The sequence below is a fragment of the Schistocerca piceifrons genome, chromosome 5 (genome assembly GCF_021461385.2).
Source record: "Schistocerca piceifrons isolate TAMUIC-IGC-003096 chromosome 5, iqSchPice1.1, whole genome shotgun sequence".
NCBI lineage: Eukaryota > Metazoa > Arthropoda > Insecta > Orthoptera > Acrididae > Schistocerca > Schistocerca piceifrons.
In genome coordinates this window covers 66,057,146-66,201,324 of record NC_060142.1, presented here as the reverse complement: position 1 = coordinate 66,201,324, position 144,179 = coordinate 66,057,146, and the positions used below count along the sequence as shown (strand labels likewise).

Here is a 144,179-nt window from a genome sequence, read left to right as displayed (position 1 = left end):
TCTTTGTCCTACGGAATGCTTGTATCATGGTTTTCATGACTTGAAGAAGCTATTTAAACAATCCAGAACATTACATACCACCAACAGAGAGGAAAACACATTTCGAGAACCACAGAGAGACCAGGTAAAAGAGGATGTAAGACTTTAAGACGAATATTTTAAGAAATAAAAAAACATCCATCAAAAAAATTTGATTTTATCGTTTTTGTGGCAACGTCTGGCTGCCGCATAAATCTCTAAAAGGGCATATATAGGGGAGAGAGTTGTACCTAGAGGATAGTGTACTTAGGAACACACGATGCTTTTTGCTTCAGTCTAGCGATTGACTTCAGAATCACGTCAGTGAATGCGCGCTAGAGACCGCCACGAGCAGTTTCTTTCATTCCCTACAGTTTTTGTTGTTATTGACCATAAGGTTGTTTTTCGCGTAGCATTTGTAAATATTTCGCATTGTACACAGTTACATGCTGTATAATATCGGACGCGATCGAACGACGGTATCGACCGTCTAGGCATGGTTGAACTACAGGAAACACGAGCTGTGTGCCTCCTTCCTGGTGGAATGACTGGAACGGATCGGCTGTCGGACCCTCCGTTTAACAGGTGCTGCTCACGCATGGTTGTTTACAACTTTGGGCGTGTTTAGTGACATCTCTGAATAGTGTCTGTGATACAATAACCACAGTCAAAGTCTACCTTCAGGATGGGGTGATGCAAAATATTTTTGATGTGTATATATTACATGTGGACAGTTAGGTTGTCGTTCGTTGGTCGAGCGCCATCTTGTATCTTGCAACAACGTGGAACATGAGTTACTTGCAAATGAACTGAGATTCTTTAATGTTCTTTTACCTGTCTAAAAAATGGAAATATGTGATGGTTTTCATTAGCTTCTGTCTGAAAAGGCATATAACTTGTAACTGGTGATGACAATATTTCTTTTCACTTGCTGATTATTGGTGTGTAGCAGAGTAATCATGTAACAGACAAACTAATAAATACAGTACTGACAATATTTTCTCGACTGAAACGCTGTTAAATTTCAATACGATATTTGTTGCAATATATATGATAATGTTGCACCTCAGAGAATGTTCTTACACTTGGAAAAAATCTTAATTTTCGCATTAGTTTTCAGAAAAGACTGCAGCGCATAAAATGTGAATTTTGTCTTTTAAAGACAGAATAAGAAAATACATTAAACTTCTATTACAGAGCTCGCTAGTGACGGCATTATGAAAACTGTTTCTAAGTACGACTCTCTCCCCTATATAGGGTATTAACGAAGATATGCAATATTTCAGTATGATATTCTATAAGTAAAACGAGAGAAAAAAGTTCATATAAACATAGGTCCGCAAATGTTTACTTACGGAGTTATGACTAATAAAACATTTTGCCACTCGGGATTAGCCGAGCGGTCCATGGCGCTGCAGTCATGGACTGTGCGACTGGTCCCGGCGGAGGTTCAAGTCCTCCCTCGGGCATGGGTGTGTGTGTTTGTCCGTAGGGACTGATGACCTTAGCAATTAAGTCCCGTAAGATATCACACAATAAAACATCTTGCCTGAAATTTAGCAACTTCCCTAATATGAAGACATCGAAAAACTGTATTAGGTTAAAGTAAAGCACGATTTGCATTTATTTTATTGTTATTGGCCTAATAAAACTTGGCCCGCATCTCGTGGTCGTGCGGTAGCGTTCTCGCTTCCCACGCCCGGGTTCCCGGGTTCGATTCCCGGGGGGGTCAGGGATTTTCTCTGCCTCGTGATGGCTGGGTGTTGTGTGATGTCCTTAGGTTAGTTAGGTTTAAGTAGTTCTAAGTTCTAGGGGACTGATGACCATAGATGTTAAGTCCCATAGCGCTCAGAGCCATTTGAACCAGCCTAACAAAACTTGTCCCAGACGTGCATCTGAAGTAAGTTTCCAGAACATCCATAGAAACAAATTTGTTTACTTTCTATTAAGAATGTAGAAACACTTATGTCATTGGTGGCAACCGTTAATGAGTTGTTTCAGTTGTTTCCTAATCTTGAAACCAGTTAGTCTTCTGTATTGTCGAGTTAAAAAACATTTTTTTTTTGTTTAACATGAATTCACGTGTGATGGTATTAATAAAAGCAGATTATCTGACAATTACATACAGTTTCAGTTAACGTTATTACCATCATTTCTCCTAAATTAAATTCTGTACCACTTCTGTTGAAAACGCTGTGCAGGTGTCTGGAATTTAAAAACAAATTGGGCCAAGTAGTTAATAAATTAAAAATTTTACGAAATTACTTCTTTGCGTCTCTGGATGTTCTGGAAAACTGCTGCAGCTACACGTCTGGGACATGTTTTATTAAGATTCACCAGACCAATAACAACAAAATAAATGGAAATTGTCCTTCACTTTAACCTCGTACAGTTTTGCGATAGCTTCATATTAGCGAAGTTGCTAAATTTCAGGCAAAATCTTTTATTAGCCCTAACTCCGCAACTGAACATTTGTGGACCTATGTTTATATGATTTTTATCTTTAGTTCTGCTTGTAGAATAAGATATTAAAATATTTGCGTAACTTCGTGAATCACCCTGTATAGAGCCGGGGCTTCAATAATTACTGTGATGTTATATATCGGTATAGGTTGATCCTGTGTTTGATGCTCGTTTTCTTCAGATGAGGAAACACGACTCTTTAGAAGTTACGTCGTCACTATACTGGACGTTATTCAGTTTGGACAGTACAAGTAGCGTTCCAGCCACTTCCTGGCATAGCAAGCTGGCTGCTCACTCAGTTGACCACACTGCCAGCTCATATACGCGTTACTTGACCAGCTCGATTTTGCCACGAGTTGTTGTGTCGTCAGTAACAGTGATGCCACCTTACAGGAATTCCTACGCCACATTAAAATTTCTTATCTGAACTGGACAGAGGCTCTCTTAACCGGCGAGTGAGTCACACTTTCCGAGTAGTGTGCTCCTTCTGGCTATGTCCGATACTACCGCAGCCGGAGACTAAGCAGCACGGAAACAAGCGGTAGCAGAGTGAGCAGACAGTCGTTTGACCGGAACTGCGCTGTCCAGCGGGTGATGAGGTACTCATTGGTGAGCGCGTCACCAGTGTATCCCGTACTGTCGTAGCGGGTGAAGACGAAACGAAGGAGTAACAACTGCGAGGTGACTGCGTTTTTAAATGAAGTGTGTGCCTGATTTGCGGCGCAGAAACAGTGGGGGCCCTCCACGATAGTTAGTGACGTACTTACGACTGCTGAGTGAGACGCGATTCGCAATTTACTTTGATTTATTCCGATAACATAATTCACAAAATTAACGACAAACAAGAGCAACATTAACGTAATAAGGGCTTGCTCTGGTCATACATAAAGCACACCAGTGGCAAGACGCAATCAATACCTTCACTGCGCGATAACAACGGTGAAGTCACTGGTGACAGTGCCACTAAAGAAGAATTATTAAACACGATTTTCCGAAACTCCTTCACCAAAGAAGACGAAGTAAATATTCCTGAATTCCAATCAGAAACAACTGCCAAGATAAGGAACATAGAAGTAGATATCCTCGGTGTAGCAAAGCAGCTTAATCACTTAATAAAGGCAAGACCTCCGGCCCAGACTGTATACTAGTTAGATTCCTTTCAGAGTATGCTAATGCAGTAGCTCCATATTTAGCAATTATATGCAACCGCTCGCTCATAGAAAGACCCGAACCTAAAGACTGGAAAATTGCTCAAGTCACACCAATATCCGAAAAGGGAAACAGGACTAATCCGCTGAATTACAGGTCCATATCACTGACGTCGATTTGCAGTAGGGTATTGGAACATGTACTGTGTTCGAACGTTATAAATTACCTCTTTTTTCGTTGGGTCATCAGTCTACTGACTGGTTTGATGCGGCCCGCCACGAATTCCTTTCCTGTGCTAACCTCTTCATCTCAGAGTAGCACTTGCAACCTACGTCCTCAATTATTTGCTTGACATATTCCAGTCTCTGTCTTCCTCTACAGTTTTTGCCCTCTACAGCTCCCTCTAGTACCATGGAAGTCATTCCCTCATGTCTTAGCAGATGTCCTATCATCCTGTCCCTTCTCCTTATCATTGTTTTCCACATATTCCTTTCCTCTCCGATTCTGCGTAGAACCTCCTCATTCCTTACCTTATCAGTCCACCTAATTTTCAACATTCGTCTATAGCACCACATCTCAAATGCTTCGATTCTCTTCTGTTCCGGTTTTCCCACAGTCCATGTTTCACTACCATACAATGCTGTACTCCAGACGTACATCCTCAGAAATTTCTTCCTCAAATTAAGGCAGGTATTTGATATTAGTAGACTTCTCTTGGCCAGAAATGCCTTTTTTGCCATAGCTAGTCTAAGAAAACGATTTATTGACACACATTCCGCACCGATTCAGGTAGTATCGTTCTTTCGAAACACAACTAGCTCTTAACACTCATGAAGTAATGACCGCTATCGACACGGGATGTCAAATTGATTGCATATTTATAGATTTCCAGAAGGCTCTCGACACCGTTTCTCACGAGCGCCTTTTTAACCAAACTACATGCCTATGGAATATCGCCTCAGTTGTGCGACTGGATTCGTGATTTCCTGTCAAAAAGATCGTAGTAATAGACGGAAAGCCATGGAGTAAAACAGAAGTAATATCCGTCGTTATAGGCACTCTATTGTTCCTGGTCTGTATTAACGACATAGGAGACAATCTGAGTAGCCCTCTTAGATTGTTTTCAGATGATGCTCTCATTTACCGTCTTGTAAAGTCATCAGTTGACCAAATGATTTAGATAAGATATCTGTATGGTGCTAAAAGTGACAATAGATCCTGAATATAGAAAAGTCTGAAGTTATTAACATGAATACTAAAATAGATCTGCTAAATTTCGATTACGCAATAAGTCTCATAAATCTGAAGGCTATCGATTCAACTAAATACTTGGGGGTTACAATTGCAAATAACGTAAATTGGAACGATCACATAGATAATGTTGTGGGTACAGCAAACCAAAGACTGCGATTCACTGGCAGAACACTCAGAAGGTGCAACAGGTCTGTTAAAGAGACTGCTTACACCACGCTTGTCCGCCCTTTTCTGGAGCTTTACTGTGCCGTGTGGGACCAGCATCAGGTGTGACTCACGGATGACATCGAAAAAGTTCAAAGAAGTGAAACTCGTTTTGTATTGTCGCGAAATATGGGAGATAGTGCCGCAGACATGTTACGTGAATTGGAGTGGCAATCATTTAAACAAAGGCATTTTTCGTTGCGCCGGTATCTTCTCATGAAATTTCAATCACAAGTTTTCTCTTCCGATTTCAAAAACATTTTGTTGGCACCCACCTACACAGGGAGAAATGACCGTCACGATTAAATAAGAGAAATCAGGGCTCGCACAGAAAATTTTAAGTGCTCTTTTATCCCGCGCGCCGTGCAAGAGTGGAACCGAAGAGAGACAGCTTAAAGGTGGTTCCTTGAACCCTCTGCTAGGCACTTTATAGTGAATAGCAGAGGAATCACGTAGATGTAGATGTATTTCTGAAATACGGATCGTGGGAAAGCTACTAATAATCGTGTATGTCAGATGCTGTAATCGTCAAGTGCCCAGTGCTTGTCGTGATGCTACTTGAAGACACATAGCACTACAGGGGGTGGGGGGAGGGGGTGGGGGAGAGGAGTACATCAGACCTGTGGCTGGGGTTGAGAGCAGACTGGTCAATGCTGCGAAATACGAGTCTTCAAGGTTTTCCTACACCTTGTCTCGTGGTTGCGCCTCCACCTCACCATAACGTTCTTGATAGAAGCTGAAGTCACTCGAAAATCAGTCACTGGTGGCACGAACGACTTCATTATCGGCCAAATAGAAATCTCTAAGTCTCTTGATATATCAGCTCGGACTGCGGGACACCAGCGGAAGCACAATGTAACGATGTAGTTGAAGATAATGTTGGCGATGCATTCGAAGATGAAATGACTTTTGCTCGAATGTGTACTACAGGGAAACCTCACAGTCCCGCATTTTGCGTTTCTTATTGAATTCAGAGTGACTGTGCTCTTGATCTTCCAAGTGCTGAAAGAAGAAACACTGCATAGAACACGCTAGTCCGCTACCCCGGTTGGTTCAAATGGCTCTGAGCACTATGCGACTTAACTTCTGAGGTCATCAGTCGCCTAGAACTTAGAACTAATTAAACCTAACTAACCTAAGGACATCACACATATCCATGCCCGAGGCAGGATTCGAACCTGCGACCGTAGCGGCCGCTCGGCTCCAGACTGTAGCGCTAGAACCGCACGGCCACTCCGGCCGGCCCGCTACCCCGGGCTCTAGTTTATTTGGTTAACGAATAATGCGCATGCTACAGTCTTACACAGCAAAAAGTCGCCTCACTCTCTCTTCGTCACCAGTGAGGTGGTCTTTTTTGGTACAGCCTAACTTCTCTGTGGAAGCTGTAGTTTATTTACGTGAGCCAGTCACCGTGATTCTTATGTCATGTAAGCATTTGAGATATTTTTTTTCCAGAATTAGCACGTCAAAGCAGTGTCTCATGTTTCGAAAGACCCAAAGCTGCGGGTCCCTATTCCATTTTCGAGATGTTTATATCCAGCGTCCGGTGCTCTATGGAGAAAACACTGCTCTCTGGTTTTGTGCACAAGTGTGCTTTCTCTAAAAACATTTCTCTCTTCTTAAGTTTTTAAATGTTGGCTGCGGCGGCTCGCGTCGCAGAAGGTCCTATCCGTGTCTCCACACAGCTTTTGGCTTCCCAGGGTGGCGTCGCAAAGAACTGTTTGACTGTGTGCTATTGACCCTCGGCTCTCCATCGGGAGGCCTTCTGGGAAATAACTGTATGGTTGGCGGCCGTCCCTACACTGTCCAGACTTCTGTAAGGCAGGGAAATCCCAATCAGGAGTAAATGACGAATAAGTTACATTGGTCAGTTACCAATAATCACTAGTAGCGCTCTTTTTCACAGTCCTCAGCATCATTTAAATATTCTGATCAAATGAGTATTTCATAATGAATCTCCGTACGCTACATGACTGTTTCCAGGAAACCATCCTGCAACACAAGAGTGAACAGAATGGTTCAAATGGCTCTGAGCACTATGGGACTTAACTTCTGAGGTCATCAGTCCCCTAGAACTTAGAACTACTTAAACCTAACTAACCTAAGGACATCGCACACATCCATGCCAGAGGCAGGATTCGAACCTGCGACCGTAGCGGTCGCGCGGTTCCAGACTGTAGCGCCTAGAACCGCTCGGCCACCCCGGCCGGCCAAGAGTGAACAGACTTAAACACTTTGTGATTTGGGGCACTTAAATGGCACAAGCATTTTTTCTCAAAGAAGTCTATTACATATGTAATTACGATGCACAGTATGTTTGGACAGATGTAGAATGGCTCTGAGCACTATGGGACTTAACTACTGAGGTCATCAGTCCCCTAGAACTTATAACTACTTAAACCTAACTAACCTAAGGACATCACACACATCCATGCCCGAGGCAGGATTCGAACCTGCGACCGTAGCGGTCGCGCGGTTCCAAACTGACGCGCTTAGAGCCGCACGGCCACACCGGCCGGCGGACAGATGTAGACTAGTTGGTTCTGTGCAGGTGCAGAGTGACAGGTGAAATAACACTTCGAATTGATTTTGTTACATTCTCAGCCTGCGAGATGCATTACAGAAAAAAGTATTCATCAACATTTCACTGATACAGGGTGCTTAGAGTGCGATGGTATGAACGTCCCAAACATATGCTGCTGCAGTCTGTCTGTCTTTCTGTGACCTGCATAAACTCGACGCTGACGCCACTACGGGTGGGTATATAGTTGAGAGATATGGCTCTATGTGAATATTGCTCATTAAACGGTTTCCTAATAACTTCCGCTGCCCACATTATTTTGCAAGGGTTATCGGGACTTTGAACTAAGATAGAGAAATTCATACCAATTTCGCGGAAGCTGAAGGGGTGTAGCAGCAAAATAATACTCGAAACAGTGGAAAACTTCATCAGTCACCAAATCTACTAATGGACGGCGGCGCTCGAAAATCCGGCCCCCAGTACAGACACCTCGCGAGTTACACACGAGTTGTTGCCGGCCACGACCAAATACAACAACAAATAGATAAACGTGTAATAATTAGATAATAAATAAATAACAAATAAGGTAATGCAAAGGTGTGGATTTACTGCGGCAGGCCGGAGTGGCCGAGCGGTTAAAGGCGCTACAGTCTGGAACCGCACGACCGCTACGGTCGCAGGTTCGAATCCTGCCTCGGGCATGGATGTGTGTGATGTCCTTAGGTTGGTTAGGTTTAAGTAGTTCTAAGTTCTAGGGGACTTATGACCACAGCAGTTGAGTCCCATAGTGCTCAGAGCCAGCCGGATTTACTGTATTTGGCAATTGGCGGGCGAAAATAAGCAGTCCAGCAGTCGGGGCAGGTTTCATGCGCCAGCCTGTGCCACCGCATAACATCAGTTACCTACTAACTACAGTGTACATATGTAATTGTATAGCTAGTATGAGAGTTAAACATATTCTTTTGCTGTCAGACGGCTAACGTTCTGATGAATTCGAATATTTCCCATATTCACATTTTGTAGATTCTACAGTGATCCATGTTGCTAAATAGAATTTTAGCCTTCAGCGATATTTGTTAATTTGTTAATAATGTAGAGTTTGTTTGACATATTCGAATGAGCTGTCTTTATTTGGGTTCATTAAATTTGCAATATGTTGTTGATTCCAGGATTCTCAGAATTAGCCATCAACATACATGTCTCCTCAGTTATTATGGAATATAGCGAATAAATCAGATAACCAGCGTATAAACAAACAGAGTCATGAAGCACGCAAATGGAAGCTACAGGTATACTGTAGCCTACATACGTATGCCTGTGTGTCGTAAACAATTTCTATTGGTTATGAGTATCTTAAGTTAGGCGCACGTGATGTGCCCTTGTGCACTACTAGTTCCATGGATACGCTCGCTGTATTCGATTTTTGACAAATTGGACAGTCTTATGGATGTGTGGATATGGTGTTATGTAACTCTGAAACCGACGTACAAAGAGCAAAATTAAAGACATCAGATTGAAATATGCCACACATATTTTATAAAATGGTTTTAATAGTTTCTTACATTTACTGGTAGCACAAGGAACAAACAGAGTCATCTGAAGGTACAAAATTGTTAAGGCTTTCTTGGCCACTCGTTGGCAAACTACCTGTTTGTTTCTGTCTCGGGTTCTTCGGCCAACGTTTGTCTGATGATTTTTCCGACTTTTTGCCAGTACGAGTGGCTGGCTTTATTAAAGCTTCACCCTCCACTGCAGACCACCACCAGCAATGGGGGATGAAGCTTTGACAGTGCCAGCCACTCCTGCTGGTGAAACGTTAGAAAAATTAGGAGACAAACGTCGGTCGAAGAACCCGAGACAGAAGCCAACAGGTAGTTTGTGGAGGTAGAATGCTAGTTTCAGACGCATCTAAAGTTTCAGTTGCAAGGAGAGTAGCAGCGACGGAGAAATAGTTCTTAGATTTCATGACTTAAGATGACATGTACACTTACAAGAAGGCAATATCCACTCCAAGTTCTGGCTTTATTGAGACTGATGCTGAATTCACACGTGTGTGCGCGCTGCGATTTGTGAAGATGATAATTTGTGGTGGAGGGGTGGGGGTAGGGGGCTCCTTGGCTACGCCCCCGTCTTGCTGCGGCTTATAAACTAGAACACGACAACGTGGCCTAACACAGATTTACGGGACAACACGTTTATTTTTATGCGAACGAGGTGATGCGAGTACTCACAGACAAAGGTCAGCTGCGTCGAGCACACTCAATACTTGGCGACGGCCGTACTGCTACGCTGGGTGTGTGTGTGCGCGCTTGCGCGCTGCGGATAGCGATCTCGGACGGCTGCGAGCGCTGATACGGACCTCTTGTATTATCTAATAGCCGTGAAGGCCGTCGCCAAAGACGAGCCACCTCCGGCTACCTGCGCGGCTGGTTCACGACGCGATAATGAAAAGCAGCAGGCTGGCGCATGGCAGAAGAGTCTGGCCGCAGTATCAGCAGCGGCGAGACCGTGACGTGAGGTGCTAAGCGGCGGCCGCCTTACGTGACTTGTGCCCGTCAAAACAATTAGGCCAGCAGGCAGCATCCCGCCAAACAGTCTACAGAGCACGCTGGGTCGAGGATTTCATTTTTAAGCCAGTAGTCTTTCGCCTCGGGTGTTGGCGGCTATACTGAGCTAATCTTTTCATTTCTGTGTGGCTATTACCCCCACCATCTTCTATAATTGCCCCATTACTGTTCCATAAGGCACTATGTTGACAATTCCCTTATGCCGTAGCAAATAACTCTTCTTCTGTCAAGGTTCCACATCTACATACATTCGCCGCAAGTCACGGTACGGTGCGTGGCGGAGGGTAACCTGTACGAGAACTATCTGTTTGCTTTTCCGCTCCACTCGGAGATAGAGCAAGGAAAAACGGCTATCTATGTGCCTCCACTGTCTACCAGGTGTACCGGTATGAAATGAGCGTTAAGATACAATTATGTCGATAGGGAACATTTGTTGTGAACGAGCGTTAATTTTTTTTTTTTTTTGTTTGGTTTGTATGAGATCTGTCAAAGATTTTAGTATACATCAAGTCATGGAACAAACAACATCATATGTTTTCATCGTGTTAACAATGTCGAATTTTGTCCCAGAAAGTGATGATTTGCAGAAAGCATTAATTTTTTATTTTCATTTGAAAAAAAGTGATGCAGAGTTGCATCGAATGCTTGTCGTGGCATATGGTGATGATGCTCTATCAGAAGAAAGATGCAAAAGACGGTTTCAACGGTTCAGAAATAATGATTTTGGTGTAAGAAATGAAGAACGTGGGAGACCACCAAAAAAGTTCGAAGACGCCGAATTGCAAGCAATATAGGATGAAGATGATACTTTGAGTCAGAAGCAAATGGCAGCAATGCTAAATGTTGCACAGCAAACAATTTCTGACCGTTTGAAAGCTGTGTGAAAGATCCCAAAGTGTGGAAAATGGGTGCCACATAAACTGAATAAAAGACAGATGGAAAACCGAAAAACCATTTGCCAAATTTTGCTTCAAAGACATGAAAGAAAATAAATTTTGCATCTAATTGTTACTGGTGATGAAAAATTGATTTATTTTAAGAATCTTAAACGGAAAAAATCATGGGTTAATCCGGGACAACCATCAACATCGACTGCAAAACCAGATCGATTCGGCAAGAACACAATGCTCTGTGTTTGGTAGGATCAGAAAGGTGTGGCGTATCATGAGCTTCTAAAAACGGTGAAACTGTGAATACTAATCGCGACAGACAACAAATGATCAATTTGGACTATGCATTCATCGAAAAAAGACCAGAATGGGCTAGAAGACATGGCAAAGTAATTTTTTTACACGACAATGCACCTGCACACAAAGCAAAAGTGGTTCAGGATACAATCAAAACACTTGGCTGGGAGCTGCTACCCCACCCGCCGTGTTCACCAGACTTGGCCCCTTCCGACTACCATTTGTTTTCATCAATGGGACACGCATTGGCTGAGGAACACTTCGATTCCTACGAAGAAGTCGAAAATTGGGCGTCTGATTGGTTTGCTTCAAAAGACGAACACTTCTATTGGTGTGGTGTCCACAAATTGCCATAAAGGTGGTCAAAACGTATAGAAAGCAATGTTCAGTGCTTTGAATAAAATGTTTTTACTTTTCAATTCAAAATTAGGTTTCATTTTCACAAAAAAAAACGCTCATTTCATACCGGTACACCTGGTATATGCCTCCGTATGAGCCGTAATTTCTCGTATCTTATCCTCGTGGTCCTTACGCGCTATGTATGTTGACGGCAGTAGGATCGTTCTGCAGTCAGCTTCAAATGTCTGTTCTCTAAATTTTCTCAGTAGTGTTCTTCGAAATGTATGTCTTCTTCCGTCAACAATTCCCAATTGAGGTCCCTAAGAATACCAGTAACACTTGCATGCTGATCGGACCTACCGCTAGCAAATATAGCTGCTCGCCTCCGAATTGCTTCGATGCCTTCCTTCAATCTGACCTGGTGTGGATCACTAACACTCTAGCAGTACTGAAGAATAGGTCGCACAAGCGTCCTACGAGCGGTATCGTTCAAAGATGAACAACACTTTCCTAAAATACTCCCAGTAAACTGAAGTCGACCATTTGCCTTCCCTGCCACACTCCTCACATGTCCGTTCCATTTCATATCGCCCAGATATTTAAAAAAACGTTACTGAGTCAAGCAGGGCACTACTACTGCTGTATCCAAACATTACGGGTTTGTTCTTACTACCCATCCGTATTAACTTACAAATGGGTCAAATGGCTCTGAGCACTATGGGACTTAACATCTGAGGTCATCAGTCCCCTAGAACTTAGAACTAATTAAACCTAACTAACCTAAGGACATCACACACATCCATGCCCGAGGCAGTGCTTACTACCCATCCGTATTAACTTACAGATGGGTCAAATGGCTCTGAGCACTATGGGACTTAACATCTGAGGTCATCAGTCCCCTAGAACTTAGAACTAATTAAACCTAACTAACCTAAGGACATCACACACATCCATGCCCGAGGCAGGATTCGAGCCTGTGACCGTAGCGGTCGCGCGGTACCAGACTGTAGCGCCTAGAACAGCTCGGCCACCCCGGCCGGCTTATTAAATTACATTTTTCTACGTTAAGAGCCAGCTGCCATTCATCATACCAATCAGAAATTTTGTCTAGGTCATCTTTTATCACCTTCCTGTACATCACAGCATCGTTAGTGAACAACCGCAGATTGCTGCACACCGTGTCTGCCAGGTCATTTATGTGTATAGAAAATAGCAACAGTCCTATCACACTTCCCTGGAGCACTCCTGATGTTACCCCTGTCTCCGATGAACACTCGCCATCGAGGACAACATGCTGGGTTCTGTAAATTAAGGACTCTTCGAGCCATTCACATATCTGGGAGCCTAATCCGTATTCATGTACCTTCGTTATCAGTCCGCTGTTGGGTACTGTGTCGAATGCTTTCCGGAAATCTACAAATATAGAAATGCCTGTTGCCCTTCATCCATAGTTCGTAGTAGATCACGTGAGAAAAGGGCAGACTGGGTTTCTCACGAGCGATGCTTCCTAAAGCCGTGCTGATCTGTGGACATGAGCTTTTCGGCCTCTAGTAAATTTGTTGTATTCGAACTCGGAATATCCTCTAGAATTCTGCAGCAAACCGATGTTAAGAACGTTGGTCAGTAATTTTGCGAGTCTGTTATCTTATCCTTCTTATACACTTGAGTCACCTGCGCTTTTTTCCAGTCGCTTGGCACTTTGCGCTGGTCGAGAGATTCCCCGTAAATGGAAACTAAGCAAGAGGCCAATGACGTAGAGTACTCTTTGCAAAACCAAACTGGGATTCCAGCTTGAACTGGCGACTTATTTGTTTTCATCTCTTTCAGTTTTGTCTCTACGCAATGGATACTTAGTACTATATCAACCGTACGGGACTCTGTGCAGTAGTCAAAAGACGGTACGTCTCTACGATTCCTCTGTGTGAAAGATTTCTTAAACGTGGAATTTGAAATTTTGGCCTCCCTTTTGCTATCTTCCACTGGAAAACTAGACTGCTCACTGAGTGAGCCTCAGACCCGCTTAGAGATTTTATATAGGACCACACTCCGTTCCTCGTTTATTCTTTTCAATAGTTCTTCATTTGCTACTTCTGTACTTATCCATTTAATTTTCATCATCTTTCTTTAGCATCACATTTCAAACGATCTCATTTCATTCTTCTCCTAATACGACAAAGTCGACATTTCAGTTGTGCACAATGCACATACCTCCAGACGAAAACTTTGATTAACTTCTTGACGGAATAACGTTACACTGACGAACGAAAACTTCAAACTGTGAATTTATACAGTATTGATATATACACTTATCGTTGTCGGCTTTCGAGACCATTTTAAGGCAATAACTGACTAACTTTAAATGCGAACATTTTTAGGTTAGGCTTTACCGTGACTGTTACTGACATTAAATGAAACAACAAGTTTACTGTTACCAGTCACCATTGACTGCTGACTGGTAACAGTAAACTTGTTGTTTCATTTAATAACTGACTACCCTTATCAAAGACAACTGGTGAAAATTTGAGAAGAATAGTTAATACAGAGTTCCACGTAAAGAAAAGAGTAAACGTCATACTTTTACATATTTGAAAATGTGTGAGCGAAACTGTAAATAAACGTCAAGGGAACATACGAGAAGACGTTAAAACTAAATACGAAAAATATTTTCTGAGTGTGAGGATGAGACTTATTTGGGTGATGGATGGTTTCTATGGACCGGTGGAGCGGCGGGATGGGGAGGATGAGGGCGGGAAGAGAACAATAAAAGCAAAACAGATGATATACTACACCACAGTTTTTTTTATCCATCAGTTTTCTGATTGGTTTGATGCGACCGGACACGAATTCCTCTCCTGCGTTATCTTCTTCATCTAGCTCTTGCAACCTACGTCCTCAATTATTTGTTGTATGTATTCTAATCTCTGTCTTCCTCTACAGTTTTTACCGTCTACAGCTCCCTCTAGTACCATGGAAGTTATCCCCTGATGTCTTAAGAGATGTGCATCATCCTCTCACTTCTCCTTATCAATGTTTTCCGTAAATTCCTTTCCTCTTCGATTCTGCGCAGAACCTCCTCATTCCACGCCTTATCCGTCCACTTAATTTTTAACATTCGTCTATAGCACCACATCTCAAATGCTTCCATTCTCTTCACTACCATACAGTGCTGTGTTCCGAACGTACATTGTCAGAAATTTCATGCTCAAATTAAGATCTATGTTTGATGCTAGTAGACTTCTCTTGGCCAGGAATGCCCTTTTTGCCAGTGTTAGTCTGCTTTTGATGTCCTGCTTTTACTGTCATGGGTATTATTAGCTGTACACCATAAGCCCTTTCGCTAATTGTACAAATACAGACCGCAGTCTATATCTGTACAAGTATCAGCGTATGGTACAACTAATAATATCTACGACAAAAGGTGCTCACTAAGAAAATTAAAACATTGCACTGCAACACCGTAACGAAACCAGAATAACTGTATGCTACCGATTGTATAGTATGAAATTATAGGTTTGAAAAGTTAGAAATATTAGAAAGGTGAATTACACTGAAAACATTAGGAAATTTGGAAGTAACGATTAAATTTACCAAAACAGAGAATACATATAGGAAACGATAAGCAAGAGCAGGTTGCTATCTTTGTATATATTTACAGAGGGTGTGACAGTAAAATCATGAAGCAGGTCTTGAAATACCATTTGGAAAAGAAACTGAAAACCGCTTGAATTGAAAAGAATAACGTAAGACAAGAAGACTACTGGAAAGAAAGAGTTATAAGGAAACGGAATTGCTAACAGAACCATCAACAACGACTAACTGGTCCTTCTAGATTTGCACAGAGATCCATGAAGTAATGACGCAAACCGATAAGGCGACAACCGGGAAGTAGTATCCGGAAAGTAGATGTGCATCTGATGCTGCCAGCTACAGCAGGCGTGGTATGGCTGAGATGTGTGTCTGCATGCCTACTTGTGAACCCTATTCACCCAGGCTGCGCGGCAACATTCCGCAACAGGCTAAATAAATCCAAGAGATGAATTACAGAGTGCTGATACAGTTCGTCCTCACAATGTGCCACAGAGTTTCTGGAGGACGTTAATTCGAGTTTTGATTTTGGTAGCTGTTATTAATAGATGTTGTTTGTAACTGAGCGTTCTGTCAAGCATGGCGCCTATTTATATTAGGTGCTGTTATGTCTGATTAATCTTCCTTCAAGGTGGACTGTGAGCTCCTTGTTGTGCATCTTGCTGTATAGGTGAAACATTGAGACTTCTGTCTTAGCGGGGTTTCGCTGCAACATCCATATGCCTCACTGTGAGTGTCCAATCGTCAGCATACTCAAACTTCGTTAACGTGGCTCCAGCCGTATCAGATATGAACAAACTAATTATGAAAGGGCCATGACAGATCCTTCTGGTACCTCATTGCTTAGCTTCATCTGTGAAGTCGTCTTGGCACCCCTTATTACTTGGGAAATTGGTTAATAAGAACGTCATTGATAAAACTGCCACTTTTGAGGCTTGGGATGACTTGTAGAAGTTGCAGTATGGCACCTTGTCTCCAAACAGTATCATATGCAGTTGTCAGGTCAATGAATGTGACAGGTGACTTTTCTTGATTCTGGAAGCCACTTCTGTGTAGCCGCGCGGTCTCGGGCGCCCTGCCACGGTTCGCACGGTCCGAGTCCTTCCGCGGGATTACGCCTGAATACGGCCTGTTCAACCGGTATGTTTTCGAAGAACTTGTGGTTTAAAATGGTTCATATGCCTCTGAGCAGTATGGAACTTAACATTTGAGGTCATCAGTCCCCTAGAACTTAGAACTACTTAAACGTAACTAACCTAAGGACATCACAATCATCATGCCCGAGGCAGGATTCGAACCTGCAACCGTAGCAGTCGCGCGGTTCCCGACTGAGGCGCCTAGAGCCGCTCGGCCACAACGGCCGGCTCAAAGAATTTGTGACATATTCTATTGTACACCATTATTTCCTAGAACTTATATAACATATTAACTAAAGTTATGTGCTGCTAATTTTCTGGCTTGTCATTTAGTTTACTTAGTTTTGGTAAGTCTATGACTTTTGCTCGTTTCCTTTCATGCAGTATGTTGCCCCTTTGCAGACTGTTTGTGAAGAACTAAGGCAGCCACTTTTCACAAGCTTGCCACAGTTCAAAAGCAATTCTACGTGGATGCCACGATCAGAATGGTCAATAAGAACAAAACGCAAAACGAATGGTTCTGAAGTTGTGAACTGTAAATATCAAATAAGTGTGTTATACTGTTAAAGGGCACTAAAACAATGGTTCAAACCACTGTGCTGTGGTCGGGACACAAATAAAATACTGGGCCTGAAAACTGTATAACAGCTCTATTTGAATTTGTAAGAGAGTTGCCTGTTATTTCGAGCATACTGTGTTAGTGAATAATGAGCACATACAGGGTTCAATTTAGGTATAGTGGGGGTCAGTGAAGTGAAATAGAAAGAAGACAAAGATTTGAAGTCAGACGACTACACGATAATACAGTACCAACTGTAGCAGAAAATGGTATAACGTAAATAGGATGGTATGAATGAATAGGGCAAAGGCTGAGTTACTGTGAACAGTTCGCTGATAGGGCTGTTCTCATTAGAATCGACAGAAAACCAGCATCGACAGCAATAGCTCATATATACAGGCCGACGTCGCAAGCAGAGGATGGAGAGACAGAGAAAGTATATGAGTGCAAGAGGCTATTATTGGCGAGGCATAAGCAGAGGTGGTTCTGTGTCAGGAGACATTCTCCCAGTTCGCTGCTTGTCAGTTTTCCTCGGAGGGACGGCAGTGACCTGTGGTCGCCGGTAGGAGCAGTGAAAGAAGATTCGTAATTAGTTAATTATTTCCATAAAAATTCAAGTAGCGTCTTGACTCGTGGTTGGCACCGTCTGTCAACGCCCGCCGAGGAATCGCTACGCAAGCGACCTTCGGCCCGCTCAAGGCAGCTGCCGCCGCACGTTTCGTTCCAACCGTTTGCTGCACCGGCGGTTCGCCACTTGCGGTTGCCTCGGCACCTGCTGTACCGCGACGCCGTGGCAGTGAGCGACGGCGGCGCGTGTATCGTGAACTCACACACGCCGACTTGGGAGGCGCTCTGACCGTTCCCGCTCACAATCCTTCTTCCTCATCCGTCGTACCGCGACGACAGTTGCCGTGTAGCCGTGAAGCTTGACGATACTGGCCTCCCGCCCACGTAGGCCCTACTCACTACGCCGCAATCTCAGGAACGCTGGTGTCCTGATCCTGGTGGGAAGGAAAGACCTCCAGGTCCTCCCATCTGCGACGGATGAAAACTGTGGTGTTAAGCTCTGCAGCTGGCGATTATGGCGAGGTAGCCACCTCTCCTAGTAGCTGTGCTGCTGTCTGTAGCGTGCAGCAATTCTCCAACAGACTTGTGCCAGACCTCACTTTGCTGCAATCAGGAATCGAGTGCGAACGTCATATACGCCACTGATCCTTCTGACCGACTCCCTTACGACCTAAACTGCTGCGTTATTTATGGAGTCGAGTAGTGGCTAATGTTTACCTGACATGAAACTTCCTGGCAGATTAAAACTGTGTGCCGGACTGAGACTCGAACTCGGGACCTTTGCCTTTCGCGGGCAAGTGCTCTACCTACTGATCTACCCAAGCACGACTCACGCCCCGTCCTCACAGCTTTACTTCTGCCAGTACCTCGTCTCCTACTTTCTAAACTTTACAGAAGCTCTCCTGCGAACCTTGCAGAACTAGCACTCCTGAAAGAAAGGATATTGCAGAGACAGTTTGGAAAGTAGGAGACGAGGTACTGGCAGAAGTAAAGCTCTGAGGACGGGCCGTGAGTCGTGCTTGGGTAGCTCAGTTGGTAGAGCACTTGCCCGCGAAAGGCAAAGGTCCCGAGTTCGAGTCTCGGTCGACTTCTATAGACTAAAAAAAAAAAAAAAAAGTTGGTAGAGCACTTGCCCGCGAAAGGCAAAGGTCCCGAGTTCGAGCCTCGGTCCGGCACACAGTTTTAATCTGCCAGGAAGTTTCATATCAGCGCACACTCCGCTGCAGAGTGAAAGTCTCTTTCTGTTTACCTGATATATTTGATTATGACCGCATAGGGCTTGCTGTTACTAAAGCACCAGCGGTTTCCCTTCAGCCGTGCTTGCTTCACGACTTCGTCATCGTATACAACTGGTTCGTAAAAGCTCTTGGTACCGTTTGTTGCATTCACCTTAGACTTTCTTTCTTCGTTAGAAGTTGACGTGATCCTCTTCAGTTGGCCTGACCCCCTCGATTCTGCTGAGTTCTGCTGCCTATTCGCCTGAAACGCCGATGTCGTGTTTTGCCCTAGCCAAGTCTCGGTGGCGAAATGTTTTCATTGCGGCCGCCTCGCGTCGACATTGCCCTAATGCAGCGAGATAGCCTCGCTCTGTGAAAATTTTACATGTTTCACTGCCGTATGTAACGTTGGCGTGAAACATGAGGATACTAAGCTGGTAATTCAGTATGTGAAGGGAGATAAGAATACTGGTGACGGGGAATTGGAACGCGAATGTGGGATACGGTTATGCGAAGGAATGAAGAGAGACGCTTGAAGTTCTCTAAGGCTATAGATACTGCTATTATGAAAAGCTCACTAGGTAGTTCAGTTGAAGAGGAATAGACATCTCTATAAAGGGCAATCATAGAAGTTGGAAAGAAAAATGTAGGTAACTGCAAAGAAACCATCGGTAGCAGAAAAAAGTATCTCAGTTGTTCGAAAAACGCAAGTACAAAAATGTTCAGGGAAATTAACAATACAGAAATACGAGTCACTTCGGAACGAAATAAATAGAAAGTGTAGGTCGGCTGAGGTGAAATGACTGCATGAAAAATGCAAAGAAATTGAAATAGAAATCATTGTCAGAGAGACTGACTGAGCATACAGAAAAGTCAAACATTCTCATCCTTGGTCTGGCAGAGTAAGCTTTATGACAGGCGGTAATGGGTAAGCGCAAGGTTTCCAAGGTTCAACTAAGGAATCAGACATCCTGCACTGGGTTGTGCGGTGGACTTGGGCTCTGCGTCGATGGATCACGGAGGCTCACGGTACAGCCGCTGGCCTGCAGACGGCACTCGCGTGTGTAGCTGCGGGCGCGGCGAACCACAGCTCTGCACCAGCGGTGGTGAGGTTGCAGTGCGATGCGGGAAAGTGACGCAGTAATGTGGAGTAGTTTGGCTGGGAGTTCCAGTCGTTAACGTGAGCTAAGTTCACCGGAATTCAAGTATTTATACAGTGTGCAAAGTTTGGAGACGCAACAGGATTTTTTTTCTCCATTTTCCGTCCTTCTTGGTAGCTGTTTCAGGTTATCACTCATGTTATTAACTGATGTCGAACATAGCCGTCAAGTTTAATGACGCGAAATGCAGGAGTTTTTTTTCTGTTCCCAACCGTTTTCATAGCGGAACCGTGCTATTGAAGTGAGTTTTCATTGGTAAATTAGTGACGGTTAGTGTAGCATCATTCCTTCATTTTTCGAAGTTTCGATTATAATTTTACAGTGACTTCCGCTGGTGGCGACCATGTTTCATTTTATTATTACACTTTTATTATTTCATTTTACAGTGGATTCGTTAATTTTAATTGTGTTTTAACAGAATAAATTGTGAATTCTGCCAGATCCATGAATTTCATTTGGTAGTCAGGTTGGAAATTTTTGATATCGATTCTAACACGTTCTTCCACTATAAGCTGGTGCTTACAGCCAAGAGCCAAACTTATATCCAGTAGGCCAACTGGCGTTCCTTTACGTGCAACAGTTTTAGTTTCAAAGTAATTGCTTGTGTCACAGGAGCACTCTGTTGCGTTTGAACCAGGTATTAGCATAAGTTTACCATTTTCAGCCCAGGAATCACTCATAGAGTTGTTTTTTTGTTTTTACACAAGGCTCCTCTTGCACTGTTTACGTGAATGACGTAGCATTTAACATTGTCAAGCAGAATTAGTAGTTTTTGGAGTCGATACTGCTGTTACAATAAATTCCATTAAAGAGAAAACCCAAGAAATTATTATTGTTTTTAACAAAGTTCTTTGAAAATAGCCACTCCTTAATTATGAGGAAACACTTTATATTTAGGTCTGTTCAACAAAACGAGTCTTACCAAAAACTAATGTAGTGCATGAACAAGAGTCAGTGAACAGTGTGAAATGCTCCACATTTTTGGGTCGACATATTGATGGAAACTTGTGTAAGAAGCGTGTTATCGACCTGCTCGAACAATTACGTTCCAATACCTTTGCTTTTCGTGTAATTGCTACTCTCGGAAACAAACAAATCAATCTCCTAACAGATTTCGCATACTTCCTCTCTTTAATGCCCTACGGAATAATTTTGTGGGGCAAGTGATCATATCGACATAAAAGCGAACTCTAAGAATAATATGTGATGTTCACCTGCAGCTATCTTCTACATATCTTTTCAGCGAACTATATATTTTACCTGCATGAGCTCCGAGCGAGCTAGCAAGCGAGAGAAAGAGAGAGAGAGAGACTATTCTGGTATTATGAAATACCTTTTACTTTTGTAGTTGTATCTCCGAACTGAACTCGTTCTTAGCTCTCAGAGACACTAAATCATAGACTTCAACTATTTGGCGATACGTATTAGTGTTTCTATTAATAAAGATAAAAAGACTTACCACCTAAACTTATTTGAAAAAACAGTTGCACTTGGAGGATGATGGAAGCTAGTCGAAAAATACGGAATACGGTTATTAAAATACAAATAATGATGTAAATTTGGAAACAACGTTTTTTATGTACACAAAATACAATTCTGCAATTGATGTTTAAACTGTTAAAAGAAGACAGAATACAGAAAAAAACAATTTGATTCGACAGGAAATCTGTTAAGTTTATTAACTTCGAAAGAAAGAACTGAAACAATTATTTGTTTATGTAGGAGAGGTGATTCGTTTTACATTCATCTATATTCAAAAGTTACAAATAAAGTATTCGTTGTTGCTCAACACACCATTATGTACTTCACAAGATACCAACAGAGCCAACTACATCCATAGCCAAAAATCTAGCAACACTTAACGATCTACTATTCTTTTAATAAATTGCACATTTTAATCGTTAGTGTACGTTTGCAATAAATCACTGAATGTTTTTCAGAACTTTCGTCTAAAAATGTTGTCAAAGTATGAAAACAATCTTTCTGCGTTGTGACTCACACGATCACTGGGTACGAACTGGATTGAATGTGGAGCATCACGGAAACATTTTGAAGGCGTTGATGCGTTGCCCGTTTAGTCGCAACATTCGACTGATGAGAAATCACAGTATTCCACATTTCCCGAATGTTCCATAACACCCAAATACATATATATATATAGTAGCTAATAAATCACAATTTTAGAATAGTACTGATATCCATACTTACAACACTAGTAGAAAAAATTACCTTTGTTACGCATTACTACAGTCGTCAGCGTGTCAGAAAGGAGTTCAGTATGCATCATCAAAAATTTGCCCAAAAATATAAAATGTCTGTCAGGTACCAAAGTAAGTTTTAATCTTAACCCATAATTATTTTATCTGGCCAACTCTGTCTCTTCCATAGTCAAATTGAAATTAAAAATCGTGTAACCTGTAAGGAACTATTTTTAAATGTAATTACTTGAGTAGGTTTGAAGAATAATACGTTAATTAATATTAAAACTAGTTATGTGCACATAACCTGCAAGCTGTTTCCACATCATTGCTATAAAATGTCGTTCAATTGATCTATGGAATATGTATCTAACTAATATTAGAATGCGGCATACAGGAAAGAGATAATGAAAGAGTCGTGTGGCATTGTGGGCTAGGATACGCTGATGCACACAGGTTGAGTCCCCTAACTGAAATGCCGGCCGCGGTGGTGTAGCGGTTCTGGGCGTTCAGTCCGGAACCGCGCGACTGCTACGGTCGCAGGTTCGAATCCTGCCTCGGGCATGGATGTGTGTGATGTCGTTAGGTTAGTTAGGTTTAAGTAGTTCTAAGTTTTAGGGGACTGATGACCACAGATGTTAAGTCCCATAGTGCTCAGAGCCATTTGAACCCTAACTGAAATGGGTTTCCTTCCTCAGCGCTTACCGTGCTTTGTATGAGAGTCTTAAATGCGTCTGTGATGCAGCTGTGATGGGAGAGTGTTTGATGTTGTGTGATTATGAGAGCAGGGCACCGGGAAAACCCGCTGCCGGCAAATAGCCCACTCCTCTCGAACAACATCAAGGGAAGTAAGGGAGCGACCGAACTTAACGTCGCCATGCTATGAATGGGTCGCTGTCGACGCTGTCACGTGATCTCACTCCACGAGACGTTGTTCAGAGGTTTTGCATCCAAGCCGGGCCACTGGCGCAACGTCTGCTGATCAGGAACTTCATGCTACCTTCTCTACTCCCCTTGTCGGCTAAATATTGGCAGTGAAACTTTCTTCCACCTCCAGGATTCGATCCGGTTACCTCCCAATTCGGATATGACTTTACGAAATATTACTGGCAATGCAGACGAGACCAGACGTCGGTCCATCATGCCCCACAAACGCTTCTCCTCAACAGTGCTGTTAACTGTGCCCGAGCTTCTTTTAGGAAGCGTTTATTTCTATTAGTATGGGAAAGGATGTCAGTATGTGGGAGCATCGAGTTGTCCTTATCTGTGAATAGGGCTGCAGTACAGCTTATGGGAGTTATTTTTGTGTGAGACAATTTATCCACAGTTTTTTGAATCTAGAGAGAGGACAGTATGACATGTACTGCCTGTATAACATGTAAATAAAAATTCATTTATGAGAGGTATTAGCTCAGAATGTTCGTTTTGACGTTGCAGTAGTGTATACACACAGGACAACACTAAATATTCTGCATCTTCTTTTTTTATTAGTATTATTTGTTACCAACAAAGACATTTCAGGCTTTGCTGTGGTCATTTTAATATGCGACTTTTCTGACTGGGAGACGTTGCGCGTTCTATGGAGGAAAAATTTATTTTCTTTAAGTCCACAGAATACTCAAGTCAAACCAATTCATATCAAAGTTGGAAGAGTATATTTCCGTCCTTACACCCACATTTGATACTTGCATAACATACGTAGACGAACACACAGCTCACGCTCTATGAGGTTAGGAATTCTATAAAAATTTATTTTCTTTAGCTTTCTAGAGCGAAGGGGCCGGGGGGGGGGGGGGGAGGGGTGGAACGGCGTGCGGGAGGGAAACATGTGAAGCACGATGCTGCAAAGAAAAATTTTGCCTAATATACTCGTATCTCACGATCTGAACTACCCAGTTTCGTTTAACCGTCGTGAAATTTACTCTGTATTACAAGTTGTTACCCACCAAAGGTAGCTATCCGAAAGCATAAATTTTCTTCACGCATGCTGTTGAAAACGCCTCCCATCCGAGGGTTGCCCAGAAAATAATGCACCGCAATTTTTTTTTCTCATCCGAAAACAGTGTTACGACTGCGAAACGTTACGTGTGCATTAGCTGAAGTCTTCTGAGTGAGCGTGTCAAGTTTCCGTCATTTCCGACAGATAGCGTAGCCGCAGGACAGTTTCAGATGGTGTCTGTAGATGATGTACGTTAAAAGCAGCGTGCCATCATAGAATTTCTTACTGCAGAGAAAGAAACTACGAGGAATGTTCATAAACGCTTGTGCAAAGTCTATGGCGCATCTGCTGTCGACAGAAGTACAGTTAGTTGCTGGGCACGGCGGATGAGTTCATCAGATGGCGGTTTGGCGGACCTCCACGATTTGTAGCAGTCGGGGAGACCATCCACGGCTGTCACACCTGACACACCTTGAAACGTCCCCTTAGAAAAATTAATGAATTACTGTGCTGATAAACCTCTTACATTATTTGATTTTCAAACAGCTGAGCAGAACTGAACGTACTCAGACATTTCGCTCTTCACCTATTCTGATCAACACTAAACTGACACACAATATTTTTAGCGCAACGCAGTCTGACTTTCAGTAATCCCTACAAAAGAATCGCCCTGACTAATAATAACCTATACCTTTCACAAATCACTTACCTCACAAAAATCTTCGTTACTCGAACTACTGCAATACAGCAAGCGCCAATACTGCCAGTAAATAAAAGATTCTAACTACTGAAGGTACTAACTACTGATAGGCATAGTTAGCAAATGAAAGATTTTGATAGAGAACAAACAATGTATTTACCTTAATAGTGTTCAAAAGTCATAAAATATATAGCAGTTCATGACATCCAGTCTTACAAATTTACTGTCTCTGATGGACACACGTCTAGATCACCTGCTCTCAAAACTCCGCCATTTCTCTCCCCACATCCACCACTGCTGGCGGCTCACCTCCAAGTGGGCAACGTTACGCCCTGTTAACATCCGACTGCCCACTACAATAGCGAATATTACAACAATGCTAACCAGCCACAGACTGCACACAGCACAGCCAGTGAGTTTCATACAGAGCGATACGTGGCGTTACCTATATAAAAACCTAAACAGCCTACTTACAACCTGACATAGCCCTCTCGGACTTTCACTTGTTTAGACTACTGAAGGATGATATTCCTGGAAGACATTTTGAGGACGATGAGGAGATGATTCACATAGTGAAGCACTGGCTGCACCACCAGGACAATGATTGGTACCGACAGGGCATACACGTCCTTGTCTCGAGCTGGAGGAATGTCATAGAATGGAATGGAGATTACGTGGAAGAACAGGGTGTATGGAAAACACACCATTCCTTCATGTGTGTTGGTTGGCTCTGAGCACTATGGGACTTAGCAGCTGAGGTCATCAGTCCCCTAGAACTTAGAACTACTTAAACCTATCCAACCTAAGGACATCACACACATCCACGCCCGAGCACGAATCGAACCTGCGGCCGTAGCGGTCGCGTGGTCCCAGACTGTAGCGCCTAGAACCGCTCGGCCACTCCGGCCGGCCCTTCATGTGTGTTTTTCTCTGTATGTTCAATAAAGGATTGTTGAAGAAAAAAATACGGTGCATTGCTTTCTGGCCAACCCTCATAAAAACAATGCAAAAAGCGTAATTTCAGCACTGTGCGGCAACACGTATAACCAGCAAGTAACATTCCACTCAAAGTGTACGGCTTCACCTGACATCTGTCACGATATTTTATCGGGCCGTGCACTAGCACTGCTGACTTTTGCTCAGTTACTCTTGATTTTCTTCCGCTGCGCTGGATTGCCGGCTAAGAAAGGGCCAAGTATCCAGCGCAGACCGGCATAGAGGGACGCCAGTGCGAGCAGTACTGTCGTCAGAATGAGAGCGGCGACATCTATGAGCAGGTACTGGTACCAGGCCAGGTCCAGCGCGGCGGACCTCAAGTGCGGCGCCCCCTGGTGCCTGATGACGTACTCCACCCAGTACACCGCCTCCTCCAGCGGCGGCCGGGGCCGGTCCCGGAACAGCCGCGACAGCTGCTTCGTGCGCTTCCTGTAGCTGAAACAATGGAGATGGCGGCAAAATGGTCACTGTGTACTCTGCGTTAGACCTGAGGAAAGTAATTAATGCGAATTGCGGCGTTGTACTGTCTCTTTATACAGGGTGTTACAAAAAGGTTACGGACAAACTTTCAGGAAACATTCCTCACACACAAAGAAAGAAAATATGTTATGTGGACATGTGTCCGGAAACGCTTACTTTCCATGTTAGAACTCATTTTATTACTTCTCTTCAACTCACATTAATCATGGAATGGAAACACACAGCAACAGAAAGTACCAGCGTGACTTCAAACACTTTGTTACAGAAAATGTTCAAAATGTCCTCCGTTAGCGAGGATACAAGCATCCACCCTCCGTCGCATGGAATCCCTGATGCGCCGATGCAGCCCTCGAGAATGGCGTATTGTATCACAGCCGTCCACAATACGAGCACGAAGAGTTTCTACATTTGGTACCGGAGTTGCGTAGACAAGAGCTTTCAAATGCCCCCGTAAATGAAAGTCAAGAGGGTTGAGGTCAGGAGAGCGTGGAGGCCATGGAATTGGTCCGCCTCTACCAATCCATGGTCACCGAATCTGTTGTTGAGAAGCGTACGAACACTTCGACTGAAATGTGCAGGAGCTCCATCGGGCATGAACCACATGTTGTGTCGTACTTGTAAAGGCACATGTTCTAGCAGCACAGGTAGAGTATCCCGTATGAAATCATGATAACGTAGGTGGAAGAACTTGGGGCCCAATCAAGACATCACCAACAATGCCTGCCCAAACGTTCACAGAAAATCTGTGTTGATGACGTGATTGCACAATTGCGTGCGGATTCTCGTCAGCCCACACATGTTGGTTGTGAAAATTTACAATTTGATCACGTTGGAATGAAGCCTCATCCGTAAAGAGAACATTTGCACTGAAATGAGGATTGACACATTGTTGGATGAACCATTCGCACAAGTGTACCCGTGGAAGGCAATCAGCTGCTGATAGCGCCTGCACACGCTGTACATGGTACGGAAACAACTGGTTCTCCCGTAGCACTCTCCATACAGTGACGTGGTCAACGTTACCTTGTACAGCAGCAACTTCTCTGACGCTGACATTAGGGTTATCGTCAAGTGTACGAAGAATTGCCTCGTCCTTTGCAGGTGTCCTCGTCGTTCTAGGTCTTCCCCAGTCGCGAGTCATAGGCTGGAATGTTCCATGCTCCCTAAGACGCCGATCAATTGCTTCGAACGTCTTCCTGTCGGGACACCTTCGTTCGGGAAACGTACCACGCCACGGCTATTGCCCCGTGCTAATCCATACATCAAATGGGCATCTGCCAACTCCGCATTTGTCAACATTTCACTGACTGCAAAACCACGTTCGTGATGAACACTAACCTGTTGATGCTACGTACTGATGTGCTTGATGCTAGTACTATAGAGCAATGAGTCGCATTTCAACACAAGCACCGAAGTCAGCATTACATTCCTTCAATTGGGCCAACTGGCGGTGAATCGAGGAAGTACAGTACATACGGACGAAACTAAAATGAGCTCTAACATGGAAATTAAGCGTTTCCGGACACATGTCCGTATAACATCTTTTCTTTATTTGTGTGTGAGGAATGTTTCCTGAAAGTTTGGCCGTACCTTTTTGTAACACCCTGTATTCAGTTACCTACCGTTCTACATAAACCCGCAGTTTCTGCTAATACGATGGATCCCACAGTCTCTGAGAGTACGAAGGACTCCACAGAACTCGTAGTACGTTGACAAACTCATTTTTTTTCTAATATGATGGAATCCACAATTTCTGTTAGTATGTTGTACCATACTGCTTCTTCAGGTACATTGGAAAGTGTAGTTTCTGCTAGTACGGTTTAACATGACGATTTTTTGCTGGGACACTGGAATCCGCACTTTCTACTAATATGGTGGAAGCTATAGTTTCTGCTAGTATGTTCAACCCCACAGCTTCAACTAGTACACTGTAAACTGCATATTCTGGTAGTACCGTGGGACGTAAATTTCTGTTGGGATATTGGAACCCATAGTTTCGACTAACATATTTGACCACGCCTTTTCTGCTAACATGCTGGAATCCTCAGTTTCTCTTAGCGCAATGGAACCTGTACTTTCTGCCAGTACATTATAAACTGCAACTTCTCTTAGAACAATGGACCCCACAACCTCCACTAGTGTAATGCAACGCTCAGGTTCTGCTAATATGTTGGAATACGCAGTGTTGATAAGACTGTGAAACCCATAGTTCGTGATAGTATACTGGAACATGTAGATTCTGCCTGTGCGTTGGAAATTGTAGTTTCCACCAATAGAATGTAACTCGCGATTTCTGTTATTATCTTGGAAACCAAAGTCTCTGCTCGTATGTTGGGAACCACAGTTTCTGCTGGTGTGTTGGAACCCACATTTTAAGTTAGTGTGTTGGGATCCGCTGTTTTGGCAACAGTATGGATCCCATAGTTTTTGCTGGTATGTCCAATCCTCCAGTTTCTGCTACTACATTGAAAACTGCAGTTTCTGCTAGGAGGATGGAACATGGCCTTTCCCTTTCTGCTCTTTTAGAATGTTGGAACCTACAGTTTCTAGACGGGTACTGGCGGAAGTAAAGCTGTGAGGACCGGGCGTGAGCCGTGCTTGGGTAGCTCAGATGGATGCCGGCACGGTAACTCAGCGTGTTCGGTCAGAGGGTTAGCTGCCCGCTGTAATAAAAAAACTGAGTTAATGGATCAACGACGAACTGAAACGGGTGTCTTGCGACGTCCGCCCCGAGCAGATACAACGAACAAATAAAAAACGACCAAAGTGAGATTTAAAAAAAATAAAAAAAAGATGATAGAGCACTTGCCCTCGAAAGGCAAAGGTCACGAGTTCGAGTCTCGGTCCGGCACACAGTTTTAATCTGCCAGGACGTTTCACCCATAGTTTCTCTTAGTACATTGGACTCCACAGTTTTCCTAGTAAAATGAAATCCACAGCTTCTGCTGGTATGTTGAACCCTGCTGTTTTTGCTACTAATGTGGGAACCGCTGTTTTTGCTACTTCGATGGAACCTACAGGTTCTATTCTGCTATTATGTTCAAATCCACGATTTGTATTGGTTTACTGGAACTCACAATTTTGTTAATACGATGACACCCATAGTTTCTGCTCATGTGTTGAAACCTACAGTTTCTGATAATACGTTCGGCATCGAGCGTTTAACACCGGAATGATGATATTTGTCCCATTGATACATATTAAAAATCCAATTTTCTCGATATCTTTATCCGTTTCCGCGATACAGAGATTCAAAGTTCCCCTATATGTACACGTAATATACAAGATTATAATGTGGCATGAGCTGAAAACGTAGTTTATAAACGAACTTAGTACGAAGAAAATATGCTATAAAGTGTATCCGTTATCATCACAACAGTTCTGGGAACCCCAAGCTGTTTGTGTGTTATTTCAGTTTCACACAGACTATCAAAATTTCACTGACCCATAAAGTGCTTTTCATATGACTGACATGCCCTGCTGTAGGAAGGAAATGAAGGGAACCAGCGGAAAGATTCTCCTATCGGAGCAAAAAACAAAGCGAATGTGCTTCTGTTTAAATGGATCTCTGACTGAAGGGTGGGGTACCAGCTTCCTCATCCTACCTTTCTCAGCACTTTTAAAAATTTCACGAATATTTTGGCATGCGAACATATTAGTGCTTTTTTACGTTGGAGGAGGAGACAGTTGCTGTGGTGAAAAAAAGGGAAAAGTAATAAGCGGGCAGTGGTTGTGTTATGGAAGGAGCGAGGGAGACAAGGGCAGTGTGAAAGAAAGAGAGACCCAGTGGCAGTGACAGAACGGTGCTAGGAAAAGAGCGAAGGAGACAGCGCCAGTGGGAGAGGAAAAAGAGAAGGAAGTGGGAGAGAGGCAGTGATAACGAGAGACGGCGTCTACGACAATGAGAACGAGGAAGAGGGAGATAGTGACAGCGAGAAGAGGCAGCAGTAGTGGGAAGGAAGGAATGAGATAGTAGTAGTACGAGCGAGGAAGAGGGAGGGAGTGATAGCGGGAGGACAGTGTCAGAAACAGAACAAAGGAAACCGTAGCTGTGAGGTAGGAGACAGTGAGAGTTTGAGAGACACAAAGAAATAATGACAATGAGTAGGGCTGGATGATCGATTGAGAATGGGCAAGCACGTTTGGATGGGTTGAAAGACTTACAGCGATGGGCTAGCGTCTGTGAGCGAGCTGCAGGTAGGTGAGGCTTAGAGAGGCGAGCTGCACGTTGAAAATAGCGCGAATCTGTCCGCATTAAACAAGAGGAAGACAGAACTAGGCAGCAGGTACACCCTTCGCATTTACAGTATTTTAATTAAATAGGAGCACACACGCCGTTTTTGTGCTCCGAAAGGGGCATATTTCCGCTGCTAGCAATATCAACCTGAGCAACTGCGCTATAAAAGTTATTTAAGAGAGACAGATAATGCATTGCTGTCTCCAGGATTTGAACGCGGACTCTGTAGGCCATCTCAACATCCTTTGGCTGCCTTACCATCGTTGCCGACAAAAATTCAGTTCAACACCATGAAAATTCACGAAAATTACATCGTTTGGGACTCGACTGCAGGACCTACAAGTTACACTGACGGAGATTACAACCTGATACCTTGGGTGCAAAATTACAGACATGAAGACACTTGATCTACATCGCCCATCTCGAACTTCTTTAGGGGAGGGAGAGCACACGGGGCTTGTTGCGTCCCAGTCCCAAGATGTTCAGGGAATAATTATAGATGTATGACCTTGAATTTCAACAGAAACGGGGGTAGAGTCAGAGGTTGCTGCATCAACGTGACCGTATTTTAGTATTCCCATTCCCACACTACTCAGTTTCCGGTATCTCATAACATACCGTTTTGAGATGTTTCATCGTACACCCTGTATAGGTTTTCTTTTTATTCCTATTTAAACTGAAGGATTTATTTTTTTTTAAAAAAAAAGAAACTTAGATACGCGCAGCATAGTCGTAACTTGCTGCCGCAATGATATGTCATGGGCCGAAAAGACAAATTAACTTGAATTCCACCGATCATACGGGTATAGGTGGTGGGGACTTCAACCTTCCCTCGATATGTCGGCAAAAATACTTGTTCAAAACCGGTGGTAGGCAGAAAAAATCTTCCGAGATTGTCCTAAATGCTTTCTCCGATAATTATTTCGAGCAGTTAGTCCATGAACCCACGCGAATTGTAAATGGTTGCGAAAACACACTTGACCTGTTAGCCACAAACAACCCAGAGCTAATAGAGAGCATCATGACTGATACAGGGATTAGTGATCACAAGGTCGTTATAGCTAGGCTCAATACCGTTTCTTCCAAATCCACCAGAAACAAACGCAAATAATTTTATTTAAAAAAGCGGATAAAGTGCCACTAGAAGCCTTCCTAAGAGTCAATCTCCATTCCTTCCGAACTGACTATGCAAGTGTAGACGAGATGTGGCTCAAATTCAAAGATATAGTAGCAACAGCAATTGATTCATACCTCATAAATTGGTAAGAGATGGAACTGATCCCCCAAGGTACACAAAACAGGTACGAACGCTGCTGCAAAGGCAACGGCAAAAGCATGCGAAGTTCAGAAGAACACGAAATCCCGAAGATTGGCTAAAATTTACACACGCGCGAAATTTGGCACGGACTTCAATCCGAGATGCCTTTAATATGTTCCACAACGAAACATTGTCTCGAAATTTGGTAGAAAATCCGAAGAAATTCTGGTCGTATGTAAAGTACACAAGCGGCAAGACGCAGTCAATACCTTCGCTGCGCAGTGCCGATGGTACTGTTAACGACGGCTGTGCCGCTAAAGCGGAGTTACTGAACGCAGTTTTCCGAAATTCCTTCACCTGGGAAAACGAATGGAATATTCCAGAATTTGAAACACGAATAGCTGCTAGCATGGGTTTCTTAGAAGTAGATACCTTAGGGGTTGCGAAGCAACTCAAATCGCTTGATACGGGCAAGTCTTTAGGTCCAGATTGTATACCGATTAGGTTCCTTTCAGATTACGCTGATAAAATAGCTCCCTACTTAGCAGTCATATACAACCGCTCGCTCACCGATAGATCTGTAGCTACAGATTGGAAAATTGCTCAGGTCGCGCCAGTGTTTAAGAAGGGTAGTAGGAGTAATCCATCGAGCTACCGACCTATATCATTGACGTCGGTTTGCAGTAGGGTTTTGGAGCATATACTGTATTCAAACATTATGAATCACCTTGAAGGGAACGATCTATTGATAATCTGATTTGATCCATTATAAATGGTTTTTGAAAGCCTGCGACTGTAGATACAATAGGTTCGTTTATGAATAAATAAATCTTCTGCTACTAGTCACGATTTTTCTTTATTTTACTATTCGCACGACGCGTTTCGAGAAATAATTCCCATTTTCAAGTGCGTTTTTTTGATGTGTGTTAAGCCATTTCTTTTGATGTTGTCAGTGTGTGTGAGTCTGCTTTATTTTGTTGACTTTTACTGTAATATATAAGAAACGCGATTTTTAGTTGGGTATCAATTCTTTCTGTGAGGTTAGTGGCTAAAGTTTGAGAACAATTTGTACTTGCAGTTTTCTAATGGTCCATTTGTGTAGAGTCTCACACACACTTAACATCACACACAACTTGTACATTTTACACATCGAAAATATCTTATATAAACAAAACAGTTACAAAGATCTTCTTACAGGTAGTTCACAGAGATAACATTATATGTCTTCCACAGATTATGATATGCTTTTGTACAGAGGTTATTTATCTTTACAATTTGGCTCATGAATTACTTATATTGATTTTGCAATTGTGCTTATTCAATGTTTTGCTATTTTTATTTAAGTATATTATCGAAACATCTGAAGAAATTTTATCTTCATATTTTCTGTTATGTGAATATATCTCCAGTTCTTCAAGCAAATCCATTTTATGTCCTTTATTTGGTCGGTGGAGTACTTTGACATTTTGCTCTATTTTTTCCAAATGGGTGTCCTGTATTATGTATGTGTGTTGCTATTGCTGATGTAGTGTGTTTGTTGTATGTGTATGCTCTAATGTGCTCTGTGTACCTGGTGTTGATATTTCGGCCTGTTTGTCCTACGTAGAACTTGGAGCATTCCTGGCATGTTACTTTGTATATTCCAGAGTCTGAATATGGATCATCATTACACTTTATATTATGTATTAGTTTTTGGTGCAGTTTATTGGATGTAGAAAACCCAATTTTTACTCAGTGAATTTTGAAAATATTTGCAATCTTCTGTGATGCATTGCCTATGTATGGAATGCTAGATATATATTTGTTTTTCTCTTTTTCTTCTGTGGTGCAGTTTGTACCTGGGTTTCTCTTCACTTTGTCTAAGATTGTGTCAACCATGGAAGCATTGTAACAAATTGGCAACTGCAATATTCTTCACTGTGTTTATTTCTTGTTGCATATTTTCCTGGTTCAGTGGTATTTTTGTTGCCCTATGCAGCATTGACCTGTATGCTGCCTGTTTATGGATATTTGGGTGACATGAGGTTGCAGGGATTGTGGTGTCAGTCATTGTGTTTTTCCTATAAATTTTGAATGTGCATGTGTTGTTGTGTCTTGTAATATTTAGGTCCAGAGAAGTGATACTTTTATTTTGCTCATGTTCCACTGTAAATTTGATTTTCTCATTTAGTTTATTGAATTATCGGTTGCAAAGCGATTTAGAAAAGATTGCTGTATGGTGTGGCAGGTGGCAGTTGACGCTAAATAACGAAAAGTGTGAGGTGATCCACATGAGTTCCAAAAGAAATCCGTTGGAATTCGATTACCCAATAAATAGTACAGTTCTAAAGGCTGTCAATTCAACTAAGTACCTGGGTGTAAAAATTGCGAACAACTACAGTTGGAAAGACCACATAGATAATATTGTGGGGAAGGCGAGCCAAAGGTTGCCTTTCATTGGCAGGACACTTAGAAGATGCAACAAGTCCACTAAAGAGATAGCTTACACTACACTCGTTCGTCCTCTGTTACAATATTGCTGCGCGGTGTGGTATCCTTACCAGGTGGGATTGACGGAGGACATCGAAAGGGTGCAAAAAAGGGCAGCTCGTTTTCTATTATCACGTAATAGAGGAGAGAGTGTGGCAGACATGATACGCGAGTTGGGATGGAAGTCATTAAAGCAAAGACGTTTTTCGTCGCGGCGAGATCTATTTACGAAATTTCAGTCACCAACTTCCTCTTCCGAATGCAAAAATATTTTGTTGAGCCCAGCCCACATAGGTAAGAATGATCATCAAAATAAAATAAGAGAAATCAGAGCTCGAACAGAAAGGTGTAGGTGTTCGTTTTTCCCGCGCGCTGTTCGGGAGTGGAATGGTAGGGAGATAGTATGATTGTGGTTCGATGAACCCTCTGCCAAACACTTAAATGTGAATTGTAGAGTAATCATGTAGACGTAGATGTAGACCGTACCTAGAAGAAAATGTTGGCCTAGAAACTTGGTTACACTCAGGCTACAACATGCTAAGCGTGCATCTACATCTCACACGGACGCCATGGTGTGGCGGACGGTACTTCTCTACTTTCCTCCCTCCTCTCTTCCGTTTCTGAGTGGTCCGTGGGAAGAACAACCTTCATAAGGCACCGTGCGAGCTAGCTCTAATTTCCCTAGTTTTCTCGCTGTAGTTGCTGTGCAAGATGCATATGCGAGGAAGTAGTAAGTTTCGGGAACCTTTGTGGAAGCATGTTTTCGGAATTTCAAGAGTTAACTTCTCTGTGATATGCAGTGCCTCTCGAGTAGCATCTGCCACTGGAGTATGTTGAACGTCTCCGTAACGCTCTTGTGCTTCGTCTACTAAATGAACCTCTGAAGAAACACCATGATCTTCGTTGGGTCTGCTCTAGGTCTCCTATAATTCCAAAGTGGTGAGCGTCCGAGACCAATTACCAGCAGACAAGAATCGGTCGACCTAGTGCAGTAAGAGCCACTTATTTCCTGTATGAAATGCATTTCCTTACAATTCTTTCCAGAAATGGCAGCGTGGCATAGTTTTGTGTTTTCATTCCGTCGTAGGCTCCTCCAGTATTTTAGACATTTTACTATTGTTATTGTTTCCAGTGACTTATCGGTAGTAGTGTAATCGGACCGTAACAGATCTACTCGCCTATTTACGGTGAATTCATTACACTCATTTACGTTCAGTATCAACTGCCACTCCCAGTACCAGTCGAACGAAGACCGTCAGCAGTCTCCCTGCATTTCGCTACTCTCTTCTAGCGTTGCGTCCTGTATACGAGTACAACAGTATCTTCATGGGGCTTTTGGCGTTATTCACGAGATTATTTACGAAGGCATTTCAAAAGTTAATCTGCATTTTGTTTACTTTTACTGAATGCCGTAGTACACCACAAAGCATTGCAGTATTTACAAGGCAGTACTTTGAATTTTCAACATAGTCACCAGGGCACTGTGAAAAGCGGCCAGAAACGTTCTAGTAATCTTTCAATTTCTCGACGATAGAAATGCATTCACTGGTCATTAGAGAACTGCTGTCTGAACGTCCTGATGGGTCGAAAATTTGCGATTGTTGCGAGTCAGTTCCGTGATTGCCTGAATATCACCCACGGTCGAAGTCAACAGCCTTCCTTCCCGATCAGCGTCACCCACGTCAGTGCAGCCTTCCTCACGTTGATGGCACTAGTTCACAACTGCTGGACACGACACACCATTTGGTCCATACGCCGCTAGGGTTTCACTATATAGATGTTTTGCACACAATAATTATATTGTGTTGCGCTTATTGTCTGCAGCGCAGCAAGTCTGTGTCTGTTGGAAGCTCAGAGCATTTACTCTCTTCTGACAATGTACTGCTCTTGTTGTGCAGTGGTCATGGCGTCACACGACATGTCTAACTCACGTTTTTAAGTTCGATTGTATACACACGATGTTTCACAATTCATGTTACACTCGTCTAAAGGTTGTAGAGGGGACTTAATAGATCAAGTTTTACAAGGGAACCCGTGTTCGGGAACGCCATCCAGCGACGCTACAGTGTGTCAAAGTTGTACTCGCAAGCGCCTGTGGATGTTCGTATACAGGGTGTTACAAAAAGGTACGGCCAAACTTTCAGGAAACATTACTCACTCACAAATAAAGAAAAGATGTTATGTGGACATGTGCCCGGAAACGCTTAATTTCCATGTTAGAGCTCATTTTAGTTTCTTCCACCTACGCTCAATGGAGCACGTTATCATGATTTCATACGGGATACTCTAACTGTGCTGCTAGAACATGTGCCTTTACAAGTACGACACAATATGTGGTTCATGCACGATGGGGCTCCTGCGCATTTCAGTCGAAGTGTTGGTACGCTTCTCAACAACAGATTCGGTGACCGATGGATTGGTAGAGGCGGACCAATTCCATGGCCTCCACGCTCTCCTGACCTCAACCATCTTTACTTTCATTTATGGGGGCATTTGGAAGCTCTTGTCTACGCAACTCCGTTACCAAATGTAGAAACTCTTCGTGCTCGTATTGTGGACGGCTGTGATACAATACGCCATTCTCCAGGGCTGCATCAGCGCATCAGGGATTCCATGCGACGGAGGGTGAATGCATGTATCTTCGCTAACGGAGGACATTTTGAACATTTTCTGTAACAAAGTGTTTGAAGTCACGCTGGTACTTTCTGTTGCCGTGTGTTTCCATTCCATGATTAATGTGATTCGAAGAGAAGTAATAAAATGAGCTCTGACATGTAAAGTAAGCGTTCCCGGACACATGTCCACATACATATTTTCTTTCTTTGTGTGTGAGGAATGTTTCCCGAAAGTTTGGCCGTACCTTATTGTAACACCCTGTATACAGAATGATTCCGTGATGGTGTTACAAACTTTCTAGGATGATGGAGAAGGATAAATACAATAATTTGAGATAAGGTTCCCTGTACCGGAAACGAACGATTCGAAAGTTGTAATCGAAAACCGTTCTGATATCCATGATAGTGGAATACATGTTGTAGCGTAAATTTTAGGGTAGTCAACTTTCAGAGGTGCTAGTATGGACCAAAACGAGAAATAAATGTCCAGTTAACATCGGCTCTATAATGCATTCCTGAAGAGCTATGTGCACGTGTTCAATAAAGAAGTGTTTCACATTAGCGAAGATGAACAGGTGTTCATAGTTCCCCAGGTATGAATTTTAGAGTCAATGTTTACTGGACTTTTTACCGATGCCTACTACCACCTCTCGAAGTTGCCTATCAAACAATCTTACCAAGAACAGTACCAGTATATGTAGTCCATTGTCAGAGATATTAGAAAGGTTTTCACTTATAACTATCGACTATTTCGTTTCCTGCACAGCGACCCTTACCTGAAACTGTTGCATTTATCCTTCTCCATCATGCTAGAAAGTTTGTAACGTCATCACGGAATCATCATGTGTACATACACTACTGGTCATTAAAATTGCTACACCGCGAAGACGACGTGCTACAGACGCGAAATTTAACCGACAGGAAGAAGATGTTGTGATATGCAAATGATTAGCTTTTCAGAGCATTCACACAAGGTTGGCGCCGGTGGCGACACCTACAACGTGCTGACATGAGGAAAGTTTCCAACCGATTTCTGATACACAAACAGCGGTTGACCGGCGTTGCCTGGTGAAATGTTGTGATCCCTCGTGTAAGGAGGAGAAATGCGTACCATCACGTTTCCGACTTTGATAAAGCCTATCGCTATTGCGGTTTATCATATCACGACATTGTTGCTCGCGTTGGTCGAGATCCAATGACTGTTAGAAGAATACGGAATCTGTGGGTTCAGGAGGGTAATACGGAACGCCGTGCTGGATCCCAACGGCCTCGTATCACTAGCAGTCGGGATGACAGGCTTCTTATCCGCATGGCTGTAACTGATCGTGCAGCCACATCCCTGAGTCAACAGATGGGGACTTTTGCAAGACAACAACCATCTGCACGAACAGTTCGACGACGTTTGGAGCAGCATGGAGTATCAGCTCGAAGACCAAGGCTTCGGTTACCCTTGACGCTGCATCACAGACAGGGGCTTCTGCGATGGTGTACTCAACGACGAACCTGGCTGCACGAATGGCAAAACTTCATTTTTTCTTATGAATCCAGGTTCTGTTTACAGCATCATGATGGTCGCATCCGTGTTTGGGGACATCGCGGTGAACGTACATTCGAAGCGTGTATACGTCATACTGGCGTATCACCCGGCGTGATGGTATGGAGTGCCATTGGTTACACGTCTCGGTCACCTCTTGTTCACATTGACGGCACTTTGAACAGTGTACGTTACATTTCAGATGCTTTACGACCCGTAGCTCTACCCTTCATTCGAGCCCTGCGAAACCCTACATTTCAGCAGGATAATGCACGACCGCATGTCGCAAGTCCTGTACGGGCCTTTCTGGATACAGAAAATGTTCGACTGCTGCCCTGGCCAGCACATTCTCCAGATCTCTCACCAACTGAAAACGTCTGGTCAATGGTGGCCGGGCAACTGGCTCGTCACAATACGCCAGTCACTATTCTTGATGAACTGTGGTGTCGTATTGAAGCTGCATGGGCAGCTGTACCTGTACACGCCATCCAAGCTCTGTTTTACTCAATGCCCAGGCGTATCAAGGCCGTTATTACGGCCGAAGGTGGTTGTTCTGGGTACTGATTTCTCAGGATCTATGCACCCAAATTGCGTGAAAATGTAATCACATGTCAGTTCAAGTATAATATATTTGTCCAATGAGTACCCGTTTATCATCTGCATTTCTTCTTGGTGTAGCAATTTTAATTGTCGGTAGTGTACATACATTTATTGGCACCGTCGCCTAAAACTTTGATTCTCTGTAATATCGTTGGATGGCGTTTGAAGACATTGATTCCTCCTAGAAGTGTGTAACATGAATTGTGCTACCGCGTAAACTCAAGCGCCAGGACGCCAGTCGGGAGCGAAAGAGAAGAGAGGCTGTGAGAAGAAGCCAGCCAATCGCACGCTGACTGATCTCCCTGCCAGGACCACAACGCGAGAGCATCGGCCCCTAGGCGAAGAAGACATAAGCGCCACGCCCGACTGGTGAAGCAGCTTCAAGATTAGAGTCTTGGATAGCAGCGTCAACGTTAGGCACTTCGATAGCAGTTCAGGAAAGACATTTGTCTGTTAGAGATCAGTAGTCACTGCGAAGACTGGTTATTTCGTATGTCGCCCTTTGCTTGCCACACATCTTCGTAATTGCCGAAGTTTTGTATTTGATCAATTGTAATATAACTCATTAATACGAGTGGTATGATTGTTTGTCTAGCGAACCGAGTAGGCAGGACTGGTTCAAATGTTTCAAATGGCTCTGAGCACTATGGGACTTAACATCTGAGGTCATCAGTCCCCTAGAACTTAGAACTACTTAAACCTAACTAACGTAAGGACATCAAACACATCCATTCCGAAGGCAGGATTCGAACCTGCGACCGTAGAAATCGCGCGGTTTCAGACTGTAGCGCCTAGAACCGCTCGGCCACTACGGCCGGCTAGGCAGATCTCCTGGACACAATAAACTGTGAAACACAATGTATATTATAATGAGTATTGTTCCCATTCCGAACATTAGCGTTGTCACGAAGTGTCTTTAACATTTGTCAATTTCAGCCCCTTAAGAATCACACTTTGAATTATTACGAACCCTGATTTCAGTCACAAATCTTGTGCATACTCTTCTTGTATCAAATTTCGTTCACAAACAAACGTCAAGGTGGCGCCACGGGTGATCATCGTGATTTCACTTTGTGTCATCGACGAGCATGTCAAGGGCATTGTGCACGTTTGTGCATGGTCAGCTGGAACACCGTGAGACTCGGAGCTACACTACAGTTGCTCGCCTGGACTCATTTCTTAGCCTGTCAAGGCATTCATGCACAATGTGCCCGTTGTGGCGTTGCACGGCTAGGATCAAGGCAAGATCATGGCTACTCATACTGTGCTAAACTGGTATCATTGACAAACTTGTGTGGAGTGTCACAATAACTTCGTTTGGTCAGCTGTTGCAAGCTTAGTGCAAGGCGACACTGCAGCTGCTCCTGGCGTGCTCAGCTAGTGTCACTGATGAGTCTGTCAAGAGCGACATATTCACTCCGCTTGGTCATCTCTCACAAGGTCAGGGCAAAGCTACACTACAGCTGCTCATGGCTTGCTTGTCTGATGTCATAGACGAGTCTGTCATTGGAGTCACGTTCACCCTTTTCTGTCAGCTGTCGCAAGGTCAGGGCAGGGCGATGCCATGGCTGCTCATGGCGTGCTCACCTGGTGTCATTTACTAGCCTGTCAAGTTTGTCATGTTCATTCTGTTTGCTCAGCTGTCACAATGTCAAGCAAGGCGATGCCGCGGCTGCTCATGGCATGCTCACCAGATGTCATTGACGAGTCTGTGATTAGTGTCACATTCACCCTGCTTGATCATCTCTCACAACGTCACGGCAAGGCTATGCTACAGCTGCTCAAGGCGTGCTCGTCTGATTTCATAGACGAGTCTGTCATTGGAGTCGTATTCTCTCTGCTTGGTCAGCTGTCAGAAAGTCAGGGCAAGGCGATGCCGTGACTGCTCATGGCGTGCTCACCTGGTGTCGTTGACGAGCCTGTCCAGGGCGTCGCGCACATTGTGCTCAGTCAGCTGACGCACCGTCAAAGTCAGGGCGGCGCCGCGGCTGCTCAGGGATGCGGCGTTGTGCGGCTGGTCGCCTAGGACGGGCACCACCAGCATGGGCACCCCTGCCGCAACCGCCTCCTGCAGGCCCAGCATCCCGCCGTGTGTGATGAACGCCACGGTCTTGGGGTGGTCTGCCACAAACACAACATCGCACGCCGTCACCACTCACTCCTGCCACAACGGTGCCGGATGCCACTAATACGGACAGCAACATTCCAACACCACATTCTAAACTGTAGTAGGTACAGATGCCTCTATCGTAATGGACATAGCAAGCAGGAATAGAGATACAGAGTAGCTCAGAGTTGGCGTCACACACAATTATTTGTTTTTATGTTTTATCACGTGCTGTAATTTTAACACTACTATTCTGAGCTCAAATTTTACGTTTTCTGTACCATTATATTAACAAAGACCGATCTTAAAATTATTATTAATCATCGTAACTAGGGCTCAAATAAAATATAGAAAATATTCGCGATCGAAGTATGATAAAAATTATACAATATTATGCATCTGGATTACTGTACATCCTTGTGGCCTTGCCAGATTGCAAAAGGGTTTCCGACAATATCACGCATTTTTTTTTTTAATATTTTAGTCTTCCGTTTTCTTCTAGCGCTGTAGTTTCCGGGTTTCTACTCCAATTTTGAGACTGATTTTGTTAGTATAGCTCAGAAAAAAATCAATGGCAAACTTTGGGTATTCTGTGTTTTGGTTTCTTTAATACGAGGGCGTGCTGAAAAATGACGCCTCCGAATTTTTTGTGTGATGTCACTCAAAGCTTTTTAAATAAAACTTATGTTATTGAAATTCCGCACCTTTAATCTATCTTATACATGTCTACATACTTATTTGTCCACAGTGTCACCGTGGTGATGAACGCACTTCTCTCAACGAGAGACTGCTCTGTTGATAACTTCAGTGTAGAATGCTTGTCATTTATGACGGAGCCACAACCTCACCTCTGCTTGCACCGCTTCCTCACTATCAAACTGATGTCCTCGAAAATGTTATTCAAATTTTGGAAAGAGATGAAATTCGGATGGGGCCAAGTCAGGAATTGACGGAGGATAATCAAAGATTCTCTTCTTGTCCAAACTATTTATCGTCCATGTTTCACTTCCATACATGGCTACGCTCCGTACAAGTACTTTCAGAAATGACTTCCTGACACTTAAATCTATACTCAATGTTAACAAATTTCTCTTCTTCATAAATGCTTTCCTTGCCATTGCCAGTCTACATTTTATATCCTCTCTACTTCGACCATCATCAGTTATTTTGCTCCCCAAATAGCAAAACTCCTTTACTACTTTAAGTGTCTCATTTCCTAATCTAATTCCCTCAGCATCACCCGACTTAATTCGACTACATTCCATTATCCTTGTTTTGCTTTTGTTGATGTTCATCTTATATCCTCCTTTCAAGACACTGTCCATTCCGTTCAACTGCTCTTCCAAGTCCTTTGCTGTCTCTGACAGAATTACAATGTCATCGGTGAACCTCAAAGTTCTTATTTCTTCTCCATCGACTTTAATACCTACTCCGAATTTTTCTTTTGTTCCCTTCACTGCTTGCTCAATATACAGATTGAATAACATCGGGGATAGGCTACAGCTCTTTATCACTCCCTTCCCAACCACTGCTTCCCTTTCATGCCTCTCGATTCTTATAACTGCCATCTGGTTTCTGTACAAATTGTAAATAGCCTTTCGCTCCCTGTATTTTACCCCTGAATATTACATGGGTAGATCACGTAACTAATGAGGAGGTATTGAATAGGATTGGGGAGAAGAGAAGTTTGTGGCACAACTTGACTAGAAGAAGGGATCGGTTGGTAGGACATGTTCTGAGGCATTAAGGGATCACCAATTTAGTACTGGAGGGCAGCATGGAGGGTAAAAATCGTAGAGGGAGACCAAGAGATGAATACACTAAGCAGATTCAGAAGGATGTAGGTTACGGTAGGTACTGGGAGATGAAGAGACTTGCACAGGATAGAGTAGCATGGAGAGCTGCATCAAACCAGTCTCAGGACTGAAGACCAGAACAACAACAACAATCAAAGATTGTGAACCTGCGGCGTCGGATTCTTGCATATGTCGTAGCACTCGTGTGTGCTCTAGCATTCTCATGCTGAAGTAGAGGGTGCTCCATGTGTAGAGGAATTCTTCCAATTCGAAACTCGATTACAGCTCACTGTTTCTCACACACCAACAAAATTGCGTTACACACCGCCATTTTACACCCTACACTTTTGAGCCCGCTAACGACAGAGATTTGCAGATATGTAGATATGACGAATAAAGACATAGAAATTAATAATGTTTGTTTAACTCAAAAAGCATTAAGAATTTTTACATAAAAATTTGGGGGCGCTACTATTAAGCAAGTCCTCATTCTTCGAAAGTGAAAAATAGGATAGCACTGAAATTCTATCATCTTTTCAACGCGGGTGATATCGACATTACCAGTGTAATAAGATTCATAGAAACATAAAGGCAGTAGCATTGGTATGACGTGTCGCACACGTTGCGTTTCTTCCTGACGCTTTCTAACACTGCATGCCTTCCTCTAAGCATCGCTTAATGTGTGCCTCTTCTTCTTCTTCTTTCACTAAATCTGCCCTCAGGTAAGTATCAGTTGGACGCCCTCCATAGCTCTCTGTCCTTAGCATCCTTCTTCATTTGGTTGCAACTTCTGCCTCTCTTTACATCTCTCAGCATTCGAAACTTTCTGCTTCGTCTCCCTCTTTTTCGTTCTACTTTTCCCTCCGTGATTCTCCGTAACAGACAATTCCTACGTAATATGCGTCCCATCCAAGATATTTTCCCCTTCCATATCATCCACATGAAGCTCCTCTCTCCTCCCTCGCTACTCGGCACCTCATGATTTCTTATTCAATCGATCCATTTCACCTTCTCCATTCCTCTCCATAACCACATTTCAAAACTTTTAAAATATTTTTGTTCTTTTTGTCTAAGAGTACACGTTTCAGTACCGTAAGATACCACACTCTACCCAAAACTTTTAGCGAACTTCTTCCTAAGGGTTATGGGAATGATTCTGTCTGTTAGCAAACCTATCACTCTCCCAAAACCTCTCTTTCTCATAGAGATTCTGCGCCTCACTTCCTCTGCACAACTTCCACTGGACGGCATCAAGCTTCCAAAATAATAGAATGACTGAATCTCTTCTAATACCATTCCATCTAGTGAGATATTAATCGTTCTGGCTCATTCCAAACTCTTTACCCACACTGAAAATATTCTTCACCATTACCTGGAGATCGTCCTCCGTTTTTGCCAGAACAGTCATATCATCAGCGTACTTGATGGTTTTTATTCATTCTCCTACAACAACAAGTCCTTCTGATTTACCCAAGGCCTTATTAATTAGCTTAACAGCATACATATTTTGAGAAATGCTGCTAACATACAGAAACCCTGTCTGACTCTACTTCCAGTACTGACCACTCCAGTTTCATCCTCTTCTGCTCGAACCACTGATTTCTGCCCTACATAGAGCTGCCTTATCAACCTTCTATCCGTCCAGTCTATACAAGTATCCTTCAGAATCTCCAACAGCATAGACCAGTCAATTCTGTCAAATGTTTTTTCCCAGTCGATAAAACAAACACAACTTCTCTCAAACACCCAGTTGCATCTCTGGTCGCTCTTCGTTTTCTAAATACTAACTTCTCTTATATTCTCCTCTAAGTTCCTTTCTGTTCTTCTCACCACTGTTGTGGTCACACAGCCTTAGTGACATGTCATATAAAACTAATTCTCCTATACTTAACATTTCCGGGCTGAGATGCCGTGGTCCGTACATAAAACTCTTCCCTGACATTTCGCCTTCGACTGCGGAAGTCATCCTCCAAGGACAATTGGCGAACTGCATCTCAGCCCGGAAATGTTAAGTGATGACAACACCTGCCGTGTAAGCCTTCATTCTACGATTAATTCTCCTATAATCTTAACGTTGACTGGCATTGCGTTTCTTTGGCAAGGGAACCATTATGGTCGTAAGGAGATATTCAGGCCAGATGCCTCTACCACATACCCTGATCAGCCCAAACATTATGATCAATGCCCACCGCGACGTTGGATGCAGCCTGGTAGCGTCTCGAGCACGTGAGGGGGTAACAAAAGTATGTAAGCGGAGCAGACACCGACGGGAGATCACCCTAGGGAAGTTTTGGGCTGTAAATGGGGAAATCCATTGAGATAAGCGACTTTGACAAAGGGCAAATTATTGTTACGCAGAGCCTGTGAACGAGTATCTCGAAAACGGTGTACGTGGTCGAATGTTCACGTGTACTGTCGTGAGCATCTACGGGAAAGGGTAGAAGGAGAGTGAAACTACCACTCGGCGCTAAATGGTTGGTTGGACGTCCACGAATCTTCACAGAACGTGGGACTCGGAGGCTTGTCCCCTCTGTAAAGTAGGACAGATGGTGATCTGTGGCATCTCTGCCGAAAGTGCACAATGCTGGTGCACGCACAAGTATTTCGGAGCAAACTGTTCACAGTACATTGTTGAACATGGTGCTCCGCAGCAGACCACCCTTACGTGTGCATGTGTTGATGCAACGACATCGTCAATTACGATTGCAGTGGGCACGGGTTAATCGTGATTCAACCGTAGGTCAATGGAAACGCGTCGGCCCTTCGTGTGAATCACCTTAATGCTACACTAGGTTGATGGTCGTCTCCACAAAGGCCGTCATAGAGCTGAACGGTGACTCTAAACGCGCAGCACGCCACAGACGCAAGCTGGTGGGAGAATATCATGCTGTGGGAGACATCGTCATGCGCTTGCATGGGACCTGCGGGAGCTATCGAAGAAACGCTGGTACCTGCGAACCACCTGTTTATCTTCATGCTTGATGTCTTCCCCGACGGCGATGTAATCTTTCAGCAGTGTGATTGTCAGTGTCTCGGAGACAGAATAGTACTACAGTGGCTTGAGCAGCATTATAGTGAACTCACGTTGATGTCTCAACGACCAAATTTGCCTGATCTAAACTATATTGAACTCATCTGCGTCGCTGTCGGGCGCTATCACCACGTACGGAAATCAGCGGCCCGTAATTAACGCGAATTCCATGTCTTGTATGTTGACATCTAATGCCACATACCTTCAAAAACTCACAAACGAACTGTCGGATCCCTGATGCGCAGAGTCAGTCATGTATTTCGTTCCAAAAACGGACAAACAAGCTATTAAACAGGCGGTCGTAATGTTTTGGCTGATCAGTGTATGCTATTATCAAATGTGATATGATAATGACTATATGATCCGTAACCAGATTGCTAGTTAAGACGGTCGTAATTTAGATTGAAGGATGATTTTCTGTACAATTCAGTGAATTGTAATGTAAATGGGCGTCCACCGCAGACTGAAATTTCTTTGGGCATGCAAATTAAGTATATAGATCATTCATCTGACTGAAATGACAGAAAGCTGGTGGCGTTAGGAAAAACAACCGCAATATCAATAAAATTTGACTCGAATGAGATGATACTGTTGTTCCTACGCAAACAATGGCATTCAATCTATGGGATATGGTTCTAGAATCAGATTATATCTTGGAAATTTCTAATTACATCTGATTCTGTAAAGTGCTCTTCAACATTTCCAAATCGCATGTTCTGCTCATTGGTGAGGGCCTACCAGAGAGATGTATCACTCTTGTAAGCGTGGCCACCACCGCCCGCTGCTTGGGCATCGATTTTACGAACGATCTTCGTCGTTCGGCGACAAAAAACAGCAGATGTCTCCTCCATACGATCAGGGCTGGTCCCGTTGATCACCGGCTTAGACTCGTTGACATTGTACAGCGTGGGTGAAACATGAATGTCAACCGCGTCCCTGTATCCCTCGCGTAGCACAAGTATTTCCGGTCCCGAATACCCTCAATCGTCGTATGTTGATAGCAGTGGGTTCTTTTGCACGTACCAGGATGTTGTTAAGAGTTCAGCATGCCTCCCTTGCCCGAGGGAGGACTCGAACCTCCGCCGGGACCACTTTTAGTAATAGGTTAGTTGTTTTGGGATAGGTATAGATAGGTGCTAACGCCTGAAGAGCTGCAATTCTGTTTTTATTTTTCCATAGAACACAAGTGGCGGTGGCAAGTAGATCTTTTTTTGTACTTTCCCTTTCCTGTCCAGGGAACGTAAACAAAAAATATACTCAAAATCTATTTGTATTACAATTTTAGAACCCTTTGCGCTCAAACGTAAGTAGCTACCTCGACTAGAATGACCTTCTCCATGCAAACCAAGACTGATTCCAGAAGCCAATAATGTGAAACGCAGCCCGTAATTTTTCCACGTGGCCCAGTGAAAGCCATGGATTTAGGCAGTTAGGCAGATGAAGTATATGTTGGTTTCCGAAAACCTACACCTATTATCAATGCACGATGTACGAGATATCAAGCGAGATTGTTTGATGTATGAATGGATTGAGGACTTTCTTTTCTTCTTTTTTGTGTGGAGAGCACGGCATGTTATCTTGAGTGGAGAGTCATCGATAGATGTAGAACTATCTTTGAGTGTACACCAGGGAAGTACGTTGGGTCCCTTGCTATCCATGTTTAAAAATTAATGATTAGTAGCAACCTCGGACTTCATTTAGATGAAACAGCAATCTGCATTGAAGTACAGTCTGAAAGAAACTGGACGAATATTCAATCAAATATTGATATGATTTCAAAGTGGTGCAAAGAAAGGAAGTTGCTTTGGTTCCGAAAATTAAAAGTATTCACTTCACAAAATGAACAACCGTTGTATTCTGTGACTATAATGCAAATAGATCGTCGCTGAAATCGGTCAACTCATACAAATACCTGGATGTAACACTTAGTAAGGTCATGAAAAGGATCGATCACATAGACGCAGATAGCAGACTTCGGTTTATTGCCAGAATACTGGGGAAATGCAATCAGCCTACAAAGGACATCGGTTATAAATCACTCGTGCAACGCATCTTAGAATACTGCTCAAGGGTGTGGGACCTGTACTACATAGGATTAACCTGGGATATTGAACGTATACAAGTGGTTATCACAGTGGATTAGCATTCGAGAGGACGCCGGTTGAAACTCGAGTCCGGCCATCCAGGCTTAGGTTCTCCAGGCGGTTGTCCGGACGGTTCCTTTGAAAGGGCACGACCGATTTCCTTCCCCATTCTTGACACAATCTGAGCTTGTGCTCCGTCTCTAGTGACCTCGATTTCGACGGGACGTTAAACCCATTCTTCCTTTTCCTAAATGTATACAGGGAGGTCAGTACAAATGGCCACATATTTGTTTGACCTTTGGGAGAGTGTACAGAAATATTGAAGAAACTGAACAGACGCTTGAAGACTGTCGTAACCTATCTCGAGAAAGTCTGCTAACTAAGTTTCACGAAACAGTTTTAAATGATGACTTTAGGAATATACTTCAGCCCGTTACGTATGGCTTCCATAGGAATCTTGAGGACAAGACTAGATTACTTACAGCACGCACAGAGGCATTCAGCCACTCATTGTTTCCACGCTCTATACTTGAATGGAACGAGAAGATAGCATAAGAACTGGTGAAGTGGAATGTACCCTGTACGATGCACTTCAGAGTGGTTTGCAGAGTATGGATGCGCATCAAAGGTATTCAAAGAACTATTATCTTGATATTAAAATATTTCGTCTTATATGCCTGTATTGCTTCGCTTTCTCTTCTCGGTCTTCCACGTTATTTTAGAGCAGTGGTCTACGTTTCGCCTGTTACTATCATAACTAATGAGCCTATAAATCTAGGTAACTGTGGGTTCCACATTTACGTGCATACTTCGCACGTCACTTACGGCGTTTGACAGACCACCACTGTCACAGCCACAAACGGTGCGCGGTATGAAAACCTGTTAACAAAACTCGCTACGAGTTTTAATCTCTCAAATTTACCCTAAACGATTTTTCACGAGACATACATAGGAGGAAGCAATAAACTGCTAGGAATCTAGCCTCTCGAAATTTTAATAGTTAGCATCCCGTGATGCTCAATGCCACCCTTGAAGCGTCTGCCACAGAAGTTCAATGAGAATCTTCGATACGCTTTTGTGTTTACTGTTATGAATCCGTGACGAATTCCAAACTGTTCTTCCTATCTTCTCTACTTCGTCTGTCAATTCCCCCTCCCCCCTCCCCCCACTCTTACAGTGTCCCATACTTGAGACTAGTAATGTCACGCTAATACTATTTGTTTTTTATGAATTGTACATGTCACTTGGAAGAGCAGTTGAACGGAATGGATAGCGTCTTGAAAGGAGGATATAAGATGAACATCAACAAAAGCAAAACGAGGATAATGGAATGTAGTCGAATTAAGTCGGGTGATGCTGAGGGAATTAGATTAGGAAATGAGACACTTAAAGTAGTAAAGGAGTTTTGCTATTTGGGGAGCAAAATAACTGATGATGGTCGAAGTAGAGAGGATATAAAATGTAGACTGGCAATGGCGAGGAAAGCGTTTCTGAAGAAGAGAAATTTGTTAACATTGAGTATAGATTTAAGTGTCAGGAAGTCGTTTCTGAAAGTATTTGTATGGAGTGTAGCCATGTATGGAAGTGAAACATGGACGATAAATAGTTTGGACAGGAAGAGAACAGAAGCTTTCGAAATGTGGTGCTACAGAAGAATGCTGAAGATTAGATGGGTAGATCACATAACTAATGAGGAAGTATTGAATAGGATTGGGAAGAAGAGAAGTTTGTGGCACAACTTGACCAGAAGAAGGCATCGGTTGGTAGGACATGTTCTGAGGCATCAAGGGATCACCAATTTAGTATTGGAGGGCAGCGTGGAGGGAGACCAAGAAATGAATACACTAAACAGATTCAGAAGGATGTAGGTTGCAGTAGGTACTGGGAGATGAAGAAGCCTGCACAGGATAGAGTAGCATGGAGAGCTGCATCAAACCAGTTTCAGGACTGAAGACCACAACAACAACAACAACAACAACATGTCACTTCCACCACACCTCTGAGAATGCTAGGCGTGTGTTACCCCAACATCACGTTTTTCAGTTTCTAAACCGTATACGCACCAAATACTCTTTTCTACATTTCCGCAGATGTTCTAGAGCTATGCCAGAAAACATAAGCACTGATCAACCAGAACATTATGGCCACTGACCTACAATCGATATATACACATCCAGGCTATATCAGCGTGGCGAGGAATGACTACTAGTCAGACACACTCACTGTGCATGTAGCATCAGTGAGCGCGCAATCCGTGTTCAGGATGGGGAAGACACTCGATCTATCTGAGTTTGACCGAGGGCAAATTGCGATCCGGACGCTCGGCACGAGCATTTCGGAAACTGCATGACCTGTCGGGAGTTCGAGGAGTGCTGTGGTGAGCGTTTCCAACACGTGCCGAAACCAAGATGAAGCCACGTACAGACGTCGTGGTGTTGGGCGGCCAGCTTCATTACAAGAGTCGGACGTCATAGGATGGGCGGAATGGTAAAACAAAACAGGCGACGAGATGTGGCAGAACTAACATCAGGCTGTAATGGTGGGCAGAGCACAAGGGTGTCCGAACCCACAATGAACCGAAGACTCGTAACGATGGTCCTGTATGGCTGACGACCCATGCATATGCCAATGTTAAGACAACGACATCGACAACTACGAGATGGGCATGTGACCATCGCTCTGGGAGTTGGTGCAGTGGAAGAGCGTTGCATGGTCTGATGTATCGCGATACCTTCTTCATTATGCCGATGGGAGGGGGCGAATTCGTCGTCTTCCAGGGGAACAGCTACTTGACATCCGTACTGCAGGACTGAGACAAGCTGGCAGCAGCTCCATTATGCTGTGGAGAACGTTCAAGTGGGCATCCATGGGTATGAATGGTCTACTGAAGCTAGTGCAAGGCACCGTGATGGGCAAGGAGTATCGTATACTGGTTGCAAATCACGTTCACTTCTTCTACATCTACATCTACATTTATACTCCGCAAGCCACCCAACGGTGTGTGGCGGAGGGCACTTTACGTGCCACTGTCATTACCTCCCTTTCCTGTTCCAGTCGCGTATGGTTCGCGGGAAGAACGACTGTCTGAAAGCCTCCGTGCGCGCTCTAATCTCTCTAATTTTACATTCGCGATCTCCTCGGGAGGTATAAGTAGGGGGAAGCAATATATTCGATACCTCATCCAGAAACGCACCCTCTCGAAACCTGGCGAGCAAGCTACACCGCGATGCAGAGCGCCTCTCTTGCAGAGTCTGCCACTTGAGTTTGTTAAACATCTCCGTAACGCTATCACGGTTACTAAATAACCCTGTGACGAAACGCGCCGCTCTTCTTTGGATCTTCTCTATCTCCTCCGTCAAGCCGATCTGGTACGGATCCCACACTGATGAGCAATACTCAAGTATAGGTCGAACGAGTGTTTTGTAAGCCACCTCTTTTGTTGGACTACATTTTCTAAGGACTCTCCCAATGAATCTCAACCTGGTACCCGCCTTACCAACAATTAATTTTATATGATCATTCCACTTCAAATCGTTCCGCACACATACTCCCAGATATTTTACAGAAGTAACTGCTACCAGTGTTTGTTCCGCTATCATATAATCATACAATAAAGGATCCTTCTCTCTATGTATTCGCAATACATTACATTTGTCTATGTTAAGGGTCAGTTGCCACTCCCTGCACCAAGTGCCTATCCGCTGCAGATCTTCCTGCATTTCGCTACAATTTTCTAATGCTGCAACTTCTCTGTATACTACAGCATCATCCGCGAAAAGCCGCATGGGACTTCCGACACTATCTACTAGGTCGTTTATATATATTGTGAAAAGCAATGGTGCCATAACACTCCCCTGTGGCACGCCAGAGGTTACTTTAACGTCTTCATGACGATCATGTTCCTGGCGGCAGTGGAATTTATCAACAAGGTAAAGCGCCATGTCACAGGGTCGGGAGTGTGATGGATTGGTTCAGGGAACACAGAGGCGAGTTCCAATTGATGTGCTCGTCTCTCAATAGATGTGAGCCTGATCGAACACATCTGGGATGTGATTAAGGTTGGCGTCAGAGCACATCAACCCCCTCCCCGGAATGTACGGGAGTTAGGTGACTTGCTCATGTGGTGGCAACTCCATCCAGCAACCTACCAAGGCCTCATTGTTTCCATCCCACGACGCGCCGCTGCAGCTATCATGTCAATGGTGAACATGCCGGCTGTTAGGTAGGTGGTCATAATTTTCTGGCTGATTGGTGTACACGTACATCCGTTTTATATACACCCTATAGACGAGTATGCTCCAGCTACAGTGCATGCTTACAGTTCCTAGACATCATTGGGTATGGGAGGAGAGGGTGGGCGAACAACAGATGCTCAGGTAGTCGAGCAGGCAGGCCGCTGCCTACGTGGTAGTACAGCTCCGACCCATGCTAGTTGGCAGAAGTGGTCAGGTGCAGAAAGTGTGCAGTATGACTGCTTCGCGCGTAGCCTGTACTACCTGCATCTGCCTGGGTCCTGGTTGACTGCCTTATCATTTTAAATCATTCACTAATCGAGCAGTCGCTCGGCAACAGCTACAATTAGCAAATAATGTTGCGAGAATGTAAAAGGTGAACGACCTGTGACGTAACTTGTTTATTGTCGAAGCGCCGTCAGAGATGCAGTGAGTTATTGACTTTGAAAACCGCGGCGCGAAAAACGGACACAAGAAGAACACTTTTACACATTTTTTTGATGCACGACATATTCTCGATGAACAGTTATTCAGTTTTCTCTTGTCTCTTGTAACTTGTGTCGGACGCTCATGCCTTGCCGCCGTATTATTATCGTTAAAAATAATATTGTTTTAGTGTAAAGTAAAAGTGCAATACTAAAAGTGCAATACTGCGTAGCAGTAGATTTATTGTGCGACGTGTATGCGAAAACGTCAAAGGAATTGTTTTCATTACGAGAAGTGCCAGTCAAAACGGCATCCATGTTATATCCTTCGTTGCAGTGTAAGTTCGTCTATTAATTGCCATAAATTCAGAGTTAAATGGAACTGGTGTATGGACTATTTATTTAATATAGATTCTATGTCTCACTCCTTCATGAAGTTATTTAATTTTCTTTATGTTTCTGCCAAATAGAGAGTTCACAGTCACGAATTCTTTCGTCGAAATCGGACGGAAGTTGTATGCGGCGAAGTATTTTCTCCGCGCCATATTCTACTGGTAAATGAATGATAAACTTCGGTCCCTTGGGAAATTCATGTTGAGCTATCCAAAAATAATTATATTTTGAATAGGCATTTACTCTCCTCTGCAATGCAACTTCCGACTGATCTGACGATCAAACAAGAAACAGCCGCACACGGTCGGCGTTCGCAAATATGTTTCCACCGCTGATTATAGCTATATGTTACAGCACAAAAGTAAACATATTGTTATAATTAGCGACTACGAACGGGGACATTTATAACTGTATGTTTATGTATACACATTACGTAAACATATCGTTATAACATACATCCGTTTTATATACACCCTATAGACGAGTATGCTCCAGCTACAGTGCACTCTTACAGTTCCTAGACATCTTTGGGTATGGGAGGAGACGGTGGGCGAACGACAGATGTTCAGGTAGTCGGGCAGGCAGACCGCAGCCTACGTGGTAGTGCAGCTCCGACCCATGCTAGTGGGCAGAAGTGGTCAGGTCGCTCGCACATTTGCAGAAAGTGTGCAGTATGACTGCTTCGCGCGTAGCCTGTGCTACCTGCATCTGCCTGGGTCCTGGTTGACGGGTGCGTGGAGACACCAGTGTGCCCCAGGTTAGCGTCTAACAGACTGTAGGCAGACCGCCAGTCTGAAAAGCGGTATCGCGGTGCCGACTCACTGAGGACGTCGTTTTGCGGCACCCAGTCGGAAGTGTGGACGTTGGGAGGCAGCGGCGGCAGCAGCGTGCGGTCGGCCTTCCAGAGCACCTTCTGCGGCAGCGACGCGAACGCCCGCAGTATTCCGCGCAGCTGCTCCTGGGGCAGGGCGTCGACGCGCAGCAGCGTGCCCATGCTGAAGTACACCACGCCCTGCTCGCTCGAGTCGAAGAACTCCTGCAGCTCCTGTCACCGGTACCAACAATAGTCTCAACACTGTGAGGAACTGTCTGCACTAGTTAAATCATCACATAATGAGGATACAAGGATATTTCAGCAAGTAGTGTTTCTCTCAATAGGAATAATAATTAAAGGTAAAACTTTCAGTTTATCTGGGACTGAGGTGGCGAAAATTTCGGGAATCCGTTACGTGTCAGTGACACATTACACTGCAGACAGCCATTCTAAGAGTCAAGGGACAGATTCTGCTAAAGGATTAAGACTGGATGGCAGCCCATGAAATTGAACCTGTACCTTCAGCAAGCAGTAAAGGAAAATTTGTAAATTTGGAAATGGAAAAGGAAAAAAATTGAAACATCCAGTTTTCCGAATGATAGTGTAATTTTGTCAGGGGTGGAAAAAGACTTGTAATATCAGTGTAAGAGGATGGATCGGGTCTTCAAAAAATCTTATATTACTTTATTAAATCAGTTTGTGCAGAGGAAATTAGATTAGGAAGTGGGACACTGAAAGTAATAGTAGAGTTTTGGCATTTTGTTAGGTAGCTGACGATGGCAGAAGTAGAGAGATTATAAGAACTGATTTTCTGGAAACAACAGCTATGTTGTGAGTGAGGACGTGTGAGGAAGTGTTCTATGGAAGTATTTTTGTGGATTTTATCTCGCATGAAAGTGAAACGTGGACAGTAAACAGTGCAGACAAGAATACAGCAAAAGTTTCTCAAATTAACTGTCACACGTAATGCTAGAAATTATACGGATAGATCGCATAAAGAATGAAGAAATACTGAATAGAAATGGGGAAAAAACGTATTTACGGCACAACGTCACTAAAAGTATGGACTGGGTGATAGGACACATCTAAAGATGTCGAGGAGTCGTCAGTTTGGTCGCGGAGGAGAGTATGAGACGAAGGGACGGATAAAGTAAGCAGGTCCAAACAGAGATAGGTTGCATTAGTTATGCATGTATAAAGAGGTTCGCACTCAACTGTATCAAATCATTTTTTGAATTGAAGATCACAGTAATATGCCACATTCTATTACAACACCCGTCGCCAAATGCAAAATTCTCATCCGAAGAAGTAGGAGAGTAGGTGTGATGTGTATATCAGGAATTGGTGCAAATTTGACAAACATAAAATATTAATGGTTAAAGCTAGATGACTTGATTCAGCGAGTTCTACATAAATACTTACTTTTAATGCAATAAAATATGAAAAAGATGTAAAAAAAAATCAGCCAACGAGTTGCATAGGTTTTCTGTATACCTTGACGAGGTTTCGTCACCTCTAAGGGTGACTTCATCAGAAGGTAAGGTAATTACCTAAAATGAATATGTCAGATTAAATTCTTATCTAATAAAAGTTATATTAATATAAACGAGTGAAAAACAAATAGTACTTACATGAAGAACATATCGTCAAAGATGTACAATGATTCAAGAGCTGAGTTGCTCAAGTCATACATTAAAATATAAAACATGATGTTCTTCAAAAGGTCAAACATTAAAACAGAAGTAGCACCGGTGTGGTGTGAGGAGACTGGCTGTGTGGCAACTAGTCACGCTGCCAAGTAAACGCAATGTAGGGCGCGCCACAAGCGGGGCACTAGTAACGTGAGCAAAACAATTTTGTATATTACACATTTCCTGAAGTAAATCACACGTATAGCCAATATAGCTTTGAACAAAATTAATTTTATAAATTGAGTAACATTTATAAATGAGCTTAAAACGCGATAAAATAGTACAAAGTTCGCTATGTTTTACGTAGCACAGGCAGAACCAGAGTTAAATACGACTGGAATTACATACGTAATGAAGAACAACAGTTCATTATATGACACAAAATTTGAAAAGACAGCTTGCCAAGTGGGTTTTAAGTGTGTTGTTTCGGAGTGTTTTTAATACTGTGGCCAACTTTTAACCTGTGCATGCGCGTCCGGTGTCTTCTCTGTGTTTTACGAATCGCCAACTGTGTTTTTTTTAACTTTCTGGTGACTTTTTTAACTGTCCCCAATGAACGTCTACATGTCAGTGTATTTATACCTCCATTTTCTCCCCTTACTCTGTTTTATGTTCCCCTTTTTTACCTCCTTATGTATGTATTATTTTATTCTTGTTTTGTGCTGCTGACAGCCCTCCCCTGCCCATATGGGGCAGGGGCATGAAATCACAATAAAGAAAAAAAAAGAAAAGAAAGCTTGCATAACTAGGGTACAGAGGTCTTCTGGTAGTGAGCGTAACTTAACAGAGGTAAAATAATGTTTCTGAAAAGGAGGAGAGAACCTGGACTATAAGTATCATACAACTGAGAGCACTGGTTTAAAAGCATTAAAGAAATTTCTATTTTTCAACTGTACTTGTTCATTCAACATGTCATCTTTATTTGGTGTGTGCCTGAAAATTTCAAGTTTTTCCAAAACATCAAGTTTTCTCCCTTTCTTTTCTCTATGCAGAATTGTCATTTCGTTTAATTCTTTAGGGTTATGCCCTGTTATGAAAAGATGTTCTGCAAATGTTGAATTGTGCACGTTAGTGCCTTTTTTGCCTAAAAGAATTTCTTTGTATCTTACGTTGAAAGCTCTGCCTGTCTGTCCAATATAAGATGCTGGAAATGTATTACAGGAAATTTTATATACCCCTGAGCCACGTAAAGGTTCGTTTGAAGCTTTTAGATTATGAATTAAATTTTTTGGAAATTATTATGTGTGGAGAAAGCAACCTTGCAGCCGTATTTTTTAGTTACCAGACGCTGAATCCTATACGATATGTTACCTAAAAAGGGTATTGAGATGTACTTTTTATCATTATTATTTGTTTGACCAGTACCTAAAGTGGTGACTCATTCTTTAGTTTTTTCTTTAAGGATGTTTTCCACTAGTGAGGGTTCATAGCCGTTATTAAATGCTATTGTCTTAATTACATCAATTTCTTTCTGCAGTTATTCTGGTGATAAGGGAGTAACCACGGCACGGTGAATTGCTGAATGAAAGAAAGCTTTATTATGAGATTGAGGGTGTGTCGAGTCTGCACGTACGGTATGGTCAGTACTCGTGGGTTTTCTAAAAATGTCAAAAATTATTTTATTCTCTATTATCGCCAACTTCAGATCTAGGAAATTTAATTCGCGGCGTTCATTTTGTAACTCACACGTGAAATTAATTTTTTCATGGAGGTTATTGAACATATTGAACAGTTGATCTACGCCTTCATTAGTGCCATTGTATATAATCAGAACGTCATCTACGTATCGCGAATAGGATAAAATACCTTATTCTGTGGAGTCGTACCTACTGAAGAATTTGCCTGGATCAAAATGTCAGCTAAAATTCCCGCTAGCGGATTACCCATTGCTATGCCGTCAAGTTGTTTATACAGTTTGCCATTAAACTCGAAGTAGCTATATTTTACTACCAGTGACAACAAACGTATGAGATCAGTAATCTGTTCGTCTGTTATATCTTTTTTATTGGTACGAAGGTTATTCTCCACAATTTCAACTGTATACAGGACCGGTACATTAGCGTAAAGGTTAGTAATGTCGAACTACACTCCTGGAAATGGAAAAAAGAACACATTGACACCGGAGTGTCAGACCCACCATACTTGCTCCGGACACTGCGAGAGGGCTGTACAAGCAATGATCACACGCACGGCACACCGAACACACCAGGAACCGCGGTGTTGGCCGTCGAATGGCGCTAGCTGCGCAACATTTGTGCACCGCCGCCGTCAGTGTCAGCCAGTTTGCCGTGGCATACGGAGCTCCATCGCAGTCTTTAACACTGGTAGCATGCCGCGACAGCGTGGACGTGAACCGTATGTGCAGTTGACGGACTTTGAGCGAGGGCGTATAGTGGGCATGCGGGAGGCCGGGTGGACGTACCGCCGAATTGCTCAACACGTGGGGCGTGAGGTCTCCACAGTACATCGATGTTGTCGCCAGTGGTGGGCGGAAGGTGCACGTGCCCGTCGACCTGGGACCGGACCGCAGCGACGCACGGATGGACGCCAAGACCGTAGGATCCTACGCAGTGCCGTAGGGGACCGCACCGCCACTTCCCAGCAAATTAGGGACACTGTTGCTCCTGGGGTATCGGCGAGGACCATTCGCAACCGTCTCCATGAAGCTGGGCTACGGTCCCGCACACCGTTAGGCCGTCTTCCGCTCACGCCCCAACATCGTGCAGCCCGCCTCCAGTGGTGTCGCGACAGGCGTGAATGGAGGGACGAATGGAGACGTGTCGTCTTCAGCGATGAGAGTCGCTTCTGCCTTGGTGCCAATGATGGTCGTATGCGTGTTTGGCGCCGTGCAGGTGAGCGCCACAATCAGGACTGCATACGACCGAGGCACACAGGGCCAACACCCGGCATCATGGTGTGGGGAGCGATCTCCTACACTGGCCGTACACCATTGGTGATCGTCGAGGGGACACTGAATAGTGCACGGTACATCCAAACCATCATCGAACCCATCGTTCCACCATTCCTAGACCGGCAAGGGAACTTGCTGTTCCAACAGGACAATGCACGTCCGCATGTATCCCGTGCCACCCAACGTGCTCTAGAAGGTGTAAGTCAACTACCCTGGCCAGCAAGATCTCCGGATCTGTCCCCCATTGAGCATGTTTGGGACTGGATGAAGCGTCGTCTCACGCGGTCTGCACGTCCAGCACGAACGCTGGTCCAACTGAGGCGCCAGGTGGAAATGGCATGGCAAGCCGTTCCACAGGACTACATCCAGCATCTCTACGATCGTCTCCATGGGAGAATAGCAGCCTGCATTGCTGCGAAAGGTGGATATACACTGTACTAGTGCCGACATTGTGCATGCTCTGTTGCCTGTGTCTATGTGCCTGTGGTTCTGTCAGTGTGATCATGTGATGTATCTGACCCCAGGAATGTGTCAATAAAGTTTCCCCTTCCTGGGACAATGAATTCACGGTGTTTTTATTTCAATTTCCAGGAGTGTATATTAACTTTGTCTCCTGATTACATTCCATTTTTTTTATTTTATTAATCAGTGATTGGCTATTCGTTATTGGATAATTATTCTGAAATACGTATGATTTTTTAATCTTGTCGTGAAGGAACATGGCTAAATCGTGATATCCGCTACTAACACTGTTTGCTGTTGGACGGATAGGGTGGTTTATTTAATGTACTTTGAATTGAGAACGAAGTTTGGGTGTCTGGAGGTTCATGTTTATCAGCTGTTTCTTTTGAAAAGGCTTTAGCAAATGTTTAGCCTCATTTACAGCACATCTAATTTCTTTTTGTAGACCGGGAGTAGGGTCCTCCTCTATTTCAGATACATTATTAGCCTCGAAAAATTCTAAGATTTTACAGATATATTCATTCTTACTAGAGACAATTATAGCACTGCCTTTGTCAGATTTAGTAACTAAGGCGTCATTGTGCTTTAACTTTGCATTGATACTTTTCATTAATTTAACATCTGAATTTTTAGAGATCCGACAAGAAAAATTGTTTTTACTGATAATATTAAAAACATCGTGAACTGCTCTGACTTGTTGAGCACTATCGATTTTTACACTATCTAGTCCAATCTTAAAATCTATAACTAGGTTTTCAATTACATCTGGCTCTGAGACATTAGGCATTACATTATATTTAAGCCCTTCTCCAGGAGAGTACTTTCTTCTCTGGTAAATTGTATTTCCGTTTTGTTTATCACTCTAGTAAAAAATTTATGGTCGTATTACATTTTTACAATCGTTTATCCATTCAGTCATAAAGATCCACAATTCATCTATTTGAAAATTAAATTGTAAACGGAACACTTTAATTAGCTCTGGAAACAGATAATATGCTTCTTCATTTAAACTTTCTTTCTTTTTGTGTAAAGCATTAATTCTGTCTGAAATGATTTTCCGCACCAAAGTTTTGAACATCTTGGGTTCCTTCGCACATTGCTTGATGTTAAGAAAGGATTTTATGTAGCTCGGTAGCAGTTCCATTTCCTCACACTTTTTATTAAACAATATGGCCATACCTGTGTTTACGATCTTCTTTCTGATGTCTTTGTACTTTGAGACAGCCTTTGATACGTATTTTTCAAACTCGTGTATACGGTTGCTGCGAACGTCAGCCATGTTAAAAGTTGTATGCAATAAAGTACGGGAAGGGCCCACCTTCGTTTAATGGCACTTGTCGGCGAATGTTACGGAAACAGAGATTGTTACACTCTATCTATCAAGGAGAATTGAAGGAAATTCAAAAATTAATATTAACGGCAGCTCTTGCATCAGTAAGAAAAGAAATGAACAGAGTCCGCAGACAGTTTCACAGTCAGACCTTGTAACAAGTTCATGTTCTTTCGTCAGTCTTTCTGAATTCCAGTTCATCCATCCTGTTTTTTCAATTGTTTGCTAAATATGAATATTTCTATCATTTAGCTACGTCGCCCAAAAGTGTTCCAGAGTAATTGCGGTATTCAAGTTCTGTTCACGATCACCTAGTAAATTAGTTTATCCCCTGCTACTAGAAACTGTCATACATGTATCGCTCCACAATCTTCAAACTGCTCAAAATTCAGGATCGTACAAAATTTTGCTTCACAAATTTACTTCCCATCAATTTCACGACCACGATTTTAATGCATCTCATTATCACTTACAAATTCATTACGCTTCATAACTAATCTTTTGTCGTCGCTACTGTAGCACACTCCAACTGTCACCCTCGACCTCCAGCCGCTGACCGCCTCGCTCCAACGCGTTAAAAGCATATACCGTCTACCCGGAACTCTCAGACCGTTGGCGCGAGGCTTTCAGAAACTTCTAGAGCATCAGCGATATAGCACCTACCACAAACCAGCTGCTAATATCTGCACTTCTTAAAGGTATCGATAATGAAACGCTTAAACATTGAAGCACTGGTGCTATAAAAAAAAATAATCAATATTTCTCAAAGTGAGAAAGATAAAACACACTAACGGAATCCTTACTACATTTTAGATTCGTTTCTGACCTAACTCACATTTATTAGGAATATCTCAGCTATCGAATAAAGCGGTATGACCGGAAAGGAGCACAGGTGATTTCCGCGTACAATAAGGTAAAACAACACTCGCACATAAATACAGTTGAGTATTGAAAACAACATACTGTTGTAGAGTTTTAGACTATATTCCAGGCTTGATTTTATTGTATACCTGGAGGGAAAAATATTTCTCACAGAGAATCATCGATGGATCGAGAAAAATCACTCTGTGGATAAGACTTGGTGTGTATTTTATTATTATTATTATTATTCCGCAGACGACTGCTTGGAAGCAGTATATGCAGGTGAACATGTAGATTCCGCCTTTCTAGTTTTCCGAAACGCATTCAAAACTGTACAAATTCTTGAACTTTTCCAACAAATACCACAATGTTGAGTATCTTTAAAGATGTGTGATTTGCTCAAAAGATTTACGATTGATGCCAGGCAGTGCACTACGTTGGATGGTGGATGAAAAAAATGAAATGATCTTATGGCATTGTTGGCCGGGAGACTGCATGCGGGGTTGTTCGGCCGCCGTCGTTTTAAGTCCTTTTAAGCTGACGCCACTTCGGCCACTTGCGAATCAATGATGATGGAATGATGATGAGAGACACACAACAGTCATCTCCAGGCAGAGAGAATCCCTGACCCCGCCGGGAATCGAACCCGGGACCCCGTGCGCGGGAAGCGAGAACGCTACCGCAAGACCGCGAGCTGCGGACTGGACGGTGAATGTTCATAAGAAACGAAAAAAAATTTATGTTTTCTACAAGGAAGAGTCTCAAAATCGCAGATGTTCTGAACATAAATAACTGATTTTTCAGAGAGGACCGGCAGTCGTAACAGACCCTGGCAGTGCTGTCGTGGGCAGGAAATTATCACCATTGTATAGTTGTAACGAAGTGCAGAGCGACATTGACAGCATTCGCGCTTCTTCTGCTGAACGCCAGCTCCGTGTCCACAACAAAGAGAAAGAACCAGAAAGTTTGGTTTTACATGTGACGAAGTAACATTCTGAAGCCCGTAATATGTTTGAATAATCAAGGGTTATGCTACAGGGCTATATGAAGAGAGATAAATGACTATAACCAGTATGAAGGATGGTAGAGTTAGTTTTGTTGCAAAGTTTCTGCAAAGATGCAGTGCATCTGTTGAAAGAACCACTTGCGAGACGCTAGTGGTGTAATTTCTAAGGAATGATTCAAAGTTTAGAGAATGTTCATAAAGTTAGCGTGATAGGAGACATCGAGTGAATTAAGAGAATCGTTGTTACTATCGTAACAGGGGAGTGCAGATCACAAAAAAATATAAAGCAGAGGAGCTCAGGAAACTTAAACTGTGGGAAGAAAGAAACAGTTGTTGTCGTGAACGGCGGTGAGACAGTTTAGTTGGGCGTGTACGCTGACATGAACCCCCTGTTGTCATGTGATCTTCAGTTCGAAGATTGATTCGATGTAGTTCTGATAAGATCACTGTACTCACGCCTTCGTCTCACACTACAACTTTTATCACGCAGATTTCCTTTCATTACGAAATTGACGATTTCTTGATGGGCGAGAATATCAACGAAGTCCTTTTTTTAGTCAAACTTCGCCACAAATTACATTTCTTCCAGTATAATTCAGTACCTTCTTATTCGCTCTTGCCTCTACCCGTCTAGTCTTCCACACTCATCTGTGGTATCACATTTCAAAAGCTTATTTCTGCTTTTCTTTCTTCGTGCACATTTCACTTCTGTATAGTGCTACAACATACCAATACCTGGAGAAAAGACTACCTAGCGTTTAAATTATTATACGATGTTATAAATTCCCTTTTTCAGAAACCATGTTGTTAGTATTGATGATGATGATGATGATGATGAAGCCCCATACTCCGTAACAGAGCGTAGGGGACGATGCAGGAGAACCGCACCGCCGTACTAGGCAAGGTCCTAGTGCAGGTAGTTTGCCATTGCCTTCCTCCGACCGTAATGGGGATGAATGATGATGAAGACGACACAACAACACCCAGTCATCTCGTGGCAGGTGAAAATCCCTGACCCCGCCGGGAATCGAACCCGAGACCCCGTCCTCGGGAAACAAGAACGCTACCGCGAGACCACGAGCTGCGGACTTTGTTAGTATTGGCAGTCTGTATTTCATATCCTCTGTACTTCAGCCATCGGGAATTTCTTGCTCCTGAAACGCCTATAGTCATTGATTAGCTGTAGTGTCTCACTGTCCTATCTAATTCTAGCAGCACATCTGATTTAATTCGATGACATCCCATTCCTCTCATTTTACTTTTGTTGGTGTTCATATTATAACCTCTTTTCAAGACGTTATCCAGTCCACTGAACTGCTCTTCCAACTCCTCATACGGAATTACAGTGTGATCGACAAACTGAAGGTTTTTAGTTCTTATCCTGAAATTTCATTTTGATTTCCTTCACAGATTGTTCATTGTACAGACTGGATAAGACAGAAGATAGTCTGAAACCGTGTCTCACTGCCTTCTCAACTGCTGCTTGCCTTTCATATACTTCGACTCTTATAATTGGAGACTATTTTCTGCACAGGTTGAAGATGACGTTTCGCTACCTGTAGTTTTTCCCTGTTTTCTTCAGAATTTCGAAGTGTGTTGCAGTTAGAAGTTTTCCGTAAATGTACGAATGTTACATATCTAGGACTGCTGAAATAAAGATAATAATTGGGAAGCTATACCGAAAAATGTATCAAAACAATGTTGAGACTGATGACTGGCACACTTTAGAGGTGGGGCAGCGGTACACACCTTTGGCAGAGGCTTGGGCTGTTGTATGTGGAGGCCCCCAACCTCGATCATAGCAGGCACGAGTGGCGTGGGCTGGTTGAGGCTGAAGTGGCTGTTGAGGAGCATGAGGCTGGTGTTGTAGACCAGACGGCTGGTGGGGGGCGCGGCGCTGCCCAGCGCGGCTCGCTCCACCTCGTCGATCACTCGCTCCGAAAGCCACCGGTTGGCCAGTCTCATCAGCAGGTAGAATGCACTGTTGGCCGTCCTCTCCCAGAATCCCAGCGGCGCCACCATCGACAGGAAGAAGTTCTCCATGTAGGCCGGGTGGTCGGGGTTCCCCATCTGCAGAATTATGAAACAGTTACACAATGAAGCTAATCAGACGTTATATTTGGAGTCATGAACGACGGCGGTCGAGTTTAGACTCATCCTAAGCAACTACGTCACGCATTCTCCGACCAACGAGGACCGTTCAGCACTGTACTGAGCTCTGTTCTGTGAACGTTGTAGTCCATGCGAGGATTATGGTCGATGGTAGCGAGTTACTTGGCGAATTTTAGTTTCATTTGTTGCTATTTGTCATGGATGATGTTTCTGGTAAGCGACAAATTCTATGTAAGCAAGAGTCAGATTTAATTTCCAACAGACACGCTTTCTTCAAGTGGAGACATGTTTATCGAACTGGAAACGCCGGCCGGTATGGCCGAGCGGTTCCAGGTGCTTCAGTCCGGAACCGCGCGACTGCTACAGTGCAGGTTCGAATCCTGCCTCGGGCATGGATGTGTGTGATGTCCTTAGGTTAGTTGGGTTTAAGTAGTTCTAAGTTCTAGGGGACTGACGACCTCAGATGTTAAGTCCCATAGTGCTCAGAGCCATTTTTGAACTGGAAACAGTGCAATCCCCATCGCTGACTCGACCGGCGTGGACCGCCATCATTCGTGATTCGACCTATATAGTCAGCCGGCGAATATATTTCAATAACAATAATTTTAGTGCAAATAGGATAGGCCTTTCACATGTGAATATCAACTGAAAGCTATATATGATTCTATCCCTTAGAGGTACCCATGGATGTTGACTGCTGCATTCCATCCGCTGCTCCAATGAGTACAAGACGTTTCCTGTGTGATTAAGATCAGCTGATGAAGTTGCCAGTAGGCGAGCGATAGGATGCGTGAGTGTTAGTGAAAAAAGGCTCATAAGAATGAACATGCTGTTGTCATCCTGGAAGACGACAGTGTCCACAGCATTGTCAACGTGAAAGTGAAGCAGGAAGGGCAACGCTTCACCACTGAAAGCACTGAAATAAGTGCATTGGTAACCTGAATAAGTGGGATCAGTCGTGGTGCGAAATATATTTCCAAAACATCTCGTAACTGATTCCAACCCTAGCTTCACTCTGGGTGAGACGCCTCATTCGGCTGTGGATATAGTCAGTGCCTTTCAACATTTGTATAGAGCCAAACTCGCGATTCCTCGAACCGCTGTACACGCCCCCAGGCAACTACTGCAGAGTAACTGTTGTTTTGCCCATTGTGGGCGTACACCTCGTGTGTTGCTGAGAGCAGTAACCTTTTACGAGATACGCGACTCCAAATGTCCTTCATATTAATTTCGATTTACAACGATCTCTCAGAGGCTGATTGAGATGGGACTCCCTTAGCTAGCAACAGCTGCAATTCTGTCTGGTATTGAAACCTAGTGTCTCCGGTCTCTGTCGGTTACCATTTCATTACGACTATTGTTATTACGCCGTGTTTCTTCCTGCAAGTGGTACAACTCTCCTTAGAGACCCATTGCACAGCCCATGTTGTAACGTCAAAAGGATTGGATAGCTTCATTCACTGTGTGGTCACTGACACGTATAAATACTACAGATCCTTCTTCCCATTCTGTCACGTCTGTGTATATCAACCCAACTTACTTGGCTATTTCATCCAAGCGATTGGCACGCAGACACCACTCCACCGCTCTTCCTGACGTCAGCAGTGGGCGGTCAAATGACGGCCTTGTGCCAGTTTTACATTATCTACAGCGCCCCAAAGTGACCTGTGTCACCAATCTTCCGACTGGATAGCTCAGTCCACCCCTCTCTTTCTCTAAAATGTTTTAATGTAAATAGGACTTGTAAAAGCAGCCAGTGAAGAGTAAACTGTATTTGTTTTGGTGCCCACCTGAACCTAAGGCTGAGGGTTTACCTCAAATGACTCTAGCCCAACTACTATGATTACTATTTAAGATGTTCGCTTAATTGAATCTATAACTTTTAAATTCTTTATATTTATTGTGCAAGCTCACAGTTTTGTTGTTCAGATTCAACTACCTCTTTTCGTACGATGCAAACCTTCTTTTTCTTGTACCTATGTCCCGCATCGGCGCAGGGACAGCGTGGTTATTTCACGGATTTGGAGTGGTTAGTATAAGGGGTGGCCGGATGCTATTGCTGTCGCCACCGCGCTGCTGCTACGGTCACAGGTTATGGTCGATGGTAGCGAGTTACTTGGCGAATTTTAGTTCCATTTGTTGCTATTTGTCATGAATGATGTTTCTGGTAAGCGAAAAATTCTATGTAAGCAAGAGTCAGATTTAATTTCCAACAGACACGCTTTCTTCAAGTGGAAGACATGTTTATCGGACTGGAAACGCCGGCCGGTATGGCCGAGCGGTTCCAGGTGCATCAGTCCGGAACCGCGCGACTGCTACAGTGCAAGTTCGAATCCCGCCTCGGGCATGGATGTGTGTGATCTCCTTAAGTTAGTTAGGTTTAAGTAGTTCTAAGTCTAGGGGACTGATGACCTCAGAAGTCCCATAGTGCTTAGAGCCATTTGAACCATGCCTTTACTGCAAGGTAAACGACAGCATCATCTGCAAACAATGTAAGAGGATTGTTCAAGTAATTTCTTAAATCATTTAGATATACATTAAGAACAGCTGAGGACATTTAACGCATCCTTGGGAACCCCAGATAACCATAATCTTTCTTCCTTACTTTCGTAACTCGATTAAGCGAAATCCAGGAATGAAAGGCAACGGCCTAGTTCCTTTCTTTTCACAATGCTTTTTTCTATCTGACATTATGTTCGTCAGACTCTGATTATGTAATCGCCGAGGGTTTCCTTCCTTTCTTTTAGGATGTAGTTTATGCTGCGACCAAAGTCATTACATAAGAATAAAATATTTAGCCTTCAATGCAACCGTTGTACAATACATTTAATACTAAATAATGAGACCAGAGATTATACATTGTTAATATCCTCTTGTACAAAGACAGTACTGTACTGGCGGGAGTGATGGTCACCTTTAAAAGGGTAAAACAGATGTATGCAACAGGAACGATGCCCCTGCGGAAGGTGAGAAGGTTCAGTATACTAGACAGGTAGAGGAAGGAATATATTAAACAAAGCCTGCACATATAGACCTCAGTGATAAAAATGCTGCAATAATGGAAAAAAATTGAAATCTTCATAGGAGCGAGTGGGGATGTATCGCCGTGACATGCAAGATGGAAGGCTCACAAAAATCGCCTTGCAGAGGAACTAGACTATTTTTCGAACATTTGTGTACTAACGGTGTGTTTTGTTTCAGTTTACTGAGTGCATTTGCTATTTCCAAACAAACAAATGTCATCCAAACTCTATTCAGCGAGAATGTTAGTCAGGATTTGAGACAATAATTTTTGTCATACAGCTCACATCGAAACTAGATAAAGTCGAAAATCAATAAAAGTCTTGACGAAAAAATTATAAGCACTTTCACGTTATGTGGAATGCAAAAAAATGAGAAACTTGTTTCTGTTTGATAGCAGCAAAATGAAACTTTTCCAGGACAGGTTAATTACAAGTTAAAAACGATCTGATTTAGGTATAAAACATTTGTCAGGTACGGTACGGGGACTGTGTGTGTGTGTGTGTGTGTGTGTGTGTGTGTGTGTGTGTGTGTGTGTGTTTTGTTTGGGGGATGGAGGGGTACGCGTAACTGCAAACCGCTCATCAACACCGAAACAGCTGGCGGTTACAACCTGAGTAATGCAATAATCACTGAGCTCAAAAACTGCACGGAGCGGAAATGAAAACGGTGTGCAGGAATCATTATGGGGAAAAATACAGCGCTAAAAATGAGTACGTGCTTCGGTGTTACCAACTGACAGAATTCTTAAAAAAAGTAGCTATAGCTGTTGAAATGCATTGTGAGGGCCGAGAGTCAATACTCGTCATCACGTGTGACGGGAACCAGCCGCGCGCTAACTATGTGAAGGTCGTTGCCATGAGGCATGGCTGTGTACAGGCTAGTAACCGACAGGCACAAAACAAATAAAATATAACAGTTATAGTTATTTAGCGCATAACGTTGTGTGGGACAACAGCCAACTCCATTGGCAGTGTTATCGGCTATATTTCTCAGCGCCAAGCGTGTTACACATGTACATAAATTCACTTCGGCGTTTCTTTGGAGTCATCAGTTGCATCTAAGGCATTTTTCTTTTTAAAATACACGGGAATGCGCCACGACTCGTTAGTGTTTATTGTGGTGATCGTTACTTCTCCACGTTCTCGGTGTCTGTTAAGACGCAAATTTGCTCCCTTCTCCATGTGACTGACATGTTGTGCAGTCCATAGCAAACAGTTTACTGAACTGCTAGCAAATCAGCCAGTGACATACACGTCAGTCTTGTAAATTGGAGGCCTATGTACGATGGGAAGTCCACAAATTTGAACGAACTCAGTCCGGAAAGGGGAGCGCACTTGTTTATACTTCACAATGTATTTCTATTAAATTACTAAGAAAGTCGTAGAATATTATAGGAAACATGAAGTAAATTTAACTACGTTTAATTGTGCTGATCACGAAATATTGCTCCAAAAGTTGGACTATTACGGAATACGGGGAGCAGCTCACGATTGGTTCACTTCTTACTTTCACAACAGACAACAAAAGGTCGTTATTCACAGTGTTAAGAATGGTTGTGGTGTGGGGTCTGAGTGGGGTACGGTCAGTTGGGGGGACGTCCCAGGGATCAGTGTTGGGGCCACTCCTGTTCCTTATTTATACACTCCTGGAAATGGAAAAAAGAACACATTGACACCGGTGTGTCAGACCCACCATACTTGCTCCGGACACTGCGAGAGGGCTGTACAAGCAATGATCACACGCACGGCACAGCGGACACACCAGGAACCGCGGTGTTGGCCGTCGAATGGCGCTAGCTGCGCAGCATTTGTGCACCGCCGCCGTCAGTGTCAGCCAGTTTGCCGTGGCATACGGAGCTCCATCGCAGTCTTTAACACTGGTAGCATGCCGCGACGGCGTGCACGTGAACCGTATGTGCAGTTGACGGACTTTGAGCGAGGGCGTATAGTGGGCATGCGGGAGGCCGGGTGGACGTACCGCCGAATTGCTCAACACGTGGGGCGTGAGGTCTCCACAGTACATCGATGTTGTCGCCAGTGGTCGGCGGAAGGTGCACGTGCCCGTCGACCTGGGACCGGACCGCAGCGACGCACGGATGCACGCCAAGACCGTAGGATCCTACGCAGTGCTGTAGGGGACCACACCGCCACTTCCCAGCAAATTAGGGACACTGTTGCTCCTGGGGTATCGGCGAGGACCATTCGCAACCGTCTCCATGAAGCTGGGCTACGGTCCCGCACACCGTTAGGCCGTCTTCCGCTCACGACCCAACATCGTGCAGCCCGCCTCCAGTGGTGTCGCGACAGGCGTGAATGGAGGGACGAATGGAGACGTGTCGTCTCCAGCGATGAGAGTCGCTTCTGCCTTGGTGCCAATGGTGGTCGTATGCGTGTTTGGCGCCGTGCAGGTGAGCGCCACAATCAGGACTGCATACGACCGAGGCACACAGGGCAACACCCGGCATCATGGTGTGGGGAACGGTCTCCTACACTGGCCGTACACCACTGGTGATCGTCGAGGGGACACTGAATAGTGCACGGTACATCCAAACCGTCATCGAACCCATCGTTCTACCATGGCCAGCAAGATCTCCGGATCTGTCCCCCATTGAGCATGTTTGGGACTGGATGAAGCGTCGTCTCACGCGGTCTGCACGTCCAGCACGAACGCTGACCCAACTGAGGCGCCACGTGCAAATGGCATGGCAAGCCGTTCCACAGGACTACATCCAGCATCTCTACGATCGTCTCCATGGGAGAATAGCAGCCTGCATTGCTGCTAAAGGTGGATATACACTGTACTAGTGCCGACATTGTGCATGCTCTGTTGCCTGTGTCTATGTGCCTGTGGTTCTGTCAGTGTGATCATGTGATGTATCTGACCCCAGGAATGTGTCAATAAAGTTTCCCCTTCCTGGGACAATGAATTCACGGTGTTCTTATTTCAATTTCCAGGAGTGTATAAATGAAATGTCCTTTAGTATTACGAGTAATTCTAAACTATTTCTGTCTGCTAATCACACTAGCTTGGTAGTAAAGGATTTTGTGTGCAACATCGGTTCGGTTTCAAATAGTGCAGTTCATGACATAAGTTCGTGCCTTGTAGAAAATAAACTAACGCTAAATCACAGTAAGACTCAGTTTTTACAGTTTCTAACACCCAATTCAACAAAACCCGACGTTCTAATTTCACAGAATGGGCATATGATTAGTGAAACTGAACAGTTCAAATTTCTAGGTCTTTAGATAGAGAGTAAACCGTTGTGGAAATCCCACGTTCAGACTTAATGCTGCCATTTTTACTATTCGAACGGTATCTGAAGTAAATGATCGTTCGACGCGAAAATTTGTCTAGTTTGCTTATTTTCATTCGCTTCTGTCGTATGGTATTACATGTTGGCGTAACTCTTCCCATTCTAAAAGGATATTTTTGGTTCAGAAACGGGCAGTTCGGGCAATAAGTGGTGTAAGATCCCGAGCCTCCTGTCGACCCCTCTTCACTAGTCTGGGTATTCTGAAATTGTCCTCTCAATACATATATTCTTTACTGTCGTTTCTTGTTAACAGTATCAGCTTATTTCCAATAATTAGCAGCTTTCACTCAGTTAATAGTGGACAGAAATCCAATCTGCATTTCGATCGCACTCCCCTAACTCTTGTGCACATAGGTGTACGGTATACTGCTGCATCCATATTCAATAAACTACCACAAGAATTGAAAAATCGTAGCAGTAGTCCGCGCGCTTTCAAATCGAAACTGAAGAGTTTCCTCATGGGTCACTCCTATTGGGCTGAAGAGTTCCTTGAAAAATTAAGCTGATTATTATGTTATATTGTTGATTGCGCTTACTTGAAATTATGGCTTGACTTTTTTCGGGTTCATGAGTATTTTATTTTTGTCTGTTATTACTTTTATTTGGTAATTTCATCTACTGACACGTTCCATGACCTTGGAGATTTCCTCCTCAATTTGGTCCTATGGAACTAGCTGTGTAAAGAAAAATAAAATAAATAAAAAAATATACACAAAAAGCAATCTTTGCATTCAGAAGCCGCGTCTCCAAGCATTATACTACAGTTGACGAAACGATATTCCAGTCCATAACGTCATATTTACGATGATTGCAGCCTTTAACGTTATTATCCTACATTTAATTATAACAAACTGAGCGTATAAAGGGCCTTTTTTAATAAATCTTCAATGATCTGGTACTCCGAAAGGTCGTATTTTCATAGGAAGCAAGCTGTAACACGAATACCAGGAAATTCGAAAATCCCTCGACCACCAATATGTCGTTTTCCGTCATTTTAAGATCGCACCAAAAAAGACGAGTTTTTGAGACAGTGTGCTAGTGCTTCGAAGTAGCGTGCAGGGGGTGATTCACAATTCCTGTTACAGTGGACTTCGTAAGAAAGTTTTGGTAAGAAACCCATTCCAGATATGAAACTTTTGGATATAAAATGAGTCGGAAGGTCGAATCACTTCCGAATATCCCTCTTCACGGAGGGTACACAAACTGAGAAGAGGGCACCGTCGTCGGTTTCTCCTATGAATATGACGTCACATAGCACAACGAGTGCGAGAAACTGGAACGCCGCACTTTCGACTTTGAAGCGAGCGCCCTTCGCCGCGTGGAAGAGAACAGGACGACGAGTACTGGAAAAATCATCCGTGCCGTGGGCTCCTGTAGGGCACACGCGCCAGAGTTAACTATCTCCGCTGTGTGCGTAACGTGAAGCGGGAGATGTGAACGTGACCCGATCTCAGAAGTCATTTTACTTACAGACGGTACATTTACTGATGTGGGATCCTTCTCAGAACTGTATCTACTGAGTCCTCTCTACAACACCTTGAAGTTTGTATCAAGAATTTGGGAAACATTCAGTTTAATAGCAGGTCATTATAAAGAAGAAACCATCATGGAGGGGTTTCAACTGTTGAACAGAATCTGTCAGAAACCCTCGAACAGCTTGCCACCTACTATAAGGGGAACCATCTCAAACCCAACCCAGGGAAAACCCAAACCTGCGCCTTCCACCTAAAGAGCAGACAATCTGCAACTTAACTGGGAAAGAGTGCCCCTGGAACATTGCGAAACACCAAAATACTTAGACGTCACCTTGGATAGAGAACTCACCTATAAAAAGCACTGCATGAACACTCAACACAAAGCAGCCGCGAGGAACAACATTGTGCGCAAACTAACGGGACACCAGCCAGCCCGTCGTCGACTAAAATCTAAAAAACGCTTCCTGCACACAGCAGAAAACATCGTCGGGCACCACAGCAAGTGAGGCTGGCAATGTGGCGGGAAGAAAACGCGCACCTTGGGGAATGGTTAGTCCCAAACGAAGAACTCTCTCCCGGCCATATGGGAGGATGGACGACATGGAAATCTCTTAATAGGCTGCTCTCTGGTGTCACACGATCCAAAGAGAATATGCGCAAATGGGGCCTCTCAAATGAACCGGCGCTGTGTGACTGTGGGCACACTCAAACCACCATCCACCTCACGCAGTGTGTGCTGTACCCAATCACGGGATTTGACGAATGCCACCCCGGAAGCGCTGGACGTTGCCAGGTTCTGGTCAGAGACTTCATAAACTAAAAAGCTACTTGACCCTGCTTATACAGGGTGTTACAAAAAGGTACGGCCAAACTTTCAGGAAACATTCTTCACACACAAAGAAAGAAAATATGTTATTTGGACACGTGTCCGGAAACGCTTACTTTCCATGTTAGAACTCATTATATTACTTCTCTTCAAATCACACTAATCATGGAATGGAAACACACAACAACAGAACGTACCAGCGTGACTTCAAACACATTGTTACAGGAAATGTTCAAAATGTCCTCCGTTAGCGAGGATACATGCATCCACCCACCGTCGTATGGAATCCCTGATGCGCTGATGCAGCCCTGGAGAATGGCGTATTGTATCACAGCCGTCCACAATACGAGCACGAACAGTCTCTACATTTGGTACCGCGGTTGCGTAGACAAGAGCTTTCAAATGACCCCGTAAACGAAAGTCAAGAGGGTTGAGGTCAGGAAAGCGTGGAGGCCATGGAATTGGTCCGCCTCTACCAACCCATCGGTCACCGAATCTGTTGTTGAGAAGCGTACGAACACTTCGACTGAAATGTGCAGGAGCTCCATCGTGCATGAACCACATGTTGCGTCGTACTTGTAAAGGCACATGTTCTAGCAGCACAGGTAGAGTATCCCGTATGAAATCATGATAACGTGCTACACTGAGCGTAGGTGGAAGAACATGGAGCCCAATCAAGACATCACCAACAATGCCTGCCCAAACGTTCACAGAAAATCTGTGTTGATGACGTGATTGCACAATTGCGTGCTGATTCTCGTCAGCGCACACATGTTGGTTGTGAAAATTTACAATTTGATCGCGTTGGAATGAAGCCTCATCCGTAAAGAGAAGATCTGCTCTGAAATGAGGATTGACACATTGTTGGATGAACCATTCGTAAAAGTGTACCCGTGGAGGCCAATCAGCTGCTGATAGTGCCTGCACACGCTGTACATGGAACGGAAACAACTGGTTCTCCCGTAGCACTCTCCATACAGTGACGTGATCAACGTTACCTTGTACAGCAGAAACTTTTCTGACCCTGACATTAAGGTTATCGTCAACTGCACGAAGAATTGCCTCGTCCATTGCAGGTGTCCTCGTCGTTCTAGGTCTGCCCCAGTCGCGAGTCATAGGCTGGAATGTTCCGTGCTCCCTAAGACGCCGATCAATTGCTTGGAACGTCTTCCTGTCGGGACACCTTCGTTCTGGAAATCTGTCTCGATACAAACGTACCGCGCCACGGCTATTGCCCCGTGCTCATCCATACATCAAATGGGCACCTGCCAACTCCGCACTTGTAAACATTGCACTGACTGCAAAACCACATCCGTGATGAACACTAACCTGTTGATGCTACGTACTGATGTGCTTGATGCTAGTACTGTAGAGCAATGAGTCGCATGTCAACACAAGCACCGAAGTCAGCATTACATTCCTTCAATTCGGCCAACTGGCGGTGAATCGAGGAAGTACAGTACATGGCTCTGAGCACTATGGGACATAACATCTATGGTCATCAGTCCCCTAAAACTTAGAACTACTTACACCTAACTAACCAAAGGACATGACACAACACCCAGTCATCACGAGGCAGAGAAAGAAGTACAGTACATACTGACGAAATTAAAATTAGCTCCAACATGGAAATTAAGCGTTTCCGTACACATGTCCACATAACGCTCCTCGCACGCAGCAGAAGACCTGACACGACTGATTCTGTCTCTTGTACTCGGGAATGCAGTGCAACGCGGAGTCTCGCGTTCTGACGTCACAAACCTCGCCTGGCTCCGCGAACGCGCTCGCTTTCGCGCCCTGCCTTTACGCCGGCCCAGACTACTGACCCTGTCGTAGACCCAGGGCAGGGCGACGCTGGAGACGACGCCGACCAGTGGGGCGCCGAAGCGGTGCGCGAGGCCGGCCATGCAGTCGCCGGAGAACGCCTCGGCCAGCACGAGGTCGAAGCGCGCGTCCGAGTCCAGCAGGCGGCGCACGGCGGGGGCCTCGTAGGCTTCCCGGCAGAAGGCGCCCGTCTTGGCGCACAGCTGCGCCCACTGCCACATCGCCCGCAGCAAGCTGCCCTCCTGCATCGGCAGCTGCGCAGAAAACACTGTGCGTCACTGCGGTACATTCGACGAACAGCACATTCCTGAAAGACGTCGAAAGTGACACCGACATATAATTATTATAATTAAATTCTCCTCGAGAAATTTAAGTCTCATCTTTATCAATGATAATAGTGGAAGCTGAATAAATGAATTAAATTTTGTGGCGTAGACATCACTTGAACCCAGGTCTCGCTTTCGAGGCAACAGTGCTAACTACACTACTGGTCATTAAAATTGCTACACCATGAAGAAATGCAGATGATAAACGGGCACTCATTGGACAAATATATTACACTAGAACTAACGTGTGATTACATTTTCACGCAATTTGGGTGCATAGATCCCGAGCAATCAGTACCCAGAACAACCACCTCTGACCGTAACAACGGCCTTGATACGCCTGGGCATTGAGTCAAACAGAGCTTGGAAGGCGTGTACAGGTACAGCTGCCCATGCAACTTCAACACGATACCATAGTTCATCAAGAGTAGTGACTGTCGTATTGTGACGAGCCAGTTGCTCGGCCACCATTGACCAGACGTTTCCAATTGGTGAGAGATCTGGAGAATGTGCTGGCCAGGGCAGCAGTCGAACATTTTCTGTATCCAGAAATGCCCGTACAGGACTTGCAACATGCGATAGTGCATTATCCTGCTGATATGTAGAGTTTTGCACGGATCGAATGAAGGGTAGAGCCACAGGTTTTAACATATATGAAATGTAACGTCCTAAGTGCCGTCAATGCGAATAAGAGGTGACCGAGACGTGTAACCAATGACACCACATACCATCACGCCGGGTGATAAGCCAGTATGGCGATGACGAATACACGCTTCCAATGTGCGTTCATCGCGATGTCGCCAAACACGGATGCGCGCGTCATGATGCTGTAAACAGAACCTGGATTCATCCGAAAAATGACGTTTTGCTATTCGTGCACCCAGTTAAGTCGTTGAGTACACCATCGCAAGCGCTCCTGTCTGTGATGCATCGTCAAGGGTAACCGCAGCCGTGGTATCCGAGCTGATAGTCCGTGCTGCTGCAAACGTCGTCGAACTGTTCGTGCAGATGGTTGTTGTCTTGCAAACGTCCCCATCTGTTGACTCAGGGATCGAGACGTGGCTGCACGATCCGTTACAGCCATGCCGATAAGATGCCTGTCATGACTGCTAGTGATACGAGGCCGTAGGGATCCAGCACGACGTTCCGTATTACCCTCCTGAACCCACCGATTCCATATTCTGCTAACAGTCATTGGATCTCGACTAACGCGAACAGCAATGTCGCGATACGATAAACCGCAATCGCGATAGGCTACAATCCGTCCTTTATCAAAGTGGGAAACGTGATGGTACGCATTTCTCCTCCTTACACGAGGCATCACAACAACGTTTCACCAGGCAACGCCGGTCAACTGCTGTTTGTGTATGAGAAATCGGTTGGAAACTTTCCTCATGTGAGCAGGTTGTAGGTATCGCCACCGACGCCAACCTTGTGTGAATGCTCTGAAAAGCTAATCATTTGCATATCACAGCATCTTCTTCCTTTCGCTTAAATTTCGCGTCTGTAGCACGTCATGTTCATGGTGTAGCAATTTTAATGGCCAATAGTGTATTACACCACCGCAGCACTTCAACTAACACTCCTGCACGGACTACGTAAGTCAAATGCCCTTAGCAACACAATCTCCCAATTCATATCGGCAGCTTAATTTCCCCTTATATCGTCGCTATAGCCATTGCCATTGGCCATTATGTCCAACGCTTAGGTGCTATTTCAATGCCGGAGCGCCCTGGCAATAGTGACGATTTAGGGGGAAAATAATCAGAAGATTTGAATCGACGTTTGTGTTGCCGAGGGCACCGGACTTAGGCAGTCTGTGCAGCTGTGCTGCTGCATTGGTGTAATGGTCAGCATTCCTTCCCTGAAAGCACGGAGACCAAGGTTCGAATATTAGCTGTGGCACAAATTTTAATTCAATTATTCAGCCGCTGTGGGCGAGTGGTTCTAGGCACTTCAGTCTGGAACTGCGCTGCTGCTACGGTCGTAGGTTCGAATCCCGCTTCGGGTATGGATGTGTGTGATGTCCTTAGGTTAGTTAGGTTTAAGTCTAGGGGACTGATGACCTCAGATGTTCAGTCCCATAGTGCTTAGAGACAATTATTCAGTTTCCATCATTATCGAGACATAATTGTTCAACATTCTTCGCTCTTTTAGTAAGTCAAAGATCGAATGTGGCCATTCAGTCTGTTCCTAACACACTGTTTCAGAAGGAAAGCCCTTTGCCCGTCGTAAATTACATTTTCCCCTGTAGTCGACGTTATCGATTTGAGAGATAGAGTAACTGTTTAGATACTTAAGGTAAATATTTATTGTTCCGTGTAAGTTGCACATTTTTAATTAGACAACAGTTTCTATCATCATCAGAGCCAAGCAGTCGCGTCAGCCATCCGTCTTTTCTACTCGGAACCACTGCAGTTGCAAAACTCAGTGCTCTGATGTTATGTGGTTCTGAGTAAACAAGACGGGTTGCTGACGCAGTTACTCCTATCTGAGAATAATACAGAGTGATCGAAACATGCAGCCTAACCAAAAATGTACATCTGAGACGGAAAAATAAATGAGAATTACCGTAACCAAATTTTTCCATTGTAAAATGCTTCTCATGTAACATAATACGTACTTTCGGTTATTACATAAAACTGCTTGAAACTATCCGTATCTTTCCATATGAGTCTTTTCACTTGTACGGCGTGGGCAAGTTACAAGTGCCCATATTACATGCACGTAAGACAGGCAATCCAGCTTACACAGTCCACACCCAGGTTCGATGCAGTATTGCCTATGTCAAGGTGCATCAAATGTTTTCCAAGCGTGTTTTATTTTCCACGGCCTGTATGCACTTTATCAGCGTTCATCGCGTGATACAAGTTTTTCTTTCAGGAATTATGCCTCACATCACAACCATGTATTGAAAGTTAGAACCACCTCTCATTCACATTGAAGATTAGCTTCCATTAAGTACTACTGCGAAGCCGATTCATTTTACATTCCGGCAGTTCTTTTTAGGAAAGCAATATGAAGTAATTGAAGTGCACAAATCTATACCTATATCTACATACATATTCCACAAGGCATGGTGGAGGGTACCCCGTACGACTATTATTCATTTCCTTTCTTGTTCCACTCGCGAACGCAGTGAAGCAAAAAGTGCTGTCTCTGTGCCTCCGTACAAGCACTATTTCCTCTTATTCTATCCTCGTCATCCGTACCCGAAGTGTACGTTGGTGGCTGTACGATCGTACTGCAGTCAGCTTCAAATGGCGGTTCACTAAATTTCCTCGATAATCTTCCTTTCATCCTTTTGAGTCCCAATCCAGTACAAGTTTTTCACTTGTCGCCACTGAATTTAATTCAGTGCTCCATTTCGGCTGAGATTTGTATTTCTCTTTAATCAAAATATGTCAGTACGATCAGTAACTTGATAAATACAGACGTTCCGAGTCAGTAGTATTGCGAAAGAAATAGTCCCATAAGGGGAGGATAACTAAACCGAAACAAAATCTACCAATCACTGCCAGATGGAAATTTCATAAAACAAAAGACGGGTAGAAAATGTCACTATGATATGGAAATTGAAAAGAAGAAAAATATGCCACATGAAAATTGTGTGCTAGTTCCGTGACACTATGTTCAGTAATATTACATAGTAATTTAATTTTCTTCCCTATCTTACACGTCTTTACGAAGTAGGGAATCCTTTGGATGGCTTTGTAGCTGTGTTTTCTCCCTGTTTCTTTATTCTGTTTATATGACAGCTAGCAGTTGCTCCAGTCCTCAAAAGCACAGTTTTTAATAACATTTTGGCTTTCTCATTTATCACTCTCAACCAAAATTTAATGGCTTGGCATAGAATCACACGTGTATCAGTATGAAGAAGCTCCTTAGGATCTAAAAACTAAGCTCTGCCTGAACAGGTCATGAAAGCCAAACGGTACCGACCGGCCGCCGTGTCATCCTCAGATCACAGGCGTCACTGGATGAAGATATGGAGGGGCAAGTGGTCAGCACATCGCTCTCCCGGCCGCATGTCAATTTACGAGACCGGAGCTGCTACTTCTCAATGAAGTAGCTCCTCAGATTGCCTCATAGGGACTGAGTGGACCATGCTTGCCAACAGCGCGCGGCAGATCGGATGGTCACCCATCCTAGTGCTAGCCAAGCCGAACAGTGCTTGACGTCGGTGATCTGACGGTAGCCGGTGTTACCACTGCAGCAAGGCCGTTGGCCCTAGGATCTACGCTGTCGAAAGATTATGATGCTGTGCTGTGTGGTAAAGAGAGAGCAACGAGAATCCTCGAAGTGTGTAGGTCGGCAGGCGGCAGTCACCGTAGGAGGGGCAACCTGTCTGGACCAGAGTGGTGGACTCGGCCGTAGGTAACGCGTTATCTTGCGCGAGCTCTGCGAATAAAATCAGTGTGGGCCTGTGCACTGTGTGTCTCCGTTAGAGAAAGCGTGTAGACAACTCACGTAAGGCGAGGGGGCGCCGCCCTGCGTGGCAGCGCTGTTGAGGCTGATGTCTGTGTAGTTGGGCGGCGGCGGCTGCTGGGGGAAGTGCGAGATGACGGTAAGGTGGTGGCCGCGGTCGGCGAGCGCGCGCAGCAGCGGCTGCAGCACGCGGAAGTGGCTGGCGGAGCGCAGGGGCACCGCCGCCAGGATGCGGGCGCCGGCCGCGGGACTCAGGAGGGGCGCCAGCGCCAGCGCCAGGGGCAGCCACAGCCACACGCGGGCCCGCGACATCTGCAACACCCACACCTGCCGTCTCTCCCACCTGCTGACTAGACGGGCGCTCGCTCCTACACTACAAAACTCCTTTTCCTCCCTCATCAAACCATTCCCGTCCATCCTTTTCTAACAGCTTGTTCACAGTCCTCCACCTTCTTCATCTCACATTCTTTTCCAAACTACTCCCCCACAACAATTTTCCTCATCTTCTTTTCACTTCCAATGACTTGGTGCTATGAAGTGTTTCGAGCGTTTGTACAATATCTACTTCCAGTTTTCGTCGTGCTTTTAAAACAACAATATTTTACCTACAGTCTTCCATATACAACAAATGCCTGTTTAAGACATCAAACGGGCTGGCTTGGAGCAGGAGAAGCACCAGAGGACATTTTAATTTCCACTGCCTATACTTTTACAAGTAAATTCATAAAACTTTGTCAGCATGTCCAAAAATGATTCAGGATTCACACTTGTAGCAGCGGAAGTTCAAAAACATAACAAAATATTTTTTTTTACGTGTGAAATTTCATCATTTTTTCACTTAGTATTGGCTGCATTTGTTGCTATAGATACACTTTTCTTCAGACGTAAGAGAGACTGTTCGATGAATATTGCCCAGCATACAAACCATACTTACAGGTGTCTGAAACTCTATAATCTATTTAATTTATGAAAAAATGAATGAGCTGTTACGTTTTAAACTTTATATTTTGAAAAAAATCAAAATTTGTAGTTAATTATCTCAATTTTTACCACAGTTTTTAATAGATTTGGAAAATTCTAGAGTTTCGTACACCTGTAAGTATGGTTTGTGTGCTGTGCAATTTTCATCAAAGAATCTCTCTTACTTGTGAAGAAAAATGTACCTATAGCAACAAATGCAGCCAACAGTAAGTGAAAAAATGATGAAATTTCATATCTAAAAAAAATTATTTTGTTATGTTTTTGCACTTCCACTGCTATGAGTGTGAATCCGGAATCCTTCCTGGTCATTCTGACAAAGTTTTATGAATTTATTTGTGAAACTATTGACAGTGGAAATTAAAATGTCCTGTGGTACCTCTCCTGCACCAAGTCGGCCCGTTTGACGTCCTACCCCCCTTAAATAACTTTAGAAACATATTCTAAAATTTCATTTGAGTAAGCTATGCTTGTATGTTTTAAAAATGCAGAAGAGTGACGGCACACCACTGATGAACCAGGTTCATCCTCCTGGGTGAGGGAATTAACAGTGGTGAACGTAAACAGAACACATTTGCCACACAAAAATAGCTCGGACTAGCACTCAGTCATAAACTAACAATGGAAGCCCACCTCCTAACCACACACGAGGAGCTCACTGGAGTGTACAACTAGTAATCAGTCTAGCATGGCGTTTGAATCCTTCCACGTTGCTCCACGTTCCACCAGTCAGGAGGCATGGCAGACGGGCCATGTGACAGCCTCCGGCGACTGCCCGCGGAAAGAATTACACTGTCTCGAGTTTTAGCTCTCCTACAGGGCAGGTGGCCTAGGCCACCTGCCGCACTCTACTAATTTTTGGGCCGTCAATCTCTGTCTTTGTTGTAACAAATGTCTGGCACTCTCTTTACCGTTCAGCTTCCGCACCTGTAATACCGCCGTTTCTTTAAAATCTTTTAACTTTCTGCCACCCAATGCCGTTGACTATACAATTGGCGAATGTAATAAGTACATCCATCCAGAAGGGTGCGACTGTAGGCCACTCCTGCAATAAACGCAGAAATTTTCTGTCAATGTATAGCATTTTATCGCCCCTGACATACCACATCTTCCATTCCATTTACATCCTAATCGTGCTATGCTATACAATACCATCACATGCCCTCAAGCCTAAACCTACACACTCATCACGCGCTGCCCCAACGATACTGTAATCACATTCCCCTACCAGAACATCAAGTCCGTCTATATCTCTACCTATTTTTATAATTTTTCTTCAGTCGTCATTGGTCCCGTTCTTTCTAGATCTGTTTCGAGCCGCAGCGATGGGGGATATTTGGTGTTTTGCCGGATTCCTGATATTCATGCTACAGTCGTGAAATGGTCGTACGGGATAATCCCCACTTCATCGGTACCTCGGAGATGCAGTGTCCCATCGCTCGTGCGCCGACTATAACGCCACGTTCGAACTCACTCAAATCTTGATAGCCTGCCATTGTAGCACCAGTAACCGATCTAAGAACTGCGCCAGACGCTTGTTGTCTTACATAGGCGTTGCCCACTGCAGCGCCGTTTTCTGCCTGTTTTCTCACCTCTGTATTTCAATACGCATGCCCATACCAGTTTCTGTGGCGCTTCACTGTATTTCACCCATGCGCTCTTCCAAACCATTTGCTAGCTACGATTGAAGTTGCAATGTCATCAGCTCGCTTAATTCATCCTGATATTTGATACCTTTTCTAAATTTATTCTTCGTTTACATTACTACTTGATCAGTGTACAGACTGAATAACATCACGGTTGGCCACAACCCTGTCTTGCCCGCTCATGAACGATGGTTGCCTTTCATGTTCTTCATCTCTTACAACTGCAGTCTGGCGTCTGTAGAATCTGTGCCGGCCGGGGTGGCCGAGCGGTTCTAGGTGCTACAGTCTGGAACCGCGCGACCGCTACGGACGCAGGTTCGAATCTTGCCTCTGGCATGAATGTGTGTGGGGTCCTTAGGTTAGTTAGGTTTAAGTAGTTCTAGGGGACTGATGACCTCAGAAGTTAAGTCCCATAGTGCTCAGAGCCATTTGAAGCATTTACAATCTGTAAATAATCTTTCGCTCCGAGCTTGTTGTTACTGACAGCTACAATAACTTCCCTTAACTCAATAAAGAAAACATACGTCAGTAACCTATCGCGTTATTAAAGTCACTTAGTCGCCTAAACAACTTTTTTTGTTGATCGCGATATCATTCAGATAAAAAGAACAAACCATTTTATTCACCTTTTGATGTTGAATCGTGCGAACGAATTGAAGAGCGTGTGATGCCCATTTTGTTGGGTTGTCTGGGGATGTTCGTGTACCTCAACTACAATCTGCGGGGATTATACGCCGTCGTTCAGTTCACAGAAGCAGTGAGATATTTGGAATCAGGGATAATTTTCTTCCAGGCTTTGATATAGTGTTGCGTAGAAGAAGTTCACAGAAGTTCTAAACTGGTGTAGCTCAGTCACCTGACCGTAGGTTTGTAAATGAACATGGTCTCCCTCCTCATGACATGTACAAGCTAATGTGCCTTAACACGGATTATAATTTACGACAATGTGTGGCCGCAATGTTATTTTCGTCCACACTGATACAAGGAGAGTGCAATATAAGGCAGTATTTCGGTGCCCCACAATATTACTGAAGGAGGAAGCTGTTGGAGATAGCTGCTGAGGCATGGCAGAGGTGTTCCCGAAGTTGTCCACCAAGGGCCGTACCTACCTCTGTTCTTGTCTGCAAACGCTTCCCTCTCACTCTCCGCGTTTCTGCTCTTCATCACGGCGTCAGCGTTGCAGTACCAAATCACGTAATGCGAGTGGGGTGACAACACTATTTTGCCTCGGTTCGAGAGATAGCGCATGTACTTAGAAGCAGTTCATTTGTCTGTAGTTTACAAGAATGGACAAATGGGAAAACGAGAGAACTATGACTTTCGTAAACGTCATACGTAGATCTAGGTCAGAGCTATGTACGACAGGGGTGGTATACACACATCAAACAAAGGTTTGGCATCACTTCTGTTCCGAGAGTTCTGGAACCTATTCAGAAAATTGGATTAGAGATCAACATAAACATCATTTCCGCCGTTTTTATTGTTCATGAAATTGCTCAGTTCACTGTTGGTCCAGATTTTTCTACTCCTCAACGGCGATTCGGAGTACATCCTTCAGAGTGGTTGGTGGGTCACGTCGGCCATAACCAGTCCTTTAGCCCTTTGCAATGTATCCCAGGCATATTCGATAGGGTTCAAGCCTGGAGAACATGCTGGCCACTCTAGTCGAGCGAGGTCGTTACCCTGAAGGAAGTCATTCACAAGATGTGCACGAGGGGGCGCGAATTGTTGTCCATCAAGACGAATGTCTCGTCAACATACTGCCGATATGGTTGCACTGTCGGTTGGAGAACGGCATTCACGTATCGTACAGCCGTTACGGAGCCTTCCATGACCACCAGCGGCGTACGTCGGCCCCACGTAATGCCACTCCAAAACAGCAGGGAACCTCCACCTTGATGCACTCGCTGGACAGTGTGTCTAAGGCGTTAAGCCTAACCGGGTTGCCTCCGAAAATGTCTCCGATGATTGCCTGGTTGAAGGTATATGCGACACTTATCGGTGGGGAGAACGTGGCGCCAGTCATATCACCTATGTTTTCTCATGTATCTAGTTGGCGATACCAAGTTCACTTAATTCACGTGTAACCTTCTTCGTGGTGTAATTTTCGCAGACATTAGTGTATAGGATTGATAGCAGTGTCACAGTGTTTCCTGTGTGACGTTCAATGATGTGGGAGTTTGTTTCTAGAGATGGCTACAAAGGTAAACCACCCTCTAATTCGCTAAGGAAGGACTGTCGTGTTCAAATATTCTTTCAGATGCTGAATACTGTACTTTATATTTCGTATACTGAGTCGCATAGATGTTTGTAAAGAATTTTGCATGAAAACTAATATTCCACCAATCTCCACCTTTGTCAATCCCACAAAATAAATATTCTAATTAAGTATTTTAACGTAATAGAGTTACGTTATTTATCTGTTTATTTCATCACAAAACATTCTGAGCAGCGGAGGTAGGAGAAAGTGTCGCAGATATGAAAATATCGTACCTAATGACTGCATGTCTACTTGCTATCTCAAAACTGAGGTCACTTCGACGCGAAGCGATTGTTCATTATTATCGCACATTGTTGTGGACTGGCAAGACAGCCAATCCACTGTGACGGGTAGCCGAAACGCACGCGTTTAAGCTCACGCAGGCTGGCGTGAGATCTGGAACAGGTAAAGTAATTATACTAGCAAAAGAAGGTACGTAGCTTTTGAAATACTTGAACTTTAATACATAATTGGTGAACATCCGTCTGACGGCACATGCATCACAATATAAATAGCAATTGATAATGGCGCCTTGCTAGGTCGTAGCAAATGACGTAGCTGAAGGCTATGCTACCTACGTCTCGGCAAATGAGAGCGTAATTTGTCAGTGAACCATCTCTAGCAAAGTCGGCTGTACAACTGGGGCGAGTGCTAGGAAGTCTCTCTAGACCTGCCGTGTGGCGGCGCTCGGTCTGCAATCACTGACAGTGGTGACACGCGGGTCCGACGTATACTAACGGACCGCGGCCGATTTAAAGGCTACCACCTAGCAAGTGTGGTGTCTGGCGGTGACACCACACACATGCCGGCCTGCAGTGAGATATGTGACCGTAAATAGTAACAACCTGAAAGGAGGACTTTGCATGCGCATGCGATACGGTCAGCGAGAGGATAACTTTGATAAAGCAAGTCATGTGTAACGAGAGTTTCTCAGATAAAGGCACATCAATGTTTTGTGCTGTCAATGGGAGTTTAAGTGCTAGAGCAGAACAAATTTTTTTATTTTTTTATTGGCTTAATATGAGCGGTAGAGAGTATATTTTTAAAACCATTCGTATAAACTGTGGCATAAATGCTAAAATACGTTAAAACCGCGATTTAATGCGTAGAGGTCTGGTGCACCAGTAAGCTCCAATGCAACCGATGTATTAATATAATACACCGAAGCGCCAGAAAATCTGGTACAGGCATGCGTATTCAAATACAGAGATATGTAAACAGGCAGAAAACGGCGCTGCGGCCGGTTCAAAATGTTTCAAATGGCTCTCAGCACTATGGGACTTAACATCTGAGGTCATCAGTCCCCTACACTTAGAACTACTTAAACCTAGCTAATCTAAGGACATCACACACATCCATGCCCGAGGAAGGATTCGAACCTGCGACCGTAGCTTGCGTGCGGTTCCAGACTGAAGCGCCTAGAACTGCTCGGCCACAGCGGCCGGCGCTGCGGCCGGTAACGCCTATATAAGACAAGAGTCGGGCTCAGTTGTTAGATTGGTTACTGCTGCTACTATGATAGGTTAGCAAGATTTAAGTGAGTTTGAACGTAGTGTTACAGTCGGCGCACGAGCCATGGGGCACAGCATCTCCGAGGTAGTGATGAAGTGGGGATTTTCCCATACGTTTGTTTCACGAGTGTACCGTGAAAAATCAGGAATTCGATAAAACATCAAATCTCCGACATTACTGCGGCCGGAAAAAGGTCCTACAAGAACGGGACCAATGACGACTGAAGGGAATCGTTGAACGTGAGAGAAGTGCAACCCTTCCGCAAATTGCTGCAGATTTCAATGCTGGGCCATCAACAGGTGTCATCGTGCGAACCATTTAACGAAACATCGTCGATATGGGCTTTCGGAGCCCACTCGTGTACCCTTGATGACCGCGCGGTAAAAAGCTTTACGCCTCGCCTGCGCCCGTCAACACCGACATTGGACTGTTGCTGACTGGAAACATGTTGCCTGGTCGGACGAGTCTCGTTTCAAATTTTATCGAGCGGATGGAGGTGTACGGGTATGGAGACAACCTCATGAATCCATGGACCCTGCACGTCAGCAGGAGACTGTTGAAGCTGGTTGAGGCTCTGTAATGATGTGGGGCGTGTGCAGTTTGAGTGGTATGGGACCCCTAATATGTCTAGGTACGACTCTGACAGGTGACACGTACGTAAGCTTGCAGTCTGCTCACCTGCATCCATTGTGGATTCCGGCGGACTTAAACAATGCCAGTAGGACAATGAGAAACCCCACACGTCCATAAGTGCTACCGAGAGGCTCCAGGAACACTGTTCTGAGTTTAAACACTTCCGCTGGCCACCAAACTCCCAGACATGAACATTTTCGAGCAAATCTAAGATGCCTTGCAACGTGCTGTTCGGAAGAGATCTGCACCCAGTCGTACTCTTACTCATTTATGGACAGCCCTGCAAGATTCATGCTGTCCATTTCCTTGAGCACTACCTCAGACATTAGCCGAGTCCATGCCTTGTCGTGTTGCGGCACTTCTGCGTGCTCGCGGGGGTCTTACATGATATCAGGTGGCTGTACCAGTTTTTTCGGCTCTTCAGTATACAAGCCAATGCAGTAACTCGGCTTGTAAATTAAGCTATCATCTTTCCATTGTTCCCGTAGCCTGCGAGAATATACACTGCTAAAACAACATGAGCGTAGCCCACCACGCAGCTGAATTCCGTTCACGACGTTGCGAGCACGTGATGTGGTGACGAAAGTACTCAAGCGGACAAGAGGAGAGTGACGAATCATTCTGGCGACTCTGTACATGAGGCTTAGTCGGGAATTGACCGTCTGGTCAGATGAATCACGTTTATAGTAACACCAGATCGACGATCGAGTCTCGATACACCACAGGTGGACGGCTGCCCGAAATGTGCACCGCGCCGCGAACACAGGTGGCTGGGAGACATTCAGCTGGGTTTTCGTGTAAGCTTTGGTAGTAACCGAAGACACCGTGACAGGTGTGGACTAAGGGAACATTATTGCGGACCACCTGCGTCAGGTGCTGCTTGAAGTCTTTCCCGACCACGATATCGTCGTGCCACCAGGTAAATATTCGTGTTAAAAGCTCAGAATCGTGCTAAAAGGTATTGTGGAGCATGACAATGAGCTCACACCGGCGTATGGCCACCAAATTCGTCTGATCGAAAGCCGACGGAACTCGTAAGGCATGCTGTCGGATCCCAGCTCCGAACCCGCAAATCACCGACCCGTAATCTCCGGCAACTGCGAGGCCCCTGCGTCGACGTACCTCCTCAAACTTGCCTAGTACTCGTAGAATCCACACCACGTGGGATAGGTGCCGTATTGCGTTCGAAAGGTCGATCAATACGCACGCAGTCATAGTTCTTTGGCTGACAGTTATGTTTCATACTGAAACTCAGGAAAAATGAGATCTAGGCCGTGCGCTGGTAGATAACATAAGTATGCTATTTGCGCTGCTATGTATACGCTGCAACGCAATTACCACTAGTAAAAAGACATTAATTGCGCACCTGGGCAATTCAGTGCGACTTGAAATGGATTGTTTGGAACAGTGTGGAAGCCTCTGTAGTCTATAGCAGTCACATAACAGGTCCAACAATGACTGGAGGTGAAAGAGACTGGAAGCAGTACTTACCGTGCTGAGGCGATGTGTCGACAGTGGAAGCTACCTCGTTGACGGCGAACGCCTAGCGAGTGAGGCGCTATCTGCTTAGAGCCTGCACTCGACAGCGACAGGACTGTTATCTAGACAATACAATGCTGTCCCAGCTAGTCGGAGTTGGTGCTTGTTACGCCCGAAATGGAACACACCGCCTGCGCAGTTACAGTAGTGATGTAGAGTGCGTGCACCCAAACGAGGAACAGGTGACCTATTGAGTCTGGTGTGCTTTCGTAGATTTTAGGGAAGCATATACCCGTAGCACATAGCCGTCTGAGGCGAGTGCCAAATTCAACGGCTGAAGTTATCTGGAATTAAATACTACAACTTATACAGAAATCAGTCTTCTGTTTTTAAGAGTCGAAGAATGGTTCAAATGGCTCTGAGTACTATGGGACTTAACCGCTATGGTCATCAGTCCCCTAGAACTTAGAACTACGTAAACCTAACTAACCTAAGGACATCACACGCGTCCATGCCCGAAGCAGGATTCCGACCTGCGGCCGTAGCGGTCGCGCGGCTCCGGACTGTAGCGCCTAGAACCGCTCGGCCACTCCGGCCGGCAAGAGTCGAAGAACATGAAAACAAAGCTTTAGTAGAGAAGGAAATCAGATATGGTTGCACATTATCCCCCCACGTTATTTAATCTGTACATAGAGCAAGTAGTAAAGAAAATAAGGAGAAATTTGGGAAAGAAAAGTCCAGGGCGAAGAAATATAAACTTCGAGATTTGCTGATGATACTGTAATTCTGTCAGAGACGGCAAAGAACTTGGAAGATCAGTTTAACAGAATGGACAGAGTCTTGAAAAGAGCGTCTAAGATCAACATCAACAAAAGTGTAATGAGTGTTAGAATGTAGCCGAAATTAGATCAGGAAATGAAACTCAAGAACGGGTGAATGTTTCCTTTTTGTTATTTGACACCAAAGTAACTGACACTTGCCGAAACAAAGAGGATGCAAAATATAGACAGGTAGTATCAATAAATATTTAGCTGACACACAGAAACTGTTAATTATTAATGCAAATTTCTTACGAAGTCTTTTCTGTGAGAAATTGTCAGCCGGCCGGAGTGGCCGTGCGGTTCTAGGCGCTACAGTCTGGAACCGAGCGACCGCTCCGGTCGTAAGTTCGAATCCAACCTCGGCATGGATGTGTGTGATGTCCTTAGGTTAGTTAGGTTTAATTAGTTCTAAGTTCTAGGCGACTGATGGCCTCAGAAATTAAGTCGCATAATGCTCAGAGACATTTGAACAATTTTTTGAGAAATTGTCTGTATAGTTGTCCTGTTTGAAACTGAAAGATAGACAATAAACAACTCAGACAAATGGAGATTGCAGTGTTATGAATTGTGGTTATACGGAAGAAAGTTGAAGACTGGATGGGTAGATGGACTAACTAACGTAAAGATACTGAGTCGAATTGAATAGAAAATAGCTTATTGACTGAGTGCGACTAAAATATGGAATAACCTGTACAGAAGCATCGTGCGGAATCAAGAAATAGATCGTAATGGAGAGTACTGTGGAGGGAGAGTGTGGGGCGGTAAATAATGCCAAAGTCATATTCCGCTTTTTTGTTTCTGGACCTGTCTTCACTGCATGCCTGCATGCGCAGTACGCCATCGGTGCGCCAAATTGTCATTGAAACTACTCAGATTCCAGTCGCTCTTCTCCAGCTTCCTGGTCTCAAACAAGGATTGTTTTGTTGTGTTCGCTACGTGGAGTGTATGCAATTTGCAGCACTCATAGAATGATTACTCAGAGCACCAGACGATGATGAAGTTAGTAGCCGAAACCCCATAAGAATGAATCGTATATCTTGCGGTAAACTCGAAACCTTTCTGTTCAAATAACCTAACGGGGAATGCTGCCGGGTGACGTCGTCCACAACCACCGATATTTCGACAGGTGACCACCCTGTAAAATTGCAGCAGGAAAGCGCTGTGCAAGCGAATTCAGAACCGCGGTTTGCAGAGAAATTCGGGAAAGTTAACACACACACACACACACACACACACACACACACACACACACACAAACAAACAAACACACACACAAGCGCGCGCCCACACACACACACCCCCTGTAAACAATAGCGCAACCACACAACCAAAAACAACCGACGCCAGAAGTTACTAAATTCTGTGTGGAATTCTGCTCTCTCCCCTGTGAAAAACCAGAGGCACAGGGTTAATGCAACCTCAGCCATTGTTTATAAATTTTCTCTGACTTTTAGCGTCGGTTGAATTTGGTTGTGTGATGGCGCTAGTGTTTACAATGTGTGTATGTGTGTGTGTGTGTGTGTGTGTGTGTGTGTGTGTGTGTGTGGGTGGGTGGGTGGGTGTTATCCTTCTGGAACTGCTCTGCAATCCGAGATTTTAAATTCGCTGGCACAGCACTTACTTGCTGCAGATTTGCTTTGTCAACGACGGCACCCGAATGCATTACCAAGTTAGTTGAACATTGTAATCGCCGGGAAAAGCTTAGTGTTTATCAGTCACGCCGGAAAAATATCAGAAATCACTCCTCATTTTCATCTTTGTCTCTTCCAAGATAGGCTAGGAATTCGTTCTCGTAAGTTGTGGTTATCACCTCTTACATGTTTATACCCCATATTTACAAAAACACTTTAAGCAGCAGACTGAAAGGGTGCCCCAAACCAAATATCAATTGTACGTTTCTAACATGCACTGCGAGGAATTCTGGAATACAAAGTAGGTTTCCAAGCCAGGGAAACCAGTGTAGTTGCGTGAAATGTTTGAAAATCCTTCTCTCCCCCATCTCTCTCCAGTGAGCAGCAATTTCCCTTGATTGAAGGACAGTGCGAGCTTAACTCCCTGGCGGATATCTAAATCACATTTGCGCTTGGATGCTTGCTCATTTGAAGGAAGGAAGGAAGGAAAGAAATATAGACCTTAACGTACCGTCGATAACGGGGTCATTAGAGACGGAGTACAAACTCGGATTGGGGAAGAATGGGGTAGGAAATAAACAGTGCCCTTTCAGAGGAACCACTCCAGCATTTGCCCGGAGCGATTTAGGGACATTACGGAAAACCTAAATCTGTCGATCTCCATAATGCGAGTTCAGTGTCCTGGCCTCTGTACTACAAGGGTGTGGGGTGAAAATCGGCCAATTGCTTTAACAAACCCAACATGCATTATGGCTAATGGGAGAGAGAAACTACATCAGGACGGTCGCTTGGAAATTTGAACCCATTTTTTCCTGTGGTGCACGTGTTTTAAACTATGAGCATCCTCATTCACTGCCACTCATTGAGACCTTGGTAATTACCCCTCTTGTAACGGACTAGTGGCACTCAAAGAGAGCCAGATAGCGTGTCTCGAGTGGTATCATATCATCCGGACGCCCGCCAATCGTTTCTCTTGGGTAATCCATGAATACTCGTTTGCACGTGGAAATCATGCCATTGTCCGATGTTGCATGGAAATCGGGAAGCCTTTTTTTATTTTAGAGTAGTTCTTGCAGGCACTCAAAAGGCACAGTATGTCTCCTGGAACAATTAAACGTTCAAAAAATTCTATAGTCAAGCATATTATTCTGTTCGTAAGGATGTTTCAGGTGTCAAAGCCAGCCTTCCTTGTTTCGATGATCCAGTGAAATCCTAGAGACGGTTCATGAAAATGAGAATCCCCTGTCATAATCCATCCCTCCATTAATTACTTCATTCGGCAGATATTGTATACTGCCATTATGATGTATAACAGAAAGTACAGAATGAAATGGTATAAGTTTTTTCGTCTTAATTACTAAATCACCTTCAGTGGCGTGATCTTCTTACGTTATTATATAGAGCAGGTCATAACAGACGTTATCGTACTAATTCAGTGAGATGCAAAGGTAAATGCAGAAAAAGAAAAATTGTAAGAAACTGTTATTACTGTTAACAGAAAACTAAGTATTCTTTTGGGCAATAGCTGTAATACTAAAAGAGAATTTTTTATGACCTGCTCTATATAATAACGTAAGAAGATCACGCCACTAAAGGTGATTTAGTAATTAAGACGAAAAAACTTATACCATTTCATTCTGTACTTTCTGTTATTTAATGCTGCGAAGATGCGTTCTATACTCCCGTTCATTGAAGCAATGAAAGCTTTCTTCCATTATCCTAATTTTGATTTATCCGTCGCAAGTTATTTGATTTCGACAGTTTAAGTACGAACGTTAACAGAGAAAAAATATACCGTGCGTCCCAGAAATATTGCGACAAACGACAAAGGGTTGTAGAGCGTGTCTTGAGGAACAAATCAAGGATAGGAACGTCTGTCCGGAAACGTCATCCAACGAAGCTATCGAGCATTGAAGTTACTAGACTACCCCTTCGGCAGCACTCGTGACTTCTTACGACGACGGTTCGTCGGCGGAAAGTCTCGCAATGTTGTTCACTGTTCAGTGATCGCGACTGATTGCTACGATCACCAGTGGAGAAGATGAAGCTAGCTGCTGCGTAGAAAGGCCTTGTCCCCTATAAATGCGATTCTCTGTTGCCTCGGTGAAGACGGTTTCGGACAAAGGTTTCCATGGAAGAGCTTCAATGTTTTTCGGTATACAATAGAGAAATAAATGGAAACCAATGTCCACAACCGTCATCCTCCAAGGCAACGGAGCATCGCATTCATAGGAGACAAGGCGTGTGCACGCAGCAGCTAGAGCTCCACTGGCTATTTTTCCAATCATTCAGGATCACTGAATAACGAATGACATTGCGAGACGTTCCCCCTAAGGTCCGTCAGCCTACGAAGTCACGTTCGCGGCCGAAGGGATTGCCTAGCGTCAGGCGCTGATGCCTATAACTTCAGTGGTCTGTAGCGTCGTTGGATGACGTTTCCGGTTACGGGTTGCCATCCTCGATTTGTTCCTCAAGACACCACAAATAGCACTGGTTGAGATCCGCTGAACGTGCAGGCCATGCAACTGGACCCCCTCGTCAGTTCCATCGACCAGGGAAGACACGACTGAGATGCGTCTGGAAGTTAACGGCGAAGTGGGCGGGAGGACCATCGTGTAGCAGACACATAACCCTTCGAGTCATCAAACGCACTTCTTCCAGCAGGGGAGGCAAAGTCACCCGGAAGAAACGCCGATAGTTCCGGCCTGTAAGGTGACGCGGAAGGAAGACTGGTCCCAAAATACGGTTGCCAGTTATTCCCGCCCACCCATTCCGGCTGCTCCGATACTGGTGATCCGCTGTCATCATAATGTGCGGTGTCAGCCTACTATCACACACATGACTTTTATGAAATTTGAAGATACCACCCCCGGCGTGGAAAGTCTATAGGTAGTAAGCCGTGCACACTCTGAAAGTGATCAGGGTAGTAACAGTTGTCATGGAGAATCTTCCATACGGTTGCTGGCTTACCCTGTACTGGCTGGGCACTGCTTGGTACTGACACAGTGGTCGCCTTCCAGAGTGTTAATTGCATTTTCATACAAGTCTGGTGTCCGAAAATTTCGTGTACGTCCTTCATGACATCCTCCTTCCTGAAACGACAGTGTCTCAGACAAACACACTGTTGCAAACATTGAATGCTGTGGTTGTTTTCGGCCGGCGCGGATAGGTCTCCTGATACAAAATGATTCAAATGGCTCTGAGCACTATGGGACTTAGCATCTGAGGTCATCATTCCCCTAGAACATAGAACTACTTAAACGTAACTAACCAAAGGATATCAAACACATCCATGCCCGAGTCAGGATTCGAACCTGCGACCGTGGCAGTCGCGTCGTTCCGGAATGAAGCGCCTAGAACCGCTCGGCCACCGCAGCCGGCTCTCCTGATATAAACTTACTGTCCGCCGCCCGTTGGCATTTGCCCTTCCATAAGCAAACACGGCAAACTCTCGATTCCAACACGGAATCATTGTGTGCAATGCTGTATCGCATCCACTACAAAGTGAGTCAGCTGGAGAAGTGAATCGGACGCAACATTACCAATTACTGTGGCAGGAGAAGGCGCTAGGACATGTCGTATGAGGAACAGTACCGTCCTCTAGGAGGAAACCACGCATATTGTAACTGTGGCTGCGTGGTACAAAGCGTATTAGACCGCAGTCTCTGTACCAAAGTATTACTGAATAAATGGTCTCTAGCGTGGAAACCATGCATTTCCGGACATAAGTTCAGTAGATCTTTTTTGTTGTGTACACTCATCAATCACTAGAGTTTGTACACGGTGGAAAAAATCATCCTATATGTTAATCGATAGAGCAGTTGCCCATAAAAAACGAAGTTACCAGATACGGCAGATATTTTCATTTTACAGGTAGTTTTAGATAGCGATACTGCATTGTGATGAAAACAATTTTTTATTGTACACTAAATTTCATCAAATACAAAATACAGTACTTGCCATTAAAATTGCTATACCACGAAGGTGACGTGCTACAGACGCGAAATTTAACCGACAGGAAGAAGAAGCTGTGATATGCAAATGATTAGCTTTTCAGAGCATTCACACAAGGTTGGCTCCGGTGGCGACACCTACAACTTGCTGACATGAGGAAAGTTTCCAACCGATTTCTCATACACAAGCAGCAGTTGACCGGCGTTGCCTGATGAAACGTTGTTGTGATGCCTCGTGTAAGGAGGAGAAATTCGTACCATCACGTTTCCGACTTTGATAAAGGTCGGATTGTAGCCTATCGCTAGTGCGATTTATCGTATCGCGACATTGCTGTTCGCGTTGGTCGAGATCCAATGACTGTTAGCAGAATATGGAATCAGTGGGCTCGGGAGGGTAATACGGAACGCCCTGCTGGATCCCAACGGCCTCGTATCACTAGCAGTCGAGATGACAGCCATCTTATTCGCATGGCTGTAACGGATCGCGCAGCCACGTCTCGATCCCTGAGTCAACAGACGGGGACGTTTGCAAGACAACAACCATCTGCACGAACAGTTCGACGACGTTTGCAGCAGCATGGACTATCAGCTCGGAGACCAAGGCTGCGGTTACCCTTGACAGACAAGAGCGCCTGCGATGGTGTACTCAACGACGAACCTGGTTGCAAGAATGGCAAAACGTCATTTTTTCGGACGAATGCAGGTTCTGTTTACAGCATCATGATGGTCGCATCCGTGTTTGGCAACATCGCGGTGAACGCTCATTGGAAGCGGGTATTCGTCACCACCATACTGGCGTATCGCCCAGCTTGATGGTATGGGGTGCCATTGGTTACACGTCTCTGTCACCTCGTTTTCGCATTGACGGCACTTTGAACAGTGGGCGTTACATTTCATATGTGTTGCGACCCGTGGCTCTATCCTTCATTCGACCCCTGCGAAACCCTACATTTCAGCAGGATAATGCATGACCGCATGTCGCAGGTCCTGTACGGGCCTTTCTGGATACAGAAAATGTTCGACTGCTGCCCTGGCCAGCACATTCTCCAGATCTTTCACCAACTGAAAACGTCTGATCAATAGTGGCCGAGCAACTGGCTCGTCACAATACGCCAGTCACTACTCTTGATGAACTGTGGTATCGTGTTGAAGCTGCATGGACAGCTGTACCTGTAAACACCATCCAAGCTCTGTTTGACTCAATGTCCAGGCTTATCAAGGCTGTTATTACAGCCCAAGGTGATTGTTGTGGTTATTGATTTCTCAGGATCTATGCACCCAGATTGCTTGAAAATGTAATCACACGTAAGTTCTAGTGTAATACATTTGTCCAATGTATACCCGTTTATCATCTGCATTTCTTCTTGGTGTACCAATTTTAATGGTTAGTAGTATATTAAGTAATTGTGGACTCTCTCATAGCACAGATGTCCCAATGTCGACAATACTCTATGAACACAAATCGTTAACTATACGTCGACTGAAATTAGTTTGTCATTGACAGGTAGCATTTTTCTGGAGTGCGACCAGCCAGTCTAGACAAGGCACTGCGTTATCCTGTACAAGCAGGAAACAGCGTAGAGCACGTGGCGCTCGATACAACACGTCTCGCTGCAACGTAGTCACAAAGTAATTTTAGTCTTTCAACATATCGACGCCGCCCTCTCCGCAATTAAGAAACAAAAATTACACCAATGACCTAAACTGGTGGAATACTCCCTACAGCCTAGGTCTGTCCCATTACATCACAGTTACCTGTAAAAGGGAGAGATCTCCACATCCAGTAAGCTGAATGACACGACAGCATACAGACACAAAGGAAAGCAATGACGTGAGAAGGTTTTTATACGATCTCATCAGATGGTTAGTAAAATTTAGGCAATAAATCGTTTAAAAGTTATTTCTTTTACTATCCATCTAATTACATTTGAATCAATTTCCTCTCTTCACATAAGGGGAAAAAATAGCAGATCTACTGAAAGCGTTAGACATTAGACAACAAAACTGCACAAAATTTACTTGGTTCTTCATTCTAGATGTTAAATCAAGCAAAGAACGAAACGTTTTCATGTCACAGTGAATCACTTAACAATTTAAAGTTCTGTTATAATTTTGCACATCAGTACCTTTATTTGCAGCACCTATTTTTTGTATATTTATTTCTCGTTTCATTTAATTACATGGAGACTTACATAATGCTATTCATCAGCAAATATAATTGGCTTACCTTACTGATTTTCGTGTGTAAATGGGCTCCAAACTTAATAAATTCGGTAAATCGTCGTCTTTCACGATCTGTTTATCAGTTCCTGGAAGTTGCACGCAGCTGTCTTTTACAAAATGATCGTTTCAAAAGACACCATAATTCAATGGTGTCCAGTCTCCCTTGTGTGGAACTTGCACACGTTTCTCCAAAAATTCCGGATATAGAGCGTTCGTGTCTTGAAGGCACTTCCAGGTTTGCATCGATTACTGCATCCACGTGCAATGCAATCTCGGCCTTTTTGGTTTGTAATATAAGAGAAAAAAATCTTTGGAAGTCGCAACCACACGCACTGCACACAGCTTTGATTGGCCGTCGTCAACACGGCGGCTCCTCCAAACACTTCCGCGAGTCTGCACAAAACGACGCTCTGTCGAATTTAGTATTGAGCTTATTAGCGTACACTGCCTCGGCTGTGTGAATGTATGCGAAAAAATTAAAATATTTTTGTGTTCAGAGTTATTTTGTATTGAAAACGTCTTGTACAAACGTTGACGTGAAACTTGAGCTTGAATCTGCTGTGAAGTTATTGCTAATTGGCTTATACCTTCAGACAAGACAGATACTGACTGCCACATGTGCATGGTATCATAGAGTGTTTAGGCTAGTCCTGTGTCCCTCGGAACTCTTGCTGACAGCAGCAGCAGTCCCAGGTTGCAGGTCGGTGGCCGGCGGTCGCAGAGCAGACGTCGCTGGTCCAGTCCGTTGACAGGGCGGACGAGTGTGGCGCTCGACTACGGTAGCCGCGGTGTGGTACCTGTTGCAGGTGGCGTGGATCAAGGCCGATACCAAGGCCATCCTGGCCATCCACGAGCACGTCATCACCAACAACCAGCGGCTTTCCGTCACGCACAACGACTTCAACACGTGGACTCTCAACCTGCGTGGCGTGAAGCGCGAGGACCGCGGCCAGTACATGTGCCAGGTCAACACGGACCCCATGAAGAGCCAGGTAGGTCCTCCCGACGGTACACGTACCAAGTCAGCAAAGACCCCGTGAAGAGCCAGGTAGGTCCTGCCAACGGCACATTAATCAAGTCAAGAGAGACCCCATGAAGAGCCAGGTAGGTCCTACCAACAGCACATCTACCATGTAGACACTGACACTATTAAGAGCCAGGTAGATCCTTCCAGCAGCACAAGTCATCACAGACCCCACGGAGAGTCAGATGGGTCCTCCGAGTAGTGCATGGAAAATCAAGTACGTCCTCCTAACAGCAAATATGCCAGGTCAACACTGACACGACCTCCCTACTCCCTCACTGGGGACTTCTTTATTCATTGTCGCACTACCTGATGCTTATGGGAAACACGGCCAAGAGGAGAACGTTCCCCAAGAGAGCGACGAGCATTCTTCGCTGAATCGTGGGTGCAGAATTCTGAAACTAAATCAGTTTTTGGGTATGGGGCTCAGTTTTCTTGTGACATTCTATCCTTTATCTCTCGAAATCCTTGAAATACTGCATATTGGTTGTTCCTCTGTATATAAACTTGAATATTCGACAGATTTAAGCGTTGAAAAGTATTCGAAGTATGTACAAGGAAACATAACCATAAGTTCGTAAAAAAATCTCCTTCTACGAAATGTACTTGGTTTGGCAGCACTTGTTGGAAGTGACTGCTCGTTGTTCTAAGTTCATGGAAATTTGAGGTTTGCTTTTTGTGTTCATTCAGAAGAACAAATTTCTCCTCCCTCGGTAAATAGCCGAAATTCTTTTTACTGTATATGCGCAGGGTTAATTCTGAAACCGCAAAACACGAGACTCTAACCCACCTGTAAAGAAGTGCTACAAACGCAATAAAGTCTGTAGACCACGATAGTACTTGAGCACCCCACATATGCTTCTTGCCTTGTATTACACTCCTAGGGCTGGTTAAAAATACTGCGTTATGTGTTCATTGTTGTTCCCATGTTTAGCGTGAACCAATGCACAGCTATTTTTGTCTGATGAAAATATATGGGATCACTTCAAAAAAAGGACAGTGTGTAATACTCTAATTTGTCACCTGTTATAAGGCCTGTATGTCACAGCGGAGAATTGAGAACTGAGTGTCTCCTTAGAATGTGACTTCCTTCCGGATAGCCCCTTGTCACGGAGAATCATTGATGCAAGATATTTCTCTACATTTTTCAAATGTAAAAGCGTTCTCAAGGCAAATAGCGTATCGAATTGTTGACCGACTACTGCTTATGCTTACGAAGCGATGCTCTGGAGGCAAAATGTTGCAGTTTAATCGTTAAGGAAATAATTTAGATAAGATGCTTCACGTTTCTTTCGAATTATACTCATTTCTTTGATTCATGTGCGTACTGGCTCATCCTATATATATATATATATATATATATATATATATATATATATATATATATATATATATATATATATATATATTGGAAGACTTGTTGCGAGAGTGAGTCACTTTGTGAGATATATTTAATACATAGTTATCGAAAGAATTTACGAAAATCATTGTTACATGAAAACAGAGGCCGCTACAGAAATTTTGAAATTAAATCTAGAGCAAATCAACAGTTGAATTATCTTCATTGTTTTCTGTTCTTTTAACTGACTTTTTCCTTATGTAATTAAGATACTTTGATAATGTTGACCGAAATTCTGAAGGATCAGTTGAATAGAACAGATATAACAGCATCTGGAATAAAAGTTCTAAAATGACTATCAACAACAGTAAAACATTGGTACTCGTGTGTTGTCGGAATAAGTATAGTGATGCTGAGGGGATTGTTTTGAGTAATGCGACCCAAGAGGAAAAAGACAAGTTTGGTACTACTGCAGCAAAATAACTGGTAAAGGCAGAAGTAAAGCGGATTTAAAATGGAGAAGGTTTTCTGATTATTAATTGAAATCCTCTGTAAATTTATATGTTATGGAATATTTTCTGAAAGTATTTGTCTGGAGAGTGGCGTTATATGGAAGTGAAACCCTTGTGGAAGGAAAGAACGCTGAAGAATAATGGGGGGGGAGTGTAGGGTGTTAAAATTGCAGAGGGAAAGCAAGGCTTGAATATAGCAAGCAGGTTCAATGCGGATGAGATGACGACACCCGCACAGAATTCAATTTCTAGAGAGCTTCGTCAAACCAGGCTTCAGACTGAAGACTGCAGCATTGTTTATTTACATTTGCCCAGGGATATGGGAGAAAAGGAGAGATGGTAGTAGCTAATTTATTTATTTTTATGTATCTAGACCATCTCAGTGTGGGTAGTAAGTAGTACAATTGTTCGATTATCTGGCAAGAAACTGAAATAACGACATACTCGTACATCTTATGGTGGACAGTAGAGAAGACTTATTAGTATAGATTTTAGTTACAGTTAAAGAAATAAGAAGCTACGAATAATAGTAAAACCAAATTATTTTTTCGGTCTATGGTTACGTAATTAAAATATGATGATTGTTCCGAAACTAATATTCCCATTTTGTTTTTATTTTGTTATTGTTGACTTTGAGCATCGGAAGCAAAATATGTGTAGTACTAAATTTAAAATCTTCCCGTTAATGTGCTATTGATTTTATTGTAGTGTGACAGATAGCAGTAGCAGAAGAGCTTTCCAAAACGGCGTCTGACATCTTGGTGCCAGAACGGGCAAAATAAAACTGGCTCAAGAAAAACTTAAAGTAACTTAAGACAGGCAAATCATCATCCGCTCCAAGTAAGAGAGGTTGCCTGTCTTAAGGTACACGAGATGTGAGAGCTACTTTTTCTTTTAACCTCCGATCGCTCACAAATGGAAACTACAGTGAAAGTAAAAAAAATGTTTTATTTCTGACTTTTTGTACGTGTGCAGGGGAGAGGAGAAGATTGTTGCATCCGGCTTACGACGACAATGTATAGGAGGTAGAGTGGTCAGAACTAATGAGTGGGCATCCCGGGCTGGAGTTACATAACAAAACAGAAAATTAGGTAAAATAAAGGAAATATATTTCAATGTACGGTATACAGGGGACACGGCTAGGAAGGAAGTTAGTAAGTTGAGGCTAGCCTAGGAGGACGAACAACTAAACAAGTGGACAACGGAAGGGAAGGCGGTTCATGTTAATTTGTGGTGGAGGACGATCAACAGGGCACAGAGCCAGAGACACTGCCTCCCAAGAAAGACGCCTGTTCTGCTCAAGATCTGGATCACAAGAGAGAGAGACAACTGGGTTCTGCGCTGCAGAATGCTACAGCGTCCACACAGGTGACCTGTATCCCACGCACGCGATTGGCAGAAACCGATGGCGTGAATTCGCTAGCGGGTTCAGCAGAGGGCTCAAGGCGTCTCTTGTCAGCAGCTTTAGACGGACTGAACTGTCTCGATTCTGACAGGCAAGCAACTTGTGTCACATAGACGTAGCCGAAGTTGCTCTGGGAGAAAACTTGTAAAGATTTGACTGGGTCTCTGAAAGAAATTTTTTAAACCAATTCGCTAAAATATTCCTTTGCTGGCTGCCGCCCTTACAATTTAGCTACACCTTTCAGCTACTTCTAAACACGGTCGCCACTCCGACTTAGATATATGTCATAGTGCGGTACCAAGTCTTCAATGCCCTCGTCATTTTCGCCTTGATTTCCTCCAATTCCCTACCGGTTTTCATATCGCCATTTGTGCCAAAATGCTGTCCTCATAGCCAGCTGTTCGTGTGAGCGAAGAGATGAAAATCAGAGGGAGCCAACTCCAGGCTGTATGGTGAGTAATCAAACACTTCCCACCGAAAACGCCGCAGTAGTGTCTGCAGTGTCCAGCCGAGAATTGTCGTGAAGAATGAAAAGCATGAGAAGTACGTTTTGCGGGGTTCCACGAAATCAGTTGAAACCCCTCAGGAGCATTTCACATTTGGCGGGAGACACTACTGTCTAGACTCCTTTGCGTGCTCATTGTGCACTGGAACTGAAAAGTGCAACGTGATGCGATGGTCGGTCATACTAGAGACACTGCCCGACACACCTGCGTAGAGCTTAAACGAGTTTCAGTGTGGTTTTAATTTTACGACTGATCGGAGGTCGAAAAGAGAATAAGCCCTAGTATTTTCTGGGCCACTTTTATTTTTCCCATCCTGTGGGCGTCCCAACTTCTGACGTTCTCACTTCTGAATTAACAGCACCAATTGAAATCTATCGACGCTTGCTAGGATTATATGGAGACGATAGAGTAGAAGTTAGTAATGTGAGACGATAGGTTCTGCGTTTCAGTAGAGGTGAAAAGAACGTGCATGACACACGCCCCAATCGATCATGGTCACGTGCCATCTCTCATAATGAACAACGTCTCGATCAACCCATCCGTTCTAATCGGCGGATATCGACCGAAGAATTGTATTCACAGCTAATTGTCGCCTGTAATGACTCAGACAAGACCAGTAACTCTCCCCTCCCGTCCGCCTTTCAACCCATGCCTAAAGTAGCTTCCAGCGTTTGGTTACTTTACAATTCAGTTTACTAAATGTCACTAACTGCTCTCATTATCAAACACTGGATGACTGTAATCTGGGCAATTTGGACTCCGCATTTAGAAGAACTACACTATGAAGCATCTCAGTGTTAACGACCTCATGTGGTCTGAACTATGTCTCGTACAGTAGATATAATTTTGCAGGTACATTCAGTGTTATATGCAAAAATATGTCGTGAAATGAATTGATAGTAAAGAAGTAATAAATTAAAACTTCATGTCTGATGCTGTAGTTTTACGTAACGAACAGGGAAAACGTGTTAGCCGAAACACTTTTTTTCTTTCTTTACCTTATTAAGGAGGCTGTCAAGGAGAAAAAGTTTCGAAAAGTTTTGAAATCATGGGTACAGTTGAAACGTCCCCCTAGAAGAATTAATAAATTACTGTGCTGGTAAACCCCTTACGTTATCTGATTTTCAAACAGCTGAGCAGATCTAAACGTACTCAGACATTTCGCTCTTTACTTATTCTGATCAACACTAAACTGACACACAATATTTTTAGCGCAACGCAATCTGACTTTCAATAATGGCCCTGACTAACAATAACCTATGCCTTTCATGAATTAGTTACCTCACAAAAATCTTCGTTACTCGAACTACTGCAATACAGCAAGCGCCAATACTGCCAGCTAAATAAAAGATTCGAACTACTGAAGGCACTTAACTACTGACAGGCATAGTTAGCAAACGAAAGATTTTGATAGAGAACAAACAATGTATTTACCTTAATAATGTTCAAAAGTCATATATATATATATATATATATATATATATATATATATATATATATATATATATATATATATATATATATATATATATATAGGGTGATTCAAAAAGAATACCGCAACTTTAGGAATTTAAAACTCTGCAACGACAAAAGGCAGAGCTAAGCACTATCTGTCGGCGAATTAAGGGAGCTATAAAGTTTCATTTAGTTGTACATTTGTTCGCTTGAGGCGCTGTTGACTAGGCGTCAGCGTCAGTTGATGCTAAGATGGCGACCGCTCAACAGAAAGCTTTTTGTGTTATTGAGTACGGCAGAAGTGAATCGACGACAGTTGTTCAGCGTGCATTTCGAACGAAGTGTGGTGTTAAACCCTTAAACCCACCACATTGGCACTTATCTGTCCGTAACTACTTGAACGTCAACTACCCGAGGCGATGGATCGGCCGCCAGCCCGTGACAGAGCACTTCATCACTGGCCTCCAAGAAGCCCTGATCTTACCCCTTGCGATTTTTTCTTATGGAGTATGTTAAGGATATGGTGTTTCGGCCACCTCTCCCAGCCACCATTGATGATTTGAAACGAGAAATAACAGCAGCTATCCAAACTGTTACGCCTGATATGCTACAGAGAGTGTGGAACGAGTTGGAGTATCGGGTTGATATTGCTCGTGTGTCTGGAGGGGGCCATATTGAACATCTCTGAACTTGTTTTTGAGTGAAAAAAAACCTTTTTAAATACTCTTTGTAATGATGTATAACAGAAGGTTATATTATGTTTCTTTCATTAAATACACATTTTTAAAGTTGTGGTATTCTTTTTGAATCACCCTGTATATATCAGTTCATGATATCCAGTATTACAAATTTACTCTTTCTGATGGACACACGTCCCGATCGTCTGCTCTCAAAATTCTACCATCTCTCTCCCCACATCCACCACTACTGGGGGCTCACCTCCAACTGCGCAACACTACGCGCTGTTCACATCCAACTGCCCAGCACTACAATAGCAAATATTCCAACAATGCAAACCAGCCACAGACTTCACACAGCACAGTCAGTGATTTTCATATAGAGCGCTACGTGGCGTTACCAACATAAAAACCTAAACAGCCGACTTACACAGTTTGTTGGAAATTGCTAAGCGCTTTTATTCTCAAGTGTTGAATTAATATCGTCTGGATGAACCGCGCCGCTAGCTACAATGCCTCAATATACGTAAAAAGTTTCTACAAGTCTTATACAAGACCAAAAACTTCTTGGGAAAGAAGTTTGTAGGGACCTGCTGGACCAATAAGAGGTTGAAGGAGACTGTTTTTCTTAACACCATCATCACCAGAGATGAAACATGGCGTTACCACTACAAGCCGAAGTGACGACATGCGAATTCAACAGAGAAGTCCAACGCAACCATCAGCATGCAACGTGATGTGCTCCGTCTCCTCGTCTTCTGGGACAGACGAGGTATGATTGTTTTTAATGTCTTTGTGCTTAAAGCTACTGTCAATTTTGACAGTTACAAAACGACACTAGTTGGGGTGCATGCTCAAATTTCCAGATTTAGGATAGAGAAGAAGACAAAATTCTGCTTGCAACACAGTAAAACAACAGTTTGTGACCATAAAACTCCTTGCCAAAGATGGCTGGACTGTCCTGCAATAATCAGACTTTCATCTCTTTTGATCTATGAAAAATACAGAACTCGTATGCGGCCAACATTTTCCAGATTTAGATTCTGTCGACAAAGTTGGAAGATAGTGGCCAGTTTGGGGTCACGGCCGAACCTTCGACATGCCCCTGTGGGTGTCAGAATGATCAGCATCGGTTGTCGTGGCCTAGAGCCAGATCTCTCGCCATGGACTGACCTGCATTTAATGATAAAGTTGTCACACCATTGCTAGTTAATGAGACAGGAATGGCTCTAGAAAACATGAAGCCTGGGTGCCGTAATTCACACAAGACATCATCTAAGTACGACATGAAACATTGGCCTACATTTAATCCTGTTTATTAGAAGATTCTCTCCTGACGTATATGAGTATGAAATGATTACCATACCAGTTTACCAGTTCCGTCAGAAGCAAAGCAGAGAATGAGGAAACTGTTCACTGTCGACGTGGGTCCTACAAATTTAACACGTGAATATCTTGGTAAAGACTGGGTAATTCAGGTGGATGGAACAAAACTTGGATATACACACGATTTGTGTATAGTTAATTCCACGATGACTTCCTGGGCCCTCCAGAAAGAATTTCAAATGAAACTCACATTTCAAACTGATTTGTCACCAACCTCCAGATGCTCCTGAAATTATTTGATTCTGAAATGTGCCTAGATCTAACAGCGTGCAGATAACCGCGCGTACTCTCAACCACCTTGTTTGCCAATGCTGCAGTCTCCCACCAGAGCTTTCTGATGTGTGAAGCAAGGCATCCGCCTTGCTCTGCCGCATGCTGTGTGACACGTCAACTGAAGTACGAGAACCGAAGCAAAGTCTTTCCTCTATCGAGAACCAACAGTGTGGTCTCTCCCAAGCTACGCACTGGAGTCTGTCCTGTACCGAGAGCCGATGTGAAGTGTCCTTCCTGTCCCTATCAACATCTGAGTTCGTTCTCTTCTTCAAATCTGCCCAATTCTAGGATGCCAATGGCAATGGCTCTGAAAAGTACTGGCCAATTGTGTTTTTGTTACCAAGTCAACAATCTCCCGTCCATGCTAAAGTTTAATGACGTCAACCAATCGTTACGCACCTGGGCTTGGGGATCCTGAATAATTCTGAATTTATCTCACACTCTCCAACTTGTTCGAGGTTTCAGCCAATTTGGTTTTCTGTACGTATGCACACCTTAAAAACTGTCGTCTTAGTTTCTCTCACTCTACAAATTAGGAGGACTCGTACAACTTTGTAGTCCAGGTGTCATCCACTACGCACAAGGTGGCGCCAGAGAGGCGTTCTAAGGAGACAAGAAATTCTGTCCACACGGCAGGCCAGTTATTTCTCACTGCATGGCTAGATGTTTGTCTGTCTCTGACTGCCCCGTTCATAGCGTTTCTGGAAAGCGACTCCTCAACGAAAAACTTTTTTTTTTAAATTTGTCGTGCCCAGACACCACCGCTCTTAAAAATTGCGTCTTTATACCGAATGCAAGCGTTCGTCACGCCACGGGCAGCGTTGCTATGACTGTAGATTTCGACCAAAGTCGCGGAGTGAGCAAACCATTATGCGAAATCGGCAGGAAGGTGCCTGGCCGTCAGCAGACCTAACAATACCGAGATCGGGTGCTCGGTACCTGCTTCCTCGCAGTCGTGCTGGCTTACACAGTCCTACAAACGGGCAACCCTTAGTCGTGATGGGGCAGTCTAAGATTAGGTCACTGACCTAGTCTGTCCAGCTTGGCTAATCACACACAACTGTACGGCAGAAAAATCATCTAAGGCCTACACCAGGAAAGGTGATAAATCTAGAGTTACATGGCTTTATCTATCGATCACTGACGTTATTCATTACAGCTGTTAATTTCACCCATCAAAAAGAGTTGAACATGTAATTGGTCCTCCTATCTTTAAATGAGACAGAGGTCTTATACTGTATGTTTTGATAATACTCGTACATAATATTACGCATAAGAAAACTACGCTATATGTTCTCTTTGAACCGATTATGAAATGAAAAAGGAACATTATATTTTCAAAAAATCAAAGAAAGTTGCAGTGTCCCACAACATCAAAAAACATAAAATAGACTGATCATTGCACTGCTCAGTAATGTGTAGGTCCTCGAAAAACCCTCAGGCACTCTTGAATGCGACAGAGCATGCTCAGTATGCTCAGTACTAACTCATTGTCGGCCTCTTGAGACATATCGTCCTACTCTTCAATGGCAGCATTCCTGAGAGTTCCAATCGTTATTGGAGGATGTTGACGACTATAAATCGCTCTTTTGAGCAAACTCCACGCATGCTGTATGCAGTTCATATCCAGTGAGGATGCTGGTCAATCCATTCCTCTGATCCCACGTCGTATCAAATGATACTGACACATACTGCGAGGAAGATGAGGTCGGGAGTTATCATCCCGTAGAGTGAAGGCTTCCCTTACAGTCTCTACAGAACCACGTCTACATCTACATTCATACTCCTCAAGCCACCTGACTGTGTGTGGCGGACGGTACCTTGAGTACCTCTATCGGTTCTCACTTCTATTCCAGTCTCGTATTGTTCATAAAAAGAAAGATTGTCGGTATGCCTCTGTGTGGGCTCTAATCTCTCTGATTTTATCCTCATGGTCTATACGTAGGAGGGAGCAATATACTGCTTGACTCCTCGGTGAAGGTATGTTCTCGAAACTTCAACAAAAGCCCGTACCGAGCTACTGAGCGTCTCTCTTGCAGAGTCTTCCACTGGAGTTTATCTATCATCTCCGTAACGCTTTCGCGATTACTAAATGATCCTGTAACGAAGCGCGCTGCTCTCCGTTGGATCTTTTCGATCTCTTTTATGAACCCCACCTGGTACGCATCCCAGTCCAGTAAGCAGTATTCAAGCAGTGGGCGAACAAGTGTACTGTAACTTATTTCCTTTGTTTTCGGGCTGCATTTCCTTAGGATTCTTCCAATGAATCTCAGTCTGGCATCTGCTTTACCGATGATTAATTTTATATGGTCATTCCATTTTAAATCACTCCTAATGCCTAATCCCAGATAATTTATGGAATTAAGTGCTTCCAGTTGCTGACCTGCTAATTGTAGCTAAAATGATAAAGGACTTTCTTTCTATGTATTCGCAGCACATTACACTGGTCTACATTGAGATTCAATTGCCAATCCCTGCATCATGCGTCAATTCGTTGCAGATGCTCCTGCATTTCAGTACAATTTTCCATTGTTACAACCTCTCGATATACTACAGCAACATCCGCAAAAAGCCTCAGTGAACTTCCGATGTTATTCACAAGGTCATTTATATATATTGTGAATGGCAACGGTCCTACGACACTCCCCTGCGGCACACCTGAATCAGAGAATGTTGTTTTCACTACACGTTGACTTCAATTGGAACGAGTGGTGCTGCGCGGCTGCCATAGTCGATACCTGCCCAGAATACGATTCAGCCATCGGACTGTTATTGACGTTCCATAGTTATCGAGGTATAACTGCGATCCCCTGATCGCCTCCATTGGTCTCGTGTCCAATGGTCATGTGCTCTAACCCATATTACACGAGCACCCCCGTGATGTGGATGGATGGTGGAGCCTCGAGAGGTCTTCGTCTGTACAACCTTCCATCATGAAGTCTGTTGCGCGCAGTTTGGGTACCTACATTAACCCCTGTGGCTTCTCGAAGTTCGTGACACAGAGCAGTCGCTAGTAGGGTGCTTCTGCTTAGATATCGTTACATACCGGTCCTGACTTGGTGTAATTTTGCACGGACGGCGTTCACAATGTCGATCCGCTATTGAATACGTTTCCTCTAACTTTTCCAGTCAGGAGACTACACTTTGATTAACGTGATCAATATTCGCAACGTCAACTAGTCTCATGATTCCTCCCATCAACCAGGTGATTTCGATACGACCTGCCATGGAGAGCCTGTTCCGAGGCATTGTGATGGAGTACGAGGAATACGGTCAACTGTGCATTCACATGAAACCAGCTCTGGTGTGCTGCGTTTGTTTACAAGCCGTGATTGCACCGTTGCTCATGAGGCGGAGTAGCAACGACGGACGAGTTCGCATTGTGTACGCGACCACATAAACACAAAAGGAACGTCCGTAGTGACTACTGGTAGGTAATTTGGAAATATGATTAACTTTTTTTGATGAGTGTATTATTTTTATTAGAAGATGTGAGCTAAATTTAGGTAGTACTGATTGTCAATCTAATTGTCATTGGTATATGGCATGCGAAAGTTTGGCAATAGACTGTCACGTATCTTCAGAAGTATCTCTGGGGGAACGTTTGTGCAGATGTAGCTGCTGTGAGACTCCTCATAGTGTGACTACATCAGGAAAATTTTATCACTGGCATTTTCTACTCTCACTGAAAGGATTCGTTGGGATGATTCAAGAAAGGTTCAGTGCGCGGTAATCACCTTAATATTCACCACATCCACACGTTCCACATGCTCGCTCAAAAGGGTTGAAAGATTTATTTTCAGGGCAAACAGTGGGAGAACCAGGTCACAAATTTCATTCAACCTTTTTATGAAACTTTGCACTTGTTATTCTTTAGACATTGTCACGTTCGTACTTAGATATTCTTGCAAATAGGCATTGCTGCATGATACTGATTCATTAGTCCACCTCTTAAATGAGTGGTCAGCGCATCTGACTGCCATGCAGTGGGCCCAGTTTCGATTCCCCACTGGGTCGGAGTTTTCCTCTGACCGGGAACTCGATACTGTGTTGTCTTCATCGTCATTTCATTATCATCGATACGCTAGTCGCCCAGTTGCAACTCGGAAGCCAAACCACCTCAGGTGGGGACTACCAGCCATCCCTTCTATACGATCAATCCATTCATTCTTTTCAGATTTATTCTCAGTCTTATCCAAATGATGGCTTACGTGGTCATCCAGATACACTGTTTATTAGAACAATTCTCAGCAAACTATATTCAATCCTTATTTGAATAGTTTGTAACATTAAAAAAAAGAATGGCGACAGTGAATTATTATTATAATGTTCGCATTCCTAGACGATGGATTTAATAAAATGCCTTAGCCACCTTGCAGAAATGACAGGTTCTACCAACACTACAGTTTATAAGGGTGGGTTTTTTGACTTTATTAGCTTGAATGACTTTGGTTTCTTTACCTTATGGCTTCTGAAGTTGTCTCATAGCTCTTGTGCTAATAGGCTTCTTGTCCATATAGGCACAGGGTTCGACGAGCAAACAACAAACTGTGCAAAATTGAAGTGACAGTGTGGGAGACAATACAATTATACATAATAAACGTATCAATATATACGACGTCACTTGATTTTTATTCGTTAATTGAATTTTATTCAACATTAATTAAGAAATTTAAGTACAAAACTGATTATTGCCGGTCATTAAACGAAATACCGTGAAAGCTAACTATGTTCAGGGCACTGCAACAAGACATAATCTAATGATTCACAGAATTACAAGACGTTCAGAACTACACACGACGTTCACCAAGTCACTGTTCAACAGGACAACTTTTTCGATAACTCGTCCAAAGCGCGTGTTGCACTTGTTCATACCTGTTACACACTGAAGAGCAAAAGAAACTAGTACTCGTGCCTAATATCGTGCAGGGCCCCAGCGAGCACGCAGAAGTGCCACTACACGACGTGGCATGGACTCGACTAATGTCTGAAGTAGTGCTGGAGGGAGTTGACACCATGAATCCTGCAGGGCTGTCCATAAACCGTAAGAGTAGGAGGGGGTGGAGATCTCTTCTGAACAGCACGTTGCAAGGCATCCCAGATATGCTCAATAAAGGCCATGTCTGGTGAGTCTGGTGGCCAGCGGAAGTGTTTAAACTCAGAAAAGTGTTCCTGGAGCCACTCTGTAGCTATTCTGGACGTGTGAGGTGTTGCTTTGTCCTGCTGGAATTGCTGAAGTCCGTCGGAATACACAACGGACATGAATGGATGCAGGTGATGAGACAGGATACTTACGTACGTGTCACCTGTCAGAGTCGTTTCTAGACGCATCAGGGGTTCCATATCGCTCCAACTACACACGCTCCACACCATTATATAGCCTCCGCCGACTTGAACAGTCCCCTGCTGACATGCAGTGTCCATGGATTCATGAGGTTGTCTCCACATCCGTACACGTTCATCCGCTCGATACAATTTGAAGCGAGACTTGTTCGACCAGGCAACATGCTGACTTTGTGATCTTTCAGTGATGTTTAATTCCAACATACGTTTAATTTCTTTGTCTATTGCTTCCTGTTTTGTTATAGGGCCAATATATGGTCTCAGTTTAAATGGACTATGCTATTTTACATCGAACTGGAAGACATAGTCCCCCCTTGGACAAGGACTATCTGAAAATAATTTGATATACTATTTCCTCCTCTCATCAAACCCTATATTTTGCACTTGTTCTACTTTGTCAGTAATTATGCCGTTCATAATTACTTGAGATGTTAAGTTAAACATCAGTCTCCAAGTATTTTGTCCAGTAATCTCATCTACATTATTCTGGAACAGCTCGCTCTTACTAAATGTGGTACAAGTCACTGACTCCCCATCTGCTCCATTTTTGCTTCTTACATCTTCTATTATTCCATTTCCGATTTCGTCAGGGTAATCATTAACTTTTCCATCAGTACTTTAACATGATCCTCACTCTGTTTATCCCTCGGGATAATACATCCCGTAAATAACAGCTCATATTTCTCTTTACAACTCCTTGACAAATCTATCACAGCAAAATTCTCTGTTAATAAATGCATCCCCAAAATTTATTTGACACACAGTCCGGATATGACGATTACATTCACGTTAAACCTCATGTCTTTAATCTCAGTTAACAACAGCACCCCCTTGGATCTTCGTTATGTTACTTTCAGCACCAATGGCTTCAATAATTCTCACCCCTTGTACTGGCAATTCTGGAATATCATTTCCCTCATTTAATTCAAATACATCTCATTTTTCACACAAACGTCACTCCAAGAATCTAGACTAGGTAATACTTCTGTATGATATAATTTTACCCCTAATGTGGGCTGATAATTTTTATTGAATCCTTCTCCTTTGAATGTTAAATCTTCCTTAATGGCATCTATCTCCCCATATTCCAAATTAATCACATTGGCTGGCCCTTGTTCAGAATCATTTGTTGACCAGACCTCATCAGAACTCCTAATTAGTTTTCCTGTATTCACCTGTTCATTTCTCTTCTATCACTTGAATTTTCTAGCTTCATCTTTACTATCGTATCAGTCACCCCTCTTTGATACTGTCCATTATTATTGCGGAAATTTCCACAGTTCCATCTACCTCTACCTCTAGCATGTGGTGCCCTGTTATTTTTCCTATGATAGTCTCTTTGTCTACTACTGATTCTTCCATCTCCATCCATTATCCCCCCATATTTCTCTGTGTTAACGTATTCCAGACAATGCACCCAGCTGCCAACTAAATTTCTTACCATGAAAATGTCAATGTTTACACTATTTTCTGCAGTGTGTGATGAATATTGTATAAAGAAAGCACTTATAAAGTCATCAAATGTTCTACAGGAACCCATTCACACTCCCCATGACAATGTTTCGCCTTCGAACTTGCTGAAGACACATCCAATTTTCAGTCATCCTGTGCTATAGGTAATGTATTCTCAAATTGTTTTACAAATGCAACAGGATGAATTATACCACCAGCTGAAAAGTTCTGGAACTTACATACCCACAAAAAATGTGGTCAGTTGCATCACAGCGTCCTATTCCAATCGGATTTCTTTCTTGCGAATACCAACCCTATAACCTTTCTGTAAAGCCATTTTCAAGTTGAGCACCATATTGATTTAATTTCTGCTTATTAACATCAATATTTTTAGTTACATATTTTTTAATTTTTCTGTCTTTCCAATAATTTCGCCTACTCTGTTATGACACTGAGATTTGACACTACTTATTTCATGGGTGTTGTAATCTACTTTTATTTATTTATTTGGGTAATTAGAGCACTGAAATACGTAATGCTGCTATGACAGTGGTGAGGAGTGCTATCTAATTTTTTCCTTACTAGCGCAACTCTAGATGTTAGTTCACGAATTTGGTCATCATTTTATTTCCATTGAAGCTAATGCTTTTGAAGAATTCCCATTCTGTTGTCTCCAACGAACTGTTGAGCTGAACAGTTCTGGTGTTTGTCTTTCGAGTTTCTGTGCTTTTCATTTCGGGTTTAAATTACGACATTTAAATCCTAAGGTTAATTTTTAATTCCTTACAAGATTTGGACAGCTGATCAGCTCGTTCATAAAGACTGTTTGATACATCATATCTAATTTTCCCTAATGCATTATTAATTTGCTCAATTTTCCTACCCAAAATTTTATTAAACTCATCAAATTTAGTAATTTTCCTAGTCAAGCTTATATTATTTCTATGACTTGCTTTTGACATCTGGCAGTGTGGGAGAATATCCAGCGCTATGAAATATACTTCTCACAACGTAGAATGATTAATATTCATTAACTCGTTCAGAAACGTAGGTAAGGACCTGAATACGGTCATTCATTAAATCAAATTCCGCGGAAGCCAACTATGTTCAGAGCGCCGTTACAACACATAATCTAAAAATTCACAGCGTCACTTGAACGTTCATGAATGCACTGTTGAACACGATAGACGGTTTTCGGTAGCGCGTTGCACTATACCGTCCAAAGCGTCTACTGAACTTAATCATTACTGATATAAAATATCTAATCAGTAGTTTCACACAAACATTTGAAAAGGAACTGTTAACTGCGACGAACAGCGTGGTATTTCACTTGACCGTTCCGACGCGTATTGCCTCGCTCAAACCCGAGATTCGTAGTGAGTTTCGGTAGCAGTTTGGCGTCTTCTTGCTCAGTGCACGCACGCATCTGATTAGTCCATCGTCTTCCATAAATAATGACTAAGTTAAAATGTTCTTCTCATATACGTTCATATTTTAGTTGATAGCTTTATTTAATTATTATCAACCTTCTATCAGTGCAACTAACGCTGACGGTATGGCTGAACGAGCATTCTGGTCTTCAAGTAACAAATATTAAGTAACTACTTCCTCGCTGTGCTCAATACGCGATTCCCCGCTGTTTGAAGGGTCAGTCACCGGTAGCAGGCGCATTCCCACTCTCTGAAACCATCTGCCGCACAAACCAATGCACGGTACTCTCTCCCTACCTTGCTGCTACTGAATGTTCTTGCCCAACTGATAGCAAGAAGAAGTAAAATAAAAATGTAACGTGAGAGAAAACTATGGGAGAAACACGATAAATTGTATAACTAAGTTTCACACAAATACCATAAATATCTGTTTAAACTCAAAACACTGAAATACAGTTAACGATCCCAAACCTGAGATACACAACTTCTTTGTAAGAATATCGAAATACAGTACGAGTTTTTTTTTTTTTTACGTCAGGAATATACATAGAAAAATATCATCAAAATCTGAGAAATCGTAACATTCAAAGTTAATTAAGTTTGCTCGCGAAGTATGTTCACGAAATCAAGCTACTGAGCTATGTGCTTGTTGTTAAAAAAAGTACATACTTGTAAATTATTAACGTGAATGGAAATGTGTAAGAATTAACACACAGAATAAAGAGATTTAATATACTGACTGTTACCTACTGACTATTACCAATACATTTTCCTAAATCGCAAAACAGTTAGCTTTCAACACAAGACTATATAACTCCATTAAGAATCAATGTCTCAGCAACACAAACATAGCAATTTACATTTCAAATAGTCGAGTTATGTTGTCAGCTGTTTTTTAGTAACAATTCATTAACGATCAATTCTGCGTGTGAGCAGTAAAATAAAATTATCATTTATCGATACAGACCGCGAACATTGTGGCGCTAATTCCTTCAACTGCATTAACTCACTAACTAAAGTATTTACGAGGGCGTGCTCAAAAATAATGCCTCTGAATTTTTGTGTGAAACCTCTTAAAGCTTTTTAAATAAAACAAACTTCATTAACATTCTACATTTCATAGTCACTCTGCAAAGCACGCATTTCTCCCAAGAAGGGACCAGTTGTTTGATACCGTCACTGTAGAATGTTTTACATTGCTGACTGAACCACAATTACACCTCTGTTTGCGCCGTTTCATCACTATCATAGTGAAGTCCTCGGAGATTTTCTTCAAGTTTTCGAAACAAATGAAAATCGTATGGGGCGAATTCGACATGTGTGGAGGATGATCGATGACAGTGAAGCCAAGGCATCGAATTGGTGCAGATGTCGCTGCCGAAGAAGGGGTGTTCCGTGTGTGGACGAACTCTTCGAATTCGAAACTCGATTACAGCACGCTGTCTTCCATACACCGACATAGTTATGTTACACACATGCTACAATTCGGAGCCCTCTTGTGGCAGACGGGTGCAAATACATAGACATGAAGAATAAAGATGTACTCAAAAAGTTTTAGTGGTTTTCATATAAAAAATACTGAGGCACTGCGTTTCAGCACGGCCTCGTAGGTTTTAACATCAATGGGAATGCATGTAGATTAGTTGGAAGGTAATGGTTGCAATTATGACTGTTAGTCCTTCTCAACATCCTGTTAATTGTGACGTACACTAGAGGTCCACTGACACAGATAAGGACATCTCACTACTGCCTTTTCAAAATTCGCATGGCCCCCATCAGCCGTCTCACCACGAAGTACTACACCAGTTAAATTATGTGAGTCCCGCGATACTGCAATACCAGCCTTCTGTCTTCCATTCTGTGGCTGCTTCAACTCACCGTCAACATCTTTTGGACATTTCTTCAAATCCTAACGTTCCTCTTAATGGCCCTCTCTTATTATTATATAGTCAACTTCTTCGTTCGTTATGGTACACCAGTTTCTCAGTAACATACCGGAAAACACAAAAACAATATCAGCAACAATTAACAGCAGGCTACCCTACAAAAAAGTCTTTCATATGTGAAATTACCGTATTAAATAATTCATCCTTACCAATCACTTACTTTGTTTCCACAATTTGCTTCATACTAATTTCCTGGAATTTATCTTTTGTTCGTCCGTGTATTTCTCATATTGGCTTATATTATCACCGTCGGCCATCGTTGTCATGCGTAAATATTTTGTATTTCACACAGCATTCTCATTTTGTTTGGTCCTGAATGAGGTTCCTCCAACATGTAGAAATTCTTTCTGTCAAAAGCGTGATTACACAACACAACCAAAGACTCATAATTTCTCCACTGACTCATATACATTTTAGTTCTACCTCTGTGTTAGTACAACGTCATCAGTTCCTAATGCCACTGGTTCAGTGCGTTTCTCGCAACTGACTCCATTAAATCACGTAGTGCCCAAACAACATGAATAATCTTGATCCTATCTCATGTCCATAAAAAAATCCATTATTACGTGAGCATGTCATCAACGCCATCGGTATTCTCCACCAGTGGCTCACATTTGTTGTTCTGGTATAGGCCGCACATTATTCACAAATTAACCTCACTATGATTTAAGTTACTCTCCATACGGAAATAATTATTTGCGTAAGCTCGCGACAACTATTAAAAGGATAAACTACACACTTTTTGTACATATAGATTCACGCATAACTGTGGACAACGACACAGGTTGCTGTCTCAGAACTTTATAACATTGACACCATTTTTAATCCTGGAAGTTTATAGTGGTTGTAATGTGTTGCTTCCTATTTGACTTACTTCATAGTGTCTATTTTCCTTACACAGTAAGGACTACGATATACACTGACAAAAAAAAAAAATTCGCAAAACGAAGAAATAAGTAACGTAGACTAATGGAATTTTCGCAGTATATGTTTATAGGTAACATACTTAAGATGTACATTGCAAGATCACTGCATAATGTAAGCGCCCGATAAGCCATTGCAAATATGTAACGCTGGTAGGGCAGAGAGTGAGTTACTGAGAACAGTTCACTGATAGGATTTTTCTCATCAGAATCGACAAAAAATCAACACTGATAACAACAGGTTAGGTGTAGGCTACATGCCGACGTCGCAAGAAGATGAAGAGATTCAGGAAGTATATGAGTAGACTGAGCAGGTAATTCAGTACGTAAATAGACATGAAACTCTAATAGTCATGGGCGACTGGAATGCGATTGCAGGGGAAGGAGTAGAAGAAAGGATGACGGGAGACTATGGGCTTGGTAGTAGAAATGAGAGAGGAGAAAGACTAATTGAGTTCTGCAATAAATTTCAGATGGTAATAGTGAATAATCTGTTCAAGAATCGCAAAAGGAGAAAGTATACTTTGAAAAGACCGGGACATAAAGGAAGATTATATCACGCTTAGGCAGAGATTCTGAAATCAGATATTGGATTGTAAGGCATACCCAGGGGCACATACAGACTCAGATGGCAATTTAGTAATGATGAACAACAGGCTGATGTATGAGAAAACAATGAAGGAGAATCAGTGTGCAAAGAAGTACTAAGGTGTGAAGAGATAAGCTTGAAATTCTTTAAGGCTATAGATACTGCCATAATGAATAGCTCACCAGGCAGTTCAGCTGAATAGGAATTAACATCTCTAAAGAGGGAAGTAACAGATGATGGAGAGGAAAACGTAGACACGAGGGAGGTAATTGGGAAGAAACCATGTTTAACAAAATAAATACTGCAACTAATCGACTTAAGAAGGGGAAATTTAGGAATACAGAAATACAAGTTACATAGGAATGACATAAATAGGAAGTACACGGAAACTAAGACGAAATGGTGACGTGGAAAATGTGAAGAAATCTGAAAAATGGTTGTCGGACGAACTGACTCAGCATATAGAAAAGTCAAAGTAACCTCCGGCGAAATTAAAAGCAAGGGCGGTAACGTGTTCGGATTAGAAAAATGTGTAAGATAGGGGTGTAATCTTTCACACGTTCTGTTCAGTCTATACATCGAAGAAGTAATGACGAAAATCAAAGAAAGGTTCAAGAGTGGAATTAAAATTCTAGGTTAAAGGATTTCAATGATAAGATTCGATGTTGACATTGCTATCCTCAGTGAAAGTGATGAACGATTAAAAGAAGTGTTGAATCGAACCAACAGTGTAATGGGTACAAAATAAGGACGGAGAGTAAATAGAAGGAAGACGGAAGTAATGAAAAGTTGCAGAAATGACAACAGCCAGAACCTTAACATCAGGACTGGGTATCACAAAATAGACGAAGTTAAAAATTCTGCCAAATAGGCTGCAAAATAACCGACGACGGACGGAGCAAGGAGGAGACTGAAACCAGACTAGTAGAGGCCAAGAGGGCATTCCTGATCAAGAGAAGTCTACTAGTGTCAAATATAAGCTGAAATATGAGGTAAAATTCCTGAGAATGTGCATCTGGAACACAAAACTGTACAGTAGTGGAACATGGACTGAGTGAAAACCGGAACAGAAGAGAACTGGAGCGTTTGAGATGGGCTGCTATAGAAAAATGTAGACAATTCGGTGAACTGATGAGGTAAGGCATTAGGAGGTTCTCGGCAGAATGGACGAGGAAAGGAGTATATGGAAAACTCTGAAAAGAAGAAGGCACAGCCTTCAAACATCAGGAAATTACTAGAGGGAGCTGTAGAGGTTAAAAACTGTAGAGGAAGAGAGAATCGAATTTATCCAGAAAATAACTGAGGACATAGGTTGTTAGTGCTACTCTAAGACGAAAAGTTTTCACATAATAAGAGTTCTTGATGCTCCCCATAAAAAAAGGTATGCCATGTAGCACGACTCCGATGCCGGCATATAAACACAGACATGCAGGTGACGGAATAGTGTGCGATTTGTGTCTTTACAATGTGCGTTCGGTAAATGCCGAAACGTGGACTATGGCGACTTTAGGCACCAACATGATGTTACTGTTTTCTTGGCTGCCGAAGGACAAAGACCAGTAGTATGAAGTATGAAGAATTCGTCTGGAGAGCATATCTGCCGAAAACAACCGCTGTAGAATGGTGCGGCAAGTTCTGTGCTGGTCGCAGTGCGGCACAAGACGCCGGTCGGTCTGCCATACCAGCAGAGGTTATGCCAACTCTAGTGGCAGCCGGACTATAGTCCGGGTCTCTCCCCATGCGAATATCACTCCTTCGGTTTCTTAAAAAAGGCCTTAAAGCTGCGACTATACCAAACTGGTATCTTCAACCGGATACAACGGTGAGATGATTGCCTCAATGCTGACGCCGATGTTAGTTGACTGGAATACTACACTCCTGGAAATGGAAAAAAGAACACATTGACACCGGTGTGTCAGACCCACCATACTTGCTCCGGACACTGCGAGAGGGCTGTACAAGCAATGATCACACGCAAGGCACAGCGGACACACCAGGAACCGCGGTGTTGGCCGTCGAATGGCGCTAGCTGCGCAGCATTTGTGCACCGCCGCCGTCAGTGTCAGCCAGTTTGCTGTGGCATACGGAGCTCCATCGCAGTCTTTAACACTGGTAGCATGCTGCGACAGCGTGGACGTGAACCGTATGTGCAGTTGACGGACTTTGAGCGAGGGCGTATAGTGGGCATGCGGGAGGCCGGGTGGACGTACCGCCGAATTGCTCAACACGTGGGGCGTGAGGTCTCCACAGTACATCGATGTTGTCGCCAGTGGTCGGCGGAAGGTGCACGTGCCCGTCGACCTGGGACCGGACCGCAGCGACGCACGGATGCACGCCAAGACCGTAGGATCCTACGCAGTGCCGTAGGGGACCGCACCGCCACTTCCCAGCAAATTAGGGACACTGTTACTCCTGGGGTATCGGCGAGGACCATTCGCAACCGTCTCCATGAAGCTGGGCTACGGTCCCGTACACCGTTAGGCCGTCTTCCGCTCACGCCCCAACATCGTGCAGCCCGCCTCCAGTGGTGTCGCGACAGGCGTGAATGGAGGGACGAATGGAGACGTGTCGTCTTCAGCGATGAGAGTCGCTTCTGCCTTGGTGCCAATGATGGTCGTATGCGTGTTTGGCGCCGTGCAGGTGAGCGCCACAATCAGGACTGCATACGACCGAGGCACACAGGGCCAACACCCGGCATCATGGTGTGGGGAGCGATCTCCTACACTGGCCGTACACCACTGGTGATGGTCGAGGGGACACTGAATAGTGCACGGTACATCCAAACCGTCATCGAACCCATCGTTCTACCATTCCTAGACCGGCAAGGGAACTTGCTGTTCCAACAGGACAATGCACGTCCGCATGTATCCCGTGCCACCCAACGTGCTCTAGAAGGTGTAAGTCAACTACCCTGGCCAGCAAGATCTCCGGATCTGTCCCCCATTGAGCATGTTTGGGACTGGATGAAGCGTCGTCTCACGCGGTCTGCACGTCCAGCACGAACGCTGGTCCAACTGAGGCGCCAGGTGGAAATGGCATGGCAAGCCGTTCCACAGGACTACATCCAGCATCTCTACGATCGTCTCCATGGGAGAATAGCAGCCTGCATTGCTGCGAAAGGTGGATATACACTGTACTAGTGGCGACATTGTGCATGCTCTGTTGCCTGTGTCCATGTGCCTGTGGTTCTGTCAGTGTGATCATGTGATGTATCTGACCCCAGGAATGTGTCAATAAAGTTTCCCCTTCCTGGGACAATGAATTCACGGTGTTCTTATTTCAATTTCCAGGAGTGTAATTCTGGACTGTATGGCCTTCGAACGGCCCCCTTACACTTTATTTCCGTTCATCTCAGCACCTCCTGCCGTAATTTGTACGCTATAGACTTGCTCAGCTGTAAGATTTTGCTTACATATTGCGTCTCCTTTTCCGTCTGAACTGTCCCTGCTTCGCATCACAAATCAATTTAATTTCATTAGCAACCAGCTCCCTCGCCTCGGTAGCAAAGCGTCCAACTTTGACTGTAGGATGATTGTGCTTAATCACTTCACCAGTTAGTTCCCTCTGTAGCTTGCTATAGGGCTTTGTCGAGTAGTAGTTCTCGCGAAACCCCGAGGCTTAAGTTCACACATTAAGATAAGAGAGGCAAAGACGCATACAGAGGCATACGGAAAGTTACTTTCTGAATACCCAAGTGGAATACAAAAGAAAATCGGTAATTTTGACACTCGAATGATACAAGTACAAAAAAGAGACAAACCACCGCGGGCTAATGACCCTGGTGGCCTTAATGGTTCGTGACGCACGAAGGAAAGTGCATAAGCGGAGCAGAGAGGGATAGGGAGCCATTATGAATGCCTCGTTCAGCCCTCCCGAGGGCTACTACTGCAGTGGATGACCGCTACCTACGGGTTATGTCTCGGAGGAACCCTTCCAGCAACACTATGTTGAATAATGCTTTTCGTGCAGCCACGGGACATCGTGTTATGACTAAAACTGTGCGCAACAGGCTGCATGATGCGCAGCTTCACTCCTGACGTCCATGCCGAAGTCCAGCTTTGCAACCATGACGCCATGCAGCGCGGTACAGGTGGGCCTAACAACATGCCGAATGGACCGCTCACGATTGGCATCAGGTTCTCTTCACCGATGAGATTCGAATGTGCCTTCAACCAGATAATCGTCGGAGACGTCTTTGGAGGCAATCCAGTCAGTCTGAACGCCTTAGACACACTGTCCAGCGAGTGCAGCAAGGTGGAGGTTCCCTGCTGTTTTGGGATGGCATTATGTGGGGACGACTACGCTGCTGGTGATCATGGAAGGCGCCGTAAGGGCTATACGATACGTGAATGCCATCCTACGATCGATAGTGCAACCATATCGGCAGCATATTGGCGAGGCATTCGCCTTCATGGGCGACAATTCGCGGCCTCGTCGTGCACATCTGCTGAATGGCTGTTATGTCAATCTCCGTTTGAGAAACAATTTAATCAAGTTGCAGTCAGTAGCACCTAATCAGTTCTCTTCGTCGAGGTTTTCCAGTGTTCTGAAATATGCCTGGTACAGTTCAGGATAATTAGAGGATCGCCCACTCTACTATCACACTGAGGCTTTGTTTAGTGTTTTAAGTTCAAACCGCTTGACAAGTTATTGATTTGCATTAATTAGAAATTAACTATTCTGCCTCTGGTTAATTGAAGCTTAATAAATTCTTTGTGCAAATGTAAGGGAACTGATAACTAGAAACTATTAGTTCGCACAACTAAGACAGTCTTGTCCAAGTTTATTTCAGTGGAACGAATAGCGATGTGACCATAGTTTTAGTAGTGCAGAAAGGTTTGTAGAGTCGATGTTCTGCGTGCTGGAGAGTCTGGTGGAAGTCTCTCCGCTGAAGCGGCAGATCTCAACGACACTGATATCTTAAGTAGTCTTTATTCTTCTCGCATTTGATTCACCAGAGTCTGTCATTATGCAACGACAGTATCTTAATAAGAAATAAATTTCCTTAATTCAAGACTTTTCCACCAAATCGATTCACATCAGTTCCGAAGGACCTAATGCTGTTCAAGCGAAATCATGGATTTGTTGAAAATCTATCAATAAACGTACCTTCTGTTTCTAGACAACACTTTCATACTACAGACGCTTACGAGTATTTAATTCAGTAGTCAATATTATCGCTTGAACTTTCCCAAGATAAGAATTTATGTAATTGCAGCCTTAAACAATGTACCGCGATACAAAGTTTCTCGCTATCAGTAGATTCGACTACTCGTACACTTATTCGATTACGAGTGAATGCTGATTACCAGCTTAAGATTAACATAAGTAAAGGACAAAGAATAATTATGAATGTCGCAGATTGCTGGAGACGCTCGGAGGCGAATTTTCTGCTTGTTGCTTAAATACGAGTAAAATACATGATTATATGCCTCAATGCCAAAACTACGGCTGTGTACTTCGCCAAATGGCGTCCTGTCCTCCATCACAACATCACTATTGTAGGCGTCCGGGTCCCATTGTACCCAGATACCAAACATCTAGGTGTCTGGATGGATAAAAAACTGCTCTTCCATCGACATGCGGAATAAGTCACCCAAAAGGCGCAAAACCTAATATAAGCATTGTTCAAAAATGGTTCAAATGGCTCTGAGCACTATGGGACTTAACTTCTGTGGTCATCAGTCCCGTAGAACTTAGAACTACTTAAACCTAGCTAACCTAAGGACATCACACACATCCATGCCCGAGGCAGGATTCGAACCTGCGACCGTAGCAATATAAGCATTGTACCCTCTTTTCAACAACAGGCAACTGACTTAGACACCAAGCTCCAACTGTACCGGATAGTTGTCCACCCATCTCTCACCTATGACTCTTCTGAGTTTAAACATTTGCGAGGGCCTCCAGACTCCTTAGACATGCCTCGCAACGTGCTGTTCAGAAGAGATTGTACTCTTACGGATTTGTGGACAGCCCTACAGCATTCATGGTGTCAGTTCCCTCCAGCACTACTTCAGACATTAGTCGAGTCTATGCCACGTCGTGTTGCGGCACTTCTGCGTGTTCGCGGGGACCCAACACAATATTAGGCAGGTGTACCAGTTTCTTTGGTTCTTCCAGTTCCGTGTATAAGACACTGCAAGTTAAAGTCTTTAAAATGTCATCTTCTCATCAGGTTATGACATGACAGCGTCTCAGGAAGTTCTCTGTTGATTACCACTCACGTATCAGTTCACGTTACTTCACGCAGTGTCGCTTAGGAAGTTCATGGTTAGTAATTTACGCAGTTATTAAAACATTAAGGAATAAAATACCTCCGAATCTTAAAGAATTCAGGTCAGTTTTCAATATCTTCTCACCAGTTGTCAGTTAGTTTAGAACCTAGAACTCATTCAGGCAAAAGAGCTTATGTTTAATAACCATAAGCCTAACCCACGGGTACCAGGTTGAGAGGTGTGCTGCTTGAGTAGGTTACTTGCATCATCAGAACTTAACCTAAATACACTATGAGAAAAAAACATTGTGATCACCGCACACCGAGAGATTTAATGCTGCCTGGTGGGGCTACGGGGACGTGACTCTGTTAGGAACGAACATAAGCGGACCATAGATGAATGGGGAATCGTTCTAGCGACCAAACGAGCCGCAAATTGGAAGCTGAAGTGACCCACTTTGATGAAGGGCAGATTATTATGGCCTGGCGCCTACAAATGAGTACTTCGGAAACGGCGGATTTCGGAGGCTGTTCGCGTGCTACTGAGGTGAGCATCTGTGGAAAGCAGCCACGAGTAAGCGGCAGCGTGTTGCGAGTCCACGGCTCGGCACAGAACGAGGGGTTCGGAGGCTTTCGCTCTCTGGAAAGAGGGCAGGCGACGATCTGCGGCGGATTTGGTGCAGGCACGCCGTTCGACGCGCGTCGTTGAACATGGGGCTCTGCAACAGCAACCGCATCGTTCTCCCATGTTGTCCTGACAACATTGACAATCACGATTGCAGTGGGCAACCGAATCATTGAGTTTGAGTTGCGAAGCAATGAAATCCTGTCGCCTGGTCGGATGAGTCACGTTTCTTTTTACACTAGTTCTAGGGTCTTGTTCGGATAGGCCGTCATCCATGCTAATGGCTGCCGGAAACGTCCACTATACCGGGGACACAGGCCGGCGGGGGCATTTGCATGGACTTCTACGGGGCCTGGACAGTAACCGAAGGCACAGTTGTGGCATATGTAACATTACTGCCGATACGTACATCACTTCGTTCTTTATGTCTTCTCCCAAGTGGACGACATCTTCCAGCAGGATAACTGCCTACGTAGCAAGGCTAGAATCATATCCCAGTGGTCTGAGGAACACGTTGATCTGTTGTGCACCAAACTTCCTTGGTCTGAACCTGACGCAATGCATGTGGGACGCTATCGAACCCCACCTCCGCGGCCCCAAACCACCGGCCCGTAATTTATGTGAACTGCGTTACCTGTGTGTGGACATCTAACACCACATACCTCTGGAAAGGTACCGTGGACCTTTCGAGTCCAAGCCACGCACAACCGCGGCGGTATTATCTTCCAGAGGTGGACGAACACAGTGTTAAACAGACGGTCACAATGTTTTGGCACTTCAGTGAACGTATTTACACATGTCAAAACTAAAAAAAAAGAAATGGTTCAGATGGCTCTGAGCACTATGGGACTTAACATCTGAGGTCATCAGTCCCCTAGACTTAGAACTACTTAAACCTTACTAACCTAAGGACAAGGATTCGAACCTGCGACTGTAGCAGCAGCGCGGCTCCGGACTGAAGCGCCTAGAACCGCTCGGTCACACCTGCTGGCACCTGTCAAAACTGAAAATTCCAGTTAGTTAGGAAACTATTGCCCTTATACTTCAGTTAATACTTAATTCAAGAAAATTCAAGATCATTCGTTATAAATTAATGAATTCGCTGAATAGTTTTGTATTATGAGAATCGGAAAAAATGGAAATAAGACTAAAACTTAGTAAAATTCCTTAACCTATTAGAACAGCACATACTGAAAACTGAAAGATCATCATTTGGCACGTATTATAAATAAAATCACGAAGTTCAGGAAGTATCCGTCTCCTGGATTAAACTGATTACTGCGCATAAATATAAATGCACACAAAAGAATAACCTCTGGACACATAAATAGCATACATAAACGAAGCAAAAAATAATCATGTTAATTCTTTCAAAACCCCATAAATATTGCTTGAATTTACTCAACCACTACTCACAAATCTGTACATGTATATACGTGAGTACTCAGACTTTTCGCTGTGCACTGATCATCCAGAACATTATGACCAACTACTAACAGCCGGCCCTTTGGCACAGATAACAGCGGCGTCGCGCCGTGCCATGGAAGCAATGAGGCATTGGTAGGTCGCTGGAGGGAGCTGGCGCCACATCTGCACACACAAGTCACCTAATTCCCGTAAATTCCGGGAAGGGGGACCGTGAGCCTCTGATGCCACGTTCTGTAACATCCCAGATGGGTTCGATTGGCTCCAGATATGGCGAGCTTGGGGGGAGGGGGGCAGCACGTAAACTAAAACTCGCCAATGTGTTCCTCGAACCACTCCTTCACACTCCTGACCTTGTGACTTGGAGTATTATCTTGTTGAAAAATGCCACTGCTGTCGGGAAACATGATCGTTGTGATACTCCTTGGCCCTTATGGTGCCTTGCACGCGATCAACAGGACCCATGGATGCCCATTTGAATATTCCCAAGAGCGAATGCGAGCCTCCGCTAGCTTGTCTCCGTCCCACAGTAGAGTTGTCAAGGAGTTGTTTCCCTGGAAGACGACGGATTGACACCATGAACATGATGAAGAAGGTATCGGTATTCATCGGACCATGCAACGCTCTACCACTGCGCCAACCTCCAGTGCTGGTGGTCATGTACTTGTTTCAGTCGTAATTGCCGAAATTGGCACTTGCATAGGTCGTCAGATGCAGAGGTCTCTCGTTAATAGTGTTCCGTCCACTGTATGTCAGATACACTTGTGCCCTGCCTAGCATTAAAGTCTCATGTTAGTTCCAGCACAGTTCGTCGCCTGTCCTGTTTTACCAGTCTGAGATGTGTAACGAGCGAGAACAGAACGGCCCCTCTCCATGCCAGACGTGAAGGTGTATACCTTTCGGTCTCTTCCATTATTCCTTCAGCTTAAGGCGTCAGGAATATCGTCTGCTAATCAGCATTGCTCTTCTAAATCGGGAGGATGACGTTTCGTTTAAGGTGACCAATCCGGAAATCTGTAGCATTGGCGTTTCGCGTTTGCTGTCTCCCTGTGGAAATCTCTGAAACTATGTGCTATGTTTGTAAAGTAGTGGAATTTGCTTTTCAGCCAAACACCCGGTCTTTCTCCCATTCACTCGGGCAAACACTGTCTGTTCTATGGGCAGTCGCTGGCCGACGTAGATAAGTTGACTCGTCCTCTGAGGGGACCAACCTCCCGGCGTGCGATTTGCCTCTCCCAAACTAAAAACCCCTGCGACAGTCGTGTCTTGAATGCGTGTGTGTGTACGCATGGCTCGAGTATTTCAATCTCAGTGCGCACTTGTGATTTACTAGTTATTTGCATATCATTTACATCAATTCATACAACATTGACTTTATCTTATCGAGTTTGGGTCCGAATGAAGCGTCTTGATGTGCGGAATACGATTGCGAGGGCGGAATATGTAAGCAATGAAGGTCAGGAGCCCACGATGTCTTACATAGCTCCCTCCTTCTGACAAAATTTTTGTCTGGGGTTTGTCAATGCCGAGGCAAACATTGACAAAGTCAGGCAAAAACTGTTCTTTAAGATTTTGATTTTCCAATAAACTTTTCTCACCAATTCTTAACAGTTTTTTCTAATGATTTCTTTTTAGCTATTTTTTTTTAATTCTACAATTTATGTTTTGTTGTTAGGCAAATATAGACTTTAGAAAGGTTGTTATTCTTTGTCGTTGGCAGTACGTATCTCTGTTTTTCTTTTTCATTTCCGAAAATTGTTTTTACAATATTAATTTTTCCAAACCTGTTAGTGTACAGTGTGTCATGTTTTAGTGTGATTATATCTTTTCTTTAGTTAAGCTTTGCGTATATTTTCGCAAAAGCTCTGTTGTGTGACTTTGTTTTATTTATTTAGGCATTATTTGTGTCACTGTTTTAAGAGTGAAGAAGTGTTTTTTCTTTATTGTATCCTCTTTCAACCTATGATTAACCAAAACCTTTTTTATATAGATAACTAACTTGGCTTTACAGGGATTTTTGAGATTATCTACTTATAGTAATTAATTTTCTTTACATAATATTTTAAGGTCTCTACCACTTTATGGGCTTTTCATATATGATGAAATAATTACTTTCACAATTTTGTATTTGTTTGACGATTCAAGGTTTATTTTTGGAGAGGTGGTTGTAGTAGTTGCCATGCCTCAAAGTTCATGGAAAGACGTTTGTAGCATTTTGCTTTATAGGATAGGAGAGAAAGGTATCTTGCTGTCTTCTGCCCTTCTTCATCTTGCATCTTCTTCTCTTCTTTCTTGCATTCTTCTGTTCTTCTTGGGCTAGGAATATTTGAATTTTAGTGTAGGGGTGATACAGGATATGTAGGATCTGGCTGTCTTTCCAAATGTTACTTGATAAGTTTGTAGATCTTATTAATTTTTTGGTACCTTCATTGTCGTCTCGTCGTGTTATGATTCTCCCCACGCTCTTCTGTTGTATAGCAGTGTCATGACATACGAAATGTCCGTGCTGTGCGTTGTCCTGCTGAAGTCCAACCTGGTTTCAACCTGCATTTCCAGTGTGGCGTTGGTTTTCATGTTGTTGTTATTGCCCTAAGTGCTTTCTCAACATGTCTGTACCCTCTCTATCGCTATCTCGAAGCATCTGGTGTTAAGGGATCTGGTGATTGGTGTTGGTGGCGTTGTCTCTCTTTTCGTGTAGAGAAATTTTTTACTATGTTTTGTTTTATGCAAACAACAAGAGATTTTGACTCCATACACTGCAATTTTTATAAAAATGAAGAAAATTATTATTTATTTCTCATATGATAATTTAATTAAAGCATATATCTATCATTTTTATAGCCTACCACTTCTTCATTCTTTTAATTGTTGTGTACCATTTATTGTTTGTGTGCATGTTGTAGTGTACTTGATGCTACAAGAGATTGTTAGTGTGTATTGTGTCTCTTATTCTTTTAATGAATGTGTTATTTTGTTGATTCTTAATTTCTTTTTTGATTTAGTGGTTAGTATAAGATAGGGTGGACGTTAGTTTGCCTAACCTCTTCCGCATTTTTCAATTCAATCTTTACGTTTTGCAGTATTCGGTGGCCTAACTTCTACATCTGGTTTCTCTTTAATGTGTCGTTCTTGTCTCTGTGGACCATAATTTTCTTGGTCATTATTCGCGCCCTGGTCTCGCCAGTTACTGTTTCTAACATCGTGATATCTTTCAAAGTACCCTTGACCGTTGGCATTTTGATTCCTAAACCCATATCCGCCACTGTATGAGTGTCCATTACCGTTCCTATTTCAGTACCAATTATTCTCGTTATAGTTCCTATGCCAGTTGTCTCCATTGTGCCAATGTCCTTGTCTGTTAAATTGCCTGAAAATATTGGTGTTTGGAGTACGATTATTATTATTGGAATATTCGTTCCTAGTCCTCTCCTTTTGCTCTTCCTTTTCCTTTCTTTTTTGTTTCACCTCGTCTTCTTTACATATAAATTCAAGTTACCTTAAAATCTCTTTGAATTCTTTGGTATTTTCATTTTTTCCTACTGTCGCCTGTTGATACTTTACCGGTAATTTTATTCTACATAGACGTATCAGCTCTCCGTTACTGTATGGTTTGTCTAGGCATTGATTCTTTTTGTCCATTGTGTCAAAGAGTTTTATCACAATTTTCTCTCCTGAGTTTTCATATGGTGTCATTTAAAGCAACTCGTATTTAATTTTGTTTTGCGCCTCCTTAGACCAATATCTTTCGAGAAATGCTGTTCTGAACTGTAGTTAAGACGTACAGGTAGCCGCGATCTTTTGCATCACCTCTGCTACTGTCCCTGACATGTGTGCACAAATGAAGTCAAGTTTGTGAGCTACGCTCCAGTGGTATGGTAAGCCTACTTGAAACTGATCGATGAATGTGCGTGCATGCAAGCTACCACCTTCTTCCTTGAAATGTTGAAATTTTCTAACTGTAAGGAAGTGGTCTGTATCATATCTGCTCATAAATCCGGTTTGTGGGTGATTCATGGACTCAAATAATCTGCCACTGCTTGTGTCGTCGCGTTTATTCTCTGGTAATCTATTGCCCGTCTGCCTATTGTCAATTTCCTGACTCATATACACGTCATGTCGTATCATTGGTGAACAAAAGTGTTGTTCGTGTGTTTCTACTCTCGTCGTTGGCGGTATAGTACCTGTGCTGCTATTATTTTGTGTCATTGGATTTACTGGTTCAGTTGCCTGTCTTTCGATTGGTATCGGCTGAATATATGTGTTCCATTTTTCTAGATACTGCGCCTGGTCCTGTGGCATGTCATGTATTACTTTAATCGGGGTTTTCTGTTTCAATTTCTGCGCGAGTGTTACGTCTATCCTTGGTTCTACTTGAACTTTCTTAGACGGCGCGTGTTCGTGTACTGAATTAATGCTTGACGTGTCAGTTGTTTCGTAACAGGTGTAATCGGTCTCGATCTTTTCTTCGATAGTTTGTATCAACTCTGATCGAAGCTTTTCGAACTGATCTTTGTTTTTAAGTTCTATTTTATTGATCCGCTGATCATATTTTTTCAGTGCAATCTTTGTGACCTTGCTTTGAATTGCTTGTTCTTCCGAAGTTTGTATTGCTGTTCAAGTGGCTCTTTTTTCGTAAAACGTTCCACCTTTTTGTCAACGTTTACTATGTCCAATTGGACCTTGTCCACGTCAGTGCGTAATTGCTGCTGACCTTGTGTTAGTACCTGAATTCTTTCTCTACATCCTTTCGCGTCTTTGTTTATTTGAGTGATCTCACTATCAATTCTGGCGACCCTTCTTCCATCTGGATTTTAACCTGTTGGATCTGTGTCTTAATAGCCTGATTATCCTGTTTCAATTCCTGATTATCTTGTTTCAATTCCTGTTACTGTTTTGTCATCTGTGTTTTCCGTTTAGTTATCTGTATATTACTATCCTGGTTCTGTTTCTTAATCGCTACGGTCGCGGGTTCGAATCCTGCCTCGGGCATGGATGTGTCTGATGTCCTTGTGTTAGTTAGGTTTAAGTAGTTCTAAGTTGTAGGGGACTGATAACCTCAGAATTTAAGTCCCATAGCGCTCAGAGCCATTTTTTTCTGTTTCTTAATATGCTGATTCTGTTTCGTCATACTAGCGTTCATTTGTTGTAACATCTCCATGATCGCGTCCTGTCCTGTAACACTACCTCCTGCTGAACTATGAATTCTCGATCTATTGTTTTCTACTCGGTCAGTTACGTCTTTTACTGGGCTATGCTGTGGCGTTTCTAAGTTTGATAACTGCAATAACCCGTGCTGTCTGTGCTGAGGACTAGTTGCGTTTGTCATTGAACCATTACGTGACTCAAACAACTCCGCGTTCTGCCCTCTCTGTTGTGTATGTCTTATGTTTGCAGTTACAGTTGCACTCGTAACTCCGCAAAATTCTGTGTCTACTTTTGGGGCATATTTAGAATGTGTACGATAGGTTCGACGTATTCTAAATGTTCCTCCTCTTCCTCACTGTCTACTTCTCTCTGAACGTTAGCTAACTGCCGGTTCATTGACTGTATTGACGCGTATTCTGTCCCTGAATATGCGGCAAACAAACGCGTTTCCTGTGCTTGTTTCGCTTCTAATCTTTGCCATTTCCTACGTGGGCTGTCTATTTCTGGCGCAGAATATGCCCTACCTGGAATTTCATATTCTGGAAATTCGATGTTCTCGTCCCTTCGATTCCAATCTGTCTGATCTGTCTCAATTTTATCCCAGTCTAACTGAGCCTGCTGATTCTTCAGCTCCACAACTGTCCTATTCTCTGATTCACCTTCTGCCCTATTCTCAGGTTTACCTTCTGTCCTATTGTCAATAAGCTCGTTTACTTGCTATCCACCTGGTTGATTCTCCCCGATCTTGTCCACTTGCTGTCTCTCACATAACCTTTTGGCTTGTGCTCTCGTTAACATGGAAATTCTTTCAACACACCATAACCCTATCTACAAAACTGTACGATAACTTACCAGTTGGTTGAACCAACAACACCAACAACGTCGTGACTTCTCAGCCAATGTTCTGTCTGCTCTGCTACAATCTCTACCTGTGAGCTTGCCAAGGGAGAAAAATGATATTTCTTAATTCTAACTTATATGATGCTACGTCACACTGCGTCTCTGTGTCAATCTGCGTCTACACCTACACCTAAAAATCCTATGCCCAACAGCTACACAGAAATCGTAAATAAATGCAAAATTTCCAACACAGTAACACATGCCTTTTTCCCTACAATTCTGCTTTCTTCATTACCTGTATCTATTCTGATCCCAATCTTTGAGAATAGCTATTTAATACATTTACCTATCCTGGCAGGGTCGCCATTTTGTGTGAGCGTGTGGGTGCTATTATGTCATTCTGCGCAACAGATTAATCTGAGATGTACCCTTTACCCCGTAGCTCCTGCAAGATGCAATTTTCACCCCCCCCCCCCCATACTAATACAGAAGTCAGACACATGCTCCTAACGTTCTAAAGAGAAATGCCTGAAAAACTTTCAGTAATAAATATCTTCTGGAGTCGTCCACTGTAAGGAAATGACACAAAAGTTCACAAAATTTCTTACGTAACTAGTGGGATACTTGGGTACTGGAGTAGTGCTACTTGTGTAAGAAAAACCTGAAACTAACAGAAATTATTATTTTTTTGCAAAAATTCTGAGAAATCACAATGACACTTTTAGTTATGAACTGAACAAGTTATTTCCGGGTTCTTTTCGGAATCTGAAGTTACCTATTAAGGATAGGATTCGCAAATGAAATTTCTATACAAAGTTTAAGATTGTCATTGACTTGGCAGAATGGCCGAGAGCCGCGCCTACTCAATTTGAATAATCATCCGTTAGAATGTTGCTAGGTATGGTCGAGGCTGTCGCATGTGAAATGCAGTGAAATGTACTGTTGTGGAAGAAATATGCTGCTCGTAAGGGCTGTAGTGCACAATACCATAAGCTGCGATGACTGCTGTCTGTGCCGCTCGCTGCTGACAAATAAGATAACTCTCGTTCTATTTGGATTGACCTTCACCAATCAAACTCTCCCTATGCCTTGATGAAGTCAAGGACTCCTATTCGCTCCTAGCCTAACTATAGGCGTGGTACACCGGTCATATAACCAGTCCACCGCGATGCCACTCAAAAATTCGCTCGCAGGCGTTTAACTATAACTCTGACCGTTCACACCACAAAATAAGTGTGGCGGCCAACACAGTGAACATAGCTTAATCCCAAGGACTCAATACAGAGTCGCACTCCGATTCGCTCTTGACAGAGGTGCTCTCCCAGTGAAGTAGTACGAGCGCACACGCTCTCGTTACGTGTTCTCGCTCCATGAGCGACAACGGAACGGTCCCTCTCCACGCCAGACGTGAAGGGGTAATATATTTCGGTCTCTTCCATTACTCCTTCAGCGCAAGGCTTCAGGAATATCGTCTGCTAATCGGCATTGCTCTTCTAAAACGGGAAATGACGTTTCGTTTAAGGCGACCAATCCGGAAATCTGTAGCATCGGCGTTTGGCGTTTGCTGTCTCCCTGTGGAAACCTCTGAAACTGCGTGCTATGTTTGTAAAGAATACGTAGGATGGGCGGTCCCACTCAATGTAGCGGAATTTGCTTTTAAGACAATCACGGGGTCGCTCTCCCTTGCACTTGGGCAAACGCTGTCTGCTCTACAGGCAGTCGCCAGCCGACATAGATAGGTTGACTCGTCCTGTGAAGGGACCAGCCCCTCGGCATGCGGTTGTCTCTCCTGAACTAAAAGCCCCTGCGACCGTCGTGTCTTGAATGTGTGTGTGTGTACGCCAGCCTCGAGTATTCCAATCTCAGTGCGCTCTCAGTGCGCACTTGCGATTTACTAGTTATTCGCATATCGTTTACATCAATTCATACAACATTGACTTTATCTTATCGAGTTTCGGTTCGAATGAAGCGTCTTGATGTGCGGAATATGATTGTGAGGGCGGAATATGTAAGCAATGAAGGTCAGGAGACCACGACGTCTTACACTATCTGCCTCTGCATGAGCCCTAATCTTATCTGCATGGTTCCTATGCGAAATGTTATTGTTGGCGGCAGTAGGATCATTCTGCAGTCAGCTTTAAATACCGGTTCTTTAAACTTCCTCACTAGTGTTCTTCGAAATGAACTTCTTCCCTCCACGGATTCCCACTTGATATCCCGAAGCATATCCTGATGGAATAACTCTAGTAGCTCGTCTCTGAATTGCTTCGATGTCTCGTTTCGATCCGACTTGGTGCGAATCGCAAAGTTAAGAATAAGACGCACTAGCGTCCTATATGCGGTCCCCTTTTCAAATGATCCACTTTTCTGTATATTCTCCCAATAAACTGAAGTAGACCATTTGCCTTCCCTACCGCAATTCTCACAGGCTCGTTTCATTTCATATGGTTTCGCAACGTTACGCCCGGATATTTAAATGACATGACTGTCTCAAGCAGGACATTACTAATACTGTATTCGAAAATTAAGGGTTTATATTTACTACTGACTGGTATTGACTTACATTTTTCTATGTTAAGATCCAACTGCCATTCAGCCAGTCATCACACCAAACAGAAATGTTCTATAGGTCATCTTGTATCAACCTACAGTCACTTATCACCAATCATTTCCTCTACACCAAGGCATAGTTAGCCAACAACCATGGATTCCTGCCCACCCTGTCTGCCAGATCATTTACGTGTATAGAAAATAGCAGCGATCCAATCACACTTCCCTGGATCACTCCTGATGTTATCCTTGTGTACGACGAACACTCGCCGTCGAGGGACACATCCTGGGTTCTACAACTACAGAAATTTACGAGCCAATCTAATGTCTGGGAGCCTATTCCGTATACACTTACTTTCGTTAACAGTCCGCTGTGGGGTACGGTGTCGAATGATTTTCGCAAATGTAGAAACAAGGAATCAGCCTGTTGCCAGCATCCATAGTTCGCAGTGTATCATTTGAGCAAGGAGCACGCTTGGTTTCGCACGAGCGATGCTTTCTAAAGCCGTGCTGATTTGTGGACATGAGCTTTCCGGTCTCTGGGAAATTTGCTATGTTCGAACTCATAACATACTCTAGAATTCTGCAGCAAACCGACGTTAAGGATGTTGGTATGTAATTTTGCAGGTCCGTTCTTTTACCCTTCTTATATACAGGAATCCCGTGTGCTTTTTCCAGTCACTTGGCACTTTGCGCTGGTCGAGAGATTCACGATAAATACGAACTAAGTAAGTGGCCAATGATGTTGAGTACTCTTTGTAAAACCGTACTGGGATCGTTCCGGACCTGGCGAAGTACTTGTTTTCAGCTCTTTCGGTTATTTCTCTCCGCTAGGAATGCTTGTTACTATGTCATCCATAAGAGACTCTGTGCGATGATCAAACGACGGTACGTTTGTATGATTTCTTAAACGTGGAATTTAAAAGTTCGGCCTTATTTTGCTATCTTCTACTGTCAAACGAGGCTGATGAACGAGTCACTAGGAAGCCTTAGATCCGCTTTGAGAATTTACATAGGACCAGAATTTTTTCGGGTTCTCCGCCAGATCCTTAGCCAAGGTATGACGGTGGTAGGTTACCCGCTTCGTGCACAGATCTTTTCACGGACGCACTAAACTCTAATAACCTTCGTCGGCTGTCATTTGCGCGTCCGCTTTTGAATCGAGAATGCAACAGCCTTTGCTTCCCTTAGCATTTCGTTATTAAAGCACAGTGGATGTTTTCCGTCCTTAACGCATTTACTAGGCACATACTTGTCCAAAGAACGATTTACAATCTGTTTAAACTTTGCCCACAATACCTTTATGTGCATCATCCTGGAACTAAATGATTGCAGTTCATTGACTATGTGAAATTATAACAACTGCTTATTTGCTCTTTCTAGTAGAATCACTCTCCTAGACCTCTTGACTGATTTATTAACTTTCGTAACCACACTCGCTATGATGACATAATGATCGCTAATTCCCGTCTCTGTACTGACGCCATCGATAAGGTTCGGCTTATTTACAGCTAAAGGTCCAAGATAACTCAATTGGGTGTAGGCTGCCGAACAACCTGCTCAAGACAGTTTTCGGAAAACATGTCCAAAAGTGCTTCACACGAGTGTCTCTCTGCAGCCCCGGCAGTGAACCCATACACGTCCCAGTGTGTACTTGGTAGGCTAAAGTCACCACCAACTGGTATTGCATGATCTGGGTATTTATGCACAACTGACCATAGACAGCCGGCCGTTGTGCCCGAGCGGTTCTAGGCGCTTCAGTCTGGAACCGCGCTGCTGCTACGGTCGCAGGTTCGTATCCTGCCTCGGGCATGGATGTGTGTGATATCCTTAGGTTAGTTAGGTTTAGTAGTTCTAGGGGACTGATGGCCTCAGATGTTATGTCCCATAGTGCTCAGAGCCATTTGAACAATTTTTTTTAACGACTCTAGAACTGTCGCATCAGAATTGGTCCGCACGGGGTAGCCGAGCGGTTTAAGGGGCCTTGTCACGGATCGAGCGCCTCCCCTCGTCGAAGGTTCGAGTCCTACGACAGGCATGGGTGTGTGTGATGTCCTTAGCGTAAGTTAAGTCAGATTAAGTAATGTTTAAGCTTATGGAACGATGACCTCAGCAATTTGGTCCCATAGGACTTACCACAAATTCCCAATTTTCAGAATCGGCTGGAGGGCAAAAAAATGCAACAATTAGCTTTGTTTCGCGTGTGCCTGTTATACCCAACCAGATAACTTCACTGTCACACTCAACATCGACCTCAGTTGAGAGAATAATTTTATCAACTGCATTGAACACTCACTCTCCTATGGCCCTAATCTGTCTTTCCGATACATGTTCCACGACTCGTTATATATCTGAGAGCTTCGAGTTTTAGCCAGGTCTCAGTCCCGACAATAATCTGAGGTTGAGAACTTCCCTGGAAGGCAGTGAATTCAGGAACTTCGTTACGAATATTTCTACAGTTTATGAAACGTCCCCTTAGAAAAATTATACAGGACTGTGCTTAACCTGACACACAATATTTTTAGCGCAACGCAATCTGACTTTCAAAAATCCCTACAAAAGAATGGCCCTGACTAACATTAACCTATACCTTTCACAAATCACTTACCTCACCAAAAATCTTCGTTACTCGAACTACTGCAAAACAGCGAGCGCCACTACTGTCATCTAAATAAAAGACTCAAACTACGGAAGGCACTAACTACTGATAGGCATAGTTAGGAAATGAAAGCTTTTAGTAGAGAACAAACAATGTATTTACCTTAATAGTGTTGAAAAATCATAATATACATAACAGATCATGACATCCAGTCTTACAAATTTCCAAACTCCGCCATCTCTCTCTCCACATCCACCACTGCTGGCGGCTCACCTCCAACTGCGCAATGCTACGCGCTGTTAACATCCAGCTGCCGCAGCCCCCCACTACAATGGCAGACAACAATGCAAACTAGCCACAGACTGCACACAGCACAGCCAGTGATTTTCATACAGAGCGCTACGTAACGTTGCGATTAAGAAAACATAAACAGCCTACTTACAAGTTTACTGATAAAAGTCTTACAGTCGAACTGTCTTTATTATGAGCGCTTCTGCTCAGTATATGCTTATCAACTAGCCTAAGGAACCCCCATGTTCAGTCCTCAAGTACTCTGCTACCCGAGTAGGTGGTTTCTTGGTGTAGTGCACCTCTGACCTATCAAGGGGAGTCCTACAAATCCCCACACGATAACGCAGGTCCAGAAATCCGCAGCCAAGACCGTCCGCTCTACTCCAAACCAAAGGATCCCGATCAACTCTGCAAACAATGCAGCAAAATGCGAGACCTGATTGCAACTCGCTTGTGAGGCCTGCAATCTTCGCCACCTACGTCAGCCGCCCGTATGAACTGAGAATGGTCTTAAAATCCATGTGAGAGGCTTCGTTGGTGCTGATGTGGGCCACAGCATGCAGATGAATGGATCGCAGATGAGGCCGGCCTGGCAGATATACCGAGTTCACGTTGGTTTCCTTTCGATTCCTGAACGCTATCTTCCTAAGGGGCTCCATAACGTGCCAAGTGTTGGAGCTCCCAATAACCAGCAAACCCCTGTCCACGTGTTCCTGCTCGGATCCTGCCTAAGGAACGGCTTCCTGTTCACTCACAGGGTGAATAGCGAGGCCGTATGGCGGGCGCCCACACTGGCCCTTCGTCTTGAGCGACGCGAACTCGTCATCACCCGCCACTCACCCTGTGGGTCCACAGCGTCTGGAACACTAGAAGGTGCCTCGGCAGTAAATCCCCTTGGTGAAACAAGCGACACCTGGGGTGTCTCATGCGACGCTCCAGAATCTGCGCTACCGCACTAGCAGTTATTCCTCGCCAGGTGGCGCTGCTGTCGGCTGGACGGGTTTATATCTATGGTAGGTCGATGGTCAACTAGAGATCAAATTGCTAACATTCGGTGGATTATGGAAAAAGCGAGAGAATTCCAGAAAGATGTGTACCTCTGCTTTATTGACTACGCCAAAGCCTTTGACTGCGTCGATCACAACAAATTATGGAACGTACTGAAAAACATGGGTGTACCAGATCACCTCATTCATCTGATACGGAGTTTATACCTTGACCAAGAAGCCACGGTGAGAACTATGTATGGAACAACGAAATGGATAAAGATTCAGAAAGGGGTCCGGCAAGGCTGCATACTGTCACCGTACTTATTCAATCTGTATGCAGAACATGTTATGAGGAATGCGAGGCTAGATGAAGGAGAAACAGGGATTAAAATAGCTGGAATAAATGTAAACAACCTCAGGTACGCGGATAATACGATCCTGTTGGCAGAAAGTGAAGAAGAATTGAGAACACTCTTACTGAAGGTGAAAGACGAAAGTGAAAAGGCCGGTCTTATGCTGAATGTGAAGAAAACGGAAATTATGGCAACTACACCTACCAATTCGTGGGATATAGCAGGAGAAACCATGGAGGTAGTGACCACATTCAGTTATCTCGGTTCCCAGATCTCTGCTGATGGCGACTGCAGCCATGAAATCCGGAGACGCCTGTTGCTCGGTAGACAGGCGATGTCAAACCTTGACAAGGTTATAAGGTCCAGAGATACAACACTAGCAACAAAGATCCGTATTGTGAGGGCTATGGTCTTTCCAGTTGTGATGTATGGATGTCAGACCTGGACCATTAGAAAGGCTGAACGGCGAAGAATTGACTCCTTCGAATTGTGGTGTTGGAGGAAACTTCTTAGGGTTCCATGGACTGCAAAGAGAACCAACAGATCAATATTGGAGCAAATTAAACCAGATTTCTCCCTGGAAGGTCTAATGTTAAAACAAAAGCTGACCTACTTGGGACACACAATGCGAAGTCATGCCTCGCTGGAAAAAACATTAATGCTGGGGAAGATTGAAGGAACTAGAAGAAGAGGACGAGATGGATCGATGGCATCACAGAAGCAATGTGTTCCAACCTGGAAGGTCTACGGGAGAAAGTGCAAGACAGGAAAAAGTGGCGTGATTTGTTTCATGGGGTCACGAAGAGTCGGAACCGACTAAACGAATAGAGAGAGAGAGAGAGAGAGAGAGAGAGAGAGAGAGAGAGAGAGAGAGGTCGATGGTCATAATGTTCTGGCTGACTGGTGTAGGTCATCTCTTATCTTTATCTCATTCTTCATGTCTTCCTTTTTGTGAATATTTCTTCAGGTCCTTGACAGAGGCAAAACCCTTTTACCCGATGAGTACCCCGATATCCTAAAACATAGTCCCGGGGGAAGGGGTCATCCTCAGGATCTAAAAGAGTACTACATAGTGTAATGACCATTTTCCATTCTTGCTCATTAGTAATGACAAACGAGGGTGCGCTCTCAATAAGACATTTTTTCCTACTCAGAAATGCTTAATCCTCACCCTTTTCCTTTCATAATTTATTTTCTTCTTCTTAGCACTTTCTGCGAGGATGAGCAGAGTGAATCTCATTCACTCCTCCCACATATTATCTTCTATAAGTATTTTTGGAGTCCAACTTACCCACTCATTTCTTTCTGGCTGCTGATACATCAGTCCAGCTACGGGGTAAGTGATACATAATTTCTTCAAATTTAGGGAGTATTCGATCCATTTGGTTTGCTTATTATGGCAGTATTCCCTCATAAACCTGTTTAGTTCCCGGAAAACGCGTACCACGGAATTCGCTTCTGGATGGTATCGGTCCGTTAGTATCTGTATGATGTTGGTTCTTGTTGAAGCATTGCTCAAATTAAAACAAGGAAAATTCGACATTTTGTAGGAAACAACGGTTCGAAGTTTGCCTACTCTAGGTGTGTAATCATGAAGCAAATGTTTAATAATCGATGGGCTAGTGGCTGTCTTGATGGGGTAAAGTTTGATGTACGTGGGAAAAATAGGAAGAAACCGCCACAATATATTTGCAACCATCTCTTGAATTCGTTAATGGGCCGCAGATGTCAACGGATACGATGGCTAATGAATTGTTAGGTATTAATGAGTGAAGAAATTCCTTGCCACCCCTAGTTTTTGGCTGAGTCTTCTGAAAAATACCACATGTCTGCAGCACCTACTGCAAATTCTGCCGAAGATTTGGGAAATAACAGTACACTCCTGTGTTACTGGCACAGTCGAAAACACGAAAAGTCCCCACGCGTAGTGTGTGTACCAAATTAATTTTTCTTGATATTCAAGTGGTATGCAGACACACCAGTTCTGAGTTTATGAATTTCTTCTGTGAAACGTGATTTACAGGTTTGTAACAGGTATGCAGCTTTCAATAATTTTGCTACAATAAGCACTGTCATATTAAAGACGATCGTTGATCTAGCACTTGTAACTGAGACATATATGTAAACAGCTGTAAGCACTGGGTTGGTGCATATTTAATGAACACAAGAGATACACATAACAGAGACTGTAGTCATCAACAATATATTCTCCAGCGCTATTTACGGGTGAGCCTTCTATCCCGTGACGGTGGAAACCACGTGGTTTTGAGGCAGAGATCTCGTCGTGTCATGTTCGGAGTCAATTTTTATGCGGAAAGGAAGCTCCTTGAAGATTGTTCAATAGAAAGCGGAAAATGTGAAAGTTCGAGGGCGCAAGGTCAGGTGAATAAGGTGGGCGCAGAATGACTTCCCAAACCAGCTTCAGTATGTTTTTTGTCGAGCTAGCACAATGCAGGCCGGTGATACCGTCGGATAGCATCACTTCACGCACTCTTCTTGATCGTTGTTCTTGGCTTGCGTCTTCAAGATGTCTGTTTACAAGCCAATCGATGACGAGCAAGAAGAGATGCACATATGGCCACTCACTGATTTTTGTGATTTTCGCTTGAAGCATGCAGTACTCATACAGCCAATTTTGAACCTTCATCATTACATGCAAATATTGCACAATGCAGAATGATCGCAGTTCGTCACATTTGCCGTCCGCCCCCGGTGGCTGAGTGGTCAGCGCAACCGAATGTCAATCCTTAGGGCCAGGGATCGATTCCCGGCTGAGTCGGAGATTTTATCCGTTCAGGGACTGGTGTACTAATCATCATCATTTCATCCCCATCGACGCGCAAGTCGCCGAAGTGGCGTCACATCGAAAGACTTACACCTGGCGAAAAAGGCGCTGCAGTCTGGAACCGCAAGACCGCTACGGTCGCAGTTTCGAATCCTGCCTCGGGCATGGATGTTTGTGATGTCCTTAGGTTAGTTAGGTTTAACTAGTTCTAAGTTCTAGGGGACTAATGACCTCAGCAGTTGAGTCCTATAGTGCTCAGAGCCATTTGCACCATTTTTGAACACCTGGCGAACGGTCCACCCGAAGGGAGGCCCTAGCCACACGACATTTACATTTATCACTTTTGCCAGTTCTGGAGTACAGTGACATGGATAATTGAGGATTAGACGATCTTCATCAAACCCCGAAGGTCTTACTGAACGTGGAGAGTCAGTGATGTCAAACCCATTCCTCTTAAAACAAGAGAACCATTTTCTTGCTGTGCTCTGTTCAATGGCGTTATCCTCATACTCGGCGCAAATCTCTCTGACTGCCTCCGTTGATGTCGCCTCTCTATTGAACTCAAACAAAAGAATATGTCGGAAACGTTTCGAATTTTATACTTGCCATTCCGTTTTCTCCTCTCCCTATCTCCAAATGACAAAATGATAATATATGAACTCAAATAGCAACACTGAACAACAATTAAAAATGACAATTTAAAAAAAAAACCATAGCAACCGGGATAGCAACATGCAAAAGATAAATGCAACGAAGTTATGCAAAAACCTAATATTATCTCCGATGAACTTGGTCTTTCATCAGCAGAACTGGAAACCCCTCGGACTGTTCTTCAGAAACTTACTCTTGATGTAAGCCCTCCGGAAAGCAGGATAAAGAACTTCCAGCGATATTCTCCTTACCACTAATGTATATAATTCCGAAGTCATGTACCTGCAATGTCAGAGCCCAACGAGCTAATCTTGCATGTAGTAATCTACAAGTTTGCAAGACGCTGAGGACTTGATAGAACAAACATACGTTCTTGCATCTTACAATCAATAATTAAATTTTCGAGAAGCCCAAATCATCCCTCATGCTTGTAGCTGTGTGATACTATTGATTTCTCGCAACTGCAAAATGTCATGCTAGTGAACGTAACTGGACAAGATGTTGCTTTACCGTCAATGATCCTTTTCCGGAAAAGACATGCTCCCGAACCAGCCGATGACAAATCAGTCATTAAACGAAACTCAAGTAACGCATCGTAGTGGCACGTTATCTTTGCTTGAACAAGAGCACTCTTTATATCATTCAATACGATTTGGCAGTAATCCTTCCATCTTTGTAGCAGGTTTCACGCAATAGTCCCAATAGCGCTTCCGACTGAACTTCAATAATTCACCGGAAAAATGAGGCTAATCCAGAATGGTTCAAATGGCTCTGAGCACTATGGAACTTACTATCTGAGGTCAGCAGTCCCCTAGAACATAGAACCACTTAAACCTAACTAACCTAAGGACATCACACACATCCATGCCCGAGGCAGAAGTCGAACCTGCGACAGTAGCAGTCGCGCGGTTCCAGACTGAAGCGCCTAGAACCGCTCGGCCACACCGGCCGGCGAGGCTAATCCCCAGAATCCTATCAGATGCTTTTTATTCCTGCGTACAGGAAAATTTGTAATTCATTTGAGCTTATAAGGCGATCAATGAACTTAAACTTTTCTAGAGGAAAATTTAGTTTCTGTAAGTTAGCTGTTACTGCAGCATCCTTAAACCTTTTGAGCAGACGTGAAAGGATGGTCTCGTGCTCCTCCCATGTGTCTGTCGCAATCGCTAAGCCATCGGCGAATACAATGAGCTAACTCACTATCTTGGACCCAAGTACAGTATCCAGTGCCGAAATAGACTCTGTTGAGGTAATATTGAGACCAAACGGAAGAACCTTGAAATGGGAGCTTCGATGAGCATCGATAAATGCTGTATATTTCCTAGAAGATTTTCCGAGCTTGTCCTTCCAGTATCCAGTGCTCCTAAAATAAGTGAATGTGAAATTACTTTTTTAATTCGTCCATGTTTTCAGGTTGTGTACAGTCTGGTACTATAATGTCGTTCATCAACTGTGTAAGTAAAATAATTCAGACCTTTACAGTTCTATTAGGTCCCATGTAATCGTTCGTTGGATTTCCTCTTCCACTGCCTGCTTCAGACTCCAAGTGACTGAATAAAAGCTGTGGAAATAAGTCTGGTGTGGAAAGACTTCAATATTATAAATAAACCCCTTTGTAAATCCAGGCTTCTTTTCAAACACAAGTTAATAATACTTTCAAAGGGATGATAATTGCTTCTTTTGTTCTTCTGTAATGCTCTCCGGTTCTTGCAACTTTTACCGAAATTGGTCTGTTAATCCTAAACTATATTTCTCCAAAATCTTTATGAGAGGGATGCCCTCAGTCTTAAATCTAATTGCTGAAATAAGTACTGTCGCATTATCTTTACTGCAAGAATTGACATCCGCACAAAGCTCTTCCCAAATATACACGGCGTCATTCAGTCTGAAAAGATTTACTTCCTGGGCATAGCCCCTATTCGATTCCTGACAGTCTCTCCGGGGCGTGATACAGTTGATGTTAGTTTCCCGAACGTAGTTTATGGCGGCGAGCCACATCTTCTGACACATCTGTAATAACTGATGGTAGCTCCTGCCATTTACTACAAGACAGTTGCTGTTCTTGTTGTTGATTACCTTCTGAGTTCCGTACTACCATTGCTGGTTGCTGTTATTAACACCTTGTCCGCAGCTCATGGTCGTGCGGTAGCGTTCTCGCTTCTCACGCCCGGGTTTCCGGGTTCGATTCCCGGCGGGGTCAGGGATTTTCTCTGCCTCGTGATGACTGGGTGTTGTGTGATGTCCTTGGGTCAGTTAGGTTTAAGTAGTTCTAAGTTCTAGGGGACTGATGACCATAGATGTTAAGTCCCATAGTGCTCAGAGCCATTTTATTAGCACCATGGACTGGATTAAATCTCCTTTCTCATCTTCTTCTCTTATCATTATTTGGCTGGAAACCATTTCCATTGACATTATGCCAATAATTGTTATTAGGTACTGGATTAGGTCCTCGCCACGTGGAATGATTAGCACGTACATGATGCATATAGTTACCATGTGCACCACCACTGAATGAATTACAACATTAAAGTGGTTTTGTCCCGACTGCCATTTGATATCCTCTTGTATCAAGTCTATTGAGTGTAAAACTGACATAAAGTATTCGAGTTTTTTCCTCAGATGCTTGTAGCTGTTTATCTCTGATCTTAATGGGCAACTTAGCTTTCAAAATTCTTAAGATGACCGTATGAGTTATGAGCTGATCTCAATACTTCTCTTTATTAATACTCTTTTCAAAGTACTTTCTTAGGCTACCATTCTTGAATGAAAGGGCTCTGGGCAAAACCCTTGCTTCCAAAATCTTTCCTGATGTCCTTTGGACCAATACTTCGCTATAAATGCTTTTTCAAATTCATCAAATGTCAAACAGAAATCCATCGTCTCGGTGGCG

General features: G+C 43.7%; 1 protein-coding gene across 1 annotated transcript; it reads right to left on the bottom strand.

Annotated features, from left to right (window-relative positions):
* Positions 1-24,969: 24,969 nt before the first annotated feature.
* Positions 24,970-93,803, bottom strand: LOC124798735 (UDP-glucosyltransferase 2-like). The gene is made up of 7 exons (XM_047262263.1): positions 93,784-93,803; positions 79,466-79,622; positions 74,672-74,923; positions 63,845-64,165; positions 53,843-54,065; positions 40,854-41,073; positions 24,970-26,194 (listed from the first exon to the last, which is right to left on the bottom strand). Exons 1-7 carry the CDS (start codon positions 93,801-93,803, stop codon positions 25,903-25,905), a joined length of 1,485 nt encoding a protein of 494 aa, XP_047118219.1. The 3' UTR covers positions 24,970-25,902.
* Between the last annotated feature and the right edge of the window lie 50,376 nt (positions 93,804-144,179).

What these genes read in the sequence shown, in the direction of transcription:
- LOC124798735 (XM_047262263.1), bottom strand. Translation starts at nt 93,803, where the DNA reads ATGCCAACGGGCGGCGGACA. An exon ending in GCCGCAAAACGACGTCCTCA is followed by an intron (nt 41,074 to 53,842) that starts GTGAGTCGGCAC and finishes TGTTTGTGGCAG; the next exon opens with ACCACCCCAAGACCGTGGCG. An exon ending in AGGCTCGTCAACGACACCAG is followed by an intron (nt 26,195 to 40,853) that starts GTGAGCACGCCA and finishes CCATTGTTTCAG; the next exon opens with CTACAGGAAGCGCACGAAGC.